This window comes from Lissotriton vulgaris, chromosome 11 (genome assembly GCF_964263255.1).
Source record: "Lissotriton vulgaris chromosome 11, aLisVul1.2, whole genome shotgun sequence".
Lineage (NCBI taxonomy): Eukaryota > Metazoa > Chordata > Amphibia > Caudata > Salamandridae > Lissotriton > Lissotriton vulgaris.
Genome location: NC_141699.1, coordinates 1102371267 through 1102515445, shown reverse-complemented (window position 1 = coordinate 1102515445; position 144179 = coordinate 1102371267). Strand labels below are relative to the sequence as shown.

Here is a 144179-nt window from a genome sequence, read left to right as displayed (position 1 = left end):
AGCGCCTGGGAAGGGGACAGCAGAGACGGCTCCGTGGACTGCAGATACGACGTTCAACGCGCGTTGCAAAGGGAAATGAGGCCACGGCCACCTAACACCTCTCCTTCCTCCACGAGTTTGGAAAGCTCTGCATAGTGGGTTGTGGGTTTATAGGGGAAGAGGGTGGGAAGTATTTTAATTGCAATTAAATAATTAGTTATTTTATGAATTAATAATTTAGTATGTAATAATTTATATTGTTAATTGCGTTAATTTAATTTATTATTGAATAATTATAAATTGGTCAATAACAATTATTATTTAACTGGTTATTATGTTAATTGTGATTTTTCTATTAATTGGTAATTAATTAGATGTTAATTAATAATTAATGTGTAAATATGTTAATTGTGTACTTTTTTATGAGCGGTTGAGGGTTGATAGGGGAGTAGGGTGGAGAGTAATTTCATTTGAATGTAATTTTTATTATTTTGTAAATAATATTTTCCTGAGTGAATGCATGGTAGGGACACATCCTCTTATCGAAATAAATAGAGACTGATCTGTAGTCACTTGTCACACATCCTCCACCCAGTTGAGCCTTCGGTATTCACTCGTCGCATTTACTCGTCGCACATCTTCTACCCAGTTGACACTTCTGTATTCACTCGTCGCACATCCTCCACCCGGTTGAACTTTCTGTATTCACTCATCGCATTCACTCATCGGACATCCTCCACCCGCTTGAGCCTTCTGTATTTACTCGTCGCATTCACTCATCGCACATCCTACACCCAGTTGATCCTTCTGTATTCACTTGTCGCATTCACTCGTCATTCATCATCCACCCAGTTGAGCTTTCTGTATTCACTAGTAGCATTCACTCATCGTAATCCTCCACCCAGTTGAGACTTTTGTATTCACTTGTGGCATTCACTCATTCCACATCCTCTACCCAGTTGAGCTTTCTGTATTCACTTTTCACATATCCTCCACCCAGTTGAGCCTTCTGTATTAACTGGCCGCATTTACTCGTCTCATATCCTGCACTCAGTTGAACCTTCTGTATTCACTTGTCGCATTCACTCATCACACATCTTCGCCCAGTTGAGCCTTCTGTATTCACTTGTCGCATTCACTCGTTGCATATCCTCCACCCAGCTGAACCTTCTGTATTCACTCGCCGCATTCACTCGTCGGTCATCTTTCACCCATTAGAACCTTCTGTATTCACACGTCGCATTCACTCATTGCACATCCTCCATCTAGTTGAACCTTCTGTATTCACTCATCGCATTCACTCATCGCACATCCTTCACTCAGTTGAGCCTTCTGTATTCACTTGTCGCATTCACTTGTCGCACATCCTCCATCCAGTTGAGCCTTCTGTATTCACTCGTCGCATTCACTCATCACACATCTTCACCCAGTTGTGCCTTTTTTATTCACTTGTCGCATTCACTCATTGCATATCCTCCACCCCGTTGAATCTTCTGTATTCACTCGCTGCATTCACTCGTCTGTCATCTTTCACCCAGTTGAACCTTCTGTATTCACGCGTCGCATTCACTCATTGCACATCCTCCATCTAGTTGAACCTTCTGTATTCACTCATCGCATTCACTCGTCACACATCCTTCACTCAGTTGAACCTTCTGTATTCACGCGTCGCATTCACTCATTGCACATCCTCCATCTAGTTGAACCTTCTGTATTCACTCATCGCATTCACTCGTCGCACATCCTTCACTCAGTTGAGCCTTCTGTATTAACTTGTCGCATTCACTTGTCACACATCCTCCATCCAGTTGAGCCTTCTGTATTCACTTGTCGCATTCACTCACAGCACATCCTCCACCCAGGGGAAACATCCATTACAACGAAGTCATTACAACGCACTACCTTTACAACGCAACTGTTAACACGCAACTGCCTTTACATCACCTGTAGGGTAGGCTGGATGGGGGATGTGTTCGAGGTCTGGTCTAAGTCCGTTTTGTTCTCAGAGGAGTAGTACGACGTGGTAGGGAACACTGTGGCAGCCATCTTGGGGTCAGGCAAGGGATGGACAGGTAGTAACAGGGAGAGCTTAAAAACTTTCTTGCCAGAAAATCACGGTGGCCATCATGCCCCTCATTACAGACCTGACCTTGGGGAGCATTCATAGAAAGACCTGTGAATCGGTAGCTCCCTTGCAGAAAGGAGCGTGACTCAATCCCAAGGCAGCAGATATTACCCCGACACAGGCTATAGGGACTGATGGTTGATAAGGAGATCTTGTTTTAGAACCAGGCACTGACCTAAGAGTTCATGCTGCCCGGTGGAGCTACCTAATAGCTATAGAGGAGATGGGCTGTGGACTTCCCCCTCGGCCGTCAACTACCCAGCTGGGGCTGACTCTCCTTCATGTCTCCATCCAACCTATCTCCATCCTTTCTCCCTTCTACACCTTTACCCCACCCCCTTAACCTTCTCAGCTCCATTTATTTCATCTTCCGACGCTCTTTAAATGTTTTCTTGTGACTGATGTAACTTGTAACTGATGTAATTCTGTAATTTTGTGGATCCTTATGTAAAGCGTTCTGATACCTCTGGGTCTAGCCAGCACTATATAAAACTAAAATAAATAAATGACGCATGCCATTACAATGTATGTCACTACAACGCATGCCATTACAACGCATACCATTACAACGCATGCCATTACAACACATTATAAGGTAAGTAATAGAGATTGTTTTAGTTTTAGGGTGGGTATGGGTTTTTGCGTACATGGGAATAGTATTTTTTACCCCTACACTATCAAACACTTACCCTACTGTTGCACTCACTTGAGTGGAAATAGTAATGTTTACCCTACATTTTCCAACACTTACCCTACTGTTGCACTCAATGGAGTGTGAATAGTAATTATTACCCCTACACTATCCAACACTTACCCTACTGTTGCCTTAAAAGTGTTATGCATTGTAATAATATGCGTTGTAATGGTATGTGTTGTAATGGAATGCGTTGTAATAGTAGTTTTTAAAAATGTGTTGTAATAACATGAGTGGTAAAATTATTGCAATGTAATGGTAGTTGTGATGTAAAAACCGCACTGTAAAAGAATGCGTTGTAATTGGTTGCTTTGTAACGTCATATATTCTCCACCCAGTTGACCTTTTCAAGTTGAGGCCTGACAGTGCATGGATATATCAGATGGAGCTATTTCGCAGGTTTAATAACTCAATTGTTAAACATTTTCACTTCTATCCAAAATAAATTAATCTCCTCACTGAGCCCCACGTTACACCTGTTGATTCACCCTAATCTTGGAGGGATCCCTATAAAAGCCGCAGGAGGTATATATCGAGTTATTATTTTTGCAGGTGAGGGGATTTCACCTACTTTCAACATGGACCTCTGAGTCAAGATGTTAAATTCTCCACAAAAGTTTCAACGAGAAAAATATTCAGTTGTCTTCCTGCTCTTTTCAGAATAGTTGAGGCCGGGACACAGAGGGTGAATCTACCCCAAATCTGCTAAACTGGGAGACCGACTTGTGCGATTTACAAGAAATATTCACCTGTGTTACCTATGGCTACATCCTACTGTATCTTACAGAACTACAATGTTGGAATTGGCATGCTCTGGTTGGCTGACGCGAGGCCCTAGCCAGGCAGAATCTACCACTCCTGTCAGGGGGGGCAATTACACTCACTGTATACCCTGCGCTCACCCTTGGGTAGTTTGGCACTGAGCAATCAGGCTTATCACAGGAGCAATGTGTAAAGCATTAGCACAGCACTCACACACGGTTCCATGATGAAATATCGATTACAAAAACATCAACCTACAAAAATATAGTCACAAATACATCGTCTACAAAAATATCGTCATCATATACTTAAACAAGGATTTACACAAATATCGATATTTTTTTATCGACTACTCTAATATCGTTTACAATTATATCGACTACTTAAATATCGACTACTACATTATCGACAATCTTTAAAATAACATTACCTTCTACACTAATATCGACAACACTAATATCGACTACCTTTCTACTTATATAAATATACAAAAAATATTGTCTAATTCTTTATCACCTTATATACACAATACCTTTCAGTTATTCACTTTTTCATAGTTATTTAATTTAAAAAAAAAACTTTTCTAACATATATGTATATACTATATATATTATTTATTTATATATAATAATAAAAAATACATTAGTAATATAAACATTACCAAACACTATCATCCACTCTTATTGGATTACTTTAAATCACATTTCACTATTTTAACATTGTAATAATTATTTACCATTAAAATAAAACACATATAATAAATTTTTTAATATAAAAACGAAATAAATTATTGATGCTACAAACTCTTTACAAAATAACGGCTTTCAAATTCAAACTAAGGTTCTCAGCCAATGAATTTAAAATATATGTAATTGAACCAATCAAATACAACCATTAATTAACTCACTACTATAAATACAATTACAGACTTAACTTAAATTACCATTTTTGGCCCAAACTTGGAGAAAAACGGTTACCTTGCTGAAGAGAAGAGAATACAGACCTACTACAATGACTACAACACAGCATACTACAACTCAAGTAAGTGAATTCCCATTTCATGTTTCATACAAATCTGTCGAAAACTAGCTAAACTCCCTAAACTAAAAACATGGTCTTTCTTTTTTTTAAATATAACTACAACATCCTATCAACAACCACCACAAGATAATAATTAAATGAAATTATGAACTGCCTTATCCATGTCTACTTAGAAAGCTTTTAAATAATTAAAAATGTAGCAAAGTAAAGTTGCAATAGACCTGATATGTTATTACCTATTAATATATCCTAATACAATAAATAACACAAATTAACTTTATTTTACAGAATATACAAACTTCATCTACCAATCTACAACTACACTAACAACATCTTCTACTACATTAACCACATGGCTGCTGCGGGGTTTTTGCGCTGTGCTGCAAATTGCCATTTTGCTGGTGTCATGGCGAGCTCAGCTCGTCATCAGCACACGACACCCGTGGGTGATGACGAGCTGAGCTCGTCATCAGCATCGAAAGGGTTAAGTAAGTATACGCACTGTGTCTATTGTTAATCAGAAAGTAAAAACAAACAACTATAAAACTAAATCATTTTTTTGTTTTATTCTCTACTACAACTACAGAACATTAAACAGTGAAACTCTACATAGAAGAACAGAAAATATCTAATTAGCAGGAAAACAACATTGTAAGAACGTTTTTGCACTTTTTCCTTTTAATGTAGACATCTCAAGAAATGTTTATCACTTTTACTAAAAAAACATATATATGTCTTCCCAGATCTACCTTAGACATGGCAATAGGAGCTACTTTTATTACTTCTCAAAAAGGGAAAATAATGCTGAGCTATGTGGGTTACACCTACACCCAAGAAAGAATCAAAGGGAATAAAACCCATTGGAAATGTAGTAAATATTACTCAACTGCATGCTATGGTAGAGCAACTACTGTTGATAACAATGTTGTAAATGTACGTGAGCATAACCACCCACCCAATGTAACAGAAGTCGAAGTAAGAGAAGCACTAGAGACATTGAGAGAAGCTAGTACAGGCTCAAAAGAAACAAGCACCACAATTTTGAAAAATGTTTTAAGCAAGGTGCCAGAACATGTAACAGGACAGTTACCTTCAATCCCCAACTTGAAAAGATTAATAGATAAAACAAAACGAGCTTCTGATCCAACTCCACCAGCACCTGAAACTTTTCAAGACATTAAAATATATCATGAATATACTATTACACACAATGAAGATACATTCTTAATGTATGATAACCACAGTCATGATAAAAGAATTTTACTTTTTGCAACAAATAGCAATTTGCAAAAACTAAAATCGTGTGAAACCTGGATGATGGACGGAACTTTTAAAGTATGTCCCAAACCTTTCTATCAACTTTACTCCATCCATGGTGAATACCAAGAAACAAATATCCCTTTAATTTATACACTGCTGCCAAATAAAACAAATGCTACCTACGTTAAAATTTTAACGACTATCAAAGATTTTACTGATAATTACTAGCCACAAAGAATCATAATAGACTTTGAAATAGCCATGATTCAAGCTATACTTAAAATATATCCTCACACTTCAATACAAGGGTGCTATTATCACTACAACCAAAGTATATGGAGGCACTTACAAAAATCTACTTTAAGCATTGAATATTCAACAAACGGTAATTTTGCTTATCAGATTAAAAAGTTAATTGCATTGGCATATGTGCCAACAGCAGAAGTTGCTAACTATTACAATTTACTAATTGACAGCCCTTTATACCGCACCAATGAGAAAAAATTAACTCCCTTCTTAGACTATTTTGAAGATACCTGGGCGGGAAGATTAAATCGTTCTGGCCACCGCAGACAACCTAAATTCCAAATCCCATGGTGGAATGTGTATGCTAGTACTATAGCACAAAAAGCCAAAACCAACAACGTGGTCGAAGGATGGGATAATGCCTTCTAAGCCACAATAGGAAGAACACTACCCACACTTCATAAACGAATCCAAAGCATCAACAAAGAGCAAAGCTACCAAGAACTAAGAATAGAGCAATCTCTATCTAAAATCGGCCCTAAACTAAGTAAACAAACATTAAATATGTACGAATACCTACAGCAAAAAAACAGAATGTACCCAAGTATCAAAGGTCTTGAATACTTAGACCTAATAGCTAAATCTATCCTATAACAAGCAACACATAAAAACGTTTCAAACAATAAATAAAACAGACCTTTTTTTTAATGTAATTAAATTATGTCATGTAAAAATAAATGTAATCTATTATTACAAGACATAATAAAATGACATTGAACAAAATTGCACAATATAGCACAATCCACCCCAAACTAAAAAATAATAATAACTTACGGTTCTGCAGCTGTAGAATGTGTTCCAAGAAGATGGTTTCAACACGAATAGAACCAAAATCAATCCACATGGTGTAAAAAAATCCCCACAAAATGCAAAAAATACAACTGTTTTATAAGGGTCCCACGTAGCAATCCTCTGGATAACGGAACCATAAAAAACCCGAAAATTAATCACGATAAAAACGCTCTAAAATCCCAAAAAATCAGGAAATGTATTTAAACATTTACCTGTATTTTACAAAAAATACGAGATAAAATCCATCTGCTCACCAAAACGAACACCTGTAAATATATACAAACAAAACCCACCCACAATAAGTACGAAAGCCCCAAAGCCTGAACATAACATATAAAAAATAGGAAAACACCTGAACTAAATCATTTATACAATACATAAACCTTAATTTCATAAGAAATATCTAACAAAGTACGTTATCAATAACGACCTTAAATAACACATACTTTTTACATAAACTGTAAAATACAACACATAGCAACACGTACACACTACAACTAGCTCAATAATGTCTTAAAATGTAGTTAAAATTAATGTAAAATAAACTTACATTCACCAACACGAAGCAGCTCCCAACCGCGAGGTTCCGTTTTCTGAAATGACCCAAACAACGATGTCGATAGACTAAAAAGTGAAGGTCAAAATAACAAAATGGCAGCATAATAAAAAGAAAAATAGAACTAAATCCCCATTATTAAAAATAAAAAATTGTGATAAATAGCATTTTTTCCCCATGTTTTGTAATAATTTTCTTATTGTTTTGAAGAAACATATGATTAATGTAAAAAATACAATAATATTTTAATATAATTATATATTAATTAATTATTGTATATTAAAATATGTTTTTGATTGTTAAATATTTTTTTTATATGTATAAAAATGTGCACTATTTTATGTACATACTTTTGAAAAATACAATTACATGTAAATTAATTAACATATTACATTTTAATAAATAAATGTAAAATTTAATATACTAACTAATGTAATATAACAATGTATATGTGACTAAAATTGCAATGTAAAATGTAAACAAATAATTGAAAAATGTGTATTAAAATTATGTAAATGTTTGCATCAACAAATGAAAGTATGAATAAACAAATGTGTACAAAACTATATTACTATTGTACTTAATAAATGTTGAAACTTGTGATATGTATGTAAAAATGTTAAAAATATTCATATGTGTTAATTTATAAAAAATAATATTGCTACATTAAATATATTAATAATTCTAAAATATAAAAATTATTTTTTTTATAAATACTTTTTTTAAATATAAACAATTTATAAAAATAAAATATATATAAAACGTAACTCATAGAAAATACTTAACAGTAAGCAACAATAAATCACTATTTTAACTCCAATCCAACATAACTCAGAGAAAGTGCTGGACATTAAACCATAATAATTTAGTATTCTAACTCCAAATCTAACATTATTCAGGGAAAGTGCTGGACAGTAAACCATAATAATTTACTATTCTAACTCCAAATATAACATAACTCTGAGATAGTGCTGGACAGTAAACCATAATAATTTACTATTCTAACTCCAATCCAATATAAGTCAGGGAAAGTGCTTGGCTGTAAACCATAATAATTTACTATTCTAGCTCCAAATATAACATTACTCAGGGAAAGTGCTGGACAGTAAACCATAATAATTTACTGTTCTAACTCCAATCCAACATAAGTCAGGGAAAGTGCTGGACAGTAAACCATAATAATTTACTATTCTAACTCCAAATATAACATTACTCAGGGAAAGTGCTGGACAGTAAACCATAATAATTTACTATTCTATCTCCAAATATAACATTACTCAGGGAAAGTTCTGGGCAGTAAAACATAATAATTTACTATTCTAACTCCAATCCAACATAAGTCAGGGAAAGTGCTGGACAGTAAACCATTATAATTTACTATTCTAACTCCAATCCAACATAAGTCAGGGAAAGTGCTGGACAGTAAACCATAATAATTTACTATTCTAACTCCAAATATAACATTAATCAGGGAAAGTGCTGGACAGTAAACCATAATAATTTACTATTCTAATACTAATCCAACATAAGTCAGGGAAAGTGCAGGACAGTAAACCATAATAATTTACTATTCTAACTCCAAATATAACATTACTCAGGGAAAGTGCTGGACAGTAAACCAAAATCATTTACTATTCTAACTCCAATCCAACCACACTCAGGGAAAGTGCTGGATAGTAAACCAAATTAATTTACTATTCTAACTCCAATCCAACATAAGTCAGGGAAAGTGCTGGACAGTAAACCATAATAATTTAGTATTCTAACTCCAATCCAACATAAGTCAGGGAAAAGGCTGGACAGTAAACGATAATAATTTACTATTCTAACTCCAAATATAACATTACTCAGGGAAAGTGCTGGACAGTAAACCAAAATCATTTACTATTCTAACTCCAATCCAACCACACTCAGCGAAAGTGCTGGATAGTAAACCAAATTAATTTACTATTCTAACTCCAATCCAACATAAGTCAGGGAAAGTGCTGGACAGTAAACGATAATAAATAACTATTCTAACTCCAATCCTACATAAGTCAGGGAAAGTGCTGGACAGTAAACCATAATATTTTTCATATTATAATACATAAACATCACTTTATATATATTACTACCCACTCTTATCTATGATACTACAAAATAGACTATTAAATTACAATCACACAATATTATATTTTTTACAAAACATTAACAAAATTATTAAACAAAATTTTAATTTAAATTTTCAAAATTTGTATAAAAATTTACATATTTTTCACAAAATTATAGTTAACACAAATTTTGTATTTTTAGTTTTTAATCATTCTTAGCATATATTGTAAAAAAACACTAACATAAAATATTACACACTTGACTTATTCTAGTGTATTTAAAAGATTAAATTTCTAATTTAAAATTTCAATTTTCAAATTTTAATATTGAAATTTCGAATTTTGCTTTTTGACTAGCAAATTCTTTTTTAAACACTATATAAATTAAATCACACACTTTATTATAAAATTATTATATAATACATTAAATTTCAAATAAATATAATTTTTTATCCTATTTAAATTTATAATTATTTTAAATACGTTTTAACTTTTATTAAACATATTTTAATATACTTCCCACCCTTATCCCCTATATCACCAACAACCCGCTACTAAATCTTTTTAAAGAATCATTAAACAAATTTTTCTGAAATTTTTTTTAAAATTTCAAATTTCGCATTTCAAAATATATATTTTTTTTAATTTTTTTTTTTAATCCTATACAAATTATTTACACTACTTTTTTAAATTACTACCCACCCTTATCCCCTATAATACCAATAACCCGCTCCTAAAATATTTACAAATATTTATATTTTTTTAAACATTTTGATCCCTATAATAATAAATATAGACAATTAATTAATAATATTTAAACATAAAACATAATTTTCTACACTTATATAACACATTCAATTATTTTGTCGATATTATATACAACGATATTTCTCATAACGATATTCTATACAACTTTATTTTTTTTTGACGATATTTTTTGTCATTCTACAAAATCGATATTTACAACAACGATATTTACCTCAACGATATTTTTTAAAGTCAATATTCTTACCTCGATATTTATGCTAGTCGATATTATCCCGTCGATATTCCTGCTTTATACCCTCACACACAATAAATACACTGAGCATCACAAAAGAAACTTCACACTTGGGGTATGTAAATAAAGTTTGTATTCAAGATACAGATTAATTAACACAACATGAACATCATGTTTTTGGGACATAAATCACATTTGAAAATATCACTAGTAATACAAGTCCCAGACGTGTTAAAATGACATCAGTATTATGCACTCTTACGAACGATCCTATTTTACCCCGCCTACCAGAACCCTTATGTGGTGCGAAATGTTGTCAGACCTAAGCCCTCCACCAATTATTATAATTCAATACCGCAAATTGTTTGATGCACATTGATCTGATCATATTGGACAATGCTGGTCACACACACAGGCGCAAGTTCAGCAGTGCCTCACGAGGTAGATGGAGGCACTGCAACTGAGATCCCCTTGCCTCTGATAGTCGCAGCCTGTGAATCGGACACTGCTCACAATGAGCAAGACGCAGGAGAGAGATGCGGCACAGTCAATTAAGCGGCCCATGCGGGCTCCTGCAACTGGTGAATCTGCTCACAACCAACAATTCGCTGATATGTGTTGAGGCCCCACAATGCAGGGGCCACAATTCTTAGATGCTGGTAGGGCTTTGGGGGCTTCATACAAGGTGATCCAGTCTCCAGACACAATTCTTAGTTCCACGCCCATGCTGCTCTACCATCTGAAATCCAGCAGACGATATGGGCCCATGAGAGGGCACCGCACTTCATGTGTCATAGGAAGATGGCGTGGATCCCTCTTAGGAGATCTCTGATGTCCCTGAGAACTCCAAAAGAACAGAGGGCAAGTTCAAAAAACCCTTGGAGAACACGCTTCCGGGTGCCACACAGCTGCAGGTAGATAGCCCAGGCATGTCACTATTCAGAAAGGGCACGCGGTCCCTCTCAATGGCAGTAACCCTCTTTGTGCACAACAAAGTCCTCTTGCAGTGTGCACCACGTAGTCCAGGTTCTCCGGTCCCACGTCCCCCACTAGCGTATCTCACCCCTTGCTGAAGTATGCCACCAATAGTTATACTACAGTGTTCCTTTGAAGTTGGGGGTGGTTCAAAGGGACTCCCTTTACACCACAGATGTCTCCCCTAAATGTCAGTCCTGTTTACCATGAGGCCTCGAATGCAGATCTTAATCTTTATTGGGTCCACGATGTGGCTCCAGAGGCCAATTTTCAAAACCATCTTCATCTGATGTATCCAGCCAGGCCCTCAAATGTCAGACGTCTGTCCTTCCAGTTGCATGTCCAGTGTTTATAGCTGTCGCTGGGGAATGCACAGACGTGCTTCCCTAGCCTCCAGTACAGTCTAAAGTCAAACTAAAAGGCACACAAAGAGTTTTAGAGCAGAGAAATTCCCACTTCCTTGAAGTGTCATTTCTAAGCTATTAATGACAAATCCCTCTTTGCCACAGGAGAGGGTTTGTCATTTTTAATCCAATGATAGGAAACATTAGGCGGCTGCTCCACTGTAAGCCATTATTGCAGTTTGAAGTAATTTCAATGGGAAACATCCTTCAGGTCGAAGTCCCAACCACGATGTGCCTTCTCAGTGCCAGCAACAGAACAAATTTGTCTTAAGCATGCATTCGTTAGGCCGATTTTGGTACAGGGGGTTGATATTGCCGACCCCCGGTAACAAAAACGGCCCCCACCCTAGCGGCATACCGGGGAAACACCCAGTGCCCGCTGTGGCCAGTCCGGCCCTATCGACAACCCTCAAAATATAACAAGGCACACAAAAGGCATAATAATCCTTTCAGTTTCTAGCACAAATATAATGTCCTGGTGCTCAGCTCCTAGGCGGGTGCCTTATAGCCCCCAAGGCAGGATGGAGAAGACTACATCTGGAGGCAGGAAATCCTTCTTTAAACATTCAAACCAGAGTGTTTTAGTTTGTAAATTGAGGCCACTGCTCAGGTTATGTAGCAAATATAATATTGCATTTGTTCTAAAATGATGAATATTGTGCCAGACACGCCCGTAGCGCTGAGAATTAATTTTTAAAAATCACAGAATGTAACCGAAGTGTAATGAGAAAGATTGCACGAGTCATTGACTCAGGACACCTCGTTTCACTCTCCGACAGCAGAGCTTAATTGAAAATAATGTAACCTATGTTAAGTGGTAGCAGCAAAGTTTTAATAGTTTCACTTTTCGTAACACACATCTTTAAAATTAAAACAAGCAAAATATGTGATGGCAAAGCAACAGGGCGAGCCGTCGACAGGCGCAATCACTTGAATTCAATCCTTAGTACTTAATATCACCCATTGCGCGTGACCCCTGCAGGCGCGTATGACCCAGATTTGTAAACACTTTGCACCCGCGTGAAGGTGCACAAAGTGATTCAAAATCCTGTAAGGTAGCTCACTTTCTAGTGGAAATTGAATACTTAAGGACAGATTTACAAGGAAATGACATATCACATTATGGAAGAGGTGTGGCGCAGGGGCCAGGGTGCCTGACTCTGGACTACGGGGTTCACGGTTTGATCCCCGGTGCCAGCGGCAGGTTAGCCCAGCACCATGTGACTCAGGGCAATCGCTCGCTTAATCTTCCCGGGGGCCCCCAACGCTGGGACACCACTTCGGAGGTAGCTGTGCGCTTTACAAATGCTGGTATTTCACTTCATCTGCATAGATGCGTCAGTTTCCTTGTGCCACAATGGATGCACTTTTTTTATGAATCAGTGCTCCATGGCGCAAGGATTAACAGATGCATCAGAAATACTAATGCATCTGTTGCCACAAAAGTGACGCGTTGCTGGAGTTGCTCAGGAAAGTGACGCAACTCCAGCAATTCGCCACAACAGGTAGGTGAGTCCCATTCAAAAAGCGCTGCGTCATTCCTTACGCCTGGTCTGAGCAGGCGTAGGGATTTTGATGCAGTGAAGGCGTAGAGTGACACTGCGTCAGTTCTACATGGCTTTGTGCGTGAAAACGCCCACTCTGCATACATTATACCTAACACAGGTATAATATGTCGCAGGGCTTTACAACCTGATGCATCTCGCTACATGCATCACGTTGTAAATTTGCTGCATTTTTAACGCTGCTGCTGCGTCACAAAAGTGTCGGAAGGGGTTTGCAAATCTGCCCCTCACTTTCCAGTGCAAACGTAATTTTGTGCTGGAAACGTGCTCTTTTCTTAGTGCAAACGGCGTGGCGCCATTGTGGTGAAGGGACCGTTACATGGTGATGCTTGGGCGGATCAACGCAAGCCCCTTTTTCATGCAAAGTCGTTCAATGGCAAGGTATGCAGGACACTTTCCTAATTTCTTCCTGGACAATCGATGGGAAGGAGCCTTTACTCCCACCCGCACCCTTTTATAATTCTATCCAAACTCAATCCAAGGGATGCGCCGCAGCTCAAGGCTGACAAACACCTTAGCATCTTCCTGGCAGTGAATAAAAGGATAGTCAGAGATGAGGGAACACAGGAAGAAACAAGAACACGTCCCGGACAGGACTACGCGCATGCAGGGCCGGACTGGGAACCACAACCTGCCCTGGCAACGTGCTGGGCTGGCTCCATGACTGCACCCATCTCTTGCGGGACTCACTCCCTCTCCCCAGAAAGTGTAGCTGTCCACAGCTCGCGCAGTGGGCCACCTAAAAGGGAGGCCACCTTAGTGCCACTAAGGCACACTGCACCTCCTCTCTTCTTGGGACCCTGATTGCAGTCCCAAGGCCCAACGCGCGGGCCGCGTAGTTTCCGGTGCACAGAGGGTTAGGTTAAGGAATTTATACCTGCCCCGACTTTCAGGCACCCTCTTTGCTGCCAGACACGCTGTCTCCCACCCTACCGCATACATGGCGTGTTGACTGGGGAGCACGGTTAGGTAGGACTATTTAATGTTTTCGTTTGTGTTGCAGGCAGAGTTACAGGGCGATCGGAGGCGGAAGGGTATAGATGGGTACCTCTTCGGGAGCACTATAAGGGTGTCTGTGCCAAACCCCAGGGGACTTTATGGCAGGACCCTGGAGAAGGAATCGTCCACGCCCCACTAGTCCTTCAGGCGCTTGGAAGCCTGAGCAACCGAGTGCTTGCCTTGTAACGCTCCGCCCTGAAAGAGCGAGAGTAAAGTGGTGGACCAGTGGTTCACGGTATTCAAGGGGGGGAATTCCCTCATAACTGGTTGCACTGATTGGATTGTTCATGGTGCAATTTGGCTCTTCAGGCGGGCAGGGCAGCGTAGGTCCGTCACCGCTGCCTGCCCTTGGATCACTCGTAAATTAACCCACCACGTTGCAAACTTTTGTGTGGAATAAACCTGCAACAATCTTTTCCCAACAAAGAATTGTTTTGTGTACTCATGTATTCCAGTGTGCATACTAACTCTGCAAAGGGTGGAGAGTGTTACCTATATAGGCACTATGAGCAACACCCCTCTCCCCAGCCTTCCCTATTCACCCGATCTAATGTACCCCTTCCTCTAGGGGACTCCCCAGGGCCTTGGCTAGGAGTCTGAGTTGCTATTCCTAGCCCTTGTTCCTCTGCAGACCTCCTTAACTTTGAGAAAAAAATTCCCCATTTATCAGTGACAATCCCATGAAGTGCCAAGAAGACCTGCAACCCATTTTTAAACACTACAAACTTCATTGGGCAGAAGTGAATCAACTGGCGAGTCTTTGAAAGCCAAGGGGCATTAGGGACACTGTACAGAGAAGCGCGGCTCATGTTTAAGGGTCCAGTGCTGCAGGTATCCCAATCACTCAGCCTCCAGCAGGAGGCACTCCAGAATGTTCCCTGGTCTGATGATGTCATCTGGGTTCTGAGATCTATCCTCGCATCATTCATCTGATGTCCCTATTAGGAGAGAAAAAAATGATAATCCTACTGCACTCCCCGCGGTACAACGCAAACTACCGCCAGGCACACATACCTTTCGATCTTTGGGGCAGATTATCGCGGAACGCGTTAAAATTATCGCCGCTTTAGCGAAACAACGATAATGGGCTTGATAATACGCCGTAGAGAATTCCAATAGAAGCCAATGTTAACACCAGAACATGGGCTTCTGTTGGAATTCACAAGGGCATATTATCAAGCCCATTATTGCCGCTTTAGCGGCAGTTTCCTGCCGCTAAATCGGCGATAATTTTAATGCCTTTCCTTGATAATATGCCCCCTTGTCTTTAAAAATAAACCTTATTTTTCATTAATACAGTTATTACATTGTAGTCAGCTCTTCCTTTAGCGAAATATTTTCTAAATGCCAATGGAAGGATTTCATAGTGATGTCTTATATTTTTTGAATAATTGTTCCGTGCTCGGGGCAATAGTTCTTCTAATATTAAAGTGATAAATAATACATAAATACACCAATGGAGAAGTTTCGAGGACCCCCGTTTTGGCCTTTGTGAAAAAGCACTATACGTTTTCACACGTGCCTTAGCACCTGCACTCAAGTTGGCGCTTTATCCGCCATTTCGAAGTCTGATCACTTTCGTTTTCTAAGTGGTGACACGTCCTGCCTTTAGAGAGGTGCATTTTTTTAAAAACTGAATTTAAAAGAACCCTCCGCGTAGCCCTGGAGGGTGCGTGCGGCTGTCTCCAGTTGAAATCCCCGTTTCTTAAACCGGTTTTACCAGAAGGGCCGCTGCCTGGTTATCTCAAACCAAAAACAAACGAGAGATCCCGGGTCTGCGCAGTGTCACCGGGCGAGTGTCCGGGCAGGGCGCTCTGTCTAGCGCCTCGCAGGATAGAAGCGCCGAAGATCACACGGAGAGCGGCAGTGCGCCGTTCCCACCTCGGAACAGGACTCACGGGCGCTAAACTCACGAGCACCCGGCCTGAAGGGCAGCAGCTGGAGAGGTAAGGGGTTCACAGAGCAGGGGCCATAGCGGACGGACGGTCGGGTAGAGAGGGGGCAGGCGCTGTCCTGTTTAATGTGAAAACAGATGTGCGCCGAGCTTCCTCCCCCCAGTGACACTTTAGTTAGTACCACTGGCAGAGTAAAGGATGGACCAGCGCTGTCAGGTGCAAATATGTGACCAGGAGTGTGCAAACATATCTCCACGACCGAGACAGAACCCACTGATCTATGCATCCTCCAGGTAGGCCTTCATTTTCAGCCACTTTTGGAAATGTATTTAAACGGTGTTTCTTTTTTGACACAGCAAGAGGAACAGGTCATCTTCCCAACCCACGGGCTCCTCGCAAAGAAATTTGAATAAAAGGTGCTTTTTATATATATACATATGATAGAAGGTATGCTCCGCTCGCTCGCTACAGGAAGTTCATCCTGAACTTTTACGCCTCACCACTTTCAAATGTCACCAGCCGCCACTGTACATATAGCGCTTTTTCTGGCACTGTACCTCGAGACGTTGCGTGTGGGAGCCCTGTACTTACACCTTGAACTAGTTCTGAAGTCGATGGCACCCACTGGTACTTGTCTTTCAACTCTGGAAGGATGTGTGTTTGCGTCAGCTGACTCCCCTGCTGTGAGCTGACACTGGTGCCGCTGTGATTTATACAGCAGGTTCATTAGCCAACTCAGTTACCTTACTGTAAATTACTTAAGTTCAGGGGTCACCAACCGTTGCTGCAGTGAGAGCTACTTCCGATCAGTGAAAACCATGTGAGCTACTGAAGGCCAAGCAATTCGCGCATTGTTACCCCCGTGAGTGATTATAATAATGTAAATTAAGCACAAACAGCCTTCCCTTAACTTTAAAAGGAGAATGCAACCCTGCTCTTCTTTTAAAATGACCTCAAGGCTGTGAGCGGCTCTGGGGGTGTCTGAAGCCACTGGTAGCTCGGGATAGACCGGTTGGAGACATCTGATCTAGTTGGACGATTACAATCTCACTTCTAACCAGTTTTGCCTCCTCAGGTGTCCGACACAATGCATTGTGGGTAGGCTCCTTGAGAAGACAATCTACCATTACATAAGACCTAATGTATCAAACTCTTGCAGTCACAAAGCTTGCTGTTTAAAGGCTCAAAGGCTTGGGCTCTGCATGCGAGGAACACTCATTTCAAACACAGGGGGTAGACTGCAAGTCGGAAATGACTCATGTTGAATCGTGGGACAAGTAGGGGGTATAAGGGGCGTCTCTTCCTACTTAGAATGACACTTCCACGGTTCCATGGGGTGCAAATGCATTCATCAGGGGCGGCTCTAGGCTCATGGCGGCCCTGGGCAGGGAGCGTAGGTAGGGGGCCCCGGAAGAGGGGGTCTGGGCGAGGCAGAGCACGTAGGACAGTGAAGAGGGGGGGGGGGGGTGGGGGGGGGGGAGGGGTCAGGGTGTTTGGAAGTGGAACAGAGCCGGAGGCCGCCAAATCCCTGCCAGGGGCCGCCACGCAAATATGTATCCATCCTCAGAGGATTATTATATTAAGGATATATATTGGGTTGATGGCCCCTGGGGTTTGGTGGCCCTGTGCAGGTGCACAGCTTGCACATGCCTAAGGCCGCCCCTGCATTCATGGCTGAAAACCACCGATCAGACATCACGACTGAGAGGGGACGTGGCATGTCCTCCTGCAACGAGGAAGCTGTCAGAAAAAAGGAAAGCTTCCACCTTTAGAATGTACGCGTGCAACTTTAAGACGAGCGAACCCTAACCAAGTAAAGAGCTTAGGCCACCCCGAAGCCATCTTATGGGCGCAGGTGCCAAGGCAAACCTGCCCTTAGGAGGCGCTCGGACCATCGCCTTGCAGGTGGGTTCAGTGACTCCCTGCACCTGCCTGCAAGGGAATCTCTCATCCCCCAACAGAGAAAGATGGACAAGCGTTTAGACAGCTGCAGAGTACTGCAGTGGGCAGTGCATTCCCCTGCTTAAAGGTGCGCCATGGCGCCAACAGGAAAAGAGTGCTCTATCTGTAACAGGGCCCCAGATGAGTGCACAACGCTCTTGATTTTCTAGTTCTGCTCCGTTCTGCTAACACTTGAGCACTGATCAGAAGTTACTCAGAGAAACCGCTCAGGGACATAGACATAGGAAGCAGGCTTGAGCACAGAGCGGCCTGTGCGGCACTGCCTGGGGGAGCCGACATGCCACCCTGACCTAACTCAAGCTTGGTCAGTCCTGACCCGAGCCACTGACCTCCACCCTCCACTCCCTCATCCCACACTGAACCTCACCTGACCACCCTCCCGCTCCACCTTCTACCTTCTCGTAACAGGAGCAAGATGTCAGTGGAATCAGGCCGCAGGAGTTAGGGGTGGCGGAGTGGTGAGATGACGAGGTGGGCCGTTAGGACAGGACTGAGAAGGACACTGTCCTCCTCCCTCAGCCCCTTGCCCTGCCCCTGTTTGAGGTTTTACGAAGTGCGACTCTGCACCTGGTCAAACCGAGCCAGGTCGCGTGATTCTGACTCCTCGGGTCTGGGAACACCTGAGTGCAGTGGCCTTGGCTGGTGTCTCACCTGGAACTAACGCTCCGGGTCAGGCGCTGACACTCATAACTAGAGCCTAGAAGTCTTCACATGAGAAGGCCCAAGCTAAATTTCTGTCACAATGTTGTAAATCTAGTAATTTTATGTTAATTTTGAAAAATAGACTATTACGCCATGTCGTGGAATACACGCCGTTCGTGGCAAACATTTTGCGCATGGGAACAACGGGTACAACCAGATCTCATGAAATAATAAATGACATAATTGATGATATCACTGATCATATTTCAATAACAACATTGCTGAAATTACAAATGCGACCAACCAGTGATTCTGAGAGTGCGCTCCAGGCTGTGAGTGACGAGTAATACCGCATGCTCAATCGATGGCTGGACTCCTATCAGCTTGTTTGCAAACATTTGAAAGGTGAAAAAGAAATTGGATATTAGAAGTAAAGGCCTGTTGATGGATTTCATTATCTTTTTATTTTATTCACCTCATCACCTGAAGCATGGCTACAGTGCGGTAGATCCCTTGCAGAGAGCTAGCCGCTCACCCTCGCTGTACAATGGGCACTGTGTTCAATCTTTGCTGTGACGGGCTGAAGGCTGGGCTAATAAGGTGTTAGATGGTCACAGAGACCTGGGCCCAAGGCTTAGCTACAAGCGAGGTATTGGAAATAGATGTTTCACTTCTTACTGAAATGGACACAGAAATCACTTGAGAACTCATATAAAAATAATTTTTATTTTACTTTAGCTTTCTTGGCCACTAGCCAAAATTCCTGTGACAAAACAAACCCCTTCATTTTCTCTGTTTATTGCAGTATGCTCTCTAGGAAATTCCCTTCATTTTGCAGCTTTGATTCCATCAAGATGGCGCCCAGATGTGCCACACTTTGTCATACATACAGAATGTTAGCGCTCTAGTTGCTCTTTAGAGATGTGTGTTGAAGTGGCAGTAGAGCACTGGGGGATCAGCTGGCAGGTGCTGCTGGTGTTGGAAGTGAATACGTTTCTCCGAATATCAGAATTTATTCTGACATGGCTGAGGAAGACAGCGCAAACTTATAAAAACGGTGCCTTCCACTTATTTTCTGCTAACTTCTGGAGCACCTTCCCTAATCTATGTGAGAAAATCATGCGAGAAAGTGGATTGGGTGTCATAGGAAATAGATGTTTTGGTTTGCTAGTAAATTTAGCGTTGTTAGACGAATCTGCACAAAATGTTCCACAATAAAAGGTTAAGTCAACTTAACTTCTTTGTGAAAATGATTGAAGTGGTCTGTCCAGGCAGCCCAGAAATATGGGGTCCCAAAAAACGTTTTCAATGGAAGATTGAACAGTGCTACAGACAAAATGGTTGAATGGAATTGCACCGAATTTGGGGGAAAAATTGTATCTTTACCCAGAAAGCATGCTTTTTGCGATTTGGTGGAAATCTGTTCAGTAGTTTTTGAGGAATTAAAGTTCAAAATGAATCACTTATGTATATATAGTGAAGCAGTACCACTGGAGAACTACTGAAGTTTACCAAGGAAACGCAAGTCAAAATAGGCAATCTGATTGGCTGACACAGTGCTCCCTTAATACTACTGTGGTATGACAAGGTCAAAATACGGCACTGGATGGGCTGGTTACAACATGAAGAAAATTTGAGGCCGTTATTTTTTGACTCAGAGACTCAGTCTCCATGTTGTAGAACACTGATAAAAAAGGGGTAGGGTAGAGGTACCCTTGCTACAAATATTTATTTGCCCTACAACGTCGTGCCACACCCCTAATTTCCCAGTAGCACTGCACTACTGTGGTGCTATGAAAGAAAGGCTGCCCTTGGGCCGCTGAATGACGATGGGGTGCCCTCAAAGGCGGCTTGGCTGGCTGAGGTGGGTTGGTCGCAGGGTCTGTTTGAAGGATAGTCCTAGAAGTATAACTCACTCGCCAACCATGCACTGCGTATTACTCACATATTACATCACTCATGACAAGTTCCATGACATCATTGAGTCATCAAGGACATACATGTTTCCTGGGAACGGGGGAATTTGGAGACAGTCCAACTCATCCTTTGCATGTGTCTTTAAATCCTCTCCAGTGCACAGCTTGTACATTGTCTATTACCTTGTGTGCATTGTCTATTACCTGTGTGCCTTGTCTATTACCTTGTGTCCCTTGTCTATTACATTGTGTGCGCTGTCTATGACATTGTGTGCGTTGTCTATTACATTGTGTGCGTTGTCTATGACATTGTGTGCGTTGTCTATTACCTTGTGTGCCTTGTCTATTACCTTGTGTGCATTGTCTATTACCTGTGTGCCTTGTCTATTACCTTGTGTCCCTTGTCTATTACATTGTGTGCGCTGTCTATGACATTGTGTGCGTTGTCTATTACATTGTGTGCGTTGTCTATGACATTGTGTGCATTGTCTATTACCTTGTGTGCCTTGTCTATTACCTTGTGTGCATTGTCTATTACCTGTGTGCCTTGTCTATTACCTTGTGTCCCTTGTCTATTACATTGTGTGCGCTGTCTATGACATTGTGTGCGTTGTCTATTACATTGTGTGCGTTGTCTATGACATTGTGTGCATTGTCTATTACCTTGTGTGCCTTGTCTATTACCTTGTGTGCATTGTCTATTACCTGTGTGCCTTGTCTATTACCTTGTGTCCCTTGTCTATTACATTGTGTGCGCTGTCTATGACATTGTGTGCGTTGTCTATGACATTGTGTGCCTTGTCTATGACATTGTGTGCGTTGTCTATGACATTGTGTGCATTGTCTATGACATTGTGTTCGTTGTCTATGACATTGTGTGCGTTGTCTATTACATTGTGTGCGTTGTCTATTAGATTGTGTGCGTTGTCTATGACATTGTGTGCGTTGTCTATGACATTGTGTGCGTTGTCTATGACATTGTGTGCGTTGTCTATCCTGTTATTAGCTTACACTTGACGCCCCGACCACAGCTGGCCATGGACCGCTGTCTCAACAGATACTCAACAGACAACACATCCTCCTCAGTAAATACACAGGGGCTTATTTACAAGGTCCTAGCTCCACTTTTGTGTCACTTTTCCCATGTTAAAAGTTACGCAAAAGTGGCGCAAGGGCTTGTAAATCTGCCCTGCAGGGGTTACATAATTCGCACTGAAAGATGCGAGGGACATAGTATAAATGTTGAAAGGAGGGGCTATTGAGCACAGGTCATAAGGGATGCTCCACCTACCTCGAGGGTGGCTGTGCAGGTATGTGCAGGTATATATGAAGCCCCGGTCAGGAAGAGCCGGGGTGTCGGCAGGGCCGGACTGGGAACCAAAACCAGCCCCGGTTTTGGCTGATTTTATTACAGGGGCCGATATTGCAGCTATGCTTCAAAAATGGCCCTGTAACAAAAACGGCCCCCACAGGGGCCCAAAACCGGCCCTCACCGTGGCGGCCTACCGGGGAAATGCCTGGTGCCCGCTACGGGCAGTCCGGCCCTGGGTGTTTGTAACAGCCCATGCTGAAGCCAAGCCTGGTCCATAGCGCCTTGAAGCCCCTGCTCGAATGCAGCACACAATTGATGAAGCCGGCCGAGTTATAAAAGCCCCACCCGGCCTGCGATACCATGCATATTTAATGGGAATCTTAAGCATAGCCCAAGCCTCATGCATCTTACATGAGGCCTCCCAGAACTCACAAGCAGCAGATGAATCTTTTATGGCCTCTTCATTAGGACACAGTTTAAGCACCCGAGGATGCCTTGAAATCAGCAAAACAAGAGTCATTCCATACAAAGTTCACACAAACTAACTTGCAGTAGGAGCTTGCACGTGACTGGCTCGAACCAATGCATTCTGGACCATGTAGTCATATAATGAAGGAAAGAAGGTGATATAGTCTCTTTCTCTAAGATGGTGGACATACAGGAGTGTACTTCAGGAAGCAACACTTATACACATTGGCGTCATGCACACTATGACATAAAAGGAGTGACATCATGTGGCCTTTGCCCCTGGAGGCATCAAAGGTGGTTACATTGTGTGACATTTCCCCCTGATAAAAGCACAGGAAGTAAGGTAATGCCACACATCACGTTGACGCAAAAGACACATAGGTGATGCACAGAATGCAGAACAAATCAAAACATTCACCCCCAGTCAAGAGATCTGGGTTAAATCCATCGTTATTTTCCTCACCATGCCACCCCAGTTCAGACCTGGCCATATGCAAATCAGTCTTGACCCTGTGCCTCATGGGTACAGTCCAGCCCAAACTGCCAATCCAGGTCATCCCTGGACCGGAAACAAGCATCCTAGGACCGGTTTCGGGGTTTCACTCCTCATCAGGTAGTATAGCTTGAATCCAGTGGCACAATGAGCCCGGGACCCACGTCTGGGCATACCCGGCGCACTTAGAGCGAGAAAACAAAAGACACACCATTGATGGACGGAATGCAGAACAAATCAAAACATTCACCCCCAGTCAAGAGATCTGGGTTTAATTTATCACTCTTTTGCTCATCACAGGAAGTGACATATTGTGACCTCTGTCCATGGTGACAGCAAAGGAGATTACACTGTGTGACATTTGCCCCTGATCACAGCACAGGAAGTAAGGTGATGCGACGTATCACCTTGACATCAGCACAGGAAGTGATATCCCGTGACCTTTGAAAAGCCCCTAGAGAGAGTTTCTACAATGAAGGCACCCAAGAGACACCTGCAGATCTTTGGCATTGATCTATAGGCTACGGCAGACTTTTCCAATCATCCCTCCCTTCTTCTGCACGTGGCTGTGGCCCCTACATCACTGGAGCTCCGGATAAAGGATACTTAAGAGGCTGAAATAAAAACACGGGGGAGAGGCAGCCTCTGAGAAAGGTTCCTAGCAGAACCCTGGCCAAGCCAGACTGGACTGCGGCACACATGGCCAGGGGGACAGAATGTGGTGCGTGGATGCGGTAAGGAAAGACCACGCCTTGCTTAAAAACAAGCATTTGCAAAGCCAATCAGTCTAGCTTGTAACTAAACGGGTCTCTTCACTGATGACAGGTGAGCTTGTGAGAGACACTGCGAACGGATGAGTAGGTGAATGCAAGAAAGAGTGAATGGATGCATGAGTGATAGGAGGAGCGATGAAGGGCATGGAAGATGAGAACTGCAACATAGGGTCAGGTAAGCGAGCAAGTGCATGGATGGAAGCATCCGTTTATTTACCCATTCATTCATTCTTGTTTTAAGTTGTCGCCACACACCCACTGATCTGTTACACAAAATAAGAAGGTGCTCCCAGGGTTTGGAGTTTACAAATCAAGTGTAACAATAAGAAAGATATTATCTTTGTATGTCTTCTTATGGTCTGCTACTGCAGCAAGCTATATATTTTACTTTTAAATACTAAAAAAACACATAATAATAAACGAATTTAATTAGTCACAATAATTAAGTGAGGCTCACTCAGCCATTGTACATTTTCTCAGTGGAAATTGTGCCAGTATTTGTGCAGTAAATTGCTGAAGATATGAAGCTCTCTTATCATGTGTGCAATGTAAGCTCATTATAATGGCATTAAAATGGCACCGCGCCAGAGGGTGCCCATTCACATACACGGGCACTACCCAATGCACCCCAGATGCTATCTAGTATTCACGATCTGATTTTTAGGTCTCGCGACCTATCGATGTGCGCAAGCGCATCGAGCGGAGCGAGAATTCAAGTGGCAAAAACATCATGAAACCAAAGGGCTTTCAGCCCCGCGGTTTTCATGCAGTTCACGTGAACCACGTGATTAAACATGCACGCGCATCGGCAACATTTCTCAATCACCCTCCCACAGGCACGCCCCCCCACAAGGCTCTCCCGCCCCCATCAGGCTTCCGTCCTAATCCGCCGCAGCATTTCTCAATCACCCTCCCACAGGCACGCCCCCCCACCAGGCTCTCCCGCCCCTATCAGGCTTCCCTCCTAATCCGCCGCAACATTTCTCAATCACCCTCCCACAGGCACGCCCCCCCACCAGTCTCCCGCACCCATCCGGCTTCCCTCCTAATCCGCCTCCCCTCGCTCGCATTCCCGCCCCAGGCTCTCCCGCCCCCATCCAGCTTCCCTCCGCCATCTGCCTGCCACACTAGAGCTGCGGACGCCTCAATCTCCTCCCACCTCGCATGGCCGTCCTTTCTGCCCGCCAGCACTTCAGTTCCGCCCTGTCTAAACCATGCCTCCTTTCTCGTCGTTGCCTCCGCATCAGTCAATCAGATGCTCGTTCTTGTTTTTTCTTTTTACTTTCAAACTACTTTTTCCAATTTCAACTGTCTCGGAGTTCCCTTGTTTCTCAGAGCATGGTATTATCTTCTTATTTCCATCACGTCCATCGCTAAAAGAGAGGAAGGCTTACAGGAAACATCCTCTGGAGCAGGGCTTATCTCGACTGGGACAGTAATTCAAAGTGAAATGTTTTTTTACTGTTTTGGCTTCTTTCTGCGCCAGCAGGTGGAAAAAAAGACAATGGGAAACACCCGAGCCGCCAGAGTCAGCACTCCAGACTGTCAGAATCCACAGAAAGTACGTGCGCCCCACAAATAGGCCATCAGCTCCACCGCATGCCTTCAACCCTAGTTACATCAACCCTAGTTACATTTAATTAGCAGCAGCAGCATTTCTCCTGCGCCAGGCCACATCAGGCCACTTTCACCCACACAGCAACACTTACAGACACGCAACGCCACTCACACCCACGCAAGCCCACTATCATCCACGCAACACCACACTCACCCACGCAACGCCACTCACTCACTCACGCAAAGCCACTTTCACCCACACAGCACCACTTTCAGACACGCAACGCCACTCACACAGGCAACGCCACTGACACAGGCAACGCCACTCACACAGGCAACGCCACTCACACAGGCAACGCCACTCACTCAAAGCAACGCCTCTCACTCAAAGCAACGTCACTCACGCAACGCCACTCAATCAAAGCAACGCCACTCACACATGCAACGCCACTAACACATGCAACGCCACTCACACATGCAACGCCACTCACACATGCAACGCCACTCACACAGGCAACGCCACTCACACAGGCAATGCCACTCACACAGGCAACGCCACTCACACAGGCAACGCCACTCACACAGGCAACGCCACTCATGCAACGCTACTCACTCACGCAACGCCACTCACACACGCAACGCCACTCACATGTGCAACGACACTCATCCACGCAACCCCACTCATCCATGCAACACCACTCGCACACGCAACGCAACTCACACATGCAACACCACTCACACATGAAACGCAACTCACACATGCAACGCCAATAACACATGCAACGCCACACATGCAACACCACTCACACATACAACGCCAGTCACACATGCAACGCCACTCACACATGCAACGACACTCACACACACAACGCCAATCACACACGCAACGCCAATCACACACGCAACGCCACTCACATACGCAACGCCACTCACGTTGCCAATAGGTCTCGCAGTAGGAAAGTTGGAGCCATTACCATTGCAAATAACAATGCCTTTTATTTTTTTTTCATGTTAAAAACATAAAGGGCTTTGTCATTTACAAAACCAATAGCTCCAACTTTCCTACTGCGAGACCTATTGGCAACGCCAGTGCTTGTTGTTTTTATAACTATCGAAGAGTCACAGCCTGAAGAGGCCCAATCTAGTGGCCAGCGCTTTACAAATGCCGTCAGTCGGAAAGTCAGCTGTACTGATGCTGCCTGTACCTTATCCTCCAAGACTATGTCCTCGATTACACGTCACTCTCTACTCTTACATCTCTCTACTCCCTGGGAGACTTCAGCTGTCTCCCTAGCTTCTGTTGGTCAATTTTTCCAAGGTCTCCCTGATTTTTGGGGCATCGTTGAAATAGCCAGCTACGGGTCCACCGTAGAGGTGTACGCTAGGGTCATTCCATCAGTGGGTCATCCCCTGATTCAGCGCTTCCTTCAGAAACTGGAGGACTTTCCATTGACTCCCAAAGCTCAATCAGTCTGGGGTCTCTTCACTTGATCTATATGCCTTTCTCACTTACGTCAACCCTACATCGTTGACTCATCCTGCAACTCTGATTGGCAGTCCACCTGCTGTGTCGTCATCACATAACCAATTTCTTAAACTTTCACTGAGTTCTGGTAGCTCACTTCGACACTTTAAAGTAATCCTCAAGAGACTTTCCCTTCAGCCTTCCTTCCTTCCACATTTCCAACACTTTCGTCTCTTACCACTTCTTCAGATGTTGGAGCCTCCTGGCACCCTCCGTCCTGCCTGATTTGCAGGGTCCCCCTATTCTTAACTGTTTGCTATATCTTTCAAATATTGGTTAGGGCCAAGACTAACTTGCAGTTTAACTTAAGTTTTCTGAAGTCTGTGTTTTAAAGAATACTCAGAAATTCGCCCATGCAGCGATTAATCCACTTATAATTTAGACAACCTTTTCAGTCGGATGTCTTTCATGCCGCGCTCCCTACAAACAGTGCATTCATTCCTTACGTCTTCTCAGTGCTTAATTTGTAAAGAAGTAAGTACAGCCTAAAATGTATCATACCAGGGTCACCCAATCCTAGAACTGCCACCTCATGCCTCTCTCTTCCATCACTCTACACTTCCTCTCTGCATCTCATGAATACCCCAGCTGTCTAGTCTTGGTTCCACCACACGCCTCTCTCTTTCACTGCCCTGCGCCGCCTGTCTCCATCTCATGAATACCCAGGCTGTCTAGTCTTGGTTCCACCACACGCCTCTCTCTTTCACTGCCCTGCACCGCCTGTCTCCATCTCATGAATACCCAGGCTGTCTAGTCTTGGTTCCACCACACGCCTCTCTCTTTCACTGCCCTGCGCCGCCTGTCTCCATCTCATGAATACCCAGGCTATCTAGTCTTGGTTCCACCTCACGCCTCTCTCTTTCACTGCCCTGCACCGTCTGTCTCCATCTCATCAATACCCAGGCTGTCTAGTCTTGGTTCCACCTCACGCCTCTCTCTTTCACTGCCCTGCACCGTCTGTCTCCATCTCATCAATACCCAGGCTGTCTAGTCTTGGTTCCACCTCACGCCTCTCTCTTTCACTGCCCTGCACCGCCTGTCTGAATCTCTTGAATACCCAGGCTGTCTAGTCTTGGTTCCACCACACGCCTCTCTCTTTCACTGCCCTATACTGCCTGTCTGAATCTCTTGAATACCCAGGCTGTCTAAACCTGAGACCACCTCATTCCTCTTTCTTAAACCACCCCACTTTTTCTGTCTTTATTTCCCGAATCCAAAGGCTGCCTGGTCTTGACTCTATTTCATGTCTCTTATTTCTTCCACCTCCCAATAGTCCCTGTCACTTGGTAATCTTTTTCATTCGCTTCCCCCCTTTGCCACTGTTTTCCTGTTTTTTCTTCCTCCTCCTTTCTCCCTTTTCTGATGTTCTCTTTCTTGTTTTGGGTCAAAAAGTCTGATGTTAAATAAATCCCTGCCCGCAAACATCAGTGCCAGCGCCCACCATCTGCAACCACCTGCCCAAATTAGGCACTGGCGTTAACTCATTTGAAATATGTAAGACACTTCAATGCAATGCTCTGTGAGCCCTAGTCACAGAAGAACGATCAAATCTCAGCCTTTTCAGAATTTTCCCTGCAATGTTCTCGATTTGTAAAATAACATTTTCATATAAGAAACCACTTCCCTAAATCACCCTCAAAATAAGGAAGTATTTGGGGGGCTTTCTTGCCTTAATTACACACACTTTATTTTACAGCTATAACTAGGCGTGCAAATATAGTGGGAAAACGCATTGTAAATACATGGGAACATTCTCAAGGCTACAACATTTTGTTCAGTTCAATGGCTGCAGACATTCCCCTCCTCCCCAACACCCTCCCCGGAGAATTCTCATTTTCCCACCAGGTAAGTAAACTTACAACAGTCTCCAACTGGGGCCACCTGCACGTGTGTGTGGCTCTATGGGTGGTACAGGCAGTCTTTTGTCTCGTGTGTGGTCTTTCATTATAGCGCTCTGAACATCCTCCCTAAAGACCTCTTAAAGACAAACCAGGTCCTTCTCAGGTACCCACCTCTTCTGCTCCACACATCCGCCGCGATCTTTTACTCCTATTCAGGATCGTCATTGACAGCAAACTCAACGTGACCACCAAAGTCAATGCCATCACCGCCGCGTGCTTCCAAACACTCAAGATGCTGAGGAAGATGTTCAAATGGCTCCCAAATCAGCACCCAGGAAAACATTGCACACACCCTTGTCACAAACAGGCTGGACTGTGGGAACTCCCTCTATGCTGAGATTATCAAAAAACTCACCAGAAATCTGCAGACCTTTCAGAGCTCAACGGGCAGAATCACTCTCAACCTCCCACGCCGCACTAACATCACGCCACACCTGAAGGAGCTCCACTGGCTCCCCATGCACAAACGAGCAACCTTCAAACTCCTCACCCACACTTTCAAGGCACTACATAACATTGGTCCAGCATCCGTCAACAATTGAATCTGCTTTCGCAAACCTTCCAGACATCTCTACTCGTCTGGAGTTCTACTTCCACACACCCCACGCATATTGAAACCCAGGCAGGCCTTAGAGCCTTCTCCTGTATTGCTCCTAAAGAGTGGGATGACCTGCCCCTACATGTAAGAGCCTCCCCCTCATTTCTTGAATTCCTGGATTTTTTGAGCAGTCCCACTAGACATAGGTTTGGCTAAACTCACATCTGCCCGGGGCCAGGATACCCTCACCGGGAGGTAGGACGCTCTCCAAATCTGTAGAACATAACATTACAGCATAGCTACTAGGTAACATTTTCTACCCACATCACCTTAGTCTCTTGACCAGTCATTTTTGGCTTATCTGCATTCATCCTTTCTCCTCTTCTGCCTCATATTGTCTTCAATCTATTCCTAAAAACCAGTCTGTCTACTCCTCCAGCTGCCATGTTCCGGTGGCATATCTCTTAAGTCGGTTTCCTTAGTAGGTTTTATCGTCTTTAACTCGTTTTTGCGTCACCATATCTATACCTATCCTTAGCCTCGCTTTCTTTGTTCTACCATCTCTTTACTCACCCCTTGTACAGGACTTCCATTAAGTTTCCACTGTTCTACCTTCTGAATTTAACAACCTTTGAACTCTCTTCATGCTGGTTGGCCGTCCTTAGTCATATTCAAATTATTAAAACTTGCTTGGTGCGGTCTTCCCAGTGCTATTCTTGATTGGTCGAACACAATTATCATTTCCAAATACACCCTTGTTTCAAGGATCAGCCATTTCCACATGTTTCCCTGATGTGTAACAGGAGTCAGCCATTTCCAAGTCGATCGCGCATCTGTTACGGAAGTTAGATAATTCCAAGTCTATCTGGATCTTTCACAGGAATCAGCATTTCCAGGTCTGCCCCAGATCTGTTTCCGGAGTCTGCATTTCCAGGTCTGCCCCAGATCTGTTTCCGGAGTCTGGCATTTCCAGGTCTGCCCCACATCTGTTTCCGGAGTCTGGCATTTCCAGGTCTGCCCCACATCTGTTTCCGGAGTCTAGCATTTCCAGGTCTGCCCCAGATCTGTTTCCGGAGTCTGGCATTTCCAGGTCTGCCCCACATCTGTTTCCGGAGTCTCGCATTTCCAGGTCTGCCCCACATCTGTTTCCGGAGTCTGGCATTTCCAGGTCTGCCCCAGATCTGTTTCCGGAGTCTGGCATTTCCAGGTCTGCCCCAGATCTGTTTCTGGAGTCTGGCATTTCCAGGTCTGCCCCAGATCTGTTTCCGGAGTCTGGCATTTCCAGGTCTGCCCCAGATCTGTTTCTGGAGTCTGGCATTTCCGGGTCTGCCCCACATCTGTTTCCGGAGTCTGGCATTTCCAGGTCTGCCCCACATCTGTTTCCGAAGTCTGGCATTTCCAGGTCTGCCCCAGATCTGTTTCCGGAGTCTGGCATTTCCAGGTCTGCCCCAGATCTGTTTCCGGAGTCTGGCATTTCCAGGTCTGCCCCAGATCTGTTTCCGGAGTCTGGCATTTCCAGGTCTGCCCCACATCTGTTTCCGGAGTCTGGCATTTCCAGGTCTGCCCCACATCTGTTTCCGGATTCTGGCATTTCCAGGTCTGCCCCACATCTGTTTCCGGAGTCTGGCATTTCCAGGTCTGCCCCAGATCTGTTTCCGGAGTCTGGCATTTCCAGGCCTGCCCCACATCTGTTTCCGGAGTCTGGCATTTCCAGGTCTGCCCCAGATCTGTTTCCTGAGTCTGGCATTTCCAGGTCTGCCCCACATCTGTTTCCGGAGTCTGGCATTTCCAAGTCTGCCCCACATCTGTTTCTGGAGTCTGGCATTTCCAGGTCTGCCCCACATCTGTTTCTGGAGTCTGGCTTTTCCGGTCTATCTCAGATCTGTTTCCGAAGTCTGGCATTTCCAGGTCTGCCCCACATCTGTTTCTGGAGTCTGGCATTTCCAGGTCTATCTCAGATCTGTTTCCGGAGTCTGGCATTTCCAGGTCTGCCCCACATCTGTTTCTGGAGTCCGGCATTTCCAGGTCTATCTCAGATCTGTTTCTGTAGTCTGGCATTTCCGGTCTATCCTGGATCTGTTACTCATTCTTGTACAACACTCCGGCAAAAAGTCCTTCATAATTAGAGGAAACAAATATGTACATTTTCATACCAAACTTTGGAGAAAAGTTGCACCTTTTCCGGGGTCATTTGTGAGCTGAATACCTGGTTATCCTGTAAAAGTGCATTACAAGCGCCTTAATTAAATGTGTGATCAAAGAACACATCGGAAGCATGAATATTAAGAAAGGGTTCAAGTGATCTGCTTAGGGGATGATTGACATTCTGATCACCTCACAGGCATTGATCAATCCTGTTATTGGCTATCACCCAAATCTAACCAATCTCAGGTCCTTTCAATCTTGTTCTCCGCGTTTGCTGTCTTTGCCAAGGTATATACGTTTGTCTGTAAAGTTCACACTGAACCACCTCCATACGCTTGCATCTCTATAAGAAACAATAATTAAAGTGAAAGGAAACACGGTCATAGGGCCACAGGGATCGGTCACATATCGAGTGGAGTGGTGTGGCTCACTGGTTAGAGGCGGCAGACCCGGAAGCAGAGAACGGCCCGGGACCAGGGTTCAATTCCCGACGCGGCAGGGTCGTGGACCAGGGTCAGCGGACTCGATAATTCTCGCCTCGGTGCCTACACTAACCAGGGATCACACTCGGCAACTCTGGGCATTAGCTTGCCTCATCTCTACAACGGCCCCCCACATTCGCCGGGGATGCCTGGTTTCACCTTGGAGATACCCAGTAGGGACCATCTTACAGGGATAGCCAGGACGGGTTCCCCAGCGGTCTACAGCGCCACGACGCCTCAGGGCAGCAGTGCGCTTTACAAGACCACATACATTACATTACATTAGATGCAAACTTTTACTGGTTTCATGCACTCTAACTCACTGCTACGCCACCTTGTTGGCACAAAGACACATTACTGGCTTTCCCATCCGAGAACTACCACTTGATTTATAAATATTTTACAACCATTAAAGGTTGTTCTCCTCCTGAGTAAATCCCTTGGTTACCATGTTTCAAAGAAAGAAGACATCAGTAGAGAGGCTGCTTTCCAAGAACCGACAGCTATTCTGAGGGTCCTTCAGGAACAGTAAAGAATAATTTCAACCTAAGACAAAAGCATCAACACCTGAGCAAACCGTGCAAGAATCTGGAGCAGAAGTGACTTGAATGTATAAGCATAGAGGGTTGCTTTTCAGCAATTAATGTACAGTTAAAGACTATTTTAGAAACAAATACTGATAAAACAGTAAGGTATTCTTCGGTCGACCTCCTCTGATCTTGACACCGGGGGAAACAAATAGTAGACCTATTGCTTTCTACTTACAATTGTTTGGAAATCCCTTTGGCCTGATTTCTTTCTAAATTGAGAAATTTGAATCCCTTTAGAGAGCTCGGGATTGGCTGCGTCAGTGCGATGTTATCGTGTGACCTATACGTACTGATTGCAGATGCTCAACACACATCACGTACCTTTCCATAAATCCTACCCCATTGGGGGAATTAACTAGCAAGCATTAGCAAAGCCCGGCGGTATGGCTTCTGCCTGCTTGCAATATTTGGATTAATTTATTTTATTTTGCACACTTATGCAGTTCAGTTCAATTAACTTTATTCGATTCAAAAGAATCATAAAAGTTTACAAGAAATTCATGTGTTCATTTTAAAATACAAGATGTTTTAAAATAAGGAAGGTTTTAGCAGGCAATACACAAACATTTGCACCAAGATAGATGAAAAAAAAAGCAATAAAACTATTCATAATTCATATTGTTTCCTGATTAAAAGAGCAATTCTAATAAAACTGAGCACAGTGTTACAGATAGTGGCAGTTGATAATGACCGCAAATATATTCGAAACCTCTTTTGTAGGTACATGGGCGAATATCCTGTAAAATTGGTTTAATGAAGTGGGCTCTTGGGTCTTTGTAAAGTGAACAAAAAAGCATAAAGCGCATTGTGCTCTGTTGGGCTGCATTATTACATGTGCAAGGGGGAAGTCTCTCACACCACCCCCGTTTCAGAAAAGCCACAAGGAAGTGCAGTGCATTTAAACGAAATCTCGTCATTAAAAAACGCCAATGAACCTGAGTGGTAAAAGACAAGTAGAATTGCTGTTGTTTCAAAGCTACATATTGAACGGTATTACTATTCTGTCTACACAAACTTAAAACAGTATGATATGCATTCTTAATGACCACCTTCTTATTAGCTTGGATAGACTGTGGAGAAGTGTGGCTCACTGGTTAGAGCAGGCAGACCCTGAAGCAGAGGTCAGACCCGGGACCAGGGTTCAATTCCCGACGCGGCAGGGTCTTGAGCTCAAATGTCCACAGACTCAATAATTCTCGCTTCGGTGCCTGACCTAATCATGGGTTCACACTCTGCAACTCTGGGCATTAAGCGTGCTTAATCTCCACAACGGCCCCCCCGCGGCGGGATGCCTGGCTTTCACCTTGGGGATGCCCTGTAGGGGCTATCTCACAGGAAAAGCCAGGACGGGTTCCCAAGGCAAGCGCTTAGAGACCCCTGGGTGATAAGCGTTATATAAATCCAAACATACAATACAATACTCCGGGTTTTCATAAAAATGATCAAGGCCTATACACGTATGCAAAATAAAAATGCAATTTTTCAAACCCAAAAAAGTGACCCAGACACCTAGGTGCACCAGACCGGGCTCTGCCCTGCACTCCCTTGCCACTGACATTGCACATGTGATTAGGCAAAATGCCGTCACTCGCAGGGCAGGGAATGGATGACATGGACGGTCAATGCTCCATTCTGAATGCTGTGGTGCCCGGAAGCAACATCTGAACAGACTAATTGATGGAGCAGGCTAGCTAAGGCCTCTTAGTGTATGTATGGAGTATGTTTTTTTTTAATTATGAGCGTGTAGGCCAGGCCTAAAAATGTCACAAGTTTCCCTACCTTTCATGTAACTTCCTGTCTTGGCTCATCTATTGGTAAATATGTTTTTCACCTGCTATAAGTTGGAGTCATCAGATTGGCCAAAAATCCTCAAGGAACCTAAAGGAATCAACTGTTTTACTTCAAGGGCAAGTGACCTTGCTTTTCACAAGTTGTCAAAATTTTTATAAAATGTGTTGCATATGTGCAAAATTTGCATATTTTACAATTTCACTCACATATATTTCCTTTTTGTTTTCCAGTTTAATCAGATAAGCTGTAAGTTGGCCTCAAACATACTGACACGTTTGCACCTGGTAATATTGGTGTGGTTGGGAGAAGAAACCGTTGATGGCCAAGTTTAAAATATTTTAGAATTCCAAATAAAGTAAGATAGTAAAGTCACCCGCCATGCCTCTGGATATTATTGCACCCCCGCTGAGACCTTTGCAAGCAGGTTTTGCAATAGTGACTGGTAAATCATGTATGCACAGGGATACCGCAGCATGGTGGGTGGTTCCGCGTCAGGTCAAAGGCTTAGAATGTGCACACAACCCTACTGGGAACTCCACAGGACTTCCAAAGTACAAACCAAGTGATGCTGGTGATTCCTGAAGAGAAAAGGACCTCTCTGCCATAAAAGGTCCATTTCAAGCACGTGCCTTCCATACCACCTCCAGGACCAGCCGACATCTCCAGCCAACAACAATGCATAGCGGGTTCATGTCACAGGTTCTTGTCTCTGTGGGATTGACTCAGCCTTCCTTTACTAGGAGTTTGGTCAAATGAAAATGTACACACCTAGGAGAGGATTTCACAAATTACAATGTTTGTTATTAACAGATATTCAATTTTTTCAAACAAAAGTAATAATCTCTTGAAGAAATGGTCACTGCTGGAACTGTGATACGTGGAATGGGATCAAGCTCCCGCCTTCGTGGGAGCACTGGTTGTCCTTCCTATCCTGCGGCTCTGCTCCTCGCCGGAAGCGATGCCTGAAATGAAGGAATTCGAAAATTTCAGTCATTGTTTCTGGTGGAGTGCGGGGCTGGCTCCCCTTCGATATGGTGAAGTGTGGGAAAAGTACTTCTTCGATCTGGTGAAAAGTGGGGCAAGAACTCCTTCGACATGATGAAATGTAGGAAAAGCACCCTTACTATATTGTCAAGTGCGGGTCTAGCATCACTTGAAGGTGGTGGAGTGCATGGCTAGCATCCCTTCAATGTGGTGGATGGTGGGACATGCACCCCTTCGATGTGGTGGAGGGTGGGACATGCACCCTTCGATGTGGTGGAGGGTGGGACATGCATCCCTTCAATGTGGTGGATGGTGGAACATGCACCCCTTCGATGTGGTGGAGGGTGGGACATGCACCCCTTCAATGTGGTGGAGGGTGGGACATGCACCCCTTCGATGTGGTGGATGGTGGGACATGCACCCCTTCGATGTGGTGGATGGTGGGACATGCACCCCTTCGATGTAGTGGAGGGTGGGACATGCACCCCTTCGATGTGGTGGAGTGTAAGATTAGCACCCCTACAATGTACTGGATTGCTGACCAGTAGTTCCTCAATTTAGATATTTATACGTCTTCTGTGTGGATGGGTGAGGGATTGAGTGACTTCAATGTTAAGGGCTGTGGAATTTCGGTGCCTTCGGAGTGGAAAAATGTGGATTTAACCGCATTTAGTGTTAAGCCACACAGAAAGCTGACTTTTATCACACACAGAGATCTGCTACCATACATGTGCTAAACAGCTACCATACATGTGCTGAAAACCGCATTTGACGGCGCTGAACATGAGAATTTTATTTACAGTTCAACCTGTGGCTTAAAAATAAGAATCTCCAACTCAGTGCCAACTTCTCCTGGGGTCAATAGATCTTTGCCACCTTTGTAGAATAGCGCACCGACATTAAACACTTAAAATAAGATCACCTATGAGCATTATTATCATTAGTCAATGAGAGGTTTGTAAGGTTTAGTATTTGTTTCTCTGTCTTTTTATGCAATTTGTAAAGATAAATTGGTTGCAGAAATATTAAGAAAATAATGGGCAACGACAGCAGATAAATGACTGTGTGTTCCATAAAGGAACTAATCCCTGTTCTAATCTAAGAGAGTCCTATCAGAACCCACAAAGAGTTCTTTGGAAAAGAGCAAGAGTTTGGAGTTTAAGGTTTGAGGTTAGAATCTAGAGGAGGTCGAACTCCCAATAAAGAGTAGTTCTAGAAACTCAGCCGAGTCGCTGTACAGTTGCAGCACCAACCGTCTAAATCAAGCTAAAGGAGAGTAATCATGGTAGTAGCTATGATCATCAGCATAAGCGACTTTGGGCCATAAGTAGGTAGCCCATTTGCGATCGCAAATGCTGAAATTCACAGAATTTCTGCATTTGTGATCGCAATTAGGGCAGTGTGCTATGTAGCACACAAAAACCCACATGTAAAATAAGGATCCACAAAATTTGCGATTCCTTATTTTGCAATTGCATTTAAGGATTCGAAAATTGCGATTCCTTAAATGCAATGTAGGAAGCACCCAAGTTGTGCGAATTGCAGCTTAAGGAATTGCAAAATACCACCAACTTCTGGTTGGTGGTAAATTGCAATTTCTTTGCAAAATGCACTTTTTGGCATTTTTCAGAGTGCCATGTGGGTCACGTACATGCCCTAAGGGCAGAGGTCTTCAAACTTTTTGATGCCGAGACCCCCTTGTAAAACCTTTTTAGGGGTAAGGACCCCTTCCGACAAAAGTTTATAGAAACTGGTACTCCTCATCAGCATCTTTTGACAACCATAAATGCGCCTGTTAGACTTCATCACATCCATCCATCATTAATCCACCCACGCTTTCACACATCCATCCATTCTTTCATCCTTCTATCCATCCATCCATCCATCCACCCTTTCATCTTTCCATCCATACATCCATCCTTTACCCATCTACCCTTCCATCCATCCTTCATCCGTCCACCCTATCATCCATACATCTATCCTTCATCCATCTATCCTTCACCCATCTACCCTTTCATCCTTACATCCATCCTTCATCCACCCTTTCATCCTTACATCCATCCATCCACCCATCATTCATCCACCCACCTTTTCACACATCCATCCATCATTCATCCATGCAACCTTTTATCCATCCATACATCCACCCTTTCATCCTCCCATCCATACATCTATCCATCATCCATCCATCCACCCACCCACCCTTTCATCCATCCATCCACCCATCATTCATCCCCCCACCTTTTCACACATCCATCCATGCATCATTCATCCATGCAACCTTTTATCCATCCATCCACCCTTTCATCCATTCCTCCACCCTTTCATCCATCCATTCATCCTTCTTCCGTCCATCCTTACATCCATCCATCTATCCTTCATCCATCTATCCTTCATCCATCCACCCTTTCATCCTTCCATTCATCCATCCTTTATCCGTCCAACCTTTCATCTATCCGTCCACCCATCATTCGTCTACCCACCTTTTCACACATCCATCATTCATCCATGCAACCTTGTCTCCATCCATACATCCATCCACCCTTTCATCCTTCCATCCACCGACCCATTCATCCACCCTTTCTTCCATTCATCCACCCTTTCTTCCATTCATCCACCCTTTCATCCATCCATTCATCCTCCATCCATTCATCCTTCATCCATCCACCCTTTCATCCATCCATTCACCCATCATTCATCCACCCATCTTTTCACACATCCATCCATCCATCCACCCTTTCATCCATCAATTCATCATTCATCCACCCACCTTTTCATCCATCCACCCATCATTCATTCACACACCTTTTCTGTGCATCTCTCATGGGGGGTGGGGGGGTCAGTATCTCTCTGCATCTTCTTCCTTCTTTCCCGATCATGGGAGGGCATCTCCGTGCCTCCCTGCTGGGGGCTGGGGACGTGTCACGGGACCCACAGCTCCAGGCGCGCAATATCCATTGACCTCAAAGGGCTACACTACAGCCTGCTCATCCATCCCCCCTCCCCCCCCCCCCCACTTCCCCTCCTCCCCCAGCTCGATACGCCTTCAGGGACACACACACACAGCCACACCCAGTACTTGAAAGGTCTTTAAAAGACCTTTTAACTTGTTAATGAGGCGTTGATGTTTTTCACACCTCGGTGTGAATTAGGCCTCCACCGTGAGCACCTTCGATCAGCCCAAGCCAGGAACTGCACTCTGACAGAATCCTCGACCCCCTTCCAAGGACTCCACGGCCTCCCTGGGGGTCGCGCCCCACAGATTGAAGACCTCTGCCTTAGGGCATGTACATGGGCCACATGTGCACACATATTATTTTCAGGGGTGCAACAGGATGTCCTATTGACACCCTTGCAACCCTGAAATTGCATTCTCAATTTACGATTCTCTAATTGAGAATCGCAAATTGAGAATGGCTTCCAATTCATTCCTATGGGCCTTCTAGCCCATAGGAATGAATGAGAAGGTATTCCTTATTTGCGAATCTCTATTTGCGATTTGCAAATAAGGAATGATTGGGATTTGCACAAAAATGTGCTAATTCTGCCTACATTTCGTTTTGCGATTCTCTAATTGCGATTCCCAAAAAATCGTAATTTGAGAATCGCTAAACTAAAACTACCTACATATGCCCCTATGGGCACCTAACAAAGTGTCAGGCAGCCGCAATCACAGTCAGCGGTAGCTTACAGCGACTGGCCGAATGGAAAGCACGATCAAGTGCACAGTATTGCATCCCATAGCTTCGCCTCTCTGACCATGAACACGTATTATGATTAGGGCTCCTGGTTTTATAGTATTTATTTTTCGGACAGGTCTGTTTGTATTTATCCATATTTATCTTTTGTTAACTTTATCTGTAGTTATCCCTATTTATTGTGGGTTTTTTTTTTTTAAATAAAGCCGAAACTGGTATATTTCCACATATATTTTACCAATAAATATGTAGTCATGCTTTAATGCCTGCCAGTTTTCAGTGCTCTGAACACCCTCAGAAGATAAATCAATGCACTTAAATGAAACTATGCACATTTAAATATCTACCTCGTGCATCTCGTCTGATGTTTGAGCCTCTTTACTTCCTTTCTTTTTCAACCCACTTACCTATGAATCCACTCAGTTATTGGTCTGGCAGTCAAGGCAAAGTGTATTCAGAATCACTCAAAAAGCAGCCAATTTCCATTTTTAACCACATGTTAAAATAAATACAGATAAGAAAATAAATAGTTTTTTGTCTATATATTGATCTGTAAAAATCAGTAAAAACAGAAAACAAGGAGCCTTAATCATGATAAACCTACAAAATATATGTATCCATGCTCAGGTGTGTGAAGTCATCTCGAACCAATGGGGAAGAATCTTCTGATGCTCTCACCTTCAAATATCACTTGCAAAAACAACAGTTGATGGACAGAATGCAGAACAATGTCATACATTCACCCCAGTACAGAGATCTGGGCCTAAATCCATCGTTTTTTTGCTCACCATGCCATTCCAGTTTGAACCCAGCCATATGCAAATCAGTCTTGACCCTGTGCCCCATGGGAACAGTCCAGCCCGAACTACCAAGCCAGGTCCTCCCTGGACTGGAAAAAAGCATCCAAGGACCGGTTTCGGGCTTTCAGCCCTCATCAGCCTGGATAGCTTGATTCCAGTGGCATGGAGAGCACGGGACTCACGTCTGAGCATACCCGTCCCACTCGGTGTGACAAATGCAAAAACAACAGTTGATGGACAGAATGCAGAACAATGTCATACATTCACCCCAGTACAGAGATCTGGGCCTAAATCCATCGTTTATTTTCTCCCTATTCCATACCGGTTTGGACCCAGCCATATGCAAATCAGTCTTGACCCTGTGCTCCATGGGAACAGTCGAGCCGGAACTGCCAAGCCTGGTCATCCGCGGTAAATGCACAAGTCGACATGGTGCTACGCTGAGGTTGCTAAACCGTAAAACATTTGTTACATTCGAATAAGTACTCATGTGAATCTTGCACGCCTATACTGTTAGCTGTTCAGTGTACCATTGTGTAACAACGGACTACACAAAAAAAACTAAACATTTTCTATTCACAAAGTCCTGGTTAGATCATGAGATTCAGTCTATAAGCAAAGAATATTGGTTCTAATATAGTATATTTTTATTTAACATTCAAAGCAAAAGGGTAGGGGAAATCAACTAGAATTTTACACAACAGGGGTCAGAAGATCACACCCTCATTGACACACAGAAAAAGGTCCGGTCACTAATGACGAACAAAAATACAGTATGCTGCCACCAACACATTATGTAACTTACTCACAGCAGGAACAGTCCTACACCCACTATGAGGACCCACTTGAGGCATCCCACCAGAGGCAGGTTCACTCTAGGGTAGCCTGACTCCAAGCCCGACAAACATCAGGCGACCTGTTTCACATGCAGTCAGGCAACTGAGGCAGGCCGGGGTACACATCCGCTCAACATGCAGGGTACATTTCCGTTGCCACAGTATCACAACCTGCATGAAAAATTATGAACTCAAGGCATTTTGTAGATTAACACTCGTTGCAGTCTACCAGAAGAAGGCTCACAAAATACAGAGAAGGGCTGAAACACCGTGGAGAGGATGAGTTACAAAATAATGAGCAGTCTCCTATTGTTAAAACAATTGGTGTGTTTTAAACATATTGTATGCACCAGGAGTGTGAATGTGTATCCAAGTCCAGTTGTAAAATAATGACTAAGTCCCAAGTGAGTGGTAATTTTTAAATGTTAGACAAAATGCACATTGATTATGAAAAGGGCTGGACAAAAAAAACACTAATAAAAGTTACTCTTTTTAATTATTGGAAAATCAATGGACTGGGACATATTTACCCTGAAATGCAAAGGAGGGACTTTCATGAAGTTATGAGTAATGAAATCTGCAATGTATATCTCCAATCTCCCACACCTGGCCTATAGGAGGACTATATGAATGTCCTCAAGATGTGTAGGGGACAGAGCGAGCTGCATAGGCTTGCATGAGCTCCTTGTCTCTACTGTTCAGCAGAACCTGTTGGTAGAAGGGTAGACATGGCCCGTTTGCCACGCGGCGCGTTGAGGACTAGTTGTCAAGACAGGAGCTGAGCCCAACAGGTCCACAGGCAAGCATCATAGTCTGTAATCTGTCCATTCTGCAGCCTCTCCACAGGGGAAGGTTAACACCTTAATCGCGGCTGCAATTCCGCCGCGGTGCAGGGCGTTCCATTGAGTGTGTGGGGCCGCGTCGGCCAATAGACGTGCGCAGCACTAACGGAGGTAGTGTTAGCGTTGGCTGACGGCCGCAACTAAGGGGTTAATGTAACTTCCACTTCAGTTTATTCAATGTGCAGCCTGTCTGTTCTCCACATGCGGTGTATAGAAGCTTCGATGCCGTGCACAGGGACCCAGCCTTCTAGCAAGTGCGAGGCCTGCCCACTGCCCACTATATACTAAATGAAATCGAGTAGGTGTCTGATTGCACTTCCTCGGGTTATCCGAAGTCATGATGTCACATCCAGGGGTGCTGTGGAATAATGGGCCGATATGGAATGGATGGATGTGACGGAATGCTGGATTCAGGGGTAGGAAGGATGCAGCTATAAGCACTTAAAAACATGATTTTTGTTTTAATATAAGTAAAGGTCCCAGTTTTCCATTTTTACTGATTTTTACACATAAATACAGAAGGAACTCAATGTGTTTTCTCTCTGCATTTATTTTTAAAAGCAGAAAAACACAGACAATTGTGCTTTTTGTGTGTGGCTGCCCATGCTGTCCTCCATGAATTCCAAGCCAACAACTGAGCAGATAGACCGCATAGGGAATTAAAAAACAGGATGAGACGTCCTTAAATACAGGCATTTGTTAAGGTATTTATGTCTACAATGCTGATATTTACTTGTAAGTGCTATTTAAGTGCTTCATTTTCTAAAACGTGACAGGCATTAAAGTATGAGTGTGTGGTTATCAATTAAATAAATGTGGAAATATACCATTTAACAACTCCATTTATTCTCAAAACACACAATAAATATGCATAAGTACCAATAAGATGGCCTCAAAATAAATATAGATAAATACAGATGGTAATAATAAATTCCATAAAAGAAGAAGCTCTCAATATAAGATACAAATACACAAAACAGATACACAGTTCAAACACAGATACATAACAGCCATACTATGTATAAGATAAGGCCATTAACACATTCTACATGAATCAAGTTAAACTTTTTTCTTTTATTATAGCAAACAAAGCACACATGGGAATTAACATTCTACGCACAGCAGTGACCACAATGACGCACTCACCACACTACACACTCAAATAGTGAAACAGAATGGTCAATGTTGCATAGCCGTGCTCAAACACAGGACTCAAGAAGCATTGGAGAGAGCCATGTGACGTCAAACCCTAGACCCCAGAATCCACTGAGGCACTTTCACACCTCTGCCACAGCTTCAAAAAACGGATCTGCAAAGAAGTGTGAGGACAGTCTGACTCATAATTCAAAGCTGCAAAAAGGTACATAATGTGAGATTTATTCAAGTGAACAAATCAATAAACATTTGAGATTTGTTAAGACAGTCTCCCATCATTGTACATGAGCCAATGTGTGGGTTTTTCTTCCAGGTTTCAAGCCACAGGCAGAATCTAAAGGGGTAAACTGTGGGTTTTTTGCTGGTGACCGACCTAGGCAGAGCACCAGCATCGGCCACAGAGAGTAAATATTCACTCCCCTCTGCTTGCAACGAGTTTCTATTTTATTTAGACAGGTGTATGCAGGGCAGAAAACAATTCTGTCTCTTTTGTGATCTGGAACGCGGACATCACCATGCCATGAAAGGGGGACGTCAGTGGCCAGCACTACACAAAAGTAAGTACAGACAAGAAGAAAGTTAAGCCCAGATCACAAATGGCCAGAGTAGGCACATGGGTTTTTCTAAGTAAGTTTGACAAAAATTAGGCTTGGTGAAACTGTTGCACAAATATGAATTTACCTTGAAAAAGCCAAAGGCATAAGGCGCTTTGTCAAATCCTGAACAGTTGTCTTCGTTAAATGCTTCGGCACGGGGCACAGTTACAGAAATGGGTCTGAGGACATTCTCAAGGTACTATCGATCTGAAAAAGGTTTTATACATTTCTTTGGGTTTCATAAAATATTTCTGTCAATCCATTTTTGGTAAAGAATGCGGGCCTGGTCTGTCGAGTTAAAACAATGGGGACCCTTGGGTAGCGTGTCCAAATGTCCGATATGGGGGAAGTCGCGTGATCACTCCATGTACTGTGTGTGCTGTGTCCTAATTGGCTGTGTGGTCCTAACTTTGTGTGGCATTTGACTTTATGGTGCTTTTGGAAACGTGCACACCCCTCCGGCCATGAGTGCTTTATTGAGGCAAATCACCCTGGACCATTGTGGTGTCAAAAGCCTATCTGTGGGATTTATCTGAGCTTACTGTTTGCATGTTTGTCTGCCGACTACGTGTCACCTCACCTGTGACCTGTCAATCAGCAACCTCAGGCCTAGATCTCAGGGCCGGTCTGACCATGTATTTCTGAGTCGGGGTTAATAGAGAGTTAATGATGGGTGAATTCAATAATAGAGATGCAATTTTGTTCTTAAATATGAATGTATCATTATAAACATTGACATCGACTTTTTAAATATTAATAAACTCCAATTCTGACAACTTGTTTTCCCCGACCCGGCTTCCATACATTTGTCACCTTGCAGGCATGTCCTAGATTGGAATATTCGGCCTGGTAAATATCTTTCCCGGTCATTATTTTAAGCCAACTTGAATTTACTTGCGATTTCCCTTTTCCTTCACCTTCCAGAACTATGTTAGCAACCCCTTTTCCCCATGTACGGACTCCTAAACCTAACCACATCACCTCACTACCTGCCAGCGAGCCCCTGTTTTTACCTGTAGAGAGGGCTCTGACCTCTACCCCTCATGTACCACCCCTTCTTCCTTACTTTTTTGCTTTGCATTCCATTCTTCAGCTCCTCGCCCACTCATGATCACGCCTCCATTTTCAGTAAGGCCCTGGCTCTTCCATTCTCCTTCTTTCAGCCCTCCTTCATCCCACAACATTTCCATAGCCTTCTGGTCTGTTTACATACCTTAGCTTCCTTTTCCTGTTCCTGTCCTCTGGCATTTTCTTCCTTTCCATTTCCTTAATCTCTACCCTTTAGGGATGTGGCAGACATAGAACAAATACTGCATCAACCACATCTTCCCTTTGCCCTCTTTAGATTTTCTTTAAAACATGTTTTATTTATTCTTAGAAGTCCTACATTTGAGAGAGAGCCACACAGACCATCACTCAGGCCCAGTTGTGGCCCCTGCACACTGCCTGCATTTCCCAGGGTGCTCTGCTCGTCCTCGCATGGAAGGTGATGGAAATGAAAGAGGCACTATGCTGTGAGTCTGAGCCAGGAAGCCAGGCTGTTCCAGTACTGAAACCATTGGACGCTGGTGAAGTGAGAAAATCGAAGCATAGAATAGACGGTGCATCTCTGTTGGGCAGGTTACATCAGGCGGTGTCATGATAGAGGGCGGGGGGAGGGGGGAGAGAAGCCTGACCATGTGGATGACAGAACAACTGAGCACTGAGGCTTGCAGGGGCCAAACAGGCTCAGCAACTCTTCAAAACCACTTTCCACTCCTTATGTGCGGCTGGGACAGGGGCGTGCCGCGTCAAGGAAGGCCACTGGTTTTTTAAAGACTGGTCTCAAAATTTAGCAATGCTCTCGCTCTCTGTACCACTGGCCATGACAAACTCTGCCACCTGGGATTGGAGGGCGCTGGCCTGTTTTGGAAGGGCCATATGGAATGATCCCCTGGGACTCATTAGTCCCTGGGTGCTTGGTATTCACCAGAGATGGTGTTGATTGGTTGAAATGGGCATGTGAGTGTAAAGGAGGTGGATGGCCTCAGATGACCTCTAGATGACTATCTACACCTGTGCCTACAGCCCCTCACACATGCACTCAAAACAAAGCCACAGTGACAAGTTAGACTTTCTTGTGTACAAAGATTCTAGAGAATATGCCAAGCCCATGAGGCAAGAGCGGGGTCACACCTGAGAGCTGAAGGTGAACCTGTAACAGAAGAGAGAGCAAGCACCCTAGAGGCAGACCTGGAAACAGAGTACAGAAGGCACCCTTGGACCAAGAGACCAGACGACAAGGCATGAGTGGGGTCACACCTGAGAGCTGAAGGTTAACCTGTAACACAAGAGAGAGCAAGCACCATAGAGGTAGACCTGGAAACAGAGTACGGAAGGCACCCATGGACCATGAGACCAGACACCAAGGCATGAGTGGGGTCACACCTGAGAGGTGACGGTGAACCTGTAACTGAAGAGAGAACCAGGACTATAGAGGCAGACCTGGAAACAGAGCACAGAAGACACCCTTGGACCAGGAGGCCAGACCACAAGGCATGAGCAGGGTCAAACCGGAGAGGTGAAGGTGAACCTGTAACAGAAGAGAGAGCAAGCGGGAAATACTAAAATGCGGCATGGGCTCTCAGTGGCCCTTAAAACAAATGTGCCCCCTTTGTTGGAGCTACACGGGGCTCTGAAAACAATTGGGCCATCTATTGGAGCCACATGAGGCTCTGTAAATAAATAATGGTGTCAAAACGTTGGAGCCCCACGGGGCTCTGTAAATAAATCATGTCCCCAAGCACTGTGGCCCGCAGGGGCCCCTGAATGATTGGGTCCTCGTTGGAGCACGCCTGTTCCGAAAACAACTATGACCCCCAAAGCATTAGAGCCCCACAGGTTCTGGAAAGTAATTAGGCCAAACGACGTGGGAGCAGCCCGCTCTCTAGCGGGCCGCTCTGGGAAAACAATGGGGGCAGGCACCAATAGCGTGCCTCTATATGGGTCACCCTCCCCACTGGCCCCACTCACCGGACAGGACTCCTCTCTGCGGCAGTCCGCGGGGTTGCTGTTTGCTCCGGCCGCCTCTTCACCCGGACCATCTCCTGGGACTCCTCTCTGCCAGCGGCCGCCACTGCGGGGCTCTCCCTCTCTCAGGGGAGCTCCGCATCACTACCCGCGCCTGATTCCGGACTCACGGGGCTTCCTTTCCATCTCGGAAGCCCTGCCCATGTAAAGAAAGCCTTTCCTGCCTTCCGGGCCGCACTAGGCAGCGGCCCGAAGGAGATTCCTCTTGCGGCTCTGGCCGCAGCGGTGAGACGTGGGTGGGCTCCCGCTACAGTAATTAAAATACCAGGCGGACAATGAGGGGTAGGCTCCCTCTAATTGAATATATAAAAGTGGGGTGGGCACCCGCTCAATAAATAAAGGCCAAGACGCGGGGTGGCACCCGCAAATTAATTAAAGTAAAGTCAAAAGCGACCATGTGGGGTGGGCACCCACAAGTTAAATTTTAAAGTAAGTGGGGTGGGCACCCGCCATTAAGGACATAATGGGGGAATCCCTACACTGGGGATTCCCTCTAAGAGGATCGCAGCCCAGCGCTGCAGGGAGATAGCGTTTCTAGAAAGTAGAATAAAGCGCTCACAAGGCGCTGGATGCCACTAGAGTCCTGGAATAAAAAGCAAAGCAAAAGGGTCCCAACAGAGGTCTTCCCGGTCCAGGGGCAAGGCAGGGCCCAGGGAGGCAAGCCCTCCTGGCAGCCCCCCTGGACCCTAGCAGCAGCACGCCCCGCAGGAACAGCACACCAAGAGTGAACATTTACATGGGGTCACAGCCCCTATATTTATACAACATTTTCCCTTTGTGCAGGGTTTGGGGGAACCAGATACAACTGGTTCAGGGGCACTTTGTGTACATGACTCCTTCCTTCTTTTCACTGGACAGGCCAGGGACAGACACACCACAGGAGGTGGAGCAAGCATTGTGGACGGAACGCACAGCCCTATTCAGGTCCCAGGAGAAACTCCTCCCTCCCATCTACATGCAGATCTCTCTATTCACCACTGGGCTGCCCCAGCCTGGCTCCTGGAGCCACCCACATCATCCAGCACCTGTCAATCACAAGCCAGACACGCAATTTACATCAGGCAGGCAGGCACACAGCAATGCCAACTTCTAAAAGTAGCACTTCTCCACCAGTCACAATAAATCTGCGCACACCATTGTGCAGCATTTATTCTCACAAGTTCGCACATACCAAACTCGCCCCTGCACTCCTCTCATATCAGGAATTACCATGGAAACATATCCCCCATGCATTCCTATGGGAGGGCCGGCCAGTCTCACCACACATACACAGAGTGGAATCAACCGCAATGGATCGCACACCGCTAGCCCCTCCTCCGGATCGCCCCTGAGGGTTCTGGTACATATAGTTCGTAAGTGGTTCACCTAAGTAGGTTCAAGTAAGTACGTGTTGTTCTCAAGATCTCTAGACCTGAGACATGGCGCGGGTTTCGGGATATCTTCCCTCATCAGTAGAGAACGTAGTTGGGGTGGAAAAGAAGGACACCAAGTAACCGTCACAGGTCTCAATGCCTAACCGGCACACTGGTGCGTCATCCAGAAGCTCGTCAGCTTAAAGGCTCAATGGAGCCCATTTGTAGAATCAACTGCAATGGATCGCACACCGCTAGCCCCTCCTCCGGATCACCCCTAAGGATTCTGGTACATATAATTCGTAAGTCGTTCACCTAAGTAGGTGCAAGTAAGTACTTGTTGTTCTCAAGATCTCTAGACCCAAGACATGGCCCGGGTTTCGGGATATCTTCCCTCATCAGTAGAGAACATAGTTGGGGTAGAAAAGAAGGCCGCCAAGTAACCGTCACAGGCCTCGATGCCTAACCGGCACGCAGGTGCGTCATCCAGAAGCTAGTCAGCTTAAAGGCTCATGGGAGCCCATTTGTAGAATCAACTGCAATGGATCGCACACCGCTAGCCCCTCCTCCGGATCGCCCCTGAGGGTTCTCTACTGATGAGGGAAGATATCCCAAACCAGGGCCATGTCTCGGGTCTAGAGATCTTGAGAACAAGTACTTACTTGCACCTACTTAGGTGAACCACTTACGAACTATATGTACCAGAATCCTTAGGGGCGATCCGGAGGAGGGGCTAGCAGTGTGCGATCCATTGCGGTTGATCATGCACAGAGAGTGCACGCACTTTACACTGGGCCACAGTGCTAAAGTGTGCAGAGGCCAAAAATCACTACCACTATGTCAGAGCTCAAGGCAAAACGTTCAGGGGTGAACCTGCCAAAAGGGCCAAGTCCTACAATGACATACACCATTTCAGACATGTGTTTCATCATCACAACTGCTCCACGTTGAGAAGACCTCTTCTAGATGTTGATTCAGAAAAGGGGGTGGTGATGAACAGAGTGTCTGAATTAAGCAGACCACTCTTACCCAGTCCAAAGATCAGGGCTTGATCCATCACCGTTTTTTAGCTCACTGCACCATCCCAGCTCAGAACCTGGCTATTGGACAGGCCTCGTGAAGGGGCCGCTCCCTCCCCGCATCATAAGACTCGAACACCGGCTCTCCCGGTGTCACCAGAAGAACCACCCCGGCAACCCATGGAAGCAACCCGCAACTCGTCCCCAACGGGACGCCTGCCCCCGAACACTCCGACATCGGCCGGCCCGGGCCACCACCGGCAGCATTGCCCCGGCCCAGCCGCCATCTTGGACACTGCACCACGAGGCCGCGTGGCCTCAGCTCGACCCCAACCCTGGGCCTGGCCAGGCCCCGACATCGAGGCACCACCATCCACCCAGGAGGTGAACGGACCACTTGGTAGGTCAATGGGAGAGAGGAGTGTCGATGACTCTCCCCCGCCAGGTGCCGATCGCCGCCAGCCTCCCCGGGCGCTGGCTCCACCCCCCTGCTGGGTGTCTGGACTACCTCATCCCGGACCTCCCGACCTCCAAGAGCGAGGGTCCGGACATCAAAGGAGGCCAGACCTATAACTGGGGCAGCTCCAGAGCAGGAAGGCAGTTGTATCCTGGAGTCGAGAGACACCTAGAAGAACTCATCCTCGTCGGGACCTGCTGGCGCTGCCGCGGCCATCTGCAACCTACATCTTCGTCGGGACCTGCTGGCGCTGCCTCGGCCCTCTGCAACCTACATCTTCGTCGGGACCTGCTGGCGCTGCCGCGGCCCATCCTTGTGTGAACCATCGCCTTTGCCGGCTGGCGCTGCCGCGGCCCTTCTCAAGTGAGACTTATCTGGCGCTGCCGCGGCCCGACCTTCCAGAACTCCGAGCTCGAGGATTGTGAGCTATCCATCGTACCACCTCAGTACCAGACCAGTACCAAGACTGTCTCGCTACCCTTTCCCTTCCAGAGACTAGAATTGAGAGGACCCTTGTGTCCCGATCTCACTGTATCGCTGATATCCTTGCTTCAAGAATCATATATAAAGAGTGTTGACCTCCTCCTTGTGTGGTGTCCATCTGTGGGGGGGAAGTTACTTGTCTGTACGATCGCTGGAGACGGCCCTCTCCGGAGGCCTCTCCCCTTGTCCTCGGCCGACCCTCCCGGTCCCCGTCTAACACTGGCTATATGCAAATTAGTCTGTCCCTGGCCCAGTGCATCATGGGAACAGGGCAGACCAAACTACCAAGCCAATTCTTATACTGGGAAGGAAACAAGCTTCCGGGGTGTTCATCACAACCCCCTTTTTGAATCGAAATGTTGGCCAGCATCCAATATTGGAGATGTAAAAAAAATTCAAGCAAATGGTGCAATAAGCATATTTCAACACATGTAACATGTTTTTAAATTTACTGACAATTGATATTACAGCATGAAGAAAGTGGCAGTTCGATGTCTCCGAGGGGAATCCACGCAAACAGGCGCGAATCCGCCATTTAGGAACGTTGTATTTTCTGATTTCTAAGTGAGCTAATATCGCTTTTCCATTTAAAAAAATGTTTTTTTAACTCTGCAGCTTTCATTAAGAAAAGTTGCAGAAACACTATCGCCTCATGTAACACCCCATTTATATCTAAATTTGTGGTAACGTCATGATTGCTGACGGTGGTAACACCATTACTAGAATTCTGGTATTACTGCAAATTGATTAACATTCCCCAGATGAGGACAGCTTCCTTTTTCTACAGAGGCCAAGTTTAGGGTTAATATAATGTACGTCACGAGACAGTATTACCGCGCGGACAACGCCTCTCCTTTTAATTTTACAACAAACTGCCTAGTGAAAGAGTCTTTCACTTATTTAAATTTTCTTTTAAAAGTATCCATAAAGCCAATATGTTTGGCTTGCTTTTGGAGTCCTGTTTTCAACATTTAACAAGCATTTACAATGCAATGGTTTTGCCTTTGTTAAAGTTAGAGCGATTGGCATTGCTCTTGACATTATTTTTATTTATGTTTTTTTAACATAAATAAATGGCATTGTCATTTACAATGCCACTAGCTTTATCTCTCGCAAATGACACCCACCAACACCCACAGAGAGCCCCCCCCCACACACACACACCCACACAGAGCCCCCCCACACACAGCCACACAAAGCCCCCCACACACACCCACACAGAGCCCCCCCCCCACACACACACACACACACACAGTCAAAATAACGTATTTTTTGGGGGGGTTAGAAATTGGTAGACACCCGCCTGACTCGGGTATATTGGCACGTATGCAATAGTAACGGAGAGAGTGTGAGCCAATTCAGAGCCTGCTCAGCCGCGAGGGCACAAGCGTCGGCAAAATCTAGGAATATTATGACTCATGAGCAAGTAAATATAGTGGGGGGCGGGGGGGTGTAAATGTAGGGACAATTTGGGGAAGAACATCTCCAGGGACAAAACTGCGGACCTTGGGGGGTGGCCGAGACTTCGCCAATGGCAGCCGGGACTTGGCCGCTACAGGCGACTTGGTCTTCACCGGAGTGCTCTTGGGCTTCACAGGGGTGCTCTGGGTCTTCACAGGGGTGCTCTGGGGCTTCACAGGGGTGCTCTGGGGCTTCACAGGGGTGCTCTGGGGCTTCACCGGAGGGGGCTTCACCTTCGCCGGAGTCGCCTCTGACTTCGGCGGAGGGGACTTGATCTTGGCAGGGGTCGCCTGGGGCTTAGCCGGGGACTTCTGGGCTTTGGAGGCTGGCAGTGTCCGCACTTTGGGGGGAGGACGGCTCTTGGCTGCAGGAGACGCTGCCACCTTACGGGACGGGGTCGGGGTCTTGAGCGGGGTTGCCTTGAAACCCTTGCCTGGGCTGACCAGGGGGCTACTAGAACAGGGTCACTCCCGACGAGTTTTTCCCCAGTTGCATCCCTTCCGCGGTACACTGCTCAAGGTTCCGCCATCTCCCAGTGCGGGACCGCAGCATCCATCTTGTGTTTTTTTAGGTCGATGTCACAAAAGCTTTGTTTAAAGACTGGGACCAGCACACGGTACTTCATATATGGCACGTTTGTTTACTTCTGTGCGAGACTGCATTATGCCCTAACGCGTCAATTGAGGGCAAAGGGGCAATGTGCCTGTGATTTGTGGGCGGTAGGGTGTATGTTCTTGCATTAACTCTACTCCACCATTTCTTCTCAATTGAAAATGTCGAGAGGATCCTGGTAGAAAACGACCCTATGACTCTACGGAGTAAAATGTGCTGCGCAGGGGCGGGTACTTAATGTAGCACGGTCACCAGCGGGAGGGGGGCGGGAACGGGGACGGGAGACGCTGCGAGCAGGAGGGCGATTTTTGCTCGGGGTGGGGGACTGAGGTTTCACGGGGGCAGGAGGCTTGGACTTGGCAGGAGGTGGGGACTGGGGCTTCGCGGGCGGTGGTGACCGGGACGTCGCCGGCGAGGGGGTCTTGGTAGGAGGCGGTGTGCGGACCTTGGGGGGTGGCCGAGACTTCGCCAATGGCAGCCGGGACTTGGCCGCTACAGGCGACTTGGTCTTCACCGGAGTGCTCTTGGGCTTCACAGGGGTGCTCTGGGGCTTCACAGGGGTGCTCTGGGGCTTCACTGGAGTGCTCTGGGGCTTCACTGGAGTGCTCTGGGGCTTCACCGGAGGGGGCTTCACCTTCGCCGGAGTCGCCTCTGACTTCGGCGGAGGGGACTTGATCTTGGCAGGGGTCGCCTGGGGCTTAGCCGGGGACTTCTGGGCTTTGGAGGCTGGCAGTGTCCGCACTTTGGGGGGAGGACGGCTCTTGGCTGCAGGAGACGCTGCCACCTTACGGGACGGGGTCGGGGTCTTGAGCGGGGTTGCCTTGAAACCCTTGCCTGGGCTGACCAGGGGGCTACTAGAACAGGGTCACTCCTGACGAGTTTTTCCCCAGTTGCATCCCTTCCGCGGTACACTGCTCAAGGTTCCGCCATCTCCCAGTGCGGGACCGCAGCATCCATCTTGTGTTTTTTTAGGTCGATGTCACAAAAGCTTTGTTTAAAGACTGGGACCAGCACACGGTACTTCATATATGGCACGTTTGTTTACTTCTGTGCGAGACTGCATTATGCCCTAACGCGTCAATTGAGGGCAAAGGGGCAATGTGCCTGTGATTTGTGGGCGGTAGGGTGTATGTTCTTGCATTAACTCTACTCCACCATTTCTTCTCAATTGAAAATGTCGAGAGGATCCTGGTAGAAAACGACCCTATGACTCTACGGAGTAAAATGTGCTGCGCAGTGGCGGGTACTTAATGTAGCACGGTCACCAGCGGGAGGGGGGCGGGAACGGGGACGGGAGACGCTGCGAGCAGGAGAGGGGGTGGGAACAACGGAGACCAGGGGGAGGGGAGTCTGCGGGGAGCGGGCCAGGAAAGCACGGTCACCAGCGGGAGGGGGGCGGGAACGGGGACGGGAGCACAAATCGACTCACCTGCACCTTGCGACGGCGGCACTTCTCCGGTCTCCCTCTTCGGCATGGGAGACCGGCAACGTTCTCCGCATCTCCCGGGGTTCCCTCCAGGCCACGGGAGCCCCGCGGGCGCCGCCATACTGCTTGCCGTCTTCCTTCTTGTTGCGGGGGGCGGGCACTTCCGGCCGGCCGCGCTAGGATTGGCCGGCCGGCCAGTCACGGGGTTAGGAGAGACGCAGAAGTGCCGGCAATGCCGGACCAGACACGGGGGCGTTCCCGGCGTCGCGTGACGTCGGCAAAAGCCAAAGAATGTCGGGAACGCCCCTGTGTCTGGTCCGGCATTGACGGACAGGCCCCTCGTCCAATGGCAAGGCTCCGTTTACGGAGCCAGCCAATGAATGACGAGGGCCGAACCAAGCTACACTACAGTTCTCATCAGGTTTTCGCCTGCGCCGAAAAAGATGCGCAGAGCGCATCTTTTTGGCGAGGCAAAACCTAAAAAGGTCTACTGCAATGAAAAAGATAACACAACAAATGAATGCTTTTTAAAAAATGTATTCCACCACTAAAATGAAGATTTGAATGTGTGATGATGCAATGTAAAAAAATAGTTCCTCGTGCTTTAGAAAGCAAGCACTACTAGGAGGCAGAATACTGTCCTCAAGGCCTCTGGAATTGTGCGATGATTCTGTGGCTTCCGTTTGTGGTTTCATAATTACATATTTGACGCATAATCTATCATCGGCTGCATAATCTGCAGATTTAAATAAAAAAAATGTTTCTGTCTGAAACAGATCAAATGTTACTCAAAATGTTGTGACATGTCTTCACAGGCAGTGTAAGGCTTTTAGCAGACGGTTAACTGGTCATCTTTCAGTTGCTTATTTCTGCATTTGGATGTTAAACTGAACGAATGAGGTGAAATCTTTGCTCAGACATATTACCATGTATATAAATGAGAAAATAGTGAAGTAATACTATTAAAAAAAAGTACTGCATTATGCAGCACACTTTGCCTTCTCTTGCCACATAATTGAGTCAACCCTGCCGCATAATTTGGTGCTTTCACGCTGCATAATTCCAGTCCAGTGGTCCTGAATATACTAAACCGCAAATGCCAAGAGCTGAGACAATAAGCAGTCCTTTGGGTGGAGACCAGTGCTTGATGTGGAAACATACAAGAATACCCGCTTGTTCCTGAGAAGTGCTGGTACGCGCCAATTAAACGTACTACGTTTTTCTTGAAAAGTGCAGGTACTCTCAAAATAAAAAAGTACCGGCCAGTACCGGCCAATTTAAAGCACAGGTGAAAACAACATCCTCTCGGTGTGTTTTAAATAATGTGTAACAATAGATTCGACAGCTGGCTAGAACTGGGGCTGCAAACATCCCCCGACCCCTGCAGTGCGCCCTACAGGCGGATCTACTCCAGGAAATGAGTATTTGTGTCAAGAGTTGGGCCGGTTGTGGTGGGGGGGGCCTCTTCGGGCCGGGGGGGTCACGTGACGGCTCTAAAATAAGCCCCAGGCTCGGCGGGCCGGTCCGACCGGCCAGCCGGGTCCGGGGCATGCGCGGCCTTCTCCCTCCAGGAAGAGGGCGTGGAAGCCGGTTCCACCCACGGACGGGCGCGAAAACACCACATACCAGGGCCACACTCGCGAGCATGTGTAGACAAACGCACCCAGGTGCTAAAAGTGCACGTCAATCGATGAGTGCACACAGTGGACTCTGAAGGCGAGGAGTAAAGCAGTAACAGGACGAGAGGCCAAACACCGTAGGGGCACCCTATTGCCGCTGAATTTAGTTACACGAGAGACAGAACACTAATGATATCGAAAGAAGCGGAGAATGAACAAAGCGACCTCTAAAGATATCGACTCTGTACAAGCACCCCAAAAGAGTGACGTTGCGGCACGTGTCACCTAAGAGGAGCTACAGAGTCAGGCCAGGGGCAACGGTCACGAATATGAGAAAATGGGTTTCCTCTGTCCCTGGCCTCCACCTTCAGTGTAGGAGAGGGGGGGGGGGGTCACTTTGTGAATCTGAGGATCAGGCCTGGGAGGGGCAGTGAATGCCAGTGGTTAGACAAATTGCAGGCACTCTTTTCCAGCACCATTTGTGTGTTTGATGTCACACCATAAGTGTCAAAGGTATGCCCAGATGTGGGTCTATTGCGGTCTCTGCCAGCTATACCCCATCGATGACCCCCTAATCAGGGTGAAATCAGCCCTGGGCGGCTTTTATACCGAGTCTGGGAGGATGTGGCCTTGCAGTGTAGGCTAAACAGATCCTATTGGTGCAGGGTCAAGACTGATTTACATATGGCTAGGTCCAAACTGAGGCGGCACGGTTGGCTAGGTCCAAACTGAGGCGGCACGGTTGGCTAGGTCCAAACTGAGGCAGTACAAAAGGGGGGTGGTGATGGACGGAGCATCTGAATCAATCAAACACTCACCCCCAGTCAAAAGATCTGGGTTTAATCCATCACCGTTCTTTAGCCCACTCTGCCACCCCAGTTCAGACATGGCCATATGCAAATCAGTCTGACCCTGTGCCCCATGGGAACAGTCCAGCCCGAACTGCCAAGCCATGTCTTCCCTGGACCGGAAACAAGCTTCCAAGGACTGGTTTCTGGCATTCCAGCCAACTTCAGCCCGGCTTGCTTGAATCCAGTGGCAAAGTGAGCATATCCCAGCTAAATTCATCCTGTCTTTGGAGAGTCAGCTGTCTCTCTTTTAGAGGGATATGTCCCACGAGAATGGAAGGTTGCCCAGGTCAAACCCATCCGCAAGAAATCCAACATCCCATGGACTGATTTCTCTAACCTTCGTCCCATCTCTCTACTCCCATTTGGGCGCAAGATAATTAGATAAATAGGTGTTCACATGTGTTTCTCCATTATGTCGAACTGTCGGGTAGTTTAGATCTTTCCCAATCCGGATTTAGGCCCAAGTATAGCACAGATTCTGCGTTACTTATAGTAACAGAGAACATCAGAATGACCCTAGATAAGGGTCAGTCTACGATTCTGGTGCTAATGGACCTATCCGCGGCATTCGACACGGTTTCCCATAGTGTCCTGCTCAAAAGGCTGGAGGAAGTAGGGCTAAGAGACTCCGCTCTATCCTGGATGGAAAGCTTCTTGTCGGATCGCTTTCAGACTGTTAGCCTGGGCTCGTATCAGTCGGCTCCGGTGGGCATGACCAAGGGAGTACCACAGGGCTCATGTTTGAGCCCAACCCTTTTTAACATCTATATTGCTCCCTTGGCCAGCCTTGTGAGGACATATGGGTTGATCCCCATATCGTATGCCGATGATACTCCGCTTCTCTTCCCTTTTGATACTTCTTCACCCTCCGTGCAGCTGGCTTTCTCCAATGGGATGAGGGCTATATCGCACTGGATGCAGAGTAACTTCCTCCAGTGCAATGTGGGAAAGACCGAGATTATGCTTATGGGAGAAGCTTCTCTCCTGTGGACTCCAGAATGGTGGCCAACGGATTTGGGCTCCCCTCCTTCTCCCAAACTTGTAGTTAAAACCTTGGGATCCGTCTTGACCACGATCTTAGCTTGAAAGAACATGTCACTCAGACAGCGGGCGCATGCTTTCATGTAATCAGTCTGTTACGTCGAGTATTTCCTCTTCTCCCGGATTCTGCACAAAAAACCTTAATACCAGCACCTGGACTAAGTAGCCTGGACTATTGTAATGGCCTACTGATCTCAGCAAATGATGCCCCACTTGGTAGACTACAGGTGGTGCAGAACACAGCAGCTCGGCTGGTCCTGAAACGTTCCATCTCGGACCCCCTCACTTTTCCCTTCTCACAAAACTGCATTGGCTTCGAATCCGTCAACGGATTGATTTTAAAACGTGCTGCATCATTCACAAGGCTTTGCTTTATATGGGGCCTTCCTATTTTGCGGATACATTTCTGCCTTATGTCCCCTCCAGAACCTTATGCTCTGGTGCTCAACATCTTCTGGTGGTTCCATGAGTAAAGAAGGCCAGATTAGGAGGTAGAGCCTATTCTTATCGGGGACCAGAGCTATGGAACAAACTTCCTCTTCCTTTAAGACAGTGCTCTGATCATCTGCAATTTAGGAAATTGCTCAGGACCTTTCTTTTCGGTCAGCACTGATTTCTGTTAAATGCACCGCTACCTTTTCATGGTTCTGCTGAAGCGCAGAGATACCCCATTCGGGGGTCGATTCTAGCTCTATACAAACAATTACAAATACAGGAATTAAGCGATCCAGCCTGAAGACAGCTGATAGCCAGAAACTGGTACTAGGATGCTTGATTCCGGTCCAGGGTAGGCATGGCTTGGCATTCTGTCCATCAACTGTTTTTGCATTTGTCACCCCGAGTGGGACGGGTATGCTCAGACGTGAGTCCCGTGCTCTCCACGCCACTGGAGTCAAGCTATCCTGACTGAAGACGGCTAACAGCCAGAAACCGGTCCTTGGATGCTTGATTCCGGTCCAGGGAAGACATGGCTTGGCAGTTCGGGCTGGACTGCTCCCATGAGGCACAGGGTCAAGACTGATTTGCATATGGCCATGTCTGAACTGGGGTGGTGTGGTGAGCAAAAAAGCGATGGATTTAGGCCCAGATCTCTGTACTGGGGTGAATGTAAGACATTGTTCTGCATTCTGTCCATCAACTGTTATTTTTACATCAAACAGTTGAATGCCCTGCTCTGAGAGCTGGTCTGGGATGGAGGGGGAGGTCGCCACAGAATGGCTTTGCCCCCCCCCCCCCTTCAGTGTCAAACTGAGTGCAGGCGGGCTGCGGTGCCAGACTGTGTTATACTTTCTGATGGCCCAGCTTCAATGAGTGTTTTACGGAAACAAAGGAACCCGAAGGTACTACACTGCGGACCTTGGGCGTTCGATTATTACTAAAGACAGCGGACCCTCGTATTTGAAGAATCAGGGTGAAGATAAACATACGCTAAATAGCCAATATGTACTTTGTCCAGCCGGACAAGAAATTTATTTTACAGGCTCCAAACAATAACAATGAATCAGCGGTAATGTCAAGGGGGCACAGCCTGTGACCCACAAGAAGCAAGACAAAACTACAAAATTCAGGCAAGTGCGAACGAGGCGGTCTGTGTACTAGTATTCAGTGTGCAGACTTGATTGCTTTAAGGTACCATTGTGCAATACATTGCGAGTATTATGAGAATACTAGTACACAGACCGCCTCTTTCGCCCTTGCCTGAATTTTGGTGTTTTGTCTTGCTTCTTGTGGGTCACAGGCTGTGCCCCCTTGACATTACCGCTGATTCATTGTTATTGTTTGCAACCTGTAAAATAAATTTCTTGTCCGGCTGGACAAAGTACATATTGGCTATTTAGGGGGGCACTAGAGGGCGCACGGCAAGATAGCCGCACTTCTGTGAGGCTCTGCCTGACAGAGCCATCATCCGCCCTAGGTGTGGCACAAGTGCGGTGTGAAGGGGAGCTGGTGACGGGATCGATCGGAGCCACCGGCTGAAGCTGTGCATCATCTGCGGCGCGCTCCCTGGCGGCGCGCTCCCTGGCGCCGCCGGCGGTGAGTGGGGCCGTGGCTGGGGCTGGGGCTGGGGCCTGGCGCGGCCTGGGATTGCGGAGGTGGTGTTGGCCTGGGCTGGACCGCTCCCCTGCGAGCTGTGGTTGGTGCAGGGGGGGGGGGGGGGGGAAGTGCAGGGGGTGGGAGACTGCAGGTTTGGCCGGCAGAGGCTGAGAGACTGGAGTGCGGTTCTGCTGCCAGAGAGTGGTGGGGATCGGCGCTGGTTGTTGAGCTGCCATCGCAGGGCTCCGGGTGGATCCCCGGCCTCAAGTAGCTGCGAGGTGCCACTGGGGGAGTTTAACATACCGGTCCTCGACTCGACGGAGCTGGGCACTGAGATCCCTTTGTCTAATGCAGCACTCCCAGCGCAGGCACTGAGGTGGGGACATTTAGACCGTCACTGAACTGACTACGCACTTCCCCCTGATCGCCATAGGCCTGAGCCTGCTAAAGGGAGTCCTTAGGGTCTTGTGGACTCAGCAAATGGGGCTGGATATCCGGCTGTGACATACTGTATGGACTGCAAGTCCCGGGGGCGAAAGTGTAACAGGTGTGCCCATAGGTAATGGGGGCGACCGTGTGGCCTGGCATCGGTCCTCACAGCTATCACTTTGGTGCTTGTCTGCGCTGGCAGGGTCACCATGGGCCAGACTGATAGGAGCCAACCAAGACTAACATTTGAGGCGAGAAAGCAGCCTGCGTCTACGCAGCCACCTGCGCCGGACTCTGAGGCTGCGGGGATGTCGGGGGGCACCCCGAATCTGGAGGCCACATTGGTCGCTATGCAGAAGACGCTACAGTCCATCAAAGGCACCATGGCGGCAGTTAATCATCGTCATGACCATATGTCTACCCAATAAGAAAGACAGAATGCGCGAATGGGGGCAGTAGAACAAAGGGTCTCTGCTACGGAAGATGGCCTGACAACGGTCTCTGATAAGGCACTCAATATGGAGCGGGTCCTCTCCCTCATTCAAGCAAAAACGAGGATTTGGAAGAGCGGTCCCGGCGCAATAATATCCGCGTCACAGGATTGCCGGAATCCACAAATGTGGGTAGAATGGAGGCGTTTATGGAGCGTCTAATAGTGGATATCTTTGGCTCTGAGCAGTTGTCGCCCATGTTTATTGTAGAGCACGCCCATCGCTCCTTAGCTGCACGGCCGGTGCCGGGTGCAGCCCCTCGCCCCATTATAGCTCACATTTTAAATTATAAGGACAGGGATGCAATTTTACGCATGGCGAGAGAGAAGGGAACCATCGACTACCAGGGGAGCAGGCTTGCATTTCTTTCGGACTTCACTGTTGCAGTTTAAGCTGCGCGGAGGGAATTTGGCAATGCAAAGCAATTTCTACACAAGGAGGAGGTCCCTTATGCAATGTTGTACCCGGCCCGGATACGCATAGGCGCAGTTTCAGACAATAAGATCTTTGCCTCCCCAAAGGCTGCAATGAAATATCCAAAAAAATTGAAGCGGCTGAAACGTGATTTCTCAGGGACACCGGAAGGGTAAGAGTTGTGCGGGGAGGAGAGCTGAGCGCCGAAATGTGACAGATGTGGGCATTGTGTGGGGCTTAGTCGCTTGCGGGGCCCAGTAATATTATGCGCCTATGTTGCATGTTATTGTTTATGGGTTGGGGGACCGGTCATGCTAGCCCACTCCCTTAGAGTTGGGCCTTGGCTCGAATGTGTGCCCTGTTCTCTACATTGGTTCCAATGGCTGTTGTTGAGGTGTAATGTCCATATGTACTTCTGTATCCACTGCGCATCTTTGGGGCAGGGGCCGGGGTAAGCGGCCCCATTGTCTGAAGCTTTAACTGATTGTATTGCCTTCAGGATGGGAATAAGTTTCATATTGTTTCATACTGATGGCAAGTTATTGATGCTGGGTCACCTCCTGTTCCAGGGGAGGCTTACGCATCTGCACCCCTCCATATGGGAGCACCCCATTTTTTTGGATAATGGTTGGGGGGGGGGGGGGGGATGGCTTTGGCAAGTTGGGGGTGCTGAAGTGGGTGGTGGGATGGTAGGGAAGGGTTCGGGTGGCAGGGAACCCTGGCGGTTTTGTTGAGTGCAGCTATGCAATGCAGGTCTTTCAGTTCTGTTACTGGCTTTTGATGGTGTATTACAAGCTTATCCACCATATGCTACTGATTTATGAGTTTAATGGATAAAGGGGGGCAAACTCACTTGGCTAAAATGGAATGTGCGGGGTTGAATAGGCCACGAAAGACTAGACGACTATTGGCTTTTTTATCTCGTCATAATGTCCAAGTAGCCTTTCTACAAGAAACGCATCTCGCAGGGCATACTGCTGCCTCAGTGGCTAAGCAGTGGGCGGGGGTTAGGCTTGCCTCTAATTATTCGTCCTACGCTCGTGGGGTAATGATACTGATCAAAAAGAATGTCCCATTTGTGAGCATGTATGAGGACATTGATGCGGAGGGTAGATATATTATACTGCAAGGGAAACTCTGCGGCACCTTGATAACGATGGTGAATGTGTACGGGCCAAATGTGGATGACACTGAGTTTTATAAGATCCTGTGGAATAAGATATAGGCGTTGCCAGCCTCGGCTATTGTATATGGTGGGGACCTGAATGTGGTGTTGGATCGAGAGTTTGATAGAAAGTCGTGTCACTTAGTACCTCTTAAGAAAGCTGTGCATGCAGTGTGTGATGGCATGCTTGATTTGGGGCTAGTGGACGTGTGGCGCTTACTACATCCTGGAGTGAAGCAGGGTACTTGTTACACCTATGCGCATGACACATGGCCCCTCTTGGACTATTGGTTGTCGACCCGGGATGTCAGTAGTTGGGTGGCAAGGGTTGCGCATCTGCCTCGCACATTGTCGGACCATGCGCCTGTGATAATGGACACGGTTTTCCCAACATATGCTCGTGCGCCGTTCACGTGGAAACTGCAATCAACAGCATTATTGGACTTGCTGTTTCGTGAAGGTGTACGAGAAGCTATAGATAGCTACTTTACGGTGAATGTGGGATCGGTAGAGGATATGGGTACCATCTGGGAGGCGTTTAAAGTAACTATACGCGGGGCGTGCATAGGTTTACAGGCTGGAGTACTCAAATCATTGTGAGGCTCCATGAGTCGGCTGGAGTGTGAATTAGTGGGGCTAGAACGTCAAAATGAGGCGCCGCCAATGGCATCCCTTCTGGCCACCATACGATCCAAGGTGGATGAGTATAACAAGTTGGCTGAACAGGAGGTGAAGCTTCTTGCTAAGCGATGCAGAGCTCGCTATTACGGTGAAGGAGGGCGTCCGGGATGTGGCTTAGCCGACAGGATTACGGAGCCCTGGGCTAAGTGTTGTGGGGTGCAAGAACTTACTGTCGGAGATAAATCTGTAACAGACGCTGATGGAATATTAGACCACTTTGCTCAGTTCTATAGGCGAATGTACGAATATAAGGATACTGCCAACCAGGAAGAGATAGCACAATACCTGGCGGATGTGGCCTTGGTATGGCTATCGAAAGGACAGCAGGATTTTTTAATGCATCCTCTCACGGAGGGTGAACTTAAGGATGCAATTGCTGCGCTACCTAATGGGAAGGCGGCGGGCACGGACGGTCTCCCCTCAGAATTTTACAAGGAGTATGCAGATCTGCTGTTACCTCATCTCACAGCTATGTTTGCTGAACCGTTTGAGAGGGAACGACTTCCGGACACGCTTAGGGAGGCTTTAATTGTTGCTCTGCCGAAACCGGGTAAACCACCGGATAAGTGTGAATCATATCGCCCACTGTCCCTTATGAATACTGACGTTAAAATACTTGCCAAGGTCCTAGCGACGAGGCTGCGCTTGCTGCTCCCAGTAATGGTCCTCCCTGTCCAGTCAGGGTTTGTTCTCACGCGCTCCACGGCCCATAATTTGAGACCATTGTTTGCTGTTCTACATTTACTTAAACCAGATCTACCGGCGGCAGCTGCCAAAGCGTTCGATTCAATTGCATGGCGCTATATGATGGCAGAGCTCCACTGCATGGGAGTCCCTTTCTTTTTCACAGACTGGATTAAATTGCTTTATACGGCCCCGGTGCCTAGGGTGCGGGTTAATGGCCATGTGTCGGGGGGCATTTCCTATTCAAAGAGGCACTCGGCAGGGGTGCCCGCTGTCGCCCTTGCTCTTTGCCCTAATACTAGAACCATTGGCCTGTATATTGAGACAGAGACATGCAGACTCGGCGCTTCGCTTTCATCAACGACCATTGGCAGTGTCAATGTATGCAGACAACATGGTCCTATACGTCAGGGAGCTGGAACAATATCTGAAAGGGGTAATCAGAGAATATGTCCGTTTTGAGTGGTATTCCGGTCTGGCCATTAATTGGGATAAATCCCTAATACTACCTCTCACAAGCAGCACAGAATTATTTGAGTTAAATTTCCTGTTAGAGTCGGCTACGGAACCTGTTAAGTACCTTGGCATCTGGGTACATAGGGACTCGCAAGGAGTTATACGGGCCAATTACGGGATGGCCGTGTCCAAACTGGAAGACCAGGTGTCCCGCTGGATGAGATTGCCATTGTCATTTGCGGACAGGGTTGCACTGATCAAAATGGTGGTGTTGCCTACGTTTTTGTATTTATTTGTTAACATTCCGCTTACCCTAACAACACACTTTTTTAATACGCTCCGCTCTCTGCTCATCACACTTGCTTTGGGGGGGGGGGGGGGGGGGGGGGGGGGGGTAAAAAACCACATATAGGATGGGACACGCTGACAAAGCCTTATGAGCTAGGCGGGTTCACGATCCCGGATATGCATCTATATTATTTGTGTGCACAAGCGCACTATGCTTCTTTTGGATTTCGACGCCACCATACAAGCCTCATGTGGCAGTTGAGGCTGGCGCGGTCCACCCATTGCCACTTAAAGCTATGATAGTGAACCCGCACACCGTGTATGAGAAGGGAGAAGTGGATACGGTGCAATGCACGACAAGAGCGTGGGCTGAACTGGGGAAGCGTGCGGGGCGATTACCGCTGTATGCCCCTGCAATGCCTCTGCTGCTCCATACCGCCATATCGGTCTCGAGCGAAAAGGGGGCGCTTCAACTTTTACACACTGCCGGGGTGCAGGTTATGGGCGATGCCTTTCGCACAGGAACCTTCATCACATTTCAGGACTTTTTAGAGCATGGGGGCAACGAGACTATGTCCACTTTTATTTATAACAGGCTCCGAGCTGCGGTGCGTAGCCATTACCCGACCTTTCCTGAAGCACCGGTCACTTTGGGAGCCTTACAGCTTCTTCACACGACTAACACTCGAGTGAAGCTGGTTTCCCGATTAGATCACGCCTCACAGTTAGATGAAGGAGCTGCGGTGTCACGCTCTAGGGGTAAATGGGATGAATGCCTTTCAAAACTATTGACGGATGAAGAATGGGAAGAAAGCTGCGCTAGGACAGGCACATTTGTTATCAATGGCAATTTCAGACTTATACATTGTAAGTATATCCATCAGTGGTATTTCTCTCCGGCACAGCTCTATAAATTTGGATTGAGAGAATCAGATTGTTGTGGGCGCTGCGGGAAGGAGGGTGCAGATTTTGTGCACTTAGCGAGGGCTTGCGTTAGAGTGTCTGTGTTCTGGATGAGCATGACTGAGGCGCTATCTGATATGACGGAGGTTAGGATTGAATGTGACCCCAAGGTCTGTTTATTGGGGATAGTGTCTGCAGTACCAGCGAGGGTACGCAAACTGATAGTACTGTCCTTGCAACTGGCCAAACGCAGGGTAGCCATGTGTTGGGGTGGGCACATGATTTTAAACTTTGGTTGCTGGACCTGGCATATTGCCGAGACCAATTAACCTGTTACCATGAGGGTCTGCCATTGGCATCTCGTCCACGGGACATCTGGGGCCCTTACACTGAGTACATGCCGACGTGGACGGATGCCGTCTGATGCTCTATGCTGGTTATTAATGCTGTTGTGACTCACCTTGCCACCTCCAAGAAAGATGTAATATTTTATTGATGATGCTGCTGTGTTGCCTGTATATGCAGTCAAAAAGGTACCGCCTCAACCCAGACTATTACCTTGGACATTTGATGATTATTCGATTGAGCTGTGTAACCATGTTGTACTACTTGATTATTGTTACTTGTTAACGTTACTCTTCAGACAATACATTTTTTTAGAGATGACGGAGGAGTCGACGTTTCGGTCTTTGTAGCAATAGTCTATAAGACCATCATCAGGACAACTGATTTTTGCATAAAAAGCCCCTTCTATTGGGATAGAGGTAGATGTAAAAATATCTATTAGTCCTTAGTTGCAAGATGGCAGGCAGGACCGCAGAACTGTCACTGTCTATCTATCAGAATTGATTTTCTTCAAGGAGAAAACGACCCAGCATCAATGTTGGAGAAGTTATGGAGTACGTAGTTACTCAAGATTATTTCCAGAGAGCGAAAAACGCGGTCTGGCAGTACGAGGTGTACGCATGTCAGGAGGAGCTCAGTCACCTTGGCAGAGCCCCCAATAACGACGCACCTCTGACTCGATTGCTTTCACTGGCCATTGGGGCCTGGAGGCAGGAGCCACTCTTGTCAGCGAAGACACACTTGCGACGGGGTGTCACGCGCACTGGTGGTCAAGTGCTTTATGCCCCCGTTCTTCCTTTGGCCAGTCTCCAGCATGGTAAACCACTAGTACAGTTCTCGGCTACACAACTGAGCGACTGGACATAGTGGGGTGACAGCTACAGGGGAGTGTTTTCAAATGGGAGTCTTGATGCCTTTTGGGGAAGCTAGTTAAAACTTTGTGCTGCAACCAGGCCTGCACCTGACTTACGAGGCTCTGGTACGAATGTTTCCAGATCTATGGAAGAGTGGTGAAGACAACCCTCCCCACCCCAACCCCCACGCATGACGTCCTTTAACACTTGGTGACAATAGGGTCAGCCTTTCATTTGTAGACATGGCTTTATAGGCTTAATGGGATGGTAGGACACTCACTGACTGTACTCCAGGAGCTGTGGGAGGAGGGGGCGGGTAAAGAGTTCACAGACACAGAGTGGTCACGTTTCTTGGAATACCTGCATAAGGTGTACTGTAACACACGTTTGAAATATATACAGTTTAATTACGTGCACATGACCTACCTTACATCGTGAAAGATCCGGTCCATTTATGGTGGAAAATCTAAAGGTTGCGTGCGATGTGCACAGCTCGACGCCCACTTTGGCATATGACTTGGGGGTGTCCCCATTTACAGATATACTGGGTCAAGGTGTTGGAGAGGCTCAACATCACACTTGGGCGAGCACTAGCATGTTCTCTGGAGGTGTGCCGGTTGGGAGGGATATCTCACTCCAAGAATATGGGTAGTAAATTCCTTGATCAGGCTCTTGTGGCAGCATTGAGTAGGACTTGGAAATCTAGGGATGGACCTGTAACGAGGGTATGTGCTAAAGATGTGTCCACGTGGGCAGTGGTAGAGGAGAGAGCACTCCAACAGGAGCAGGCTCGTGGGTGTGGGCAGACACCCAATAGCAGTATTCTGGTCTGACATTTTGGAGGATTGGGAGAAGCCTGCTGGCGGGATGGAGCGAGACTAGGATGGTGGGCACACCCAGATGCGGTGGCAGTGAGAGTGAGGGACAGTATGGGATGTTGGGACTAGCGACTAAGCCTCTGGGTGTACCCCTGGCTGCTATCAGTGCTGGAGAAGTCTCCCCATGCTCTTTGTCGCTCACACATCATGAAGGCATCCTCACACCTGCGTGAACAGAAGACGCTCCTGTATCATGAGGGCACACTCACACATGGGTGAACAGAAGACGCTCATGTAACATGAGGGCACACTCACACCTGCGTGAACAGAAGACGCTCCTGTATCATGAGGGCACACTCACACCTGCGTGAACAGAAGACGCTCATGTATCACGAGGGCACACTCACACCTGTGTGAACAGAAGACGCTCACGTATCATGAGGGCACACTCACACCTGCGTGAACAGAAGACGCTCACATATCATGAAGGCACCCTCACACCTGCGTGAACAGAAGACACTCCTGTATCATGAGGGCACACTCACACCTGCGTGAACAGAAGACGCTCATGTATCATGAGGGCACACACACATGGGTGAACAGAAGACGCTCATGTATCATGAGGACACACATGGGTGAACAGAAGACGCTCATGTATCATGAGGGCACACTCACACATGCGTGAACAGAAGACGCTCATGTATCATGAGAGCACACCGCACCTGCGTGAACAGAAGACGCTCTTGTATCATGAGGGCACACTCACACCAGGGAAAACACAAGAAGCTCACATATCATGAAGGCACTCTCACACCTGCGTGAACAAAAGACGCTCACATCAAGACACTCACATATCATGAAGGCACCCTCACACCTGCATGAACAGAAGACGCTCACATGTCATGAAGGCACCCTCACACCTGCGTGAACACAAGACGCTGACATATCATGAAGGCACCCTCACACCTGCGTGAACAAAAGACGCTCATGTGTCATGAGGGCACACTTGCACCTCCGTGAACAGAAGACGCTCATGTATCATGAGGGCACACTCATCCCTGCATGAACAGAAGACGCTCATGTATCATGAGGACACCCTCACACCTGCATGAACTGAAGACGCTCATGTATCATGCGGGGACACTCACACCTGTGTGAACACAAGACGCTCATGTAACACAAAGGCAAAGTCACACCTGCGTGAACACAGGACACTCACCTCTCATGAAGGCACCATCATACCTGTGTGAACACAAGACACTCACATATCATGAAAGTGACATATCCCCTGTGTGAACACAAGATGCTCACATATCATGCATGCCCCCTCACACCTGCGTGAACCCATGACGCTCATGTATCATGAGGGCACCTTCACACCTGGGTGAACACAAGATGTTCACGTAACATGCAGGCATCATCACACCTGGATGAACACAAGATGATCACGTTTCATGCATGACCCCTCACATCTGGATGAACACAAGACTCTCACGTATCATGCAGGCGCCCTCACACCTGCATGAACACAAGACGCTCACATATCATGCAGGCGCCCTCACACCTGCATGAACACAAGACGCTCACATATCATGCAGGCGCCCTCACACCTGCATGAACACAAGACGCTCACATATCATGCAGGCACTCTCATCCTTGGGCGAACACAAGATGCCCAAACATCATGCATGCCCCCTCACACCTGTGCGAACACAAGACGCTCACGTATCATGCATGCCCCCTCACACCTGTGTGAATACAAGACGCTCACGTATCATGAAGGCGCCCTCACCCCTGGGTGAAGACAAGACGCTCACACAACATGCAGGCGCCCTAACCCCTGTGTGAACACGACGCTCACATATCATGCATGCCCCCTCAGGCCTGCATGAACACAAGATGCTCACTTGTCATGCAGGTGCCCTCACCCCTGGGTAAACACAAGACGCTCACATATCAAGACACACAAATGTCCAAGGATCGTCCAGAGAGGGCAGGTTTGTTAGCATTCAAAAAGGCCTCCACAAAGGTATTTCAAAGTGAAGTAAAACACACAGATCGGTGCAGTTCATTACCAACTGGATGATTTATTGACCACAATGAGAAGGACAATCGGATACAAACATGAAGGGCTCATGGGACTTCAGCAAACAGGATGTTTTGCACCTGAACAGGGTATAATGGATGCTGCTCATCTGAAGAGGGTTTAAGATGCACAGCCCCTGAATATGATACTTTGGTTCAAAATTATTCAGACAGTGTAAAGAAACCCAGAAAGCATAGCACGAACAGTCAAAATACCAGGCTTGCATAGATGAATCATTGTATTTGTGCAATTTACATCCAATGAAAGCCGCCTGTGCTTCAACGTCAACTGCAATATACAAATGTCCAATGCAAATACTGAATAAACGTACATTAAAGAAAGACACGAGACGTGTACAGTGTAACAATCCATGCACGCGTGCGCTTGGCACCTTTTTGAGGATAGTGCTTTGACATTCTTTAACAATAACCTTGCTCCATGAGCCACCATCTGCAAACACCTGACACTGGAATTCAAAACTCACCAATTTGTGTTCCTACTTCATCTAAAGTGGCCCCACACTTGTGTGGGAGGCTGTGGGTGTACGCTTGGTCATGGGGCAGCAGTCCAGCACAGCAACCAGATAACCCTCTTATAACACAGGGATCTACTCTGTTCACACGCATGCCCTTGCTCAGGGCACAAGAGTCACCAATGCTCGAGTGCGTGAGCACCATGGACTAAGAATGAAGAGGCACAAAAGCAAAATATTATCATGAAGTAGGTTTGGTCTCTGATGCCTCGATCGCATCAGATTGTGGATTTAGCTGCTCTCAGTTGCAAGATCAGCTCTAGTTCCAAACTTTCAACTGAAAACATGTTGGCACAGGCATGCTCTCAAGGTGCCAGGCGGACGAATTCCATTATTAAGGCCCAACGTATGAGGTTGGCAAAGAACTCCGCCATCAGCCAACATAACAAAGCACAACCTGATTGGTTGAATAAGCTGGCGCCTCCAGAGACATTGGTTAAGGCACAGTGTTTACATCCAGGCTATGAACAGAACACAAATTCTGCATGCCGAAGTTACCCTCCAGCACTTTGAGAGCATATAGTGGAACAAAACTTACATTCGGAGACAAATATTGCTATTCTTCCAACTGTAGAAGTCCATCTCTGTAACATGATCTAATGCATTCGTACGAGTTCAAGAGACCTAAAGTTCCCATAGCAAAGTAAACAATCCAACACCGAGCAGGGGATTCTCTAACGCTGTGAAATCTACCCTGGTGGATTAGCATACTTGATGCCGTAACACTTCAAGGTAGACCCGATGACCAAAAGGGAATCCAGGACCATCACCAATAACTCCAGGGATCCTGAAGTGACAGGAGAAGGGCTCCTGGATCAAGACGAGGCGAGAGATATAATACACGGAGGGAGAACGCTGTACGGCAATGCCTGGAATGACAGAGGGAAATTACTACGGCAACACAAGGGAAGATCCTGGATGAACGATCACAGAATGGCCTAGGAATGGCACTTTGAATAATCAGGAAAGAGGCTCTTGTACACATATTCAAGATCCTAACAAGGTGAGCGGCCCTTGGTTGACCCCACTGGAATAACCGGGGATTATAGGGCGCTCACACCGGACATTACAGGAGGTTCCTGGATGATCCCAACTGGAATAGGAGACAGGGGTAGGGAACGGGCCTGAGCAATGGCTTTTATATGCTTTACAGCACTCCAGGCCCGGGGTGCCTCTGAAGTTAGTGCATGGGCGGTGTGAGCTGAGGCACAGACGCTTTCAAGAGAAGACACGATATGCAAATTAGAACTTAATATACCATTAACTCATCTTACTAAACCCAGCATTAGTCAGTCTGACATAGTGCTTCCATGTCACCAGAGACTGCACATGTCTAATGTCACTTCGCTATAAAGATTCCATTTGATACAAACTACGACTCACTGAATCAATTTCAAATGATTCTGAACACTACAAAAACTCCTCCAAAGCCAGCCCTGTCAATGTATGTAGGAAGGCGGAAAGAGATGGCATCATAATAACTATTTTAAACAATCGCTTGGCACATGAACATGTAGAGACCCAGAGACTACAAAAAACACCATCAGTAAAGGCTAGCGCCCCCCCCCCCCAAATGTAGGAAAGCTGGAGTGAAACTTTTGCTTCAAACCTCCACAAGCGCTGCAGATCTACTAAAACTTTCAGAGGTTCAGATAATCGGGAGATTCACAATTGTGAAATTTGCAAGTTTAGCATTACGCTGTGCGTTGGCGTCAGCACGCTGCGATCCACCTGGGTTGTCTATGTCAGGGCATCCAATGTGATAATGTTGGCACTTTAAAGAAAGTACTTTAAATCGGACTTATTTTCACGAGGAGAAACACCTACCCGAAAGTGCTTGCCATGATCTGCATAAATATTACCCTAGCTTGATGTTCAAAATGAAAAGCAGACCAAACCTAATGGGGTGGAGAGGCAACAGAGTTTTTTTTTCTTAAGAAGAGGCTCATGAACCCGCAGAGTGAACTAGTGATATCGCTATCACCAAAGACTGCCAGAGTCTGGGTATGCGACCCCCTTCCCCAAGCCAACAGCAATGTGCTAAATGAGGTTTGTGACAGGCCAATCGAATGACAGCTCGGAGTCGAAGGACGCTTCTAACGTAAGACGTCAATGGAGAAATAGGCCTCTTCCAAGAAGGCACAGTTAAACCCGCATATGTGATGTGTATGGGGACTACATGCCAAAGGCATACACTTGGTGTTTAAAGAGGAGTGCTACGCAACAGTATTATGCAACAAAGCGCCATTAAGTAGAGCAAAACTGTGCTATTGCATGCAGTAGTCCACCATCAGCGCCAATGCGCTCTTCGAACAGTCACGTATGGAAAACTAGGATTATGTGTCCCCAACAGCATTCGTTCTTAGTGTGGAAAAAATGCCTTCACTTAACTAAGTAGAGGGTCAAGTAGGTTACCTTCACTAGAGGTGTATCAGGACAGAAACACACAGACATTGCAATACATAAGTTTACAGATCTGCGCGTCGGTGGGTGTAACAAGTTACAAAAACAACATTTCATGAGATTAGTCATAATAAATACACGAATATGACAGATGCAGAAAAAACAAAAACAACTGGCCTATCAGAAGTAAAAAAACAAAAAAAACTGCTCATTGAAATAGAAACATTTACAAAATAACATTGGAAATAGCACTTAATTCCCACATCGATTATGAAAAAGACCCTTGTGCATATTTATTCCCACCCCCAACGACTGGCAATATGCAATGGCACGTTGATGAGAGCAGTGTCCAGGCAGGTACAGTCCAGCACAATGCAGCCGGAAGCGGGCTGCTTTCCTGAGTGGAGGTGAAACGTGGAAATGCTTATGGCGAGGTGGCATCAGATACGAGGGGAATGTACCTGGACTGCGGGTGTCCGCATGCCGTGTAGGATTCTGCACTACAGTGTCAAGCACCCCCACAGTTCTTAGCCCCTTCAAGTCTTTGGGCCACTCACTATGGTAAAAAGGATACTACAAGAGGCTTCTTGTAGAGCCAAGATTAGGTCTGTGTGCATTAAACATTAGCTTCGGAGAAACTGCCAACCTATGGATTCTGGTCTTTTGACCACATATGAATTAAAACATTTTCCAAATGCTCAGTCTTGTAGTTCCATGTTGGTTACTGGTAAGCAGCGGTCTCTACCAAAAGCCCCCCCCCCCACACATCTGCTAAGGTGCCCTGATCTTTCTAAAGAGTTCAGTTATCTTGAGCCAAAGCTGCCAGATTCCACAAAGGTGCATTCAAACTTATCCAGCAGGGGCCAGAGGTCCGGGTCATGTTGGTCCATATTAAAAACAGAAAATACCTCAAAGTAGGCATTGAGCATCATCCTCAAATCCTAGCAATGCCATTGGTGCAGAGGCATCAGAGAACACCACCGCAGCCCTGGCACAAGGGGCGTGATGATACTTAAAAATTAGTGTTCACTGATTCCCCTCGAGGAATGGAACCACAGGACCATATAGAAATGCAACTTCTATTTTTTTCAAGGCAATCCATATGGAAGCTATTAAAAACAAAATTAAAAACTCACATTTTCTAGCTTTAAAATGACCAAAAGAGCACGGAAATTGTCCAGCTCTAAAAAAAGATAAAAAGATAAAAAAGTGCACTATGGAGAAGCATTTCAAGTCTACGTACATTATCATTTTAAACAAGAAGTCTATAACTAGCGGTAAAAATACTGAGCTTAAAGCACTCTGAAGCAGAACAGAATTCCTCAGATGGTTCTGCACACCAAGAATCTTTTTACATAACATGTATTACTAGGACCAAGGTGTTGCAGAGTTAACAGGATTTCATGGCAGAATTTTGTGTGGTTTATTCAAAGAGAAGCCACAAACTTTCATAGGTTGAGATAATGCCAGGCAGATACTTGCACACGGGCAATCTTCAGTACTTGCCATGGCATGTCATTGCCACCTGCTACAGAGAGGCATTTCTGTAAAACGCAGCAAAGCAAAACCAAATGTGGAACCCTTCATTAAGTGAGAGGAAGGTATTAAACTTAATTAATTACATTGTTGGCCATAGCTCCATCTAGACGTGTACTGGGCAGGAGCTGGAAAAGAACCACTTTATAAAGCTGTAGTAAAGTCAAAGTTGTTAAAAAAAATATTTTACTCAGTGCCTTCCATTTTTGGTAGAAGCACCATTAGTGTAGACAGTTCTTGGAATCCAAGATTTCAAAATTCAATCTGGACGAATCACTCAATGGGTCTAGTTGATGGATTTGGCAATAATCACTAAACTAAGACACCAGACAATCCGTGCTTGGATTAGTGCTCATCTGAGGCTCAGTGTCACAGAGTAGATCCTCTAACACACTGCAATTTCCTCCCTCTGCCATCAAATCAATGTCAATACAATTGTTCTGCGATAGATGTCCCTGCACCAATTTCCGGGGAAAAGTCTGTGCCAATCAGTGCAGGAATAATTCCTATTTTTCTCCACAGAAACTAGTGTAAATTATAAAAAGTTTCATATAGCATGGTTTTACACGGAACAACCTATTTCTTCCCAACATCCAGTCTGGGATGCTTCCGGTTTCAATTCAGATATTCCCTACTAGTCTATGGACAATGCAGCGATACCAGGTCAAATGCCTTTCTCAATGTTCTACCAGTGCTTTCTTTTTGAAAGGCAGTCACAATGGATAGGGAAATCCAGGAAGGTATAATAAACCCTAAACTGTGACAGATATGCAATGGAGCTCATTCATACAGGGTGGCTTTTCAGAGTCTGCCGTCAAAGATTCTGGATTCCCCATAGATGTAACGCAAGAAATATTTTCTCTGAAAAACACTGATGTATTAATGAGCACACACAATGCCAACTGGGTCTTTTGGAGAGTTAGACACAAGGATACAATAAAAAAATGCAAGATGGCACAGTGAGAAAATACCCCTTGGATAAATTACAATGCTGCACATTCGAGCACTATGCATGAAGTAGATATCTCTGCTGCCATGAGCCAACATGTAACTTTGAGCACTCCCTGGCCCTTCCTGGTTCTCGTTATGAAATGCACTCGGGTAAATATCGCCAACAGCCAGTGCTGGATCAGAACGTTAAAGCAGAGTTGAAGACATTTGTGCTAAACCCCATACTTTAACCTACATCAGTCCTTCCTAATGCTGCATGCATCAGTGACTGCTTCGGATGCATTCACGCAGATGTGAAGACGAGGACAACTGCAAGTTTGTGCTCTTCGCTGAGAGCGGTTTGAGTAAATACTTCCTAGCCCCGAGCCTTGAGGGATGACAAGTGACCAAACATATGAATCTCTTGAGAAAGGCTGGCATGTCCTGTAAAGGCATTTGTGCTTTATTGCGTCTGGTGTTTTTCATACCCGTTAAAATGAGAGAAGCATGCCCTTTATGAACAATTACCATTCAGAACATTTATAAATGCAATTCTAAAGGTCACAGTCCTGTCACATGTCGCTCCTGACACGGTCACAGTTAATGTCCATCTTAGTCAATGGAGACCCCTCTAAAGCCCATAAAATATTTGTAGACTAAAGGACAGAATCGGAGTCTTCTATGAACAATTTCAAATTGTTTAAAAACACAGCTATTGAACTTCCCTTACACACAAAGTGCAGGTTACCTGCAAATTCACTGCATTCAATGCCCGTTTAGGCAGGAGAATGCGGCTGGACCGTAGAGTGGCCGTATCTGTATCAAACCTATGAACTCATTCCTATGCTGTCGTTGATATGTCAGTCCTAACCTTTGCTGCTTTGTCAAGTGGCAGCCAGAGTGGGTGGTGGCATTACAAGGAGAGGTGTGCCATTAGTAGGGACCAGACCAGCCAATGCTTATTGGTCTCAAGGGCTCTATCAATGCTGGACTGTACTGCACCGAACAAGGGAACAAACGCAAAACAGGGAGCGAAGAATTAGGACATGTTGACCACAGAGGAAAAGGATCTTCAGAATTCCTGATATAGTCTGCTACAGTTCGTCAGCATCAGTAGAAACACATTTACTTTTCACTGCCGGTAGGAAGGACCTGTGAAAGATAGTGAAGATATGTTACGTGCCAGTTCACACAGATTATTTCTTGTTCTATCATAGAAGAGTGATCTCAGTAGATTATGGAGTAAAGTTTTTCGCACTTAAGAGGTGACCGGAGTCTTCACAGGAAAAGCAATCACACTCAGCAAATATGGCATAGGCTTTGAAGATTCATTTAAGAATAAGTGGATCATACTTTACCGCAAGCAACGCACCGAAGGTCAGAATCCACTAGATTAAACTATTTATTCAGATCCAAACAGATACAATAACCGTTTTCTTACACAGCACTCTTAAACTCAAGAACTTAACAGCAATTCCCATAAGTCGGTCACTTTAAACAAGTTACTTACCTTTGACAAATTTCTTTAATCTGCATTAAATTCACATGATGAGCGTATGCGGCCATGTGGAGTCAGACCCCGGAGTCTCAGAGCCCTTCGGTTCCACACTACTGACATTTTAGGTTGCACTTTGAGAGCTGCTTCTCGAGTGACCAAACTTTGTGTCATGGAGGGGTTGTGCAGGAAGCATGTAAGACACCAATGTATCAGCAAGGGGATTTTCAATAGATTCGGTCATTGTTAAAATTACAGATTTGTGTGCTTTTCTTCAGACCAATCGTTTTACACCCAGGAACCCAATTTTTTTTTAAAAAAGCTCCGGTGGGACACATTTGGAGGAATAACAGAAAATTAAGTCCTTGCTGCAATCTCAGATACCAGATCCTCGTCATGCTTGAATGACCAAACTCCAGTCCCAACACTACAAGCGACCATCTTGTACATCAGACTACAGAACACGCATGATCAGCACTTCTCACCGGACTCCAGAAAAAAAGAAAAAAAAAACTGGAGCATATCGAGGGAAAGTAAACAATTACAAATAACAAAACTAGGAGAACACTGGTCAACAAAATGGTGAGACTTTTAAACTAGAAAGTCCCCAATGTACTCAGTTCCACTATACTGAGACATATCCCATCAGCCCACCTCACTGGCGGAGCATCGTCATTTGCGACTGAGATATATCGATACAGTGAAGTGCACCCCTCAATAAGGGGGACCTTGCTCACACTGCATCGAGAGGACACTGAACTGACCAAGTTCTCAGTAGAGTGGTGCTGAAAAATATTGAAAGGAGTGCCAAGATTAAACAAGCATTGGAAATGCAATAGGTCTCGCAGCATTAGAGTTAGTGCTTTTAGAATTGTTTATGGGTTTTTTTGTAAATCTTTAGCATTTTTGTTTCCTGTAGCCAATGCTAAAGAATTACAAATAAAAAAAGCCATAAACAATTCTAAAAGCTCTAACTCAAATGCTCCGAGACCTATTGCACTGTGTGAGGGTGAGGGGTTGAGGGTGAGTGAGGGTGAGGGTGGGTGAGGGTGAGTGAGGGTGAGTGAGGGGTTGAGGGTGAGTGAGGGGTTGAGGGTGAGTGAGAGTGAGGGTGAGTGAGAGTGAGGGTGAGTGAGAGTGAGGGTGAGTGAGAGTGAGGGTGAGTGAGAGTGAGGGTGAGTGAGAGTGAGGGTGAGGGTGAGTTAGGGTGAGGGGTTGAGGGAGGGTGAGGGGTTGAGGGTGGGTGAGGGTGAGGGGTTGAGGGTGAGTGAGGGTGAGTGAGGGTGAGTGAGAGTGAGGGTGAGTGAGGGGTTGAGGCTGACTTTTTTTTTTTTTTTTTTAACACCAGCAGGTGTTTAACAGTAAAACATTGCATTTGTCACATGCAGATGAGATTCTGTGCTCGAGAATGCCAGGCCTTACTTTCAGATGTCTTGCATCATGTTTCGAGAAGACATGTTCTCATCTTCCAGCAATGAAGTGATTGATCTTTGTTTGTTTTAAACATTCTTCGAGCAGCTGAACTATCAACTGATGGTATATCTGCGGATGCATTCCTTAAAACTTCCTGAAAAAGTATGAGGGTCTCTAGTTCCCGGGTTGAACATGTTCCTCTAACTGTCCTTTCATTTCTGCCCGGCAAACGGAATTCCATCCTAACTGACTGGCAAAGAATGCGTACGCAGCAATGAAAACAAGCACTTGCAAAGCCAATATGTCTGGCTTTGGCTGACAGCTTTTTGGCATTTTCAATCGTTGTTTTGTCATGATAGTCATGGTTTTTGTGGAACCTCACTGCAGAAGGAGCTGCCGGACCCTAATCAATAGGAAGCAAATGTCTAAAAGCAAAAATATTTATATTGCCCTCGAAAAGCACACATTGCCATATGATATCAGTCCTTGGCATTGAAGAGAACTGGTTTGTGTGCAGATGTGCTCCTCTGGAAAGTGTAGAGTACGGCCGCTCACAGTGAAGGTAGCCAATGGCTGAAGTGGAGTGATCCACTCACCCAGGTTGGACGCTGTTGTGGGTGGAAGAAAAAGGTGAATGGCACAACAACAGATAAAAGGATGAAGGGGGTTGGCTGAAGGCCCCGATAAGTAAGTACCTGCTCGGAGGAACACGCAAGCGAAGAAGCCCTGGGTAACTGCAAAAGTTAGGTCTCAAACACTAATTCAAGAGTTTCTTTTTCGGTGTCTAATTCTAGCGATGGCTCATATGCAGTGATCTTAAAAACACACGCTCCTTGTAAATCGGCCCTGTGAAGCAGATCGTCTTCATGGGTTTTGTGGTCGTAAAGAATGTATTTCTCGTAGTGAGGTTTAGTTTTCCTTCCCGTAGCGCACACTAGGAAATCCGAAATATACAAGGCAGTCTATGGACGCTGCGTTTTATTTAAACTAAGCCTACTTTGCAACCACACACCCCAGTTGAAGCGAGTCTGCTGGCAGCCGGTGTGGGAATGTGCATATGATAGGTTAAGAAAAAAATATTTGGACGCCCTTCGAACGTGTTTGAACAAACAGTACATTGAACTATGTGCTTATAATTAAAAAGATGTCTAAAATACTGTCATAATTATTTTGAGCCCATGTACCAGCCGTCGGTCGCTCTGCGCAACGAGGCGCACGGGGCAGGACCTATCCCTTGTAAAACAACCCGGAATATGGGTACATGTAGCCGTATATCCACCCGGTGGGAACCTACTATACGAAGAGCATTCATCAGATGTTTTAGTGGCACAGGAGTCGCCTAACCAAAGGACCACAGAGACAACAAGTCGGGTGGGGGGCGGGAGAGAAGGGAAGTGAGCGAGTGGGAGGGAAGCGGGCCGAATGAAATTTCAAGTCGGGTGGGGGGCGGGAGAGAAGGGAAGTGAGCGAGTGGGAGGGAAGCGCTGGTGAAGCGTCGCCCTACAAGAGCCTGGTTGGGGCGGGAAGGGGAGGGGGCGGAGCGGGTAAACAAAGACGGACGTGCACGCGCTTTTAAGCTCAATGCGCATGCGCATTGAGCTTAAAAGTCACGGGCACTGCAAGGAATCGCCACGATTCCTTGCAAGTTAGATAAAGAGTCGATAAGCCCCCATAGTCTCGCTTGCTCGATGCGCATGCGCATCGACAGGCGAGACCTAAAAGAAGTGAAAAAACCAGATAGTTTGAAATAATAACTATCTCAAGGCAATAGGATCAGTGTTTCACCTATGCACATGCGTAGTACCGAATTAACTGTGTATGAATTAATTCGGTACTACGCATGGGTATAAGAGAAACGCTGATCTCCTACACACGCTCAATGGCGTTTCCCTGGTGTCAGGTGTTCGGGATTAACCAATAAGGAGGCCTATATAAAGACACTGTCCCCCTCTAGTCTTTACCTCCCCTTCGGCTTGGTCAAAGACAGAGGTACCGACAGACAGGTAGGTCCTCCACTGGTCAGATAGCATTACCTTACTTTTTATACTACACCCCTACTTAATCTAGTATCTTTGTGGTTTATTTATCAGCCTGTTCCATTCTATAACTCCTAGCATGTGATCCACATCGTATGTAATTAATTCAGTTAACCATGGGACTCTGTCCCCTAGGAAATCTCTAAATATGTCAGAATTCCATAGGTATGTCATCAATCCCTTGCCCCTGTGCGTTTGGTTTATGGTCTGCAGACATTTTCAACAATAGGGTTTCTATTTTTTCAGAGAACACACTCAAAATTAAGAAGTGTGTTTTCTTATTTTTTTTATATTTTATTCTATATAGAACGGGGCCACCCACAACGTGCCGTTGCCGGGCGAGGTGAGGGGAGGTCTACTCCCACAAAGCTGGGTGAGTACTTACATTTTTAGTCAATAGAACTATGAATTGAACACCCTATATGCATCTATCTTTCAAGGTTTTTGCTTATATACAACTTTAATACAGTATAGCGTTTGAGACTGTTAGCTAGATTTCTAACCTTTAATGTTTTTATGATTATCACTATTTCGATTACAGGAATGGATAAACACCCTACATCTTCTGGATACTGAAACAGTCACTTGTACTCCAGGCCTTTGGTAGGGGTATCGTACCAGTTCTTATTAATCACATTTACACTCTGTGCCTGCTTGGTCTGATAGCGCCGGGACACTGAGTAGCTGAGCGCTTTATAAAAACCCTCGTAACATAACATAACATTACACTGAAATTCTTTTTCATTGCAGTAGGATTTTTCAAACTAGGTCCTGAAGAAAGCCAAGTTAACATTAACCATTATGGCTGAAACATGTCGACCCTGATCCTATTGCCTTGAGATAGTTATTATTTCAAACTATGTTTTTTCACTTCTTTTTAATCTTGGCACTCGGCAAACACTAAATAAAAGATGGTGGTGTTTTCCGGTAGCTATTTTTAACCCTCACTTTTTCATGCACTGCACCTTTCATTATTTTTCAGCACCACCCTACTGAGAACTTGGACACTTCAGTGTCCTCTAGATGCAGTGTGAGCGAGGTCCCCCCTATTGAGGGGTGCACTTCACTGTATCTATAGATCTCAGTCGCAAATGACGATCCTCCGCCAGTGAGGTGGGCTGATGGGACGTGTCTCAGTATAGAGAAACTGAGTACATTGGGGGTCTTTCTAGTTTAACAGTCTCACCATTTTGTTGACCAGTGTTCTCCTAGTTTTGTTATTTGTTCATTTCATGGGGGTTTGGTGTTCATTTGGTCACTAAAAATAATTCCCTCGGGCCCTCTTTTCACGAAAGTAAACAATTACGTCTGCTTTGTAAACTTCCTTTCCATTCAAAAATTATCAAAACCTTTAACGCTATCCAACACAATCAATTCATTGCTGACTGCAAGTGCTTAAGGGACGACTGCGGCACAGAAACAAGCTCTTTCAGGGGAGAACACTGAGGAAAAAGCAGTTTCATGCAAAAAAAAACCCAAAGAAATCATACGACCGGTTACATTGACACATCCTTTTCCTGCAGCGCGTGCACAATTGTCATTCTTAGCACTGTAAATAAATTATTCCCAAATTAACAGCTGTTGGAACCATAACTGTCCGGCCAGCAGTCTGTGGTTCAAAAAGTAACCCTCTGGTTACACAACTATCTCCTTCAGCAATCGCTGGTGTGATTGACAGGAAGAGGTTTTCAAACCGTGTAATCTATAAAGGGGGTGGCTCACCTTGACTGCTGGCCCCTAAACTGTCGGGCCTCATCGACGTGACAGTCGTTGTCTCTTGACTTGTTGCAGTCTGTCATCTGTTGCCTCTCTGGTCAGGTGTTCTCCATTGAAAGGGCTGTTGATGAGGTTGGCCCGCACCTAATGTTTGAACCCTGAGATTCTTGGCCACGCCGTTCCGGTTACCAGTTGTCTCGCTGCTGTGTCCGCGGTGTCCATTGCGGATTTAAAAAATGTATTGGCCATGTTCCTTTCTTTTTCTGCGAAGGCACTTGCCCTCTTCTGGGCACCTAGTTCAGATGTGCATATCTGTTGGAGTTTGCTATGCGCCACTGCTCCGGTTTTGCACTTTCTTCCCACAATTTGTATCCTTTTACTTTCTCTATCCAGAGGTGGACCTGAGGTTGTTGGGATATTTGCTCTCTTCCTGGCAGTGGCTACAATGATTGATGGCTTGTCCCGAATGTATGGTGGGACCTTTAGTGGAATGTTTGTATTTCATCTCGACCCAGGGACTCGCTGGCCTGCAGGCTGATGGCTCTTTGAATACCTCTTTCCCCTTATCCAAAGTCCTTGGGAACGCTGGAAAGAATGGACGTATATTGAGTGGGTAGTACTGTCTCTAGTTAGAAACATATCCATGACGTTCCCTGGTCCAGGTGGACTCCATATAGTTCTGCCACCTTCTTTACTAGTTTAGTGTACATGGTGACATCATCTGGAGGAGATGATCGACTGATAAGTGTCTTTGGCTTCCTCAGGTGAATCTACCTTAATGTCTTGCCACTGTTCTTCGTCACCTTCTGACTCTTTAACATCGACATCTCGGCACAGACCTTGTTCGTCTGTGTCCTCCTCTTCCTTGTAGAAGAGCACTTGCTCTTCCTCCTCTTGCGGCTCTGGTGTCATACGGGGCTCCAGATCCTCCCAAATCATTGTCCTCCTGCACGCTTGCCACTGAAGGTTACATGGTATTTGAAATCTTTGGAGGGAGAAGTCTTAATTCATCCTTCTTTTGAAGACTGCAACCATTTTGGCTTAGAGCAGCCTTTTCTTGTGCTCTGTTTTGAGGGTGCATTCTATGGTGTCGAGCGCAGGCACTACTCTCTTTTTTGGTGTTGAAGTTTCCGCCTCTATTGACAAAGCTGCAGTTTTCTTGTCTCGCTTGCCCTCCATCTTTTGACAGCGATGTCTTCTCCAAGGCTTTCCCACCTGCAGTATCCTTTGTATGGGACCAGAGGGATTCTTATTACCTCGACTTGCCTTTGGTTGATGAGATGTTTGGCGCAGAAGCATTCTTATGTGGTCTGGAGTATGGAGCTTTCAGCTCAACCGCTTCCTTCTTTTTCAATGTTTACTGTATGTGCTTCTCATAGCTCTTGTGTTCTTTTTCAACAGCAACAATAAATCTTTCGGTATCAAAGACCTCTCCTTCCGCTTCTTTGGCAACGTTATCCTCTTCTTCACGTTATAGCTGGAGATCTCGGAGAGTAGCTGCTTTCTTCTGCCCCGGCACTTCATAGTGTGCTCGTATGTTTCTTTTGCGGCTTGTACTCCACACACGCTTTGCAGGAATCAGATTTGTGGTCTACTGGCAGGCAGAGATTGTTCTCCAGATAGTGCTCCCTCTGGGCAAATTCATGGTGGCGCTCTAGGCAGAAACAGAATAGAGTCTTCTCCATTTCACGCAGAGCAGGGAGTTTCTGTCCACACATTCTCCATTCATGCAATGTTTTTCATTATAATTCAGTGAAACCGCTCAGTTAAAACTCCCTTACTTCATTATGGCGATGACCTTCTCCATTTTCCTTAACAAAAATCCTGTTTTCTTTCTTCTTGTTCCTCTCGGTCGGTGTTTGTAGACCTTCACGAGGTTTCCCAATTGTGGGGGGAAAAAAATATGAAGCTGGCGACCAAGAGCTGGGACGTCCGGGGAGGGACCACAAGAAAGGACTATGATACAGGGCGAAATTTCCGGACCCAACCACAAGATGGCGGAATAAGGCACAGCATGTGAATACAGAGGAGATTTCCGCATCAAAAGGCCTAGAGTCAAGATCAAAGGGAGGCATGAGCCACTGTGTCAATCTCCACACAGGTCTGAGTTATGGTTAACCTGGCATCATCTGTCTGCAGGAGAGGGCGACTGCCCCTTAATGTCCAGAAGGGTGTAGGCACAAGAGGATGCATGGCAACTAGGGGGTTCTGAATGGCTAATAACCATGCTGGCAGCCAGCTGGCTGTATGACTGGAGGGTGGAACGAGACAAGGAAGGCTAAGGAGGTAGGGGTGCGCCTTCTCTCGTGCAGCACACATTCCATGAGTCAGGTGTTTGCTTGTGGTGATTGATCGCACTTTCTCTTCTCTTCTAGGTACCCAATGAATCAAACCCAAGCTAGAACTTGTAGGAATTTGAAGACTTCTTGAATGAGATCCTGAAGCTCAGAAAATGTTTCATGGTCGCCCCCGGCAAGGATCCGGAAATTATTCATCCAAGAAATGATGGCACCAGTTAACACCCTGAGAATATTGTGCAGTGGGGATACAGTGCAATGGGCACCCTTAATAAAACAGCCATTGCCCCCCTCACCACCCCCCAAGCAAACAGCCAACTGAAGAATATTGTACAAGTAGACACCTTTGTGCCATGGCATAAGGGACACCCTAGTGCAAATGGGCGAGTGGGCACTCTTACTGTATGGTGCTCTCCTCTATTACACTGTGCCAGCATACTGCGCCAGAGAAGGATATGGCACAAGTGGCACTTTGTGACACAGAGCCATGGGACACCCTCCTAACGCAGCCAGTGGAGAGCTGCAGGACAGGACATCTGTGGACATCTTTGTGACAGGAAGCGAAGGGACACCCTCTTGATACAGCCAGTGAACACTGGTGACACGGACCCAGTGGATGCCCTCTGGACATAGAGCAAGTGGACAGTTCAAGGACACGGCACCAGCGACACACTTGTGACAGGGTGCCAGTGGACAGCTGCAGAACACAGCAGCAATGAACAACCACAGCTGGGATCTGGCCGACAGTCAGTGGATACACTTGCGTGACAGGCCAGAAGACATTGGCATCACTGCGATCAACCAGACAACATTTAAAATGAAACCAGTTCTTTGTAATTATGGTTTTGTAGCTTAAAGCTCTTCAAGAGTTGCATGCTTTGCATCATCCCGCCATTTAGTATTCGGGTCCAGAAATGTCTTTATTCTGTTCTTTTTTTTTATTTCAGTAATTTTTTATTGAAAATAAAGACATATATACAAATTGCAGAGTAAAACACATGGGGGGTGGGAAAAAGCAAGGAGAAAGAAAAAACGCCCCCGGGGGGGGGGGCATGCAAACATTGTCTCTGTTGGCCTGTTCATAGTCCATGTTCTCACGCTAGCTTCTTCTTCTTCTCGTAATCCTTCAGGCTTCCCCCATACCCCTTGCGGATTGTCTGATTATTTTCCTGCTCCCCTGGTGGCGCGAAGAGAAAGGAGAGGTGTATAGATATAGAGAGAGTGCAGAGAGCAATTATGTCGCATAGTAGGTGATGCATGTGGATTGTGCAGTGTTGCCTAGTCTGGACATTCAGCGAGGCTTATGGGAGGATAGGTAGTTGTCTAGCGACATCCACATCTCGCTCTTTTTCCCTGAGTGCGGTAGGCTGTTGGTTGTTATGGTGTCGGCTGCCCGTAGGAAAATGACCCAGTTGAACCATGCTTTGAAAGTTGCCTTTGCTGTGTCTTTCCAGTTGGTCAACACCATCTTGACCGCCGCTGTGAGCAGGAGGTCAATCAGGTCCCTGTCATTTCCAGATGTTATGGATTGGTCTGTGTACCCCAGTACCAGATAGTGAAAGTCCAGTGTTAGTGTGGCCCCAGTTACGTCATTAATTGGGGTGTTTATTGCGTCCCAGAATTTCCTGGTCTTGGTGCAGTGGAAGAGTAGGTGTGCCAGGTCCCCCTTCTGCTTGTTGCAGTTCCAGCAGGAGTCGTTCTCTCTGATTCCCATGGAGGCCAGGCGTGCTGGGGTCCAGAAGGCTTTGTGTAATAGCCAGAATTTTGTCTGGTCTAGAGTCGTTGCCACCTTCCTTCTTGATGAGGACGACCAGAGGTCTGCTCTTTCCTTCTCACTGAGCACTTTCCCTGCCGCTGCCTCCTAGTCGGCTGTAGTTTTGTTATTTAGTTTAGACGTCTTGGGACTCAGGGCTATGTATATGTGCGCTACTTGGTGTCCTACTATTCTCTTCAAATCTATGTTAGCTTCTAGGGAGGAGTCATCGAGATAAGGGGAGCCCCTTATGAAGTCCAGAGTATTCCCACAACTCCTATGTGCATGCCCACTATTTAAAAAAAAAAATCTGCTGTTGAGTGCAAAGGTGAATCAAAGAGGTCCCGTTATTTGTTTTCTAGAACAGTTGTCGAAAAGTCCTTAAAGAGCTGCGGAAAGTAGTCAGGAGGAGAACCAAGATCAGCGCTGGAGAGAGATTTTGGGGGGTTTGCCCGGGGATTACTTCGAGAATTTGTATTGGTCGAGGTGGGATCACACAAAGCACTCTACGAAATCGGACCAGAATGCCTCAACACACGACTGTCCTTCTACACCCCCTCCCGCCAGCTACGTTCTTCCAGCCAAGCCCTTGCCACCGTACCTCGCATCAACAAAACCACCATGGGAGGTAGATCCTTCTCCTACCTGGCAGCTAAAACCTGGAACTCACTCCCCACTCACCTTCGTCTCACTCAGAACCACCTAGCATTCAGAAAGCAACTTAAAACGTGGATATTTGACAAGTAACTCCCCACCCTTCTTCAAGCGCCTTGAGACCCTCTGGGTATGTAGCGCGCTATATAAATTCTCTGACTTGACTTCAACACCAGTTTTGAAGTAAGAGTACACGCTTCACATTTAACTCTAACTGGCATCGAACGTTCGCCCTCAACGACTAACAACCAGTCTGTATGCTTCGTCTCCCACAAGAACTTAAGTTGGAAGCCAATGTCCCATGCTTGTATTTTAAACCAAATCTCCTGGCTCACAGAGACCATATTCTTCTAGCACAATAGGCGCATACAGATAAGTCAGGCTTGTTAGAAATGCAAAAACAGAATAGGGTGCTTTGTTGATGTAGGAGATGAGTTTCTCTGACAACGGCGGAGGGGGGAGGGGAGTACACCTAATCAAACTCGATACATATAAAGTTGAAAAGCAGCATCGTAAGGAACCTAAGCCCACAGTGCTGCTTGTTTGTAAAAAGCTTCATTTGTCGAAGAAGACATTTAAACACATGCACAGGACACCGAAGCTTAGTTTTACGGATAATATCCCAGAAACACCGAAACCTAGGAACTCAACAAGGAAGAAACATGCAGTTGAGGAAGCGCAGGGAACGTCCCATTTTAAAACAAAAGAAAATCTCGCCCCTAAGGATACGCAGGAAGGCGTCAGCTCGACTTCTGAGAATGATAGAGTGCGGATTGGGAAGGGTGCCCTTGGTGGAAAGAAGGTCCACGTAGAACCCAAGACACCCAATGTCGAGAAAGAATTGGGCTTTGGAGACCTAGAAAGAAATCTTAATGAAGAAAAAGAGGCCCTCGAAGAAGTTATGACTCTTCTGAAGGAAGCAACGACAGTAGGGGTTAGGAGACCCACATGAGGCTGTAACAGCAGCCGGACAGACCGGACACAGGAGGAAGAGTGTATTTTGTTTGTTTGATGAAGCAGAAGAAATGATGTGAGAAGGTGCTGGAGACGACTTGCCTCAGGGGGAGATACAGTCCTGCTTATCCCCTCAGAGCCAATCCCTCCGGACGGCATTACCACATCCACACAGCTGTGAAGAAGGTGGCAGAGGCCTTCGGGTGGAAAAGGAAGGGACGTTTTCTCCTCTAAACAATAACCCCGGCTCACTGAAGGAATGAGATCCCGCCCGTAGCAGCTTTGTACAAAGGATGCGTTCTCTGTGCCTGCAAAGTCGGTCAGACCAGGCATAAAACGAAGTTTTGAAGAGAACAAAACAGTTCCGGACCCAGCCACTAGATGGCAGGATTGTGCAAGCAAAGGAAGCTAGCAGAGATTTCATGCTCCATACAGGACACGATGGGAACACGTGTGGCCTTGGACAGAAGTTACTTTCCATGACCTCTCTGCCATCTCCCAGCAGGAGCACCGGCTCCATTTAAAAGTGATCCAGAGCCCTGGAAGCTGGAAAGCCCTTTTTGTTCTGCTCCTGTAATGAGCACCGATATCCGAGCTGTGTATGGGCTTCTAGAGCTGGAGAGAGACAAACAGACAGACATAGCTGTCAAGGTTTCATATTGCTTTATGTGACATTTTCATAATTTCAGTGTAATTAGGATTGACATTTCAACTACTACGAGTGAAAAATCATGCAATGCAATGCAATGGTGCTACCTTCTTGTACCAATCAAGAGGTTACCCTAAGACCTAGTCATTTATAGGGTAGAGGTTGCAGGGATCCTGCTACGCCATTGTTACAAGGGGATACCAGCCAGCGGTCCAAGGTGGAGGAGTGCGGGGGTGATAGTGGTGGACAGTGCTGATAATACATACATAGAGTGAGTGTGAGACGGTGCTTGCTGGCTAGTGGTGGGCAGGCACCCGAGAAAGGGCTGATTAAACGGCGGCTCCCTACAACGATGGTTGAGCAGGCTGCCTCTCACACCTCCCGGGTCTGCAGCCCTATCCCCAGAGCTGCTGTTCACCCTGCCTGACAGGCCAGCCTCTCTCAGGGTGTCTAGGGTCGAAGTGGCAAGTGAGGGCCTGCGGGGGGAGGTAAGGGGGTGGCGGAGGCTTTGGCTGTCCTGGTCTTTCCCTGGCTCAATGTCAGGCACAGCCCGGCGCCGGAGGAATTGACACAGCGGAAGAGTCAAGAGAAAAACTACTGGGTGTGGGCTCCCAAGCAGCAAGGCCAAGCCACAGCCTTAAGTATCAAAGAACAAAGAGCGCCAATGCTGCCTCTGAATGATTCTCATTATCTTCTCATCTCACAATCAATTTAAACAAAAAGTGAGGAGATCAATGTCTCTTGAATGAATCTTCAATTTTATTGTTTATATTTCTTCATTTAGAACTTTTTCGTTTTTTCAGAATTTCTTTTTTTCAATTTGAAAAGATATATGACATACAAAATATGAAACACATTATATACATTTAAAACAATCCCCAACCAACACTCTCGCATACACTCAATTGTGAATCACAAACAATCACAGTCAACCACTCTCAATAATACAAAAATATCAACAGTTCAATACAGTTCAATATAAATCGCATTTCCAACAGTGCCATAGACAGTATTTTCAGCCTATTTGTAAACTTTTTTTTAAACAATTCAAAAATTCTTTTAAATTCTTATGGCATCATACAATACAGGGTCTACGCGTTTCGAACTCCTCCTATTTGTCGAGTTCTCATCAGGACCATACTTTATAACAGTGTATATTAAACACTGAAAAATGTTCGTCTTGATACCCGGCGTATGACCACCGGTGTATTTGGTTTGGTGCATCTCCCATCTCTATTTTTTCTGGTGTTGGCAGAGGATAGAATGAATTGTTGTGTCTCCTTACGTGTAAGGAGTCATTCCAGGGGACCGGAGCAAGTTATTTGGCGGTATCCGTTGATCAAGGCTTGGTTTATCCGTGCTCCAGGTCCAGGGGGTCCGTACGTTCTCCTGTGTTCGCACCAAACACAGGAGAACGTACGGACCCCCTGGACCTGGAGCACGGATAAACCAAGCCTTGATTGCCAACAATTCATTCTATCCTCCGCCAACACCAGAAAAAATAGAGATAGAAGATACACCAAACCAAATACACCGGTGGTCATACGCCAGGTATCAAGACGAACATGATTCAGTGATTAATATACACTGTTATAAAGTATGGTCCTGATGAGAACTCGACAAATAGGAGGAGTTCGAAACGCGTAGACCCTGTATTGTATGATGCCATAAGAATTTAAAAGAATTTTTGAATTGTTTAAAAAAAGTTTACAAATAGGCTGAAAATACTGTCTATGGCACTGTTGGAAATGCGATTTATATTGAACTGTATTGAACTGTTGATATTTTTGTATTATTGAGAGTGGTTGACTGTGATTGTTTGTGATTCACAATTGAGTGTATGCGAGAGTGTTGGTTGGGGATTGTTTTAAATGTATATAATGTGTTTCATATTTTGTATGTCATATATCTTTTCAAATTGAAAAAAAGAAATTCTGAAAAAACGAAAAAGTTCTAAATGAAGAAATATAAACAATAAAATTGAAGATTCATTCAAGAGACATTGATCTCCTCACTTTTTGTTTAAATTGATTGTGAGATGAGAAGATAATGAGAATCATTCAGAGGCAGCATTGGCGCTCTTTGTTCTTTGATACAGCGGAAGAGTCAGCCAGGATGGGCAGTGGCGCAGGCCAACCGAGGAGCCTGGCTGGCATTAGCGGGTCCTGGTGCCGCAATAACGGGTCTCAGAAAGGAGTGGGTCCTTGGCGGCTCGGCACTAAGTAGGACTTTGCGCCCCCGATTATCACAATGTCGTGGGGGTGCCTCGAATGCGCGGTGGCCATGAGTGTCAGTCTGTGACCGATATTAATCAGTCACTGAGTTGGTCTACTTGAGCTGGCTGCCCTCCCCGCCGGTCCGGCAACGCCAGGGGGAGGAGGGTTATTGCACACAGCAGCGCAAGGAGTTGACTCTCAGATTGAGTCCCCCGCTTTTGACCTACCTTATTTCCTCTTCTTTCAGGACGTGATTGACGGGGCACTAAACAGTCACATAGTGATTTAATCCCGGCCCCCATAGTGTGCCACAGCCAGTAGCAACCATTGCTGAGGGCATGCCCGGCACCCCGTTTTGGTAATCGGAGCAGTCAGTCAGTCAGTCAGTCAGTCAGTCAGTCAGTCAGTCAGTCAGTCAGTCAGTCAGTCTCAGTGGTGCGTGTCTGAAGAAAGCCGCGCGGCGCCCCCCGCCTCAGGAAATATGCAGCAGCCAGAAGGCAGGACAGACTCCAGGGCACATTTGTTACATTGTATCAGCCACTCCAGAGCTGAGAGCATACATTTAACTATTACCTTACTGAGCCCAGCTGCTGGCAGCACGTCTACCGGGACGGGCAGAGCAGGCCTGGGCGCTGGCGGCGTGCGCTGGCACCCTGTGAATAGCCAGAGTTTTAGAGTTCCATAAATGCGTGACGATGCATTTCAGTGCGGTGTTGCGGAACACCACACTGACATGCGTGAGTGTCACACCTGTTGCGTGATACTTGACAGGCCTGGGAGACTCCGGGGCATTCCCTGCACCAGCTTCGAACCCCCGCCGCCCTCTGAGACACAACACATGCTGCTTTAAAGATGTGAAGGCGACCCACGAAGATACTTAAGGGTGAAGGAATAAAACCCACCTTTAGGAGAAGATTCGGATTTGGAGAAAGGCCGCGTGGAGCTGGGCTGCTTCTCAAACCCACGGTTGCTCTCCAGATCGGAAATGACGTCAGCAGCTGGCGGGGGAGGCCTGAAGTAAAAAAACACCTTTAGTAAGAGAGAGCATGAGATGTTAGTGAGAACAGGTCACTGAACTCTGAAAGTCTTGGTAAAAACTATCCAGGGGCAGAGCTTGGTCAGTAAGACGGAGGGGGCTTCAGATTTTCCAACGATCAGGCTGTGATGTGATGTTATAATACATGGTAGAGAAGCACGGTGCACGAGAGGGGCCCAAGGGGCAGTGGATTGGTGGGGGCACTAAGTGAGAGAAACACAATATTTTGTAAACTAACTTATCTTTTGAAGACTTTCAAAACAGAGAGTGTGAGCCTGTGCACGTTTATCTGTGTGTGTATGTACTGGTTTCTGGGGAAATGTGACAGACACCTCACCATGCCCGATAAAAGCCCCTGTACCAAACTACTGACCAGAAAATACATTAGGGGTTATCTCGAGAAATTGTGAGACCGCAAGCTATTCTTCAATTATTCAAGTGTGACAAGGTGATGGGGACAGTGGCATGCACCGTATATAGTACACAATATTTATATTGACAATACACTTTTTATTCCACAATCATCCTTAATCAATTGTACATGGTTAATTTAAATGTTAATTCTGTACAGCTTATGCAATTTACAGTTCGAATTGCTGGTCACCTTTTGCCCAGATGAAATAATTTCTCTGATCTATATACCTGTGGTACATTTTGTGTATGGTTCACTGCCTTCATATGTTCAAATGAACAAGTAATATTGGCTGTTCTACATGAATTAAGCCATTCAAATATTAGGGACACTTGGCATGATGGCCTTCTTTTCCAAATGTGGAGATGTATAAACCTTGCAGCCACTTCTGCACCTTTCGTGTTCAAGCTGCGACTACCACGATGACGCAATGACACTTCTACCTTCCACGCTAAACATCTTGAAGTCTCCCTCCCAGGTTCTGAAGACCTCGGGTCACTTTCTTTAAACAATGCATCATGAACACGCCTTTCATCATGGGTACACAATGCATCATGAACACGCCTCTCATCATGGGTACACAATGCATCATGAACACGCCTCTCATCATGGGTACACAATGCATCATGATCACGCCTCTCATCATGGGTACACAATGCATCATGAAGAGGCCTTTCATCATAGGCACAGGGAGGTGACTGCAGCCTGCCTATAAACAAAGCACTTCAGACTCTGAAATGTTTTTATAAGCCTAGATATACAAGTCCTAGGGGATTATTTCAGGGGTAGTGGGGTGCAGTGATGGGCAAGCTTTCTTTCTGCATCTCAGGACATATTTTAGCTTGTGCCAAATTCCCCACACTCTTTTCCATGCTTCTCAGTGGGTGTAAGTAATAGGGCAAGGAGGTCTGGAAGAATATGGCAAACCTACTGAAAATTAAGTATGGGCAAAATTTGCGAATTCGCGGTCCGCAAAATCTGCAAATGTGTGAACTTGCGGATTTTTTTATTTTTGCGTGTTCGCGTTTTTTTTTCCAGCTCGGCTACCGCAAACTTACCCATGCAGTCGTTTTTGGACGCGCCATCTTGTTCGCGGGAGGAAAACAACTCGGCAAACTCAGAATCAAGGTAAGTCAACGCAGCGCACGCAAGACTGTATTTTTGAAGCGCGAACAAGCAAAAAAAATTTGGGAACTTGCGAATTGTTTGGCAATTTTGCGCGATTCGCAGACAATTGCAAAAAATCCGCAAATTCCGCTAGCGGAACGAATTTTCAGCCCATGCTTACTGAAAATGTAAACGTACCGAAATCTTCAACCACAACACTAAATGGCTTCCCTGATTCTACAGGCGCATCTTCCAGGTTGAACATAGGTGCTGTTGGGCTTCACCCAAAACAATCGTTCACAATGATGACGTCAAGGGAAATTCTATTAGTTGAGGTTTCTGCTGCTGATCAAACCGAGCTTTCTTGAAATGAAAGTTACACCATCGGTGGAAATGGAGTGGAGAGGTCCTGGAGCTCTGGAAGTTCTAGATTTAGGGAACGAGTAGTTTAACAAGCCTTTGGTGCATTTTTGAACGCACAGTCTGGTTAATTCCATTATAAATTCTCCACATACCAGAATGTAAAGCATAACATGGACTGTAGAAGTGACTCCTGCTTGGAACCAGGAAACGTGAAAGCTAAGGGGTACGAGGAGATCCGGGTTTCGTTGAATGATCTTACAACCTGAAGCATTATTGAACAGTTAAAAAAAAATCTGCCTTTTACTTCTTAGTCTTGGGGGTAATATTCCTTATCTTTAGGTGTCTGACCTCCTAAGTTGCACAGTGTACACTTGATTTATGAAGGCTATTTTCTGTTTAAAGTAAAGTGTTAGAGATGCTGCATTCGATCTGTAAGATTTAATCAGGTAATTCTATAATGTGAAATGTGCAAAATTATATTTAAAAAAATAATCATCCAAGATAGCATGCCAATATATGGAGTGAAGGTATGGAGAACATACAGACATTTAACGTACATAGTTACCAGCCTCAAGGGAGCGGAATTAAGGTTAATAGCAGACAAAAGTTAATATTTACCTCTAGCAATGGTTTTGCAGATTGAACCTTCTAGAGTCACAAGCTGCACATTGTTCCGCCATCTTTGGTTGGGTCTGGATATTTTGTTAGTGAAATTAATATTTTGATTTGGGGGCCCACCAGAGGCGAAGCCAGCAGTACTGGCCACAGATAGAGGTCAATTTATTGCTTGAACCAATTTAATGCCCCTAGTAGGGGACACTTCCATTCTTCATTTTCAATCTGATCGCTCAGCGTCAGCTCGCCACTTCATTAACGAGAGAGAGCTGAACTATTGTCCAGCGGATAACATCTGGTTGCGGAGTATTCCTTTCAATAGTCACCCTTAACTTTTCCCCCTCCTATGCAAATGTTAACACATTTCCTGCTCTTTATGGTGTATTAAAATGTCAATCTCTTACAGCTCATCTTGAACTGTGTGTGCGCCGTCTGTTTTAATATTCTCAGCTATCTCTTCTTTGTGCTTCCCTCTTACTTGTTTTAGTGTCTTTTTAATAAAAGCTTAATGTCACAATCAAACACTTTTTTTCTGTATGAATTAGAGCCTGTATTTCCACTTTTAGAAAGGTTTTATTTTTTGGCAACAAGCTTCTGAATGTTGGCTGCAACACTGGTATACGTCTTAGTCTTTATTTTCAAAGCCTGTTTCATCTTATAAATCTTCTGAGCTTTCTTGTCCTAAGTCGAGTTGTGCGCTTTTTGTTCCGTCTTTCCAGGTCCTCTTTCCATCAGGAAGACTTTGTTCATTTAGTAAAATAAAAACTTTTCCTGGTTTCCAGTGTCAAAGTTTTCCACTTCAAAGAAGAAACCAAATAAGTTGTTTAACCTTTAATTCCCATTTTCCCGCGCCAGAGGTGGGCGGGACAGAGGCATTGGTAGTTTATGCCTTTTTAAAACTGATAAAATGTCTTTAGGGACCGATTTCTGGTGGTTCTATATGTACTAAAAGACCACTCTTATCGGAGACTGTGAATTGTTCCTTCACTTCAGTTTCTTCGCCTTTCAGAGCCAGACTCCTTCGAATCTAAGCCTACATGGCAAAGGTGGGCAACAATCCATGCCTTATGCTTGGCCGAGCACGTCCATTCATTTTTTACCTGTTTTCAGCATTAGTTTATGTAGGGAATGCAACTCGGTCTTATTATCGTGAGGTAGGCATAAACATCTTATCTCATGTTCAACCCCGTTGGGACATCACAGAGACAATTCAAACTAGAATACTGTGGACAATCCGCGAGTGTGAGCGTTTAGCGAGAGGGGACGCAACTTACCTGCATTTATTTGGGATCTTTAGTGTTGATGAATTCCATAATGACATTACGCTGCTCAACAAGTGAAACAGGACGGGATTAATACTACATAAAGCCCTAAAGTGAATGTTTACAGATCAAAAAAGATAGTAGAAACATTTCCACAATGGCACAGAAAAACAGAATCCACCTAGCCGCTTTCCAGAAGTGAAGAAGATAGACTAGACACTCAATGGGGACTGTAGAGACAGTGCAAGGGAAAATGGCTGAGAAAGGATTTGTGCAGCAAAGTGGGGAGGACTGTGGGATATGAAAAGGGTTGGGGGTGGTGAGAGGGGGGTTGACAAAAGTTACATCCAAGTAACAATTCCGAGACATCCCCATCACCCATCATTTACCAACTTGGACTTGCCACCACAACTCCGGAATATCAATATAGTTTTGGACACCGGTTGTTCAGGCACAGATAACTGAATGTTCCAAACCACATCTACATGGTGTAAAGTGTAATGAGAATGTCTTACCTTAATGGTTTATCGCTTCTTGATCTGGGATGTTCTTGGCGGTCTCTCGATCGAGAGTGTCCATGTTCATTTACTTCATGCTGAAAAATATGAGCCGGTGGGTCTGGGGTGGAACAGCGTGACCAGATTAAATACCATGTTTTAGGATCACCCCTTAAGTCCTTCGAAACACTGGCCGAGCTCACTTAAGATTCATTAAGTACCCAATTCTTTAGCACCAGTTAAAATTGGAATAGGTCACATCACCCTCCCACAGCTCCAACTAGTTACCTTTTCTCTTCTATGAAACAAGATTAAGGTGAGATGCTCTCATTGGAAGAGCGGCTAGCTGGTGCTTCACAGGCCGGAGTACTCAACTTATAAAACATCAATAAAGACTGGGTCAAATGTCCCTCTGTGCCCGACTCTCCCTACACTCAAGATTCTACAACCTTCCATCTGCAAGGCAAGTGATATTGAGTCTCAGATAAAAACCAACAACGTTGATCTCTGCACGGTTCAGCATCCATTACAAGAGAGTTACGTCAGTTGAAGAAGTAATTAAACTAAGCTCATGTGGAATACAACAGTAGTAGCACATTAGTCTAGTTGAAATACATTTAATTCTTAATAAATTGGGGAAAATGTACTAAACATTTTTTTAAAGTAGTATTAATTTCCATGGGATGATGAATTTTGTCTTTAAGATTATATACTGAAAATACATCTGTTTTCTAACAGAGTGTAAGCATTCCAAAATACCACCTGTAAGCGAAGTATTACCCAGAATCATGTTCAGAATAAAACCCTTGAAAAAAACCGGACAGTAAAGTACGTAAATTTCTGAAGGGTCAGTGAAAATTGCAGATTAGAAAGGTAAGTAAATGCAACCAAAAAGGGTTCTTCTGTAAAAAACACAAAACAAAATGATGACAAAAGGAGGAAAACGAAAGCATAATTACACTCCAGTCGTCTGGGAAGCGCTTTTCATGAGATGGCTTTTCACACGATTTTGGTTTCCTGTGCGCTTTCTTCTCTCGCTCCATAAACAGCCGAGCGATTTCCTAAAACAAAATAAACACAAGCAATTAAGGTCAGTGCGATGTGTTTGTAGCAGAATGTGAAGGCAATTTTAAGTTTAGTACCACGCCAACTAAAGTTGCTCATTAAAAGACTTTCAATACGGATTAGGTACATTCCCAGCACACAAAGGAGGTCTAGCCGCATTGTACACTGAAAACGAACAGAAGGCGAGGAACACATTTGGGATGGAAGCCTGATGCCTTGAAAAGCAGCGACACTTTGCGATGTACAGTCGTCTGGCATATTATGGTTGTTCCATTAGTGAACTGGGCAATTATCCAGATAGTTGGGGGACTGCTACATATTCACAAGCCATGCAAAAAACATAATAACAGCACTTTTTTGCAGCTTTATATCAAAGAGCTGTTAAAACCAAATGAATCCACTCTTGCCTATATACCACTGAAAGAAGATGCTGCCAAGATTTCTTCTATTCACATTGGGCTCATCATAGCAACACCGACAACTATCTTTACAGAAATCTAAGCGTTCACTTATGTTGCTAGTTCCATTTAGTAAAAGTGGGTCTAAAGGAGCTAGTGAGTTATAAGTTGCTGACCACCAGTCTACTCTTAATTACCGCATCTTCCTAACCAGTGAATGATGCATCTCGGGTGTAAAAGTACCCATCAGATATCGTTCGGTGCCGCCATGGTCATCATCTGGGACTTTTTGCACACGCACTGCTTTTCAGGTATCGCAGTTGAGTTACCATTAAAGACCTTAAGCAGACCCTCCAGCTTATCGCGATTTCGCTATTTGCAAAAAAAACGCAAAATCGGCCGATTTCTGGAAATGCCGCGATATTTCACAAAAAGCCCGCGAAATTTGCCGTTTCCGCTGTCTAAGTAAGTTAACGGAAGAAGGCGCACAATTTTTAACTAAATATGCACAGAATGTAGACTGATTCTAGGATACCTTGACTTTTAACATTTAATTACGCATACACACGTCAACCTTTCTTGTAAATGCCAATTCCGCTGCTGTTATGAAAAGAGACATGATTTTCGAAATAACGAGGGGCGGTTTAAGGTGTCCTGCTTTGATGTCCCTGAGAAGGGTCGGCGGTGGTTCTGGCAGCCTCGGCCACGGTATGAAGTAAGGAGATTTACCCGCAGAGTCTAAAAGATGTTGATCCGGGGTCATATCTTCTCGTAAATTAGTTCTGAAAGGATGTGTTACTTCTGGGTCAACAGACACTGCAAGAGAGCAAAGCGAGCGACCAAAAAGCAATAACTTACAAAGTAAACACTGCCTGGAACAAGCGACCCAGATTTCGTTTCTTGTTTTGCAAGTTGTGTGTGCGTATTTCAGGCAGATGGACTCCCGGGCCGTTGTCTGTTCTTTGGGTTATGAAACACTTTAATGCCAGAGGCTGGGAGCGAGACACGCCTCTTTGTATAATGTGTTTTCTGTCGGAGTTTTTTTAAGCACCCACATTTTAGTGGGTTATCTCTCTGATAATGTCTTCCTGGGCAGTACGTTTTATTTTTTTGCATATAGGCTTGAAAATCGATCCAGCCAGGCTGCCGAAAATGGGCACCTTGAATTCTGAAGCCCAGGGCTGGAACTGGACATGGACGTCAACTCATCAAAATGGCGCGGGTTTGGGAAGTGGCCTCATGCACCCTTTCACCCTCCTTGGCAGCATCACAGGGATGACGACTTGGCACCTCAACTGCTCCTTATTTGCCTATGCTGGTGGGTCATGGGGAAAGAGAAAGGTGTGCAAATTACAGAAAGTTAACAAGGCCCCTAAATCGATGTTTCCTTTCCTGCCATTGCCTGCGTGTTTACTGGGAGTAAGTGGATCAGGTGAGTGCTAGGGGGACCAGATTGCAAGTGAGTAGCATCAACCTCTTGGCTGTCGCTAATTGAAATCCGTGGTTGGGGCCTAAAATAGCAACCATGATAAGTGAAGTTGAGGTACTTTTCCAGTTTTGTAATAGTATTCAAGACCATGAATGCAGCCAAAGTATCCACCTGTGCGCATCAGCAGACCATTTAGAATGAAGCGTGTTGTTACATCCCTCAGGCACACCAGTAGGCACCTAGTGTGAGATTATGGAAGGATAGGCACACATCTGTTGTCTGGTAATTGTTAACCCTGCGAGAGGTGTATGGTAGCCCATGTCTGTGATCTACTGGTTACTGCAGAACAGACTTTGTGCAGCCTAAGATTGTCAGTTGGGGGATATCAGGCAAAGGCAGAGCGTATCAAACAGGTGGTGAGGGGTGGGGACTATAGTTCGAGTGAAAATGCGTGGCTGCCCGACTGGTATTTTCTTTGTATATAGTTTTGAAAATGCTTCCGTTTTGAAATGCTGAGCCTTTGAAAGAACTTCAATGAGTATCTTAGAAGTTACCTCAAAGGCAATGAAGTGTGGTACTGCTGCAGAGTTAATTATATTATATTTTTCCCCCTGAGAGTGGGGGCAAAAATGGAGAGCCCGATAGGGACTCTTCTCAGCACCTACTTTTTAGTACTGCCGGTGCTTCTTCCATGCTACAACATAACTCTTCCTAGTTCCTGGTGCCCAAGACTCCCTTAGTAAACATTGAGCCTGTCATTCCATTATAAAAAAAATGGGTACCTAAAAAATGAAGGCATTTGTTCATGACAAAATAGAATAAACGGGCAGCTCGAGGGGAGCAGCCCGTAAGTCTCTACTATACATATACACCCCAGTTCAGTGCTCAGAAGAACTGAACGTACATGGCCAAGATTAACATGCCTTTTAACTAAAACAAATGGGCTGAATTGTAAATAAACAAAATGTACATAGCTCCATGTTGTCAAATAACTCAAACAGTAAGATATCTGTGTTTGGTGTTGCAAAAAACCCAAAATAAAATGTCGCTAAATTTCCATTTTTGTGCCGCTAAATTTTCATTTTTGTGCCGCTAAATTTGCCAATCCATGCCGCTATATCCTGGGGGGTCTGCTTAAATCACACTGGGGCATCCGCTTCTTCTTACTGTGGGATGCAGTAATACCCTCCTTGGCAGAAGGAGTTCCAGATGATGACAAGGGTGGCACCGAACAATATCTGATGGGTACCTTTACACCCGAGATGCATCATTCACTGGTTAGGAAGATGCGGTAATTAAGAGTAGACTGGTGGTCAGCAACTTATAACTCACTGGCTCCTTTAGACCCACTTTTATTTTGTGTTTTCAAAGTCCGTAATATGGGGTATGTAATCGTGCTTGGTCTATAAACTCCCAAGGGACCCTCCTTCTAATTGTGTGTTTTTGTAGTTCCATTTAATACCTGCTCTTCTGACATTTGATTTTTATAGGACGTTTCACACTATTTGCACGGATTTTACTGAAAAGCATTTTGTAGCAGCTCGATCATTTCTAAAAAAAATAAAGACATTTTGAAAATTGGTTTTGCATCATTTTTACCCAAGCTAAGTATGTACTAATCCAAGCAGAGAATATAGTCAGCTGCAGCAAACAGAAAACATGTGTACTTAGCGGATTACTGATTCTATAATGTGTCGACATGTGTAGGGTATAATAGCAGAAGAAAAATACTATAAAAGAGGAACTTACTTGCAGCACCAGTTCTAAAGATATCATTACATTCATAAACACTAGAATATTTCTAGAGTTAACTTGGAATGCAATTGTGAATCAGTGGGTCCTTTAAGTACTTCCAGAAAGATTCTAATACAGGATGCCTCTCTTTCTCTGGAGGTATTACATTTCTTCTTATTGCGTGCTTAACATTGGGAGTGTGGGGCTTTGATGCCTTACAGCGGCAGTGAAATGTTTCCCTTATGTGAGAGTGCATCCTAATAAATCCAAATACTAGAATTTCTGCTTTGGTACACTTGTATAAAGGTTTTTTGTTTTTGTTCATATGACTCTTTTCCTTTTTCCAACTACACCAACATCAGCCTTTCCTCATTATGATGGCTGGGGTTTGTGAACCAGGTTTGTGTTGATCCGGACTAGAATTACATTTCTAATGAGGTAAAGATGGAATATGAAACCACTGCTATCTGTGTTTTCTTTTGACTTTGAGCACAAATCTTTAATAAAAAATGCTTAATTAAGATTTTCCCATTTTCAAAATTTTAGAGAAATTCTAAAACAATTGTCACTGTTTCCCTACATGGGAAGCCCAGATGTATGTGTTCCTATGGGCTGGGATCAATCAAAGCACCAATAGATAGGAGGAGGTAAACATGTGTTATTATGAGAAGGCGGCACGTTTCTCGGTTATCCCGCACACTCACGTCAGGCATCTCTTGAGAATGCTCTTTCTGCATCGGATGCAGTGAGTGGACACTGAACTTTCCAGGCCCAATACCTCTGCATTTGTGCTTGAATGCTTCCCCAACGGAAGAAGTTCATTCAGGTCCACTGATTTTCCATCTCAAGACTGTGTGTTGGGACTCGGTCCAAGACAGACCAGCAAAGGGAATGCAGGGCAGGGGCAGCAGAAATGGTGGTGCCCTTGTTGAAGGTAACCAACCTCCAGCTGCATGTGGGCATTCCAGGTGACAAGTAAGGGCTCAGCCGCTTCTTAACGCCAAACTAAGGCCATAAGGAGTTGTGGGGTGGCTAATTAAATCCACATCGAAGATCTGAGCGGTTTCTGGGGCATCAGAGCAGCTAAGCAGTACATTGCATTAGAAATGCCTAAAAAGGGATTTTATGGGCCAAAGAATTGTGTAAAGTCAGAAGGGTTTATTGACGAGCTAGCAAGTGTTTACCTTTCTATTTATAAGGTGAGCATCGAAGTGAAGCCCTTCTGTGGATATTTTATTTTAACATACACTCATCAATAAATAGTTACATTTCTAGGCCTCTCAACTAAACCCATCTGTTGTGCTCTGAATGGACAGCAGGTGGTAAACCCGAAATTCCACACACGTTTTAGCTTTTGAGAGAGGAATCATATTTCCTTGTGCTCTAAATTATTTTCGACCAAACATTAGCCACATCACAAATGCAAACTGTAGTTCATAAAGTACCTAGTAATCAGATGCCAAAGCTACAAAAAAAAAAAATATTACTCAAAGCAAGGCTTAAGAGTGGGTAACAATAAACGAAATGTCACGGCTTGTCAATGAAGGTACACTCATTGCACCTAGATACCCAGGGAAGTCAATCTCCAGTCTGCAAGGTCCACCTATTAAGTGACCGCTACTGTGGCCGGATGACCGTCTATCCATCCTTGGGATCTTAGCAGAATCCTACAAAGGGAACTTCCCATTACATCACTGTCCTAGGACAGATGCAGAATATGAAGAATGGGGTGTGAGGGAAGCAGGAAAGAATAAACACCAACTCAACGGGAGTTGCATGTGAAAGAGACTGCAAAAAGACACTTAAAGTATAGTTCACGAAAAAATGAATCATACGTATGTTTATTCTTACAAAGAAATCAACTGTACCCTGGTCCACTAGCCAGCATTTAGTCCCAAATATGTTACATGTGGAAGCTCAGATTGTTGATAGCGAGTCATTTATGGTCTAGGTTTTCACAAGGAACAAACTAGTTGACAAAGAGGCAGGTTTTTGGCAGGGCCTTTAAAAGGAAGAGTTTAGAAATGGAGAAAGATGCAGATGGAAAGATACTAGTGACAAAGACACAATTCAACTTTGGCATCCAACATGAAAAAATACTGCATTGAACACAAGTTGGGACAGCCATATCTGACCCCGCGTGCTGCTGAAAATGCACTCACCTCGTCTTGTGCAACCTGAGCTGCTCGTTCATCTTCCAGAGAAGCCTGCAACGAAAGCAAGGCAACATTACAACTCAACACACACAGCCACAGATGGACAGACAGACACATATACTAAATGCTTTGGGAGGGTCCCATCACATTAGTTGGTCAAATCTCCAAATGTGATGAAGTATCAGGCGAGAGCTCCACAAACACTCACTCTACAAACACCGAGTCACACAGAATCAGAGGAAGCAGAGCTGGGAGTGATAGAAGGAGAAGGATGCACCTTCCAATGAGCGCCATCTTCACTAAGCGGTCTTCAATGAAATCCACAAACTTCTTTCTTTTTGGTGGTAAAACAAAAGTTTGCTCTAAATTGCTTGGAAACCAATCAGAAAAGCATCAAAGCAATTTACAGTCTCCTCACTAAGGAAGGAGAATGCAGGAGTAGGGGTACCGTACACAACACGCCCCTTAGTAAAGCCTCTGAAATAACATCAATGTACCTCATCATAGAGCACACTGTATATGATGTCAAGGTCATCCATGTTACACGGGGTACCTGTCGGCCAAGGTTTAATAACAGTAACCTCACTGCTGGACATCACCTATCTCATAGGAACCACAACTGCACCCTGAGCGAACTCCCACTGCCTGGAGAAAAGGGAAGCATTACAACAGTAGCAGCCAGGAAAAGGCGTGCATGAAGTTACCAGGGATAAATGCTGCCCACATTCACTGGACACACCGCTCCGCGAGGTTGGTGCGGCACAAGAGGCGGGGCACTCTTCTTATCACCCCAATGCACCAAAGGTTCTCCTGTTCTTAATGGATGCAACCCTAGCAGAAGGGCCGCAGATTTCTTATGTGTGGAAAATACCGCAGGTATTTATCTGTTTGACGCATAAGGCAACCATCACCGGGCCTACGACCCCATGCAGCCCCTCTACACAACTTTGTTCCCTACATTGCAGTCATTAGTAAAACACCTCACTACAAGCATGAAAGGATAACCATGCTGTTCTTCGCAATGGTGGTTTACAGACAGAGTGTAGCAAAGACAGAAAGTTGGCTATTCCATACTGCATCAAGCGCTCTTACCTCATCAACCAGTAAACGGGAGCACAAGAAAACCTCAGAAGAAGGCATCACGTGCCCAACATAGGCACCAAACGAACGTACAATGGTGGACTGAACAAACTGCCCATCAGCTCTGCATGGAGCACTTGCCCCTGGCTTAAAGTGAAACTGGGACCCTGAAAGAAAATGGGTGGACAGAGTAGTGCAACTAAGATGTCACACAAAGACAAGGAGCGGGAATGCAGTGACCATCTTCATAATTAAAAGTACAAATAAAAGGGAAAAGTGTTTAGATAGGATTTCTACAAATTTGAAGTTCTTGTTAGGAGTGGCCTCTTAATTCTCAGTAGGCCAATTACAGCATTACTGGCCGCATTGGAATGACCAGATTTGTTGGAACACAGCGACCTCTTTACTTTCACACAGAGATATGGTCTGTGGAAAACAGCAGAAATCTCTTTGTGAAAGTCCAGGGGTAAAATGTAGAATTGTTGAGTGACACTCGCTGATCTGGTGGAGTTGCTGGGGTCTAGTCCCTTAGAGGCTCGATTGTTGATGGGCAGTTTAGGCAAGGGAGGGATCTCCCAACTGCATCGCTCTCTGGTCAAAAACGCCCCTAAGGGCTGGACTTCTTCAGATGGAGAAGAGAGGGCTGGGTTGGAAACGTGGACCACATGGAGTGGCAGAAGGCCTGACTAATCCCAGGGAACTCGCTAGTTCCGCCCGCCTTAGGCTAAGGAAGTTACATTATTCACACCCCACATACAGGACACCCGGTTGACTATGGCTGCTAGCCTTCGGCCAGACCCCAACTGCTCCAGGTGATCAGACTGTGACCTAGACTTACTTCATATTGTAAGAGCTGCCTGTGGATTAACCACTTTTGGTCCTGGATTGGGCGTATGCTTCCAGGGTCCTGGGCGTGACCATCACACTCCCCCCAAAGATGGCACTTTTGGGGCTTTTAGAGGACCTTAAGGACTCAAGAGGTGACAGATAGCTGGTGCCTACATTGGTGGCCGAGAGGGATATTGCAAAGAATTGGAAATTGTTCCAGACCACCGGGCTGCAGTTCTGGAGATCTGATCTGGACTGCTGAGCCCAACAAGGGGAGCCAATTTACAATGCTAGGGGTGGTCCTCAGAAATTTATCAAGGTCTACGGCAATTGGTGGGATTACTACGGCTCATCCTCCGTGTCAGGGATTGTACTTGTCAAGGATTCTGTTCCTCAGTGATCGGTGGGGGGTGGGGACTGATATGAATTTAATACTTTTTGTTGTTATATTAATTTGCTTTTTCAAAACAAATAATTGTTTCTAAAAAAATGTTTTTAAATGAATTGATTTGAAAATGGATCCTATAATTACCAGTTCACTCTCAGTGGCCTCTGAGGGCCCAACTAATAATAGGGCAGATGTTCCCCACTCACGGATGTTCCAGTACCTCTCGTATTAGTAACTCTGCCGGTAAAGAAATACCAGACCATTTTCCAGGTCACTTGCAATGATGTTCTTTGTCTTTTTGCACAACATATTTACCAACCAAGCAGTGCTATCAGTACATTGTGCACGGAAATAAACGCTAAAAAGTGCGTAAGAGTAAGAATACAAAGCGGAAGTACTATTAATGTGGGGAATTGTTTCTGTATCGATTAACTCCACACCACAGGATTAACATGGATGTGGCGGCGCAATACAAAAATCAGACCTCTGAAAAAGTGTGCAATATTAAGTTCCAAGTTTGATAGTCTTTGTAGCTTGTAAAGTGTTTAAGGGGAAAAATTAAAACGATTACCGGTTTTTCAGGGGCTGAGTGGTGGGGTTTAAAAAATTAGTTTAATTCAGTTATTTACCATAAATACCCCCAACTCTATCTCTAATCTGTTTGTTAAACCCATGCTAATAAGATGTCTAATGCATAACCCTTACAATCCTCTAATGCCAAACACCCCTTACCTTGTGCTGTTAACCGCCCTCAGACTAATATAAACACTATTGCTTACTCATCCCAGTTCTCTAACCTTCACCACCACCACCACCACCACCACCACCGCCTTAGTTCTATTCCTAAATCAGTTTATGCCATAGCCCTAAAAGCACCCTGCTGCCACTGCTACAAACCTTAACCAGTTACCTTGCTGTATGTAGAGCTGTAGTTTTACGCTAAAATTTAACCCCACTCCTTCACCCAAACTGTAAATATCAGATTTTTAATTAGATTTTTCTTTCATCGGATTTAGTTTACTTTTTTGTTTTTTTGGGTTTTTTTTCTAAACTGTTGACATACAAACAAGTGAACATGGACCCCTCTTCAGGGAACGCTTACCCATGCAAATCACATTAAAACCAGAATCAAATCAGTAAACACCTAAAATGTTACAATCACCGAAGAAAGAACCCGTAAGAACGTTCAGCCACCTTGCAAAGTCAAAGGGAAATGCAAGAGTTTTACAATGCAAAACCTCTACTCAAATGCAAAATGTGAAGAATTTAGATAATTGGTATTATGCACATGGAAAATAAGGAATTAAAACGTTTTGTCCACTCTAAAATGAAGGAAGGGTGGACAGAGAAAAACCACAGGCCCTGAATAAAAGATTTTAGGTTAATCAGAAATTACCTCCTGTACAGACTCTGCAGCTGGAAGAAATTCAAAATGACAGGAAGGCATCAATTTTAATAAAGAATTTCAATATGACAGAATGCGGCTTACAGAAGGAAACATTTGAGGAAGAGCATCAAAAGGCTGCCGATGACTAAAATGAACAACAAAGATTCCCACAAAGTATTTCTAATGGGCAAACACACAATGACACACTCCTCAAGAGGATGACACCTCCTTCAACCAGTTAATGTGTACATGCTGTACCAACAGCAGGGTGACTGGAAGAAGTCATCTTGGAAGATGTCATAAGGTCCAGTGGAAGAAGTAGAGGCATAAACTCTGGCATAGAGTGCACACAGAAAACTTGATTTGAGGAGAAGGTTGTGAAGTCCACTCATAAGCTAAACTCTCCCCATCAATAACCTATCAATAAAGCAAAGATGAAGAAGCAGAATGTAGTCTGGCGGAGCCAGGCGACAGGCGAGACCAGGGTGAACTAGGCGGGCATAGGAGTAACATCTTGCTCACAAAATGTACTCCAGACCCGATGCTGAACGAAACGGAGGGTGAAGTTTAAAGAAAGCCATCCAGAAAGTGACTGATCATAAGCGCTCTTCACAAATTTGTTGTAACGGCTTGAGTATAGATTTAATGCCTTGACAAATAGTTTGCACCTTCCACGACCAGCTCAGACCAGAGTGCCTAAGACGGAGACTAATCTTAACTGAGCACTGCGACCGTCAAATAAAAGTAGTGGTAACGTCATTGTATGAAATGTGAATTTAACAAGTGAAACTTTGCTAGAATATGGAGCTTTTGAAAATGGTATTTTGCCACAAATGACTCCATGCCAGCTTTTGGTCACCCTTAGCTCTTCCTCTTGTAGCCGTCGAGCGATCGCTGCATCATCCAGTTTTGGGTTCTGGACTTCCACCCGAGGCTTGCTGTAAGCCACATCTCTTGTGCCTCTCGACTTCATACCTGGAAAAATCAAACGGGATCAATGAGCAATGTGGGTCCAGGACCATCAAAGGATCAGACCAGAAACTGTATTCAGACACAGTTTCTGAGCTACTCACAGCCCCAAAAATTAACCACAGACCTGAAGCTGAGGAGGCCCTTGTAACCAAGTATACAACAGAACACCTCCAAGAGCTAATACAAGGGCAGAAGGCAAGTGAGAGAATTCACCACAGATACTAGAGACATTGGACCCATAACCCAGAAATGACAAAATATGACGTGAACCCGACACTTATATTAAAAAGGAAATGGTGAATTTGAGATACCAAGCTTTTCATCCTAGAACAATACATTAAGAAAAGAACTTACAATTAGAAGATTAAATCTAAGTTTCTACAGTGATTCAGACTGCTTAAGACTGAACATGAGAAAAAGGTACGTTACTATGCACAGTTTAGTAATGCGGTGCACAAATGACATTTCCAAATCATCCCCATGTAATTGATGAGCCAAAGAAATGTTGGCATTTGGAGGTAAATTAGATCGGCAATTAATTGGGAGGGTGACAGAGGGGACGAGGTGAAGTAACATTGCTGTTTTAATGCAAGATGAGTGAAAGACAAATATTCAAAAGGTCAAGCTTAATAGTACATGATCTACAGGTCACAAAATATAAACATATGGATTCTATACATAATCATGCACAGAAATGGCCCTCCTTTCGCATGCAAAATAGCTCATTGATTGTTCAAAAGCCCACAAGCCCAAACCAAAGTAAAGAGCAGGTGGAAGAAGATGGCAAACAGCAAGCAGCCTAAATCAAGACAAGCGATGCAGCTTGTGATATATACAGAATGAAGCGTGATCCGCTATACACCAAGCAGGGTACAGTAACCATAGCCAGAAGGGAAAAAGAAGTGCTGAAAATTTCTGGAAGAGCAATGGCCAGAAGAATCACTCGGCAGCAAATCGAAGGCATTCGTTCCAAGAGCAGAGTCTTCTGCGTGGTTTTACCTGGATCCTTATGGCGGCCTGCATCCCTGTCCTTGTAGGGAGAGGGGCTCCTTCTCCGATCTCCAGTTCGCTTAGGGTCTAAGTGGTCAGCTCGCTTATAATCCTTTTTATTTTGCACCCTCAAGTCATTGAATTCCTCACAGTCTGCAACTCTTTCGGGAGACCGCCCCGGGGTTCGAGTACACCTGTCTCTTTTGCGGAGAGCGTCTTCCGAGGGACCATGCTCTCTATGGTGGCCTGCGTCCCTTGCAGCGTCCCTTCCATTATAGGGCGAGGGGCTCCTTTTTGCATGGCCTTTTCGGGTGGGTTCCACGTGGTCAACTCTCTTATGGTCTCTTCTAGTTCTTTCTTTTAGGTCGTAGTATTCATCATCGTATGGAACCCCTGAAGGAGTAAGTTCCTGGTGCCTAGTGGACTTATGACCCGCAGAAGGATGGTCATCCTCACAAACCGGCTCTCTGTGACTGCGACTCGTGACCGCCTCTCTATTGGTCTTGGGAGCAGGAGGTCTCGGAGGCCTCTCTTTATTAGGGGATGATCTGTCTGGACCTCTATGATTCGGACCATCACGCTCTCCAGGATCATCTGAATGCCTTCTGAAACGATCAGAGGCAACATGTCCGTGCTCCGGGACATTACTGGAGCTCGCAGGCGGGGAGCACTTCCTCTCGTCCCTTGGCCTTCCAGCTTGCTCCCCACTTCGGGTCCGGTGAGGACGATGATGATCAGATTGGTGTTCCTCGTTCCTGCCTCTAGAGTGGGCTGAGGAATGAGGGGAAGAGAGGATATGATAAACAAGCATGCAGGTTAGTACAACGTTTGGCAATGCACAAGCACGAGCACACTGAATGGAGCTATGACGTGAACACAAGGAGGGAGAGACACAGACACTAATAGGCAACTGAAGAGAGTGTGGTCATGACACTGCATGCAGTAGAATTCCACTGGCATGATCATCACTGCTGAAGGAATGACTTCATGACGCAAACATGGACCTCAACAAAAAGTAAATTAAAGTCCTCCTCTTAGCCACATTGTTTGTTCTGCCAGAAAGGACGTTGTCAGACACAATGGCTCATTTGACAAAGTAGGTTAAAAATGTCTGACTACACTGTGCATAAGAAGTGCAATAAAATGCATTAAAGTTTTAACAATTTCCCATTCATTTCTCAAGACTACAGTGCGTTAGCTCTAAAAACCACCAGCTCCTCTGGACATCATCTGAGTGCATTTCTAAGGGCTCTATAGCCTTTCCCTTTCAACTGAAATGAACACCATTGGTGTTAGATAAACAGTAGACTTGACAAGAAAAGTGTGAAACAATCAGAATGAAGGTTATGTTGTCAAGAAAGAAGAACATAAGACACAGGCCAATACCAGGTCTAACACTGCAGCCATTACTGATGGAGAACATTGTGTGATGATACAACTAACACCTGGTAAATGGTCTAATTTGGACCAAACTGCTTTAGAGGTTGTGCAACAAGCGGTGATAGTATCCAATACAAATAAAGCACTATGGGCCAGATGTAGGGGCGCTACATTTAGAAATTTCCTAATTGCAACTCGCAATTAGAAGTTGCAAAATGTGATATAAAACAGTGTGTTAGACACAATTTACAATCCCAGTGGATCTCGTATCTACCTACCACATCAATAAACATGAGGCAGGTATCAATTTGAGACCCATTAGGATTTGTTAAAAACATAAGAATGGTGGCCTGCAGGGGACAGCAGACTAACATGTCAGCTTTAAAAAAAAAAAATATGATTTTATTTAGATGCAGCTAATTTTCCTTAAAGGAAATGGGTTGAGTTTCCAAATGAAAAATTTGACTTTTTTTGTTTCATTTCTTAACAGTACACAGTGGTCAGTGGGACCACTGCCTGCTCTTAACGTGTTTTTGCAAATATAAACAATGTGGTCCCCTGTGGACCCCTTCCCTTTTATGACTGGCTTACCACCTACTTGAAGTATTCCAGTCGCAAAACATATGTGCAACCCCCTGCAACTCACTATTAGGAAGGGACGCCATTAACACACCCTTTCCTAATACCGACACGCAAACCTTATTTTGCGAGTAACAGGTTACCGACTCACAAAATAGGGTTAGTACATGTCCTAAGGCTTTTTAGTGGTCGCAAACGGCATGATTCTCCATTTGCGACCGCTAAAACCTTTTGTACATGTGGCACTATATCAAAAAACAGGGAAGAAGAGACCCTGAAAGTGATCGCACCATCAAAAACAAATGGGACCTAAGGAGGTAGAATGAGGACTTAAGTGGAATTTAGGAGGTTGTAAGAGACTTTAATTTGTTGTCGCACTGAAGCTTACCCTTCACACAACCCGCAAACCATCTAATATGCCTAGTGTCACACACAACGTGAATGAAGAGGATTCTGCTGGGTGTCCAACTTCACCCAACTTTCACATCCCTTCCACTAGACCCAAAATAAGCCAGGACAGCCACGGTTGGTAAGCCAAGCGTGTAAACCCTCCTGATCGCTCAAACAAAAGGAGAAGTGACTCCCAACATGGCTGAGTCAACCCCCAAGGGTAAAGGTTAGACTGGGTCCAAAAGAGTCTGCTAAGGCAAACATGACAGATGGCCAAGCTCAAGTGTGTGTGTGTGCTTTCATTTCCTGATGGAACATCTGTTTGAAAAATGTGAACCACAACTGTGGACTTTCACTATTGCCTAGTTCAGAACTTGAACAGGAGGACTTTATGTAAAATGTAAAAAAAAAACACATACTTACTAAAACATGCAAAAGGTTAAGGAGTTTTCCTTTATTAAGCAAAACAACTTTAAGGGCAGGCAACAGTACCTTCCATTTCACCAACATAACATTTGGATGTTACAGATAAATGCATCTTGTTTTTAAAAAAAGACACAAGTTACAGGGTTCTCTTGTTGCTCAACTCGTGTGTATATGCAAAGGAAAGGAAATATATTGTGCATTCTTGGATGACTTCAGAGTGCTTTAAAACAAAATTAAAACTGGACATGAATGAAATTATGACAGCTACTCCCCAATGCCATGTGCTCAATATTCTCACCCAACCTCCTACTGAGAAAAGTCTCATTTTTTAGACGTGGTAAGCAAATTTCATAAAAGCTAAGAAAAAAACAAACACAGGAGTTCCACAAGTATTGCCACGGCCATGAAATGAAGGTAAAAGAGCAAAACTGACACAATGGAGCACAGCCAAACAAAGATGTTGTAACAAAGGAAAAGTGAGAATGATACCAGCGTTATAAAGTAAACTAAAAAACAAGCCAATTGAGAAGGAAGGGACAGAAACTGAGCTTAGTGAGAGCAGTGCACAAACCAGAGGAAAGAACAGATAAGGGGTGATATATGTGGGTTAGAAATAGAACCAAAAACATAAGCTGGGGCCAAGATAGGGAACAAACACAAGACAAAGACAGATAGACAAAAAAAGAAAAGTAGCTGCAGTGAAAACAAGCAGACACCAGAGAATGAACTCAAACCTAAACAAAACAATAGTATGCATTAAAAAAAACGGCAAAATCGGAGATGGAATCAAGGAGCATGATTATGATTCCCCACCATAAATACTGTCAAGGCAAAATTACGCCGGCGAAATTGGGAGAAAAAAAATATCCTATTTGGCAATGGCATATTTCCATAATTCCTGTCCAGCATGTACTTACAAGGCTTAATTGGCAAAAAGCAGAGGCTGTTCGCAGTACTTGGTGTTTTTGTCCAATTTGTTTTAGTCCAAAATGCATCTTCACACCCGAAATGGCCACGGGTTTGCATTTTTCACTTAAGTTTAGCGTTATGGTTAACTTTCATATCACTTTCGAAAAACTGAACAATATTAAGAACAAGCTATAGATCTCCATTTGAGAAGACGCGCTCCGCGAGCACGCATCACTTAGAATCATGGGCGCTGAGACAACAATCATGGTCGTTGGGTACAGAAGACAAGAACACTAGAGTTGTGCTTGTAAATCTGCAAGCATCAAGTGCAGACGCAGCCGGCAACTATGGGAAGAGGCCAACCTACTGACCGCAATGATGGCCCTCTAAATCCACTGTGTAGCGCCTACCTTTGTAAACTCATTCTAGTGCGCTATAGTAAGAAATAAAATATAGTGACTATAAGAAGCAAAGACCAGATGCTAATTTTCAAAAATTCACTTTATTGATAAATGTTTGACTGCACCATGTTTCTCCCATGAGATACCTAGAAGTTGCGACTGCTGAGAGCTGGGGCTATCATCTCTCTTCCAAAATACTAAAGGGTAACAACAACAAACACAAAGAGAAAGTCTTACTAGAAGCACTGCTGACCGGTCTGGGTTTACATCTGCAAAGGGATCCCCACAAAACGAGTGGGAGATGATGGCAAAAGAGCAGCCCCTGGTAGGTAGAAACTCATCCTCGCTTTGTCATGACTGTTGTCCTATCATCCTGGTGACATCAGCAAGAGAAGGAACATGCCTCCCGATATAAAACACTGCTTTCATCTAGGCAGGAGTAATATCAAAAACACCTACAGCGCGCCGCCAGTACAGGTTGAATTAAAGGATAACAATGGAAAAACACTCCGCAAAACTACTACAAGGACTACAGAATACGAAACAAGCTGGGGTCGGATCATTTAAGAGATGAGACACATCGGAACAATCAGATCAGTGCCCACTGAGGGGGGAAATAGGAGGGAACAAATAGCGAGTGGTGAATAGTGAATGTGGACAGACGGTGGAAGGAGTCGGAGAGGCTTTCGTAGCTACTGAAATTGTTTTTTTGCTTTTTTTTTTTTTAAAAAACAATAGGTGTGGACATTGTTGTACTAAGCACTAGATGGTAGGCAGGTTTTTCTCACTAGAAGCTACAGAAAAAAAAGCCACCCTTCTCCCCAATTCCCAGGGTACACAAGAGCCGAACCAAGATATAAAACTGTGCCAATCTCACATAGGAGCCGATTGGGGGAGGACCAGGGTCAGGATTCTGTGCATGCTGGAAGGGAGCTGCTCTAGCACAGATCCCCGGTCCTCCAGACTTCTATATTGCAGACCCTGGAGATGCTGCAAGGGATGTGGAGGACCTGGGCGGGGCACTGCGTGGGAGCCAACGTGGCAAGGGAAGGATGCAGTGACCAGTCACAGGGCCCCCTTTGCTTTCAGAACAGATCGAAACCACAAGAGTAGCTGCTGCTAATGTCCCTGATGTGCTCGCCGACTGCCACGCCATTGGTGGTAAAGAAACACGGCACCCTGGCACTGGCGCCCGTGCACCTTATCACAATATAACCAATACACTTCTCTCCTCCAACATCCAGGCACAACCACAGGGGGGGCAAAGACTATTCCATCCTCACGATGAACCTCATAGGTAGGAAAGGCACAGTATTTGTGCGCCCTCCCCCCATACTGGAAATATTGTTGTTGTGCTACGTACAGAGGCAGGCTGCACAAATGTGCAGCAGGGAATACCTGCATGGGGCAGTGGGGACAAGATAGGCTAGCCTTGCAGGGAGGCCAAAGATGGCGCAGACGTTGGCTGTGCCTTTGGTCTTAAAAGAAGCGTCTGAGACCGCAGCAGTTCTTCTAAATGTGGCTGCATGTCTGCACAGGGATTGGCAATGTGTGCAGAGTCATGAAGCTTTGCAAGAAGCCCAGAACACTTGCCTGTGGCCGTTAGAAGTTTGACACATCATTGTTTCTTTAAACAGTTACATTGTTCTTTATTTTTCTTCAGCATGCGCATGTATGCGGTCATTTTAGCTTAATCAAAAAAGTTAATGGTACAGCAAAAAATAAGAAGCTTTTGTAGAGAACACACATATATCCACAAACTTCAGGCTAGAAAAACGACTTCGTCTACTGCAGCAAACGGAAGCCAGATAGAAATATGCATAATGTTCTATCAGGAGCAGTGTCTGAACTACATTTTTGTAAGTATAAAAGGAAATTATTTTATAAGAAAAATATTGTATTGAGTTTTTGCACAACATCACAATGATTTTCTTGGGGAAAAAAAATTGACAAATGTTGATTATATATATATATATATATATATATATACATACACACATACACACACTACTATTATAAAGAGAGAACTTGCACCTTTTGGCCAGGTAAACTCGGGAACCACAGTGCCAATCTACCCACCCGATACATCTATGAAAATGTCAGGGTGTGTAGATGGATATAGGCTATATAAACTTTTTAAAAAAAGTAAATTAAAAAAAATTAAGTTTGTAAACAAAGTAGTCTCCTGAAAGTAGCGCTGGCCGTGACCTAGCGCTGGCCGTGACGCAACGTGCGTGATGACGACGACAGAGGAGCGGCGGTGCAGTGAGGAGCGGCGGTGCAGTGAGGAGCGGCGGTGCAGTGAGGAAAGGGAAAGTGAGACTGTGATGCAGGGGGAGGCAAGAAGGACGCAGCAGTAAATGAAAATGTCGGAGCACGAGTGAGTTGGGCGGGAGGGGGGCGCGAGTGAGTCGGGGCGGGAGGGGGGCGCGAGTGAGTTGGGCGGGAGGGGGGCGCGAGTGAGTTGGGCGGGAGGGGGGCGGTGCGGGAGGGGGTCGGGGCGGCAGCGGGTGTACTGCCCCCAGCCCCTTTTTGCCCCAGGCAACGCTGGGGCGGGCTGCTAGTATATATATATATATATATATATATATATATATATATATATATATACATATATATATATACACACACACACACACACTTGTTCAGACAATACTTTTGGTGGGAGTTGGTTGCCATGAAAAAGTAGAAACATTCTATCCAATGGCGTCTGCGATCAGAAAATAGTCCCCTTGGGCTGCTGCTCCTGGAAACATTGCATCTCCTGCTTCGGAAGGGTGACGCTCTGGAACGCTCTTTGAGGTGGAAGAATACACGGATATCAGGAGAATGAGAGAAATACTGCTCTGGGTGATTGAAAATTTACTGACAATGGATCAAAGCAAAGGATTAAGGGGCAACTGAAAAGCACAAGTTACTGGAGGGACTGACCCAAAGTCCACTCTGTTTCATTTAAAATCGTGACGATGTCAAGCAAGGCCGAAAAAAGAAAAAATCTCTACATAAAACTTAAATAAAATGGCCTCACCAGGACTCAATGACAGAAATACAGTACAAAAGATGTGAGCCGTAAACCACAAGACCTTCCACAGCCCACTGACCAAAATATTCATGCAGCACTTTGCAGAGCAACTGATGAAACCAGGTTGCCTGGGTCGCCCTATGCATCACTTCATGAAACATGAAACAACAACAAGACTTTAGCTGAACTATCAGTACCTGGAGCCAGATGGAAACTTCCATCGTCTGCTGCCGGCGGTTCCGGAAATTGTTTCTTTCGTTTTTTTTCCTCCTTCAGCTCTTTTTCTTGCAATAAACGAGCAATGTCCTACTCCAACCAGTAGAAAGAAGTTAGAAATGAGGATATTACACATATTACTTTTCAATAGATTATTCTCCATGCAAAAAACAAGAAACAATGACCTACAAGCAAGCACATCTACTAGCTGGGTTTACTGCTCCACGTTCTGTGGCGGAAAAGTTCTGTATTCTCAACTGAAAGCCAGAATTTTAGGTACCAACAAACTTCCATCTTTTTACTCAGTTAATGGCAAAACTCACAAGGGCTAGTAAGAAAGGTTCACCCCCCTTCGGCATGAGAGGGCTTCTCAGGTACTTGTCAGGGAGCGGGGTTTAAATCTGTTTCAACAGACTTTAAAAAGGTAATGACACATACCTCAAAGGATCCCAAATCAATTTGCGAAAAGAAGTTTCAGGGGACACAAAGCTCAGCAGAAGCCTGGGGCTTGAACATTGCAACTGAATGCAACGTGCTCTTCGACAATGTTGCATTGTATTCTTTTTGAAGAATCAGATCTATGGGGAGACCCGAAAGATATTAAAAAAAGATCTGCGCTACAGAAGATACTATGAAACCGCATCACAAAGAATATAGCAGCGACCAGAGTCTGCTGGGTAAATGAGTGTTTGTACCACGGATTGAAGCTGCTGGTTCCACGTAGGAGAGGTGACTGAAGCTTACTGGCCTGGTGGCGGTAGCTTTTAATTCTGTATGTCAACGGTGGTAAATTAGCAACTTCCATGACTAACACGAGGTGCCATGGGCATTCAGAACACCCAAGTCTCCAATGCCGCCAGTAAAAATTTAGAACAAAATAAGCAAAGGCAAAAAAAAAATTCCTTGAAACTGGTTAGTGGCCACCAATCTGGAGGTAGTATCAATGGACTGAAATACTACATTTTGCCAGGTTCTAAATGTTCACTTCACACCGGACGCAACGAGAAGGAATTGTTAATGATCACTGCAAAAGATTTTTCAAATGATACAACTAAACTTTTGCTCGAGTCCGAGCTTTCCACTCTGAAGTGTATTCCTGCTCTCGTCAACCGGGTGCCAATAGGGGTTCGGGCAACCGGGTGCCTAAAGAGGTTGAGGAACCCCGGGCGCCTAAAGGGGTTGAGGAACCCCGGGCGCCTAAAGGGGTTGAGGAACCCCGGGCGCCTAAAGGGGTTGAGGAACCCCGGGCGCCTAAAGGGGTTGAGGAACCCCGGGCGCCTAAAGGGGTTGAGGAACCCCGGGCGCCTAAAGGGGTTGAGGAACCCCGGGCGCCTAAAGGGGTTGAGGAACCCAGGGCGCCTACAGGGGTTGAGGAACCCGGGGCGCCTACAGGGGTTGAGGAACCCGGGGCGCCTACAGGGGTTGAGGAACCCGGGGCGCCTACAGGGGTTGAGGAACCCCGGGCGCCTAAAGGGGTTGAGGAACCCCGGGCGCCTAAAGGGGTTGAGGAACCCCGGGCGCCTAAAGGGGTTGAGGAACCCCGGGCGCCTAAAGGGGTTGAGGAACCCCGGGCGCCTAAAGGGGTTGAGGAACCCCGGGCGCCTAAAGGGGTTGAGGAACCCCGGGCGCCTAAAGGGGTTGAGGAACCCCGGGCGCCTAAAGGGGTTGAGGAACCCCGGGCGCCTAAAGGGGTTGAGGAACCCCAGGCGCCTAAAGGGGTTGAGGAACCCGGGCGCCTAAAGGGGTTGGGAAAACCGGGCGCCTAAAGGGGTTGGGAAAACCGGGCGCCTAAAGGGGTTGGGAAAACCGGGCGCCTAAAGGGGTTGGGAAAACCGGGCGCCTAAAGGGGTTGGGAAAACCGGGCGCCTAAAGGGGTTGGGAAAACCGGGCGCCTAAAGGGGTTGAGGAACCCGGGCGCCTAAAGGGGTTGGGAAAACCGGGCGCCTAAAGGGGTTGGGAAAACCGGGCGCCTAAAGGGGTTGGGAAAACCGGGCGCCTAAAGGGGTTGGGAAAACCGGGCGCCTAAAGGGGTTGGGAAAACCGGGCGCCTAAAGGGGTTGGGAAAACCGGGCGCCTAAAGGGGTTGGGAAAACCGGGCGCCTAAAGGGGTTGGGAAAACCGGGCGCCTAAAGGGGTTAGGAAAACCGGGCGCCTAAAGGGGTTAGGAAAACCAGGCGCCTAAAGGGGTTAGGAAAACCAGGCGCCTAAAGGGGTTAGGAAAACCAGGCGCCTAAAGGGGTTAGGAAAACCAGGCGCCTAAAGGGGTTAGGAAAACCAGGCGCCTAAAGGGGTTAGGAAAACCGGGCTCCTAAAGGGGTTAGGAAAACCGGGCTCCTAAAGAGGTTAGGAAAACCGGGCGCCTAAAGGGGTTAGGAAAACCGGGAGCCTAAAAGGGTTAGGAAAACCAGGAGCCTAAAGGGGTTAGGAAAACCGGGAGCCTAAAGGGGTTAGGAAAACCGGGAACCTAAAGGGGTTAGGAAAACTGGGCGCCTAAAGAGGTTAGGAAAACCGGGCGCGAATGTGGATGATTTAGGTGCTAATGGGGTGGGAACTCCAGATGCTAAGCGGGAAAGGTCATTGCGGTGTTGAGTGCAGTGCTGCATACGGGTTCAATTATGCTTAATGGCTTCAGGGGGAGCACACCCAGTAAAGGGGCTCAAGGGGAGAGCAGCCAGTAGAGGGAGGTCTAAATGGAGCATAGCTTGAAGAAGGGGGGGGGGGGGGGCAATGGAGAGCAGCCCGTAGAGGGGGGCCCCAAGGGAGCGCAGCCCGTAGAGGGGAGGGGGGCCCCCCCAAGGGAGTGCAGCCCGTAGAAAGGGGGGGCCAAGGAAGCGCAGCCCGTAGAAGGGGGGGCCAAGGAAGCGCAACCCGTAGAAGGGGGGGCCAAGGAAGCGCAGCCCGTAGACTGGCGGCCCCAGCGAGCGCAGCCCGTAGTGGGGGGCCCAATGGAGTGCAGCTGTACAGGGGGGGCCCAAATGGAGCGCTGCCCGTAGAGGGAGGGCCCAAATGGAGCGCAGCCCGTAAATGGGGGGGGGGGGGCACTAGTGGAGAGCAGCCCATAGAGGAGGGTCCCAAATGAAGCGCAGCCAGTAGAAGGGGGCCCCCGATGGAACGCAGCCAGTAGAAGGGGGCCCCCGATGGAACGCAGCCAGTAGAGGGGGGCCCCCGATGGAACGCAGCCAGTAGAGGGGGCGATGGAACGCAGCCAGTAGAGGGGAGGGGGGCCCCCAAGGGAGTGCAGCCCTTAGAAAGGGGGGGCCAAGGAAGCGCAGCCCGTAGAAGGGGGGGGCCAAGGGAGCGGAGCCCGTAGACGGGCGGCCCCAGCGAGCGCAGCCCGTAGACCGGCGGCCCCAGCGAGCGCAGCCCGTAGTGGGGGGCCCAATGGAGTGCAGCTGTACGGGGGGGCCCAAATGGAGCGCAGCCCGTAAAGGGGGGGGGCCCAAATGGAGCACAGCCCGTAAAGGAGGGTCCCAAATGAAGCGCAGCCAGTAGAGGGGGGCCCCGATGGAACGCAGCCAGTAGAGGGGGGCCCCCGATGGAGCGCAGCCAGTAGAGGGGGGCCCCCGATGGAGCGCAGCCAGTAGAGGGGGCCCCAGCTGGAACGCAGCCAGTAGAGGGGGGGGGCCCCGATGGAACGCAGCCAGTAGAGGGGGGCCCCCGATGGAACGCAGCCAGTAGAGGGGGGCCCCCGATGGAACGCAGCCAGTAGAGGGGGGCCCCCCCGATGGAACGCAGCCAGTAGAGGGGGCCCCCCGATGGAACGCAGCCAGTAGAGGGGGGCCCCCCGATGGAACGCAGCCAGTAGAGGGGGGCCCCCCGGTGGAACGCAGCCAGTAGAGGGGGGCCCCCCGATGGAACGCAGCCAGTAGAGGGGGGGCCCCCGATGGAACGCAGCCAGTAGAGGGGGGCCCCCGATGGAACGCAGCCAGTAGAGGGGGGGCCCCCGATGGAACGCAGCCAGTAGAGGGGGGGCCCTGATGGAGCGCAGACAGTAGGGGGGGCCAAGAGCGCAGACAGTAGGGGGGGCCAAGAGCGCAGACAGTAGGGGGGACCAAGAGTGCAGCTAGTGGGGGGGGGGGGCAAGAGGGAAGAACAGCCAGTTGAAGGGGCCCCAGGGAAGAACAGCCAGTTGAAGTGGCCCCAGGGTAGAACAGCCAGTTGAAGGGGCCCCAGGGTAGAACAGCCAGTTGAAGGGGCCCCAGGGTGGAACAGCCAGTTGTAGGGGCCCCAGGTTGGAACAGCCAGTTGTAGGGGCCCCAGGTTGGAACAGCCAGTTGTAAGGGCCCCAGGGTAGAACAGCCAGTTGAAGGGGCCCCAGGGAAGAACAGCCAGTTGAGGGAGAACCCATGAAATGTGACTTTAGGGAGTCCAGTCCTGATGCTGGCATTCAGAGGGTGCATCCATGCTGCAATGCATCAGTGCACCAAGGGCAACAGAACTTCAAGGTGCTATTATGATACAAGAATCAGTGGAAGGGTGTTTGGGTGCACCCATGGTTCTATCGGTGCGCTAAGTATAGCGGGGGCATCAGTGTGTGATAAAGCAGGGGGGGGCATCAGTGTGTGATAAAGCAGGGGGGGCATCAGTGTGTGATAAAGCAGGGGGGGCATCAGTGTGTGATAAAGCAGGGGGGGCATCAGTGTGTGATAAAGCAGGGGGGGCATCAGTGTGTGATAAAGCAGGGGGGCATCAGTGTGTGGTAAAGCAGGGGGCATCAGTGTGTGGTAAAGCGGGGGGCATCAGTGTGTGGTAAAGCAGGGGGGCATCAGTGTGTGGTAAAGCAGGGAGCATCAGTGTGTGGTAAAGCAGGGGGGCATCAGTGTGTGGTAAAGCAGGGGGGCATCAGTGTGTGGTAAAGCAGGGGGCATCAGTGTGTGGTAAAGCAGGGGGGAATCACGCTGGGCATCAGTGGGCTGCAAAGCAGAAGGGAACTGGAATGCCAAGCACATCGGAGCGCAGTTACTGCAATATGGTGAAGCGCTTTGCTGGTTTCCGGGGAAACTCTGGTGAAACGAAAAGGGCTCTCAGTGCCTGACCTGGAAGAGTATCCTTCGAGTTCTGCAGCTGTAGGTTCACGTTCTTCTGTGGAGCTATGAAGCACGTCACCCGTTTACATCAGCTTCTCACCTAATCTACAACAGCTTCAGGCAGCATATTTTTGTTGTTGCGCAAAGCGATAGACGCTATTTGCTAGAACAATCTCAGATATTTTTACTATGACTCATGAAGGTTTTCCTTCCTCACAAAAGGCTGCAGACATTCTACTGCTGTTCATCTGACCTCAGCAGTTCTTATGTCAACACGGGGTGGAAACTGGCAGCTGAGAGGAGGAAAGGAAAGAAAAGCACAGGAAAGGGATGAGGTCAGCAGAGGGATGGGAACAGCTCTGGACAGGCGGATAACTGGCCCTGGAGGAAAGGAGGAGAGCTCTGCTAATAAAGAGCCGGGAGCAGCTGAGACAGCAGAGCCATGGGGGAGGCTTGGACCCAGTCTGTGAACCACCAAGCACTGGCGATGCCAAAAGCCCATTCTTAAAAATGGAAGCGTCTCTTCAGGCAGGGATATGTTTATGTACTACATTAGACATCATACATGCTCTATGTCACTCGCTGTTGCATTCATGCTTCCGTTCCTCTCTAGTATTTCGAATTCTTATGATATATATACCAATTATTCATTATCATTGTGGCCTCCCATTCGCTCCAGGTTAGATCCTGGGGCCTCATTCTGCAGCAAGTGTTTGAACAGCCAACATTTAATCATTACATCTCTGGTAAATTAATAATCTAGATACACCCTTTATCCCAGAGCATCTTGGCCTACCTCATCTTTTTCCTCTTGTCTCCGTCTTCGATCTGCTTCGATCGCCAGCTTCTCCTGGATTTCCTGAGCAATTTCACAGTCCTGGCGCTCACTGTAGCACAGAAAAGGATTGGCCACTAAAGCAATATTTAGGGATCAGGCTCATCAACGCCCAATTACAGAAGCACAGAATATCAACAACATACACAAACCAGTTCCAACGATTGTTTCAACCGCCTATAAAGCGGCCAGCTCCGAGTATGGCCAGATGCCACCTGATGCACAAGGCGTTGATTGGGCACTATATCAACAGAAGTTGCGTATGACCAAATGCGCCGCCTATATGGGTGCGGAAAGAGACTATCAGTAGTCCGGGCACGCTACCAGACATTAGAGAACGCAAAAATGTCAAACTAATTGAAACGTCGAAGGGGGGAGAGAGGAGGTGGCAGAACGAGAGACATGCTCCACATAGGAGCCAAATGATGGGCACCATTGCAGACTTCACTTGGGAAAAGATACCCGCATGTCTCAGCGCCCAGATACCCTCATGGTCCATTTCCTACACTTTATAAATCCTGGTTGATTATGCAACACTAGCAGCAGTGGCCAGCGGTTGTCGAAGAGATTTTTTTTTTTAATGAGTGCCCGGACTACGTTTGACATCCGGAGCTTGTATTTGATACTTGAAAGGTTATAGGACATGGGTAGGATGGAAAGATAATCTGAGGTGCAAGTGGGCGCACAAATGTTTTTATAAACAAAAATCAAGAAGGAGCAATAACGGTGGCAGCGCAGATGACAGAGCGACGTTGTGCGATCCCCTTCTGGTTGAACACGAAACAAATCCAATGTAAATATTAGGTTATTGGGGGGGAAAAAAATCTCATGAAGAAAAGCAACTTCAAAAGTCACATTATATTTTGGGTCAGTGAGGAGAATGAATTCACCATGGACAATTTTTTGAGTTCAGTAAAAGTCAATGTGACTAAAGATACAAAAAGTATAATGGTTATACAAATAGAGAACAAATTCTTATCGTTTGGGTATGATAAAGAAAATCGGATTCACATTAAGGGTTAGAGGGGTGAAATGCATATAATTTGTGTACATGTTTTGCTGTTCTAGTTCTTCTAAACTTAATTGAAATGTTCTTTAATGCGATTTTCAACAACACGTATTCATGGAGGTCCAAAAGCCCAGCACTGAGCCTGGAATGTCTCTAACAAGGAGGAGCGTCTATGGACAAGGCAGGTAAGAGCACAATGTAGCAGCTATCGTGGAATGGTGCTGGATTCACAAGCTTAATAAAAAGTCCCATGCGAGAGAAGGTTGGTCTTAAGGGGCTGACACGAGAACGCTCTGGAAAAATGAAGTTGGAGACCTTAACAGTAACTAAAGAACAAAAAACTGCTGGAGTCCCGGTCTCACTGGCGTCAGACCTTCATAAGCAAATATTGGGGGCTGCCAGCCTGAGACGCCCAAGGCAAGCAAGGCTGCGCCCGTCCGTGCCTGTACTTCGCCAGGCGCCAGGACCCCTGGTCCTGGGTCTTCACACAGGATAATTTACTAAAGGGAACTCCTGCAAGCCCTACAACCTAAAGAGCCGTGTGAGCACTATAAATGGCATTATGACACCACTCAGAAACAGTGCAATAAATGAGGGTTCAACATTATATTGGGTTCTAAATTCCCCCATAAGGATTCAGACTCTACTCACATCATTATCTATAGCCTTAACTGTAGGTCACTTGTGAAACATCATACTGAGATATTTGATCTCCTTCAGGACTCTGCTCCAGATATAAGATTTCTGACGGAAACCTGGTTAACCACTGATTCCATAGCAATTCCCGGCCTGGCTCTTCCTGCAGGCTACAGGCTGTCTACACAGAATAGGCTTTGTGGGAGAGAGGAGGCCATAACGGTTATACTTAAATGCGCTTTTCACTGCATATTCTCCCCACTTACTATTTTTGAGCGCTCTGGTTAAAATTACTAAATCACACAATTTTATTTTTACTGGGCTTCTTATTTACCGCCCACCAGGTCCAGCGGGAGCTTTTCAAGAGGCTTTGGTCCATACTGTATCCACCCTCGTCCTAGAGCCTGTAAATTTGAACATTATAGGTGATCTTAACTTACATCTGGAACGCCAGTACTCCCAGGAGATTGCCAACTTCCTGAGTGACTTGGATGTCAGTCAACGGACTCAGTGGAGGGATCATCACACCTGGCAGGTCACTTACTGGATCCAATATTCCAGTATCTTCAAACCGTGACAGTCAACACACCCCTCCCTCCGACATGGACGGACCACTCTCTTATCTCTATGCGTCTCAGTATTGTTGGCGCTCCTTTGAGGTCCCGGAGTCAGTTGTCCATGAAATGTCCTTGGCACAAACTGGACGAGCCTACCTTTGCTTCTACCTTAAACTCGTCTCGCACAGATTGGCCTATTGACATGGAAGCAACCAGTACAGCCTTCAGGGGCTGGATCAACAACAAGCTTGACCAGTGCATCTCGAAGAAAGTGACTGGTGCTAAGCGCACGCAAACGCACTTTTGTTATGACCAAACCTTGTTGGCAGACAAGAAACATTTTTAAATCTTGGAACGAGCGTACATATGATGCTACTCCACAAAATACCTATGGAAAGGCAATAAAGGTCTTCCACAAATTAGTGCAAAAGACCAAGGCCTTGTTCTAAGCCAACTCCATTTCATCGAGCTCTAAGCCAACTAAAACTATTTTTTATCTTATGAAGAATATGTTAAAATCCCTGACAGGAAGTAACAATACCATATCCTCTAAAACACAATGTGATTCACTGTCGAGATAATTAATCAACAAGGTTGAATGCATTTACAGCACACTCGACAGGAGACCGAGTACCTACGAAACCTTGATTATCTCCACCCCTACAGTTTTCCCTTGCTCCTTGCAAAATCTTCCACCTAGGTCTCTTAAAGACTTGGACGTCCTGGCTGCAAAGGTCAAATCAGGCTCTCCTGATGACCCCATAAAACTGTATATATTCAGGAAACATTACGACTGTCTGATGATGGAGGGCAGGGACTCATCAATAGATCGCTTCGGTTGGCAGTGATCCCCAAGACATGGAAGCATGTTAAGGTTGCTCCACTGTTGAAAAAGCCCACACTCAACGCGTCCCTGCCGGACACCTTTTGGGCAAACTCCCTGCTCCCATATTTGGCAAAGAACATTGAGTCACATGTGAATATCATTCTGACCAAATATTTGGAAGACAATGAGATTTTAGACATTTCACAAAACTGGTTCCGGTCTAGAAACAGTATGGAATCAGCCCTTCTGGTGGTCAGAGCAGTGGTAGGCCACGCTAGACGAGGGAAACACTTTGGCACTATTTTTACTTGACCTTAGTGTGGCCTTTGACACGGAATCTCATAGGATCATTCTTCAATGGCTAGAGGAGATCAGGGTTATAGGAGGGGTTTTGGCCTCGTTTGCCTCTTTTTATCTGAGCCCTCATTTCAGGTCCACGCCCCACGTTATCTGTCTAGTGTTTACCCCCTTAGCTGTTGTGTGTCTAAAGTCTCTGCCTTGAGTGCCACGTTATTCAACGTGTATGTCCCTCCCCTAGCGCTTCCTGCCAAAGCACGGAACATTAACTTGGTATCCTATGCTGATGATACCTTGTTGGTATTTACTTTTTCTAACAATCCAGCACAGGACCAACTGAAATTCTGTGAAGATGTTTTGGCCATCTCAGACTGGATGGCGGACAATTATCTTCAACTTAATTCAGCCAAGACTAAGGTGCTCCTTGTAGGCAGAGATACTTATAAATGGGACCCCCAATGATGGCCCGCGGTTCAGGGTACACCGCCCCAACCAAAAACCACAGTCAAGGACTTGGGGTCCTGATCGATAATGCCCTTTCATTTGAGCCGCACGCTAAAAAAGTGGCTGGTACATGTTTTGGCCTTCTACGTGGCGTAAAAAACGTTCTGGGGTTCTTTGATGCCCCTACCCACCAATTGATTGTTCAATCTGTAGTCCAATCGCGCCTGGATTATTGTAATGGGCTCCTGCCTGGCGTGAATAAAACAGGTATTAAAAGACTACAGCGGGCACAGAATGCGGCAGCACGCATTCTTTTTGCCCTACCCAAGTCCTGCCACACCTCCAATCTTCTCCGTCGTCTTCACTGGCTGCCAATCAAACAGAGGGTTCCGTTTAAAAACCTCTGCATCACACAAGATTCTACACGGACAGGGTCCCCAAATTTTACAGGGGCTGTGCACTTCATATGCTCCATTGCGAGCACTGAGCTCCGCTGACCTGCATCTGGTGTGCACTCCCCGGGTGCACAGGCGTAGAGCAGGGGGACGTTCTTTCAAGGTCCAGGCCCCTGCTCTATGGAACTCTATTCCGTTGGCTGCCGGCAGTACACATTGGGCATTCAGGATACCGATTGAAACCTGGCTTTTCTCTTCCATTTAGCTTTTCTCTCTCTGGCTACCTGTCTGCTAGCGCTGGGACTCCCTGTTGCCAGGGCATCCATGCACTTTATAAATGTGTATAACATAACTGAGCAAAATTGTGTTTTTTTTTTTTTACTTTTTGGAGTAGAAGTAGGTTTACGTTGGAGTGTATTGAAGGGAGATAACATATATACATAAATTTTGTTTTATAAAAGAGTTACGGACAGTAGAAATTTCAGGTTGAGAAACTGGTCTCCAATTTATTACCTCCCCCTGCCCCACACACTTCCCTGAACCGGAGTGGTAATCTGCAGCATTATAAGAAGTTTTCAGAAGTGATTTACCGTACATTAAACTGAGAATCTTTGAAGCCAGTCATTAGGAGTGGATTAATACGGTTAAATTTGGGATAATCTGGGGGTTTAATAGTGGAACTTCTTAGTAAGATTACGATCTCGGTCAGAGGGTTCACTTCCGACCGCCCAATTACAAATTTGGCGGTCAGACGTGAAACTGGATTCTGACGGGCTCAAGGAGCCAGTCGACCAGTCAGAAAGCGGCCCGTAATCCATATGGATGCCGGTTTCCGCTGTCTGGATTACGATGTATGGTTTCCGGCAGGCTTTCCATGGCAGGCTTTCCAACATGGCAAGCCTGTCGGAAAGCGTGTTTGGGAGCCCCTAGCAGGGCCCCCTTCTGTCTGCGGCCTCCGGTTTGGGAGGTGGCGGGGAGGGGGTACCTATGTTGCCCCTTGTTGATCCCTGCACTGTGTGGCAGTCACCCTGAGGTGCCTGCCACGCGGTCCAGCGATTGACACAACCTCCCATTTTCCAATGGGAGCTTGTGCTACGGCCGGTTTACAGCCATAACTCTTGCTCCCATAGGGAAATGTGCGGATGCGACCGCACCATGTGCTATCACATTGTAATTAGGTAGTCAGGACCGCTGACTGAAGTTGGTCCGTGCAGTTTCTGCGACACTGTCAGGCGGACACAAGTCCGACTGACATCGTAATAAGCCCCTAGGTCAGGAGATTTAATGAAACTCAAGACAAACATTTTTGATTTCAATTCACATTAGAAGTGAATGCAAAGTGCAACACAATCGGCTGACAGACTTCCGGCGTAGTACCACATTCAAGAACAGCAAAGAAGAGGCAATATTTATGAGGCACATTCTTATTCTTTAAGGTACAATCTTGCAAGATAAAAAGTAGTCATGCATTGCCTCTATTCTGCAACAAGACGTACTACGAGTAAACACGGTACAGTACTACGGTGAGTAAGAGATGGACAGCCATTGAAGGCCGTCTTCAATCATGAATTGCAATAATCTGCATTTATGAACCTCCACAAGCCCCTTCACCCTTATCTCATTGGAAACACTTACAGGTCCTTGTGAAGTTTCTTCAACCTCTCTTGTGCGCGCAGGTCTTCTTCCTCTTGTAGCTGCTTGGCCACAACCAAGTCATGCTGCACCAGTCGTGTCCTCTGAATATTGGTCGCCAAGTGATGCTCAACTAGAAAGAAATGAAAATGGACTACATTTCAAAACGAAGCAAACCAAGTAAAGTCATCAACAAGAAACATCCTTCTCGATTGAAGGGATCAACTGATTCTTCGCCTCTGCAAACGTTCTGCCGCATGGACAACCAGCGCTTCACCTTGAAAAAATAAAATCACAAGTGGTGGAGCGGGGGGAATCCCATACTCCTAAACCAATGGCCCAATGACCATTGGAGAGTAGCATGGCTTTTACCAAACAGTTGGAAGTCAAAGCTGGTCCATCACCAGCAGGAGGAGTTCCTGCCTCCCAGGGACAGCCAGGACCATGAAGTAGGACATTGATGTTGGTTGGACAAAGACTTAACAGGAGAGCAGGGTGGCCTCTACAATTGAGGATTCACCTAACATGGGACATGTGGAAGATTAGACACATCAACACAAAAGGGAATCGTGCCAAAGTATGCCAAGTGTTGTGCAGCATAAATAAATTCATTATTAAAAAAAACACAGAAAAAATACTAGCCTTTAAGCAGGTTTTCCACCTGCTCGCTGCAGGCAAAGGTAGACAAGCTTCCGTACCTTGTTCCTATCCTCATGAAGAAATAAGGGATGTCCAGTAGATTGCTGATCGCCATGCGAAGTGACTAGGAGCTACAAGTAGAGGAGTCAGAATTTCACAAAGGTCGGTGTTGTCTTCTACTTAACTCGATCTCCCTGCAGAACTAAGCACCTTCCACCATGGATAACTGGCAGCGGTATGATGGACAGCAACGTAGGTTCCTTAATTGTTACACGTTTGAGGTGGAAAAAACAATTCATCCAGCTGAGGCAATGGGAAGCAATCTCTGTTTTGCAGTCTTCTCCACAGAAAAAAGAATGGAAAATAAGTATACCCATGCACAAAAAAACGCATCAGCATCTCCAGAGTCGCATTTGACCTCCAGTAGACACCAGGATCATGGTGAGACTCCTGGGCCTGGCTCCAAAGGATTCTTCGAGGGGCCACTTGCCAAGTATGAGGCCCAGATAAAGCCAGCCAGGCCAAAATAGTTGTATGCTGCGAGACCACAAAACAAACCTTCACCTTTAAACTAACTAACAAATGAGGCAGGTGGTGCACTGGACCGTCTGCCTCTGGATAATCTTCCCCAGTCTTAATTTGGGCATAACTAGATTCTGAAAAAAACTGCAGTGAGCGATCACCAACCTTGCGACAACTTACTAAATTACTTTGCAGCCTTCGCCAGTGGGAGGACAGTGCTGTTCACATACAAACGAGCCAAGAGAACAACTGTTTACGAGCACTAAAGCAGAGTAAAACAAACAGAAGGAGAAGCAAATCTCAAAAGGGCAAGTTTTATGGCATGAAAACTAGTAATCCGTCGACTCCAGGCTCGAGGAACGAGAATGACTATAACATGGTCTTTGGTGGATGTCCTACCAGGTGTCTGCATGAATGTGAAGAATGCTCTTAAAAACACGAGACGTAAGAGTGGGCACCAGGAGGAAGGGGAGAAATGGCATTGGACGACACGCGTGTCCATTTACTTTCAGTCTCTGGTCTTCAGTGCTGCAAGAATTCAAATGACTGACACACACTGAACTCTCTGGCAGTCAGTGAAGGCTTTGTTGCACTGCAGAAGTTTTGGGCCCAGAGACCTCCTTTCTGCAGTTTCCACAAACCTTTAGACAGACAGGCCTAGTTGAAAGCCCAAACCTGCAGGAAAAAATAAACTGTCAGGGGTTAAGGTTCTGGCAACACAAATCAGCATGAGAGGTATGCAAAGATAACTATCCAACCAGATCAAAAGTTTTAAAAGCAACAAATATACTGCTTGTGACATACAATACACTTTCCTTTAAACTCAAACATTTGAACAGGCATTTCTTGATCAAGAAGGTCTGTAAAGGTTGTAAAACAACAGACAGCTCAGCAGATGGCAGGGCTGGCCTTGTATAGGAGGGCACCAGGGTAGTGGCATGGGTCAGTTATTAACATCAACTCCCACAGAGGAGACCGCCAAGTAACCACCGACTGCTGTTCCCTCTCTAAAACAGGACTTCATGGATAGGCCTCGTCATTTCTGGAGTCCAGTACGAGGTTGCACGCGGCTGAAAGTCAAACACTGTAGGAATGAACAGGAAGCTGTAGCTTAGATTAAAAAAAGCATAGGATTCCCCAAGATCCTCAGATATTCAATTATCTGGAAGGTCTATTGCTGGATAGGACTACCGATTAAATTATTTCATTTGTGCTACTCCTGATCCCGGTCACAAAGCAATATTGTAGAGTTGAGCCGATGTTCATAGAGAGAGTGCAAACACATAGCCCATGCCGCTTTCTCCAAAGCTCCACCCACCTGGGATGAGAAGGGGACTCCCCATTGAACGGTCATCACATCATAAGTAACCTGCAGATGTGCACCACTCTAGCCAACACGCGTCTCCACTGGCCAACACAATTCACCATCGGTGGCGTCAATACTCTACCCTCTGTTTCAGAGGGCATCACAGAACACAGACATGTAATTCTTCATTCAAAGGAGGCACTGCGTGGCAACTCAGACTATAAAAGCAAAAATAACTCAAGCAGTGCGCAGTGTGTGGTGACTCAGGTGTGCGGTCAGCAATGTGCAGTTAAGCACCTCCTTCCTACCTGGAAGAGAGACAAAGTAAGGGGATTTTGTTCAGAGGTGGAAGGCGGTGCCTGGGCCAGGCAGGAAGAGCCAGCTAAACAGCAGCAGCACATATCAACCCTCCCAATCAGCAAATAGTTAACATAACACATAACATATAGTCGACAGCCATTCTTCAAACAGCCAGAAGAACATTCTATGGATCTTTCTTTGACACATTGTTTTCCTCCCCTCGCATTCCTAACATCCCTTTTGGTTTTGCCTGTGCTTCCAAATAAGGGTTACAGATTTTAGATATTGTATTTTTAAATACAGGATTATTCTTGAATATAGAGCTCCTCAATGCGTCCTGGTGGTGGTAAGGCACTATATGAGAATTTGAAATACATAAAACCTGGCTTGCCTATATGTCTGAGTTCCCATAGAAAGATTTGACATAATCAGGGTCACTTGACATGTGGCCGTGGATGACTAAATTATACAAAAAACATGACTATATTATGCGATATGAAAAAAATGAGCTTGGGTGAAATCATAGACCCTGCTCTGTGAAGTGTTACTTCACTGTACCATGATTTTTAACACATCAATACTATCTGGGCTGAGCGTCGCCCCATTACTACAAGTTTAAGAACTGACACAGCATCGGTTACTAGATGGGGCCAATTCAACGTTGCGTCTAGGGTCTTTTTTAATTTTTGATCTATTTCAGCTAAAAACTCAAGGTTCTTACTTTCACTCTGCACATTATGGAGCAAACGGTGGCAAATGTAGTAAATCCTGAATTATAAGGCAGGCTCTGGTGCAACTGAACTGCGGCATTCTATTGGCCCCGGGCATGGAAGCGGTGGTGGGTCGGATGATGCAGTTTTGCTGGGCACATCTAGCGCGGTCCACCTTCTGAAGAGCATGCCTCTACTCCAGCTGCCGGGCAAGTGTCAGATTTAAAGATGAAGTAGTCGAATGTAAATTTATTTAAACCATTTTTGAAGGGTTTCTAGGGCTACACTTTAAAATCCTGTATTTAGTTACTAAAAACAAACAAACATAATGAGTGAAACAAAGATGAGACATGTGCGCATTTACATACGCGCCACGTTTAGCTCTTTGCATGCCGTCACTGCCTAAACTGCGGAGCAGCCACATCATTTGCAAGGTTTGCAGACAGATTTCCACGCCAGTGTTTGCCCAAAACATAGAGGTGCCAGACACACCCAAAATAAGCCAGTCACGTGACCCAGGTACTCACTTTCCTGCTCCTGCAGATTGTGCGCCAAGCTGTGGTCCTCCAAGACAGCAAAGTCCCGGACAACTGCAGAGGAGACAACAAGAGGCGGTTGTAAGAGTCACCTTTGATAGTGCAGAGCATCAGTGATACAAGCCTCTCCTGCCCACACCAATGAGGCTATGTGCCAACTCTTACTGTAGAGCGCAAGTAGCTGGACCATAAAAGCTCCCTGTCCTCCGTTTTTACTGAGTTTTACACACAAATACAGACAGAGAACCATGCATTTTCTTGTCTGTATTTATTATTAAATGTTGATAAATATAGAAATAGGGTTGTTTTTTGAGTGATTCTAAATGCTCTTTGCCATGACTGCCAGGCCAATAGCTGTGTGGACGGATAGGTAAGGGGGTTAACAAAAGAAAGGACTTTTAGTAAAGAGGTTTTAACAGCACTAGATATGCACATGGCCGATACTGAAGTTTGCATATTTTGATAGAAGTGCAATGATTTAGCATCTTCTGGTGTTCACATCACTAACACCTGGCAGGCATGCAAGCAGGAGTGCATATTCGTCGGTTAAGTAAATGTGGAAATATACCAGTTTCAGCTTAATTTTTTTTTCACAAAACCCATAATAAATATGGATAAATACAGATACAAATTGTAGAACATAACTATTGATAAATACAGACAGAAATGTTAAAAAATAAAAACCAGAAAACTGCAAGTCCTAATCATAACCCACAGAGCTAGAAAAATTACAAATCGCTGTTCAGTTTCACTCATGCAGAGCTTTGTCAAATGTTAAAAACTTTAGAAAGTGCATTATATTTAGACTTCTGGAAGAGATGATTAACTGAACCTCTAGTATGAAGTTATAAGTAAAAAGTAAAAGTGTATGTATGTCACTGGGACTTCAACTGGCCACCCCCTTAAACTCCCCCCCCCCCCTCCCCCCAGCATGCTCCGCCCTGGAGCAGAGCGATCCCATTAACAAGTGGAGGGTTGCATTTGAAACAGGTATATATTCTGGTACAATCGCGTTGGTAGCTGAAATTGGAGTATGTGGATAACGCGAACGCCAAGAGAATAACAAGCTATGGAACTGTAACATAAATATGGATAGAGGGGAAAGTGTAAGGTTTAGGCCTAGCCTCTGTGACAGCTTCAGCTGTCTTGCTCCGCTGCCGTTTTTCCAAAAAAATAAATACATAATATAAACAAAGATGGAGGGGCTTTTGGTAAGCAGGCTTGATAAAATGGTCAGTTAAACTAGAAATCACTTTGTTGCTTAAAACATTGGCCATAGTGGCGTAGCAATAGTCCCGTAGCCCGCAGGGTCCCAAACTCCAGGCCCACCACTGTCCTCCATGTACTTTGCAAGGGGGTCCTCTCAAGTTTCACTACGCCACTGATGGACCACCAAGACATCCCACTGAGACCATAGGCTCCCCTCGCTCGGAGTCTCTGCACAAAGCCTTTGCACACTGTTCACATCCATTGACAAATAGTTCCGTTCCCTTCAGTGACAAAGCTGGTTCAAAGTGTGCTTTACCATTAAATACCGGCTATTTATTTTGCCTGTACTTTGGCTACCCAGCTTCAGGGGATTTATTTTCCAAATGCTGCTATAAAGTTTTTAAGTGGCACTGTAGCTGCTTTCGGTTAAAGGTCTTGGCTAGGTGTGGTTTCTTCGTGTTGCCGTCAGAACCAATAACACAAAAAAGGCGCATGGAGGAGCTGCGCGGCTCGTTATTGACAAAAATAACTAGCTAAACAGTCACATCACTGAATGGGTTTTCTTTTTTTTTTATTAAACTAGCTTACCCGTCGCTGCGATCTCAGAAGAAAGGAAATTTAAGGAGACTTGTTATGTTAACATTCAATTTACATTGTGTAATTTTTATTGAAACTTATTAATTTTAATATGGAAAACATTTTAAAGTGTTGTTTATTTATTTGAGTGCTTGCGGATACACAGTATTTTTTGTTTTTCCGTCTGGTGCGTACACAAATAAATCAGAAGGTTTTCTGACGCGTGAGCTGGCCACATACAGTTGTCCATGTGAGAAGCACGGATTCTCCAAATCTAGTCCACACACTTGCAGCGATTGTGCTTGTGCTTTGTTGATGGTCATTGCAAAAGCGAGTCGCACCAGAAACTGTAAACGTTCAGTATTGGAAAGATTATGAGGGCCCTGGGGGGCCGATATTTAACACATTTTTCTTTTTTGCCCGAAACCTTCGCGCAAGTGTACTTAACAACTTCCCAAAGTTTCATGGCGATCGGATGAATGGTTTAGTAATGCATAAAGAACAAACAGACATACATTCGTTTTTTTATAGATAGATATAACAATTGTATTGCATACATATTACAGCAATGTTTAGGTTTGCCATATTTTCAATTTAATTTTTTCTGGCTCTTGCTAGCAAAAAGTCTTTATTAAATTGTGATTCTAAGGTGGTGAAAGCTGTTTGGTAGAAGATACAAGCACCCCACCAACCCTAGGTGGGAAGAGTGCAGCAGGAAGGGGAAGCAGACAAGTGTTGCCGGAGCAACAAGTAGGTGGGCAAAATAAAAAAGTTAAAGATGCCAGAAAACAAGAAGGTCAAACGTGTTTGTGCTCCATACAGAAAACAATGGAGAACTAGAGCCTAGAGAAGAAGAAAAAAAAATGTGAAAAAAATAAGCAGCAGATCAGAAGAGGAGGGGGAGCAGACAGCGACAAGAAAAATAAAGCAAAAAACAGGATAAGGGATGAAAGAACACAGAATGGGGACTTCACCTGAATTGGGCAATGGGTCATAGTCTGTGGCCAAACTGACACTACCAAGCTCATGGCCTGGGTCTGACATGATGGCAGAATGATCTCCGTCACCAAACACTAGCACTCATTAGATCACACGTGGTCCCGTGTAACATCTTCACCCAATTGTCTTAGGGAGCATTTTCTCCCCACCGGTACACAAACCGGTCCTATGTATTTCACTGCAAGACACTGAGCACATGAATGGAAAGAAACTCCAACCCTGCTCTATGAGCGGCCTATTACTATCTTGGTCGCCTTAAGCACCTTGTATTATACAAATAAGAGCTCGGCTTCTGAGTCACTGTTCCTGTGGGGAGATGAGTTGCTCTGATGCCCAAGTGGCTTATGCAGCAAATTCTCAATTGAAAAGAGATTGCTTGGGTGACCTTTCCAGCTTCACCTTGTAAGCGGCGCGTTACAGCGCCTTTGGCAAGCTGTGATAAGTGGCGGATAGTGAGTGAGTAATGGCTGGGAGGTGTTGTTTGTAACAGTCTTTACAGACATGCCAAACTCATCTGTTCCCATCAATGCATCAAGCGACAGGAGCTGTCACTCCTGCCTCAGACTCATGAAATATAAACTGTCAGAAAGGCAGGGCCAAATCTCATCTCATCGTGGCGAGCTCTGCCGGGCTCACAAATCAAGAGTGATTCGCAAAGTGCCCGTGCGGACGATAAAATACAAGCTTGTACTCCAGGAGAATAATTATACCCTTGTTCCATCTCATGACACCATTACCCATGCTCTATCAGGTTGGGCGAGCATTGCCGCCAACCAGGCACAATGAGCATCTGAGGAAGGTTAATGGCTGGATGAGCTGAAAATAGCCAGTTGCCCTTCTAAGACCTTATAGGCCAATTAGTGAAGAGCAGAGTTCACGATTCTAGCGCCTTCTTCATAATCATATACAGAAGGAGCGGTGAGAAAATTGAATACCGCGTATCATCAAAAGCAGATATAAAAACCATACATTGAATTTGTGCCACTCACAGGGATCAGTTTGCGCATTCAGAGAACTTTGCCCACAGTGGACAACGCTACAAGCAATATGGTTCAAATGTTGGGTTTTCAAATGAAAACTGTCAACTCACTTTTATAAGTACATACCAGCTACAAATGTGAAAGGTACACAGTGTGCACTCCACAGGAAAAACACAGAATGACTTAGTTACGTTTCTCCTAAGGAGGGAACATCAGGACACCAGCTCTGAATAAGGTTAGGCTGGAGTCTAATGGGGCCAATCCAATGACGGACGCACCTGCCTATCTGTTGACAACTCGTCCTTCGTTTGGCTCTTGGGCGCCGGCAGCCAGACTGCGGATGAAGAAGTGCAAACAAACAAGGCAACATACCTTCTCTATCTATGAACAGAGGATCTGGAAATGCATAACTGCACCTGCAGCACAGCTCCAAACTGCTATAATTTAGGGAAAAACTCATAACTTTTCAAAAAACACTACAGGAACTATCAGTCTGCTTTCGCTCTTACCAGCTACCCACTCCAGTCACAAATTCACAATGTATTTGCCATCACTCTGCAGACCACCAGATACCTGGTGGGCCACAGAGAAGCACATCGAAAAGAGCACGGACGAGGAATGTGGAGGAAACCGATGGACAGTCTGCAGACAGCCATGACGGCGGTAACAAAACACTTAGGATCCAAGACCAAGTCTAGAGAGAAGGCAAACCATCAAAGAGCTTTTCAAGAGAAGGCACCAACTGGGTGATGTAAGCTGTGGAAGAATAATGCCCTATTTGGTTAGGGGTATGAAGAAGAGATAAATAATTAAAAAGCGGATAAAGACAATGATATTATTTGATTTCATCTCAGCTTCTCTTACAACAGCAGACCTGTTCCACCCACACTACCGCCTCTGTTCATCAAAGGACAGGGATTCCTTGAGGAACAAGTGTTTCCAGACTTGCCAACCATGAGTCATTCAACCACTTCACTGGGAGAGTGCCGCATCTATGGTTTGGCTCTATAGGAAGTCATACAGGTTGCTCTTTCTTAATCACCAACCTCTGCATTTCCAAGAACTATATCCGGGATAATATTTTTTTTTAAAAGATCTCCTGCCCTTCCTCTCAAGCCAACGTGTCACTTTGGAATCAAATGTCAACACCATCTGGATGCAGACAAGTGACTGAAGAACCAACATGGTGTTATAAATATGATTGTAAGAACTATACTTGCTCAAGCAAGCTCTCCTTTGGGTTTTACAAAACACAGGGGCAGTATAGTGGGGCAACTGTGAATGTGCAACTTGATCACGGCAGTGCCCACCATTCGGCCCACCTTCTCTGTGGTCTTCAAGAGTTACTGAAAGCCACTTGTCTGGAGTCAGGCTGTAGAGGATCAGTTCGGTCTCCTCCCCTCCATAGAGCTCATTGATGGTTTTTGGTGTAAAAAGAAGAGCATTTTAAGGTGGGGCAAACAGTGGCTCCGGGCACTTGCACCCCCAAACAGTGGCTCTGAGCACGCACGCCCCCAAACTGTGAGTCCAGGGTCTTGTGCCCCCAAACCGTGGCTCCTGACGGACTCTGGGAAACTCACGCCCTGAAACCGTGAATCCAGGCACTTGCACCCCGAAACCGTGACTCAAGAGTCTCGTGCCCCCAAACAGTGACTCCGGGGTCTCATGGCCCCAAAGAGTGAGTCCGGGCACTCGCGCCAGCAAACAGTGACTCGAACTACAAGCAAAAATGGTATAGAAAAGTGATAATGAAAAGTTGGCATTTAAACACCACAGGAGCAGGGCTTCAGCATTACGCTGCAACCACGCAGTCAACAGGAGACAATTCCAGGCAACAACTCCCCATTGCAAAGCGCCGCTTCAGAAGCCACAAATCTTGCAGTCGGGGGCCTTAAATTAAGCAACAATATGACACTTGGTATTTTGGCTGTAGATCAGGAAAGAGCACAGCACAGGGTCAGTGCCTGTATATTACACTAGGGCGGCCCTCGGGACACTAGCTTTGTGGGTCACAGCAGCCCAACGAACGCACCATGGGACAGACTGCCAAAGGACAAACCTGGACTAAAGTATTGTTGCACCGGATGACAATGAAAGATCCACTTTTGCATCGGTCACTGCAGAAATGCTCTGCTCTAAGTAACTATCCAACACTCTACCTTACATTGATAGGACATTTCCTAAACCGTAGCCAATTAAAAGAGGGGGAAAAAAACAAGAAGTCACAATACATAATTGTACATACGCTCACGTCGCCACAAAAGACATCAACGGGTCAATAAAGCAGGACCCTTTTAACAGCCTTCACCAGAAGTCGGTTAGTGGGTGATCCGAACAGCGACTTCCACCGCCAACAGGGACAGGATGCGGTCAGACAAGTGCAGCTTCTCAGCGCTTGAAATCGAAGTGTCAGTAAAAAAAACAATACACTTGCACAAACCACGACAACCACAAAAAAAAATGAACGACAAAATAGGATGATTTCAGAACGTGTGATCTCAAAGGACACAGTGACTGCTGATGCAGCGGAAGTGTTGAGGGGTTTTTGTTAGCTCACTTATCCACACCAACCACTATACAATAATCGGAAACGTAACCAATGACAGGCCCAAAAGTCATTATCACTCAGTTAACAATACCAAAGGTCCTCCGATAAACCTTTGGTAGAGTTGAAAGGGACTAAACAATGAAAGACGGAATGCTATTTCTCCACGAGGACCTACGATGAAGAAATACGCTAAACAGTCATTGTAAACATGTCCAAATAAATAAGTAACTTAGTAATAAAGACAAAATATATTCTTTTCTAATAGTTTTGTTATATCATAATATGAATGGTCAAATAAGAATGTCATTATTTGGTTCATAAAAATACACATTAGATTCACAATAATCATAACAGTTCATTTATGAAGACATCATAATATCAGGTGTAGCAGTGGGAGAGGGAGAAAAACATCAGCGAAACGCAGTTCACTTGAACAGAAATGAGATACTAAGGCACAGCGTGGATTTAGTATGAAAAGCTAACCCCAAGGACGTTAGTGTACAGCAAGAGCAGCATCACCAGCCGATAATGTGCAAAGTCTCTTGGAAAGTCTTAGGTTTAGCAGGTTTTGCCAGCCAGAGAATCAGAAATTAACACAGCATTCAGCATACCACGAAAGCAGGGTCAGGTCACCAATCTTGTGAACGAGCCAAGAAACACTTTCCCACAGGAATCTTTATAGTACCCTACTTCCTTTCTTCCGTTAATATGTTGCATTCTCGCTCTTCAGCAATTATTCACGATGGTGAGAGTCTTCTGACAGTGACTTTACTACTATTTTCTGAACACTCTGTTTAAATATTGTATAACCTCCAAGACCGGAAGAGTAAAGAACCTGGCTACAAATGTATTTAAACACTGAAATAATTACATTCATGTCACCTACAACCTTGGCCTAGACAGGAAAGAAATCTAAAAGATTTTTTAGAAACAGGCTAAATTTCTATACTCTAAGGAAGCAATTGTAACATTTGAAGGCCAGGAGCGCATCCTCTAACAATTCTAAGGCCTACATTATTTTAGCAAAACAGAATTATTTCTAAAAACCTACACTATACTTTCACAAAGAATAAAGCTTTTCTTTTGTCATTTATTTTTCTGCAGTTAGAAAGGCAAACCAACATTCAGTTAGCATTATTCGCTTTATTTTGGACGATGAAAATCAAACTATTGTGCATTGTGCACATTTCACGTATTGTACATTCTCTTATTATATGTTAGTAATTCCGTGCATATTATTAGAAGCATGCAGTTGGGTGAATTACATCAAGCAGATTTTATTTACAAAAACCATTTTCCATCGCTGCCTAAACAAGCCTTGTCAAAACCAAATGTTTAGGCCTTTAATTACAGAGGAACTTTCTTTATCTCCAATAAGAGTGAACACATGCTTTGTGGACAAAGTCGGGAGACTGCCCTGTGCTCAAAGAACAGGTAGTGTCTAGAGGAAAAGGGTTCCCAATGGCAATGGATTACTGGTGAACCTTAAAGCAGGTTTGGCCACTCTCTCTACACATCAAAAGCATAAATTATTTGGATTTTATGCACTTTATTTTAAAGAAAAAACACAAAACCTCAAATACAGTGATAGTGACCATAACTCAGCATATACGTTTCTCTGTATTTAGCAAAATTTACAAAATAAAGGATTCTTGTAATTGTTTAGCAGGATTCCAATGCAGATAGATATTAAATATTTAAAGCACCAAAAGAATTAAAAATATTAAATATTGCGGCATGCTGTGAAAAAATGTTTTTAAAAAATAACAGTTTTTCACATATCTCAAGTGGCATTTATACAAACATCAAAAGTATTGGACTCTTCGAACCCCAAAAATATTCTTGAACAGCTAGTGCTTTTTCCCCCCAAAGGAATTTTGTGAGGACCATATTGGGCTCATCACATTTCAAAAGAACTTCTTGGAAGTAGGCTGTTTTGGTGAATGAACCACATAGGCGTTTATAATAATCAAGACCTCGAAGAACTCTGTACACCAAGCATGAGGTCCATGTCCTTATTCACTGGACCTCAGACCTCGAAGAACGCTGTACACCAAGCATGAAGCCCATGTCCTTATTCACTGGACCTCAGACCTCGAAGAACGCTGTACATCAAGCATGAGGCCCATGTCATTATTTACTGGACCTCAGACCTTGAAGACCGCTGTACACCAAGCATGAGGTCCATGTCATTATTTACTGGACCTCAGAACTCGAAGAACGCTGTACACCAAGCATGAAGCCCATGTCCTTATTCACTGGACCTCAGACCTCGAAGAACGCTGTACATCAAGCATGAGGTCCATGTCATTATTTACTGGACCTCAGACCTTGAAGACCGCTGTACACCAAGCATGAGGTCCATGTCATTATTTACTGGACCTCAGACCTCCAAGAACGCTCTACAGCAAGCATGAGGCCCATGTCCTTATTCACTGGACCTCAGACCTCGAAGAACGCTGTACATCAAGCATGAGGTCCATGTCATTATTTACTGGACCTCAGACCTTGAAGACCGCTGTACACCAAGCATGAGGTCCATGTCATTATTTACTGGACCTCAGACCTCCAAGAACGCTCTACAGCAAACATGAGGTCCATGCCATTAATTACTGGACCTCAGACCTCGAAGAACCCTCTACAGCAAGCATGAGGTCCATTCCATTATTTACTGGACCTCAGACCTCGAAGAACGCTGTACATCAAGCATGAGGTCCATGTCATTATTTACTGGACCTCAGACCTCGAAAAAACCCTCTACAGCAAGCATGAGGTCCATGCCATTATTTACTGGACCTCAGACCTCGAAGAACCTTCTACAGCAAGCATGAGGTCCATGTCATTATTTACTGGACCTCAGACCTCGAAGAACCTTCTACAGCAAGCATGAGGTCCATGCCATTATTTACTGGACCTCAGACCTCGAAGAACGCTGTACATCAAGCATGAGGTCCATGTCATTATTTACTGGACCTCAGACCTCGAAAGAACCCTCTACAGCAAGCATGAGGTCCATGCCATTATTTACGGGACCTGAGACCTTGACGAACCCTCTACACTAAGCATGAAGCCCATGTCATTATTCACTGGACCTCAGACCTCGAAGAATGCTGTACACCAAGCCTGAGGCCATGTCATTATCTACTCTGCCTTAGACATCGAAGAACCTTATACACCAAGCATGAGGTCCATGTCATTGTTTACTGGACCTCAGACCTCGAAGAACGCTGTACACCAAGCATGAGGTCCATGTCACCATTTACTGGACCTCAGACCTTGACGAACGCTGTACATCAAGCATGAGGCCATGTCACCATTTACTGTTAAGTAAGTGCTCAGTAAAGATGGAAAGGAAGCAGCGCCTTAGTGAAGCTGAGAGAGAGTGTATGCAGTTGAGTGGTGCGTCCAGTCAGGCCAGACCATCATTCTGTACCCTGTTCTGCATAGTATGCTCTTTCCTACAAGGTGGACATATGCACCCCACCCACTTGGAAGTTCTCCTGAACATCACACGTACAGATTTAGGGTATGCAAATCACCATAACCCAAGAAACACCTCAAATGCTCACAATCAGCACACTAGAAAATGCCCCATCTACCTGCACTCTATATACGTCAGATATTTAATATTCAGCTTTAAGATTCCAAACAGAAAGCTCCACTCAACACTATTGAGAGGTCCCATTGCTGTAGACACACATTCAAATGTTCATGCCCAGCACATATTAAAAAGAATCTTTTCACTCCCCCAAATACAACATAACAATACAATGACTTCATATAAACCTGCCAAAGCAACAACAATGTCACTAAACATAGTAACACACAGAAACACTGATAAATCTAGCATAAGCATACACCACCAGTTCATGTGCAAAACACTATGTCAAACTCACCTGTTGGGACTGTGAAGGGCCGATAGAGAACGCCTTACTCCGGCTGTACAATGGACAACAGACCACCCAATTCTGGAAAAGCACGAGTCCTTTAGCACACTCATCGTACCCACACCAACAGAACTCTCCCAACATAAAAAGCACTTTACCGTCACACTAAACTACCCAGCCACTTCTAAAGCAAACCATAAACCTGCTATTAACTGAGATATTCTTATATCTACTAATACACCAAACATGACACAATCGACTGATAATTTTCCCAATTCCACTGCTAAGGTAGCCAGATAGAGATTGTGCAACAACACCCCGGATAGGTCATTAAACTAAACAACACCCCAGATATGTCATTAAACTAAACAAATGTGAACATCATAACTAACAAACCAAAGCCGACAGAATCCGCTCTCTAGATATGCGCTAGTGCACCCTGCACTACTAACCGCAAGCCAATACTAAGAGTCCAAGTCCACGCTTGGAATGGTCACTGTGATGTACAAGTAATCAATCCCTTGTACGTCAAAACAAGTCAGTTAAATATATGGCTTTCAAAACAGAAAAAGTGTGTGTGTGTGGGGAGATCACTGAACCCAAAACAGGAGTCAATCTAGGCCCCTCAAAACCATGGAGGTTTGGGTGGTCGGCTGGGAGGACATAATTAACCAAAACATAGATTTCTATCAACATCAAATGTCCTAATGAACAGGGCGACACCTTCAAATCCAATATAGAATGAGTCACCACTTGAGAGGATGATCGCCTTCGTCAACCTGCAGCGGAGCAGCAATGGGTGAACTGGCCTTCTCAAGTACATGGCCCACCTTCTCGAGACACAAAGATCCCTTCACGATTTTACCTTATGGCAATCTTTTAATTTTTCACTATGGCTTTCCACTCCCAAAATAAACTTTTTTTTTATACTTGCTTTGTGTTTTTAACCAGGTCCATCTTGCAGGTATTTCAGCCCCACGCCCACCTTTAGTGGGGAACTTTTTTTGAAAATCATAGACACACAGTAATGGCCAGTTTAAAGGTAAGTATAACATTTAGGTTCGGAAAGAAAATGAGCAAATAGGAAACTAACTAAGCAACTATTGCAATGCTCGGAACAATCAAATATGAGAATTTAGAGGCTGTCTTATTATGCATTAGAGCTGACACGAATTCGAGTCTGCACCCCATAGTATGGATCACACTTCGAACAAATGCCACACAAGTCCCCAGACTGAAATAACCCTCAGACAAAGGCAGGAACAACCTTTAACCATGAGGGTGCTCCCTATGTTACACAGGTCTGAAATAAAAATAAAAATTATCTGCACAAACAACTGAGTTTTTTTTATATGCCTTTGAAAAGCATCCAGAAATAAGTCTAGGAGACTAGAAGGGGCGAGGGAAAAAAAAGAGAAAGAAAAACATGAACAGAGATGCTTTGTTGTGGGACACATCTCTCATGTCAAGCTTCAACAAAGCTATTAACTTGGCTTTTGCATGGTGCACACAAACTGGGTGAGCACACATCAAACGTACAGAGGAAGATAAAACGACCGAGAGAAACCCAAACAGAGACCACAACACACAGGGTTTCTGCAAAAACAACGAGGGTTGCTACCACACAGGTTAGAATTGTATTTTTTGTAAAATATTCAGTTTATCTTTATTGGTTTAACCAGATCTGAAGAAAGTACATACAAACAGCGCGACACTGGACCTTTAACATTCTTTTGAATGTTACAGTTTTAAACCAAGGTGATTTTGCGATGCCTGGGCATATTCTAAATAGTTGAGGTGGGTCCTGCCTGTGTGCAAGACACAGTTTGCTGTAGACTTTGGGAACGATCGGCTAACTAACTACAGCCTGCAGGAGCTAGAGTCCCACCACCTTGGGGTATGTGCGTTTTAGCAATGGATGTTTAACATTAGAGATGGCTGCTTTGAGACAGCCATGCTGTGGCTCCTTCCATCCCGAAGTTCAACCAGACTGATATCAGTTCTGCCCTCCTCCTGTCCATACCAACATTTGATTTACCTCTGGCTCGCAGTTTGTAAGTCAGTACAGAACCTCATATATAAAGTGCCTTATTTTCAGCTGGAATTGGATCATGTGGAAGTTTCTTGTTTTAAACCGATGCTCCCGTAGAAAAGATTCTTGCATGCCCTAAATCGTGCAGTTATTCTTTTCTACGCTACTCGCATGGTAGAGACGGTTCTACGTAGCGCACTCTGATATCATTTTGGGTCTGTCTGGCACTATATAAAACTGCATAAATAAAGTTGTGAAAAGTTTAGAGACACAGGAGCAGGCCACTGAACACTGGAACTGTACCGGGAAATCTGAGGCATTGGGAGGCCTTACATGGGGTCTTCAGCCTTTCCTGGTCTCAGAGCCCCATCAGATGTTGTGGGTCTGGGAAGGGAGGAGGACAGGTCAAAGGTGGACCATGGAAGTCTATTCTTCTCTTATTGGAGAAGGTCCGATGAGTTGGGAGGGAAGGCGAAGCCGTCAGTAGCCTTTCTTGGATGCCAGATGCAATGAATCAAGGGTGGGGTGGAGGGCAGGGTGCAAGGGTAGATCATGGCATCCCTCTTCTTTTACACCAAGAGCCCCAGGTAGATGCACCAGTAAAGAGGGAGGGTGTGCTGGTGGTGACAAGGAGTGTGGTAGGGGACAGGGGGGTGCAGCTTGCTTGACCCCTGGAGTCACCAGGTGTGGTGGGGTGAGGTTGAAAGGAGAGGGTGCACAAGCAGATGTGATGGTGAAGGAGTGGACGGTTGGACAGGGGGTGTGCAGCTTGCTTGACCCCAGGAGTCACCAGGTTTGGTGGAGTGAGGCTGGGAGGAGGGTGCACAAGTAGAGGGGATGGTGGAGCAGAGAAGGGTGGTGCCATCAGGTGAGGCTGGGAGGAGGGTGCACAAATAGAGGTGGAGGAGGGAAGAGTGGTTGGTTGGACATGGGATGTGCAGGTTGCTTGATCCCTGAAGCCACCAGGTGTGACAGGGTGAGGCTGGGAGGAGGGTGGACAAGTAGAGGTGGAGAAGGGAAGGGTGGTCAGTTGGTCACGGGGTCTGTAGTTGGCCTGACACTGGCAGGCGCTGCTGTAAGAAACAAGGCACCAATGGGACAGTGTAGACATGGGAGACTACCCTGTATGAAGCAATGAGTCATGGGGGTGCAGGAAGGGGGGTGCTCTACCTTTACCTGCCCCCAGCAGGCTGTGGGTGTGAAAAGGTCAGGAGGGGTGTGGGGGCGTCTGTAGAAGGGTCCAAGGCTAGGTATGGGGGGGTGCACCACAGACATTAAAGAGCCCTCCCCTCCAGGCGGGGGGGGGGGGGGGGCAGAGTGGGGCTGCAGTACAGGGCTTGGGGTGCAGGAGAGGGTACATAGCTCACTGGGGAGGGGGGTCTCACCTTCCCTGACTCCCGGCAGCCGCTGCTGGTCGATGCTCGGCTCCATCTCGTCTGTCTGTCTGTCTGTCCCTCGAACCCTCGGCTCGGCACACACAGGGCAGGACAGACGCCCTCCCCGCCCCAGCACTCCCCAACCCTCCCCCTGCGGTTAATCAATTACTACTAAAGAAAACAGACGAGGCACCCGCCCCCAGGGAGGGGAGAGCGGCGGGGCGTGTCATACGCGGCCGCCATCTCGGAGTGTGCTACGGAACAGCACTATTCCGAGGCAGGGGGGCTCCTACCGGGCAGAACTGGCAATAGCTTGAAGCATAGACCCATACAGGTGACGAGAATATTATAATCATTGAAGAATGACCTTTAGTATAGAAATAAATATATATTTCAGCACAAATTTTAAGATAATAATTAGTACTCTATTTTGTGAATTAGAGGAGAGTACTGACACGGTATGGGATTTTTCACATTTTCTTATATGTTTCTTGCCGTTCTTCGCCGTCGGACAGCCCCCGCCCCGCCCCCATGGTGCCAGGAGCGCCTCCTCGTCCTTCTTTTGTGTCCACAGCCCGCATTGACCACAATGTAACCAGACCGGAAACCGCGGGCGAAAGTGGGGCGCGCGGGGTCAGGGGGCGGCGGGGGGTTCGAGGTATGGGAATGGTGCTGGGAATGCCCCGGCGTCTCACCCTCAACCTGCTGACGCAATTTCAACAAGCATTGGAAATGCAATAGGTCTCGCACCATTAGAGTTAGTGCTTTTAGAATTGTTTATGGGTTTT

General features: G+C 45.8%; 1 protein-coding gene across 2 annotated transcripts; it reads right to left on the bottom strand.

Annotated features, from left to right (window-relative positions):
• Window positions 1-68471: 68471 nt before the first annotated feature.
• Window positions 68472-143541, bottom strand: CCDC50 (coiled-coil domain containing 50). 2 transcript variants are annotated; one of them, XM_086944633.1, is made up of 12 exons: window positions 143401-143536; window positions 129776-129838; window positions 125775-125904; window positions 119937-120027; window positions 114095-114203; window positions 106800-107561; window positions 105688-105803; window positions 101152-101196; window positions 95323-95424; window positions 94382-94461; window positions 89974-90083; window positions 68472-75040 (listed from the first exon to the last, which is right to left on the bottom strand). In XM_086944633.1, exons 1-12 carry the CDS (start codon window positions 143444-143446, stop codon window positions 75021-75023), a joined length of 1674 nt encoding a protein of 557 aa, XP_086800759.1. In that variant the 5' UTR covers window positions 143447-143536; the 3' UTR covers window positions 68472-75020. The 2 variants fall into 2 exon arrangements, with proteins under 2 accessions (XP_086800759.1, XP_086800760.1); XM_086944634.1 differs by lacking the exon at window positions 106800-107561 and having other exon boundaries at window positions 143401-143541.
• Window positions 143542-144179: the final 638 nt, after the last annotated feature.

What these genes read in the sequence shown, in the direction of transcription:
- CCDC50 (XM_086944633.1), bottom strand. Translation starts at nt 143,446, where the DNA reads ATGGAGCCGAGCATCGACCAGCAGCGGCTGCCGGGAGTCAGGGAAG. An exon ending in TACAAGAGGAAGAGCTAAGG is followed by an intron (nt 101,197 to 105,687) that starts GTGACCAAAAGC and finishes CTTTCGTTGCAG; the next exon opens with GCTTCTCTGGAAGATGAACG. An exon ending in ATCCGAATCTTCTCCTAAAG is followed by an intron (nt 75,041 to 89,973) that starts GTGGGTTTTATT and finishes TATCTTTCACAG; the next exon opens with GTCCTTCCTACCGGCAGTGA.